The 144,179-nt window shown below is 40.2% G+C and overlaps 1 protein-coding gene and 2 long non-coding RNA genes across 5 annotated transcripts; 1 reads left to right on the top strand and 2 right to left on the bottom strand.

Moving 5' to 3' along the window:
* Positions 1-49,880: 49,880 nt before the first annotated feature.
* Positions 49,881-67,771, bottom strand: sall3a (spalt-like transcription factor 3a). 3 transcript variants are annotated; one of them, XM_004566792.4, is made up of 5 exons: positions 67,681-67,771; positions 64,163-64,356; positions 52,523-55,678; positions 51,874-52,211; positions 49,881-51,544 (listed from the first exon to the last, which is right to left on the bottom strand). In XM_004566792.4, exons 2-5 carry the CDS (start codon positions 64,242-64,244, stop codon positions 51,113-51,115), a joined length of 4,008 nt encoding a protein of 1,335 aa, XP_004566849.1. In that variant the 5' UTR covers positions 64,245-64,356; positions 67,681-67,771; the 3' UTR covers positions 49,881-51,112. The 3 variants fall into 3 exon arrangements, with proteins under 3 accessions (XP_004566849.1, XP_076745948.1, XP_004566848.1); XM_076889833.1 differs by having other exon boundaries at positions 67,663-67,725; XM_004566791.5 differs by lacking the exon at positions 67,681-67,771 and adding an exon at positions 64,688-67,056.
* A 31-nt stretch (positions 67,772-67,802) lies between these two features.
* On the top strand, positions 67,803-132,155 carry LOC105941274 (uncharacterized). Its single transcript, XR_013100784.1, has 4 exons — positions 67,803-67,892; positions 97,690-97,804; positions 113,847-113,892; positions 128,142-132,155. It is a non-coding gene; the product is annotated as an uncharacterized LOC105941274 (long non-coding RNA).
* LOC143421055 (uncharacterized) lies at positions 120,218-143,427 on the bottom strand. The gene is made up of 3 exons (XR_013100785.1): positions 143,263-143,427; positions 133,713-133,796; positions 120,218-120,884 (listed from the first exon to the last, which is right to left on the bottom strand). It is a non-coding gene; the product is annotated as an uncharacterized LOC143421055 (long non-coding RNA).
* Between the last annotated feature and the right edge of the window lie 752 nt (positions 143,428-144,179).

Genomic DNA, 144,179 nt, shown 5'->3' with positions numbered 1-144,179 from the left:
TTTTACTTTAGCGTGTTTATTTTGAAGTATCTTAAAGTTCTCATTACCATGCTTGAATATTGGGCAATCGGTAGTAAGCAGCGTACTCCGTGTCAGGCTGTAGCAATGAAATGCCAAAGAATTGAAGGAGTCAAAAGAATAGGGTTGCCAACTCCCTGAAAAATAAATAAGGGACACCTCGTGGCCAGGGCCGGGCAACCCAGTTGTCTTCACCCTTCCCAGCAAGGCTGGACTGGGACAAAAAATCGGCCCGGGCATTTTGACTAGAGACCGGCCCACCAGGATAAAGATTGAAATGTGACGTCATTCAGGGATAAAACCGCAAAGGATTCTGGGAACTTGTGGCAAGAGGTACTAGCGCACGCAGGCTTTCAATTGAACTCAGTTACACAGCGATAAAAAGAAACCCAAAAAATGGCAAGAAGCTGTTGTATTATTAACTGCAATAGCCGGTCGCATGACAGCCACGGGAAGCCGATGGGTAAAGAGATCGTTTTTTTTTTTTTATCGGATTACGTCGTTGAAGTGAAAATTTTTAAGCCATGTTTCCGAAGTAAGAGCCGACGGATGGTCTGGATATACCAAATATAACATCTCAGAACACTCCAGCTCACATGTTAGTCTGCTCCAAGCATTCCCACAAAGGTCAGAGTTTTGTAGTAGTTAATGCGTCATTTTTCTTAACATAATTGGTGATATAGGTTACAAGCAAGTCTGGCGCTGAACAGAAATTGTCGTGCTATGCTCCTTTGTTTATTGTGCATAAATAGTGAATTGTCCTGACACAATATTGCGTTTCGCTTCTGTTATAACCATGGTACACTGACAAAACCATATACTTTTATTCACAAGATAAAACAGTTGTTTTGTATCACTAATTGTCCATTGTGATTACAACATACAATATTATTGTCACTGCTACATTTCTGTAATGCTACTGTAACCGGTTTCTGCTTCATCCCGCTGCAACAGTTCGGCCCAGACTCCTCGACTCTGCGTTGTGTAGTGTTTTTAAAAAGACAAGGAGTCTCTGATCGATCGTTGCCATGGTGTATTATCAGTGCACAGGCTCGCCACACACCACTCCGCACAGCACACTACGGCAGAACATCTCATTAGCATTCCGCTTTAGCATGCAGTTTCACACATTAATAAACAAATGAAAAGTACATAAAACTGGTGTTGGACATGTGTCCACTAAGCACTTATTACACTCGGTGCTCGTCAGCTAATCAAACATGTTTTATGTGTCTGTACTACTTAGCTATATTGTGTGCGGAACAATACAACTCACCTCTCGTATGGCTACGGCAGACTGGCAGCGATTACTGCAGCCAGCCACACCGAGAGGGGGGGCGCTGTTTCCCCATTACACTGATATTTGTGGCAAGTGGAATAATACCACATAAACACTGTTACACTACCAGAAATTATTTCCACTACTAATTAATTACCGTTGAGCTCAAAGGTCCTATTAATAAACTGTTAATGAATGTGTATTTATGAAGACGATTTGTGAGACTGGTAAACTTATGATATGTACAATAGTCTTTCGTTATACACGGTGCGTTTCAAGGTCCTGTCCGTCGGTAAACTGTACCTGGGCTTGTTGCAGTGACCTGAAGTTACTAAACTTCATGAGTGTATGCACTCACTCCAAGAAGCGTATAATTATAAATCTGAGCGTGGTGAAAGTTGGGCAGCACGCTGACGTCTTTTGTCCACTCTTTCACTCCTTTGATTTTTTCCTCGTATCTTTTCTTTGTCTTTTCGTCGAGTCTGTCTTTGTACGGACCGGCATTGTTCTCCTTTTGTTTTGTACATTCCTTTTTTGTGCGGCAAAGAAAAAAAAGAAGGTATTGGAACCGGAGAATGAACGTTTTGCGGTGCTGCAAATGTTTGCATTTGATGCGGTACTTGGATTGTTTTGCCACGAGTTCCCGGCATGCAATGCGCGAAAATCACGTGATTGCTAAACAAGGGGGAGGGTGCATCCAGCCTCCTCGGCTGTAATTGGTCCAGCCCAGAGTCGATCATGACCAATTGGCCAATCCTACACCTTTCATTATATATACCCTTCCTAAAAAAAAAAAAAAAAAAAAAAAAATCCATCGGCCCATAAAAACAAAAAATCGCCAGCGGCCCACCGGGCAAATGCCCGGTATGCCCGATGGCCAGTCCAGCTATGCTTCCCAGTGTGGTAGCTCTTTTTTTGTGTGTGAAATTATTTTTTTAACCATTTGACTTGAAGTTGATTTAAGCAGATGCATATTCTTTGTGATATGAACACATGGGAAACAAATGATCATTTAGCCATTTATTTTTAGCTCAAAATGACAACATTAACACAGTAAAACAGGTCTCCTTCTTAAACAGAAGCCTGTCATGCTTAACTTTTGAGAATATAAGTAAATCTTTCTTTAAAAGAACTCTGTCCTGCTTAACTTAAAATTATATAAATTAATAGAAAACAATAGAAAGAAAAATATTCTTGTAACTGTGCACATATAGTGCATTTAGTACAATTGGCTTCAGTTGAGGTATTATTTCAGCTTTTCTAATGCTAATCAGCTGCTCCTGTTTGTAAACCCGCTTGTTCCCATGATTACGCATCATAACTCATCATCATTATTCATCTATGTATTACTTTTATGTATTAGTCATCTATTTGTTGTAATCATCTATCCTTACAGATGTTTATTACACAAAATAAGTTATATTATCACACTTCTGGCCACATAGCGCTGATATTCACTGCACATGCCCATATTAACTTTTTCCAGCCAGGTGTTTTCCTTTTCCCATTCCTCCCTGTGCTTTTGCAGCCTATTTTTCTTTCTCTGAGCGAACAAACATTGCTGCTCTAATGCTGGGCTCACACTGTGCGATTTTTGGCCCATTTTGAGACGATTTCTGAGTCGTGCGACGGATTTGGTGATCAGACCGATTTTGGCCTTCATCGTGCGTCGTGTAGTATACGTGGGGTAACGAGAAGCGATTAACACCTCACGACCAGCTCCCGATCATCAATCGCTCGTGAGGGTGTCACCGCAGCCGCTCACACTGCGCACGCGCAAACACGTAAACATCGGTGAAAAAGACGGAGCAGCACAGCTGTGCAGCGTGTGATCTGGACACAAGCCATGGAGGCACAACTTGTAGAACTTTAGAAAGCTCATCCAAGCCTTTTCGATGTGGCATCACAAAATTATCACGACCACAACAACCGTGAAAACAGTTGGATTTACACTGCTGCTTAATCACAGCTGCCTGATCAATGTTTTTCATTAGCAATTTAGCAAAGTTGATGGTGGTGGTGTGTGTGTCTGTGTGAGTGAAAGACAGAGAGAGCGAGCGACAGATTGTCTGTTATAACCTTCATTTTATGGAGGCACAGTGTGAGCTCTCAGGTCGCATCAGAGCATCGGGCGGTATAGTGTGAGACCTGCATCGTGACCTACCAACTTCTAACCCCTGCGAGTCAATCGTGCAGTTTGAAAATCGCACAGTGTTTGCCCAGCTTTAGGTGTACTGTCATCCGAGACTTGCACCGCAGTGTCGGCGTTTGTTTCCCTGTTGGCCATGCTTGTTGTTGTGGTCATCTGTTGTCTTCCGGTATTTTCTCTGTAAGCGACCTTTCCTCGACCAATGAGATAATCTGAATTGTCATACTCGAATTGTCATAAGTGTGCTGTCAGCTCATTGGTCACAAAGCAGGAGAGGGGCTGGGAATTATGTTTTCAAACAAAGCGTTAATTCCATTAACATTTATAGACTACTTTTGATTCTCACTATATTACGGGACAAAGTGCGTCCCTTATTAGCTCAATACGGGACGTGTACTTTTGTTTCGAAATACGGGACGATTCCGTATTTTAAGGGACGGTTGGCAACCCTACAAAAGAAACACATGAAGCCTAAACAAAAATGTAGCGATAGCTGCTAACAGATGCTCTCAGACATGTGAAGGTAAGTTAGCTTAAAATAGAAGCAGAGCTCAAGAAGTAAGAGAAAGTAGCTTGATTCATGTTGTGTTTATAGTGTAAACATAGTGCAGTTCATGATTGTTACATTTTTCTGTGAACATGAAACTGCAACTAGCAAATGTTAGCTTGCAGGCTTCGCTTACTTACTCCATAGCTAAATTAGCCAGAGCTGTTAGCATTGTGACATATCTGCTTTGCCTTACTTTGCTGACAGTGTTCATTGTTGTTGTTAAATTCTATAAAAGTGGCTCCACTTGAGATTTTTGTATCTTAATAATGTGATTTCATGTCTGTGGATGGCTGTGCGTTTGTCCTTTTCATCTTAGTACGGGTATGCTGAAGAAGGTAGAAATATTTTAATATTTAGTAACCAGATATTTGCAACAGACATAAACATGTCACACTGTCCTTTTAGTTATAAGTTTCACCTAGATGTGGTTCACCTAGAACACACTGATAATGTTCAGCCGTATACAGTCTTTCATCTGTTTTTGTCACATTATCACAATTTGTCTAACTTAAAAAAAAAAAAAAAAAAATCTAATGATTACTTGAAAGAGCAGTTTGACAGACATCCTTTATTACTTTTATCTGAGTGGATTTTTACCTGAGTATTATTTCACCTTGTACCTTTATCTGAGAGGTAAGGTGTAAAGGTAAGTTAAATAGTAAGTCTTATAAGCATAGAGTGCTATTTTTCCCCTGAATCTTGGCACTCTATACTTCTATTATAAACCACTGATGATGCTGTTAATAATAATCCCCACAAGTGAAATGGAAACTTTGATCAAAAACCAAAATATAAGTTTGTATAAACGTTCCACCTGGTCACCTATAACTTTTATAGATTTTGTTTTAACAACTGTTTAGTTCGTCTGCCGCAGCAGTCAGTGTCAAACCTCCTAGCATGATCTCACCGAACAGATGTTATGTGTTGACATGCGTGTCCACGTGCCTTGCATTATGCTTTACGCACAACTGAATGCACAAGCGCATTGCTATGGTAACTTCATTCATCTGCAAATCTCACTGGAAACGTATTTGCCTCCACCCTTCACCCACCACCACCGCCACCAATACCATCCCAATCAAACCTAATTATACCATATTGCTTTTCTTGTTCAACAATAAGGAAGGTTGCTGGGGGTGTGTGAGAGGGAGAGATTTAATGTAATTATTGAGACACTTCTTTCTGTGCTCGCCGTGGCAAGAGTGAGATGCGCCGTGATGGACGCTGCTTGTCAAAATGCCTATTGATGAAGCGCAAAAACCCAATTTGCAGTCATAAGGCAACTACCTTCCAATTATGTTAGTGCCAGAGCATTCCTCAAGCCCAGCAACTCCAATCCTTCTCTCTTTTCTGAGTGGCTAGACCATTGCCCTTGGCAGACAGGTACCAAATGGGCTGCTCTCTGCATGCTGCCTTTAATGTTTTATTGATTTGCTTAGCATACGCCCCGATTCAACTCACATACTCCAACACTATTGCCCTTTGTACTCACAGCCTGACCTGCCCCACATGAAAATTACGTTATTGAAATATGTTAAATGTGTCACCCCCCTCTTGGTGAGAAAATATCTCACCTATTGATGGATCTTTCAGGGGCTAGCAGATTGGTAATATTAGATCCCCACCTCCTTAATGACTTCTATTACTACGATTCCATCACCCTCTCAACCAATCAATCATATGAACTAGGTAGCATATCAAAGCCATGAATAAAATCAAAGGGGGTTTAGAAGATATATTTTCCAATTTTTATGTCAGATACAGCAAGAAGTATGAATAGCTGTGGAGATGGCGCGCTCAGGAGTTAATCTGCTGAAAGAAAGAATAAAACATTTGAAGTGGGAATTGTGAAATCACTTACCAAAGAAAAATGTCAGCTTGCACAACAGCAAAACACGCTACCACAATAAGTATTCAATCGTTCCATCCTACTTAATAAGAGAGCTTAAAATAATCGTTCATATGACCACTGGGCATCCAGTTACCTTGATCTAAAGATTGTATCAGTGAGCATCACAGATGTTTCTTTCAAGATCCCATTTTAAGTAGGAAAAATTATTAAATCTAACTTTTCTTTTGACCTGTGAGTCAAAAGGCATACAATAAGGCTACGACTTTACACCCGATAGCAGAAGATGCTTGCATGCATGGGAAAGTGTGCATGTCTGTGTGCCTGTATGCATCCAGGCTCACTCAGTAATGATGAATATGTGTCTGCCATGTCCTCAGACTCCCCAAGCAGAGGAAGGGACCCTCAGACAGAATACACAACAGGGACAGAGACAGCTTATTCCCAGACAATGTCAATAGCTCAAGGGTAAAATCATTTGTCACAGCAGCGAAATCCCTCTAAATGTATACATTTATTATTGTCGTGCTTTAATTGATCGCAGGGCGCCAAGAGAAATACCAAGGGTCTGTAATACTCGCCTATCTCATTTACAAATCACACTTTGCAAGGCTTCAAGGACATGTGCGGCTCCTCTAAGACAAAGAGGGAAGAAGTATGTGGTTCTAACCCCAGCTATAGTCAGGTTACACGTTAATTTGGCTGTACCTTACAAAGCGGAGCACACGGGCAGAAGGTTATGAAAATATTTGTAGTCCTTCATACTTGTGCAAATTTTTGTCCATTTTTGTAAACAGTTAAATTAAAATTAACCCAGTCTTCTTCCTGTTACTTTCCTGTGAAGAGATTTTACTTCATACCAAAGATGCAAAGCTGCTGAGTAGAGAAAATTCACATTTAAATGGTGAAATTGGTTCTGGGTTAAGTAGTTTTAAGAATTACTTGAATTACTCTGTAAGTTAGAATGAATTTAAAAAAATACTTAAATTACAAAAAACAGTGTTTTTCCCGAAATGTGTAGAGAAAAAACAGACAACAGAAGCGCCTGCAGCTCAGGAGGTAGGTGGTTTGAAAAGCTGGTGGTTTGATTTCTGACTGCTCCAGTCTACGTAGGCTCCAGTCTAAGTATCCTTGGACAAGATACTGAAACCCCAACTGCACCCAGTCCAATAGGCTGATGAAAAGAGAATTTCCCGATGCTATAAAATTGCACTTAATTCCTTTCAATATGTGTAAGACATCTATATTGATGTATTTTTATTGGGGTGCGGGGGGGGGGGGGGGGGGGGGGGGGGGGGGGGGGAATTGTGATTGCCCAATCACTAACCACAGTTATTAGGGCGACTTCCTGGCAAGCATAAGGGCCCATTGTAAGACACTTCCATCAATCCTTCCAGCGCTGCAGGGGTTAACAGTGCTAATTTTATATGATCAATTATCACCACTGTGCTGTTTCTATATTTGTCCATGTAGTCAGATGCATATGGATTTATATGCACACGTGCACATATCATGTACTCTGTTTCCCCCCTGGGACCACCCAGGTACAAGAAATAATTACTTCAACAACTCTGGGTTACATCAACATCCTCAACCTGTGTGTTTCATACTGTAACCCCCAGCAAATATTATGTCATCCACTTTTCTGCATGTCCTGATTTATGACTGGGGACTCTGTCCTCGCAACAGCAGCTCAGCAGCAAACGTGGCCGTGTGTTTGGAGTCATTTCAGCTCACAGCTTTTCAGCTTCTTTCACTCCTCTTGCGGTCGAAGAAATTATTGTCATATCTAAACATGGGTGCAATTATCTCTCCCATTTGGCTGCGTTGGTAATGTCAGCATAAAGCAATAATGTGTCTGACATTCAATGCGTATAACAACATCTGTTCATGAGCCATGTAGCATCCCCTCTGATATTCCTATTGTGATCATTTTCAATTGATTCTTTATGAGTCATTTCAGAGCTAATGACTTGTAAGCAGCATGTTGAAGAGAGGACCTTTGGGAGAAGGTACGCAGACTGACACGAGATAAGTCTCATCCATAGCGAGACCAAGGGGGCAAAGGCAGAACAAAGTGATCAACAATCTGCTGAAATTTGTGTATAAAAGACCGCAATCACACAGCTCTCGTCCGTGATTATATTCTAAAGTGCCAATTATGTCGCATCAGAAAACTACAGCGAGAGGTTGACACTCTACAATAAAGCAAATAATTTCCAGTTGAAGGAACAGAAAAAACGTTAATATGAGGGGTGGAAGATAGGGTGAGGAGGATCTCAGTTAAAGGAAGTAGCTAATAAGGTTTAATGGTGCGTGTCAGGAAGCCACAGTATGCAAGGGAAACACAGCTGGCTTCATTTTGTAAACTATTTGATATACACATCTATCCCGCTCACAATTATCAGCTGCTCTCAGGCCACTAGGGACAGTTTAGCAACTCCAATCAGGAACATTTTCTCACTGCTGTTCAACTGTAAAGAAAATCATCGCTGCACTAATATAAGGTGCATCGCTGCTGTACCAGTGGCCTGTTTGGGCTGCACTCAGTGGTCCTATAGATATAATGTCCAAAACCAGTAAGAAAACATAGTCAAAGATTACTAGATGAGCGAAATTATGGATGTGCAAAAAAAGGGGCCAATGTGAAAAACAGGATTATGGGAAGGACTGTTTTTAGGCAGATGAGGTTAGATGGAATTTCACAGTCCAGATGTTTGACATCACCACAAATGAAGTCGTACAACAAGCAGCTAATGCATTTTAATAACCATTAGAAAAACAAATCAGTGGCCTTTACGTGAGTACGAGTATTAACACTCTGTGGCAAATTAAAAATCCTGCAGTGAATACGTTACCTAATTAAAAGTATGAGGTTAATACAATGTTTGGCAGTCATATTCTAACATTTAAGAAGTTACAGTCGTGACGCTGTCAGTTACAAATAGTGCAGTGAAAAGTATAATATTTGACCACGAAATGTAAAGTGGCATGGAAATACAGTACAGCACTGATGTTAACATACGTAGTTACAGTCCACCACTGCCAATAAGTAACTGAATGTCAGTGCTCACTTTAGCCAGTCAGGCAGACAGACTCCTAACAAAATTTGTTTAACAACAGATAAATGCAGTCTAGGCTCCTTGACAAACAGAGAAAAGTATTGGTGTTTGTTGGCTGTACTGCTAGAATGAGCAGCAAAGCTCATCAAAGAGATTTCAAATGCAAGCCAAGCGTGACCACAAGAAATCCCCTCCCTGAGCTTCAAATCTTACACTGGGTTGGAAAAAAATGATTACAAAAAAACCAAAGTTACAAAGTAAAGTGCAACTTTAATAAACTCCTGTTTTTAACTTTCAGGGAAAAAAACATAAGCATTATTGTTGATATTCTTCAGAAGTATTTTCCATATACACACATTCTGTAAATAAACACAACGGAAATTAACCACTTAGCTTTAAATTCAACTAAATCGAACGTTAACGTCATTACAGCTAAATTACACAATTACAGCTAAATGGAAAATGTGAAGATGATAAAAAAATACATTTCATTATAGTTCAAAAGTAGAACGTGATACTCCTGTCATGCAAAATTACAAAATAGCAATGTGTGAACGCCTAAAACGTCTTTAAACACTTTTTTTGGTTGTTGCTTTTCTTTATGACTGTCTGGACATGTGCTTCAAACTCGTAACTGCTTTGTCTCCAAACTCCAGAATCTTTGAGGTTTTAGTTGTTGAGTCCTTAACTTCCTCACAAGGGTCAAAATAATTGTCAATGTCACTATCAGATTTAGTAACTGAATCACTGGAGGATAAACCACTAGAGGGGACACAGCTATATTCTCTGGCTGGGAGGATTTACACTGTACTGCAAGCAAGGATAAGCCCATCATTAAATCATTATGATTGCAACCCTTGACTGCTAGGGTTCGTTTCCCCCCCCCCCCCCCTTTTTTTATGTAACCCACCACAGCATGTGAAAAGAGTATACTGAACTTTAAAAATTGGATGTTGTCTAACAAGCCTCTTTCATTTGATGGGTTTAATTTAAACTATTATCTTGTGGTTTCCTGATCCTATTATAAATATTTGAAGGGAAGTATTTATCATTGAGATACTGTATATCAGCACAAATGGATTTCCTGTGCAAGCAAAGGTCAGTGATTTAGATGCATAAACATGGAAATGGGAAACCTTCAGTGCCTTGACCTGTGAATCAAAGCAGTAATAACAAAGTGGTGATGTGGCAATATTAGTGGTAACCCCCCCCCCATCTTGTTAGATATACTTACCCGTATGTTGTACAAATACGCTCTCAGCTGTACTCTTGACAGCAGCTGAGAGTATACAGGTATACACTCAGGTGCTGTTCTTGGAGATTTGTGAAAAGGCACATCATACTTCAGTCAAGCCCTTGCATGTTGCCTTGCCTTTTTTTCTTTCTTTCCTTTTCTGCCAGCTCTCTACCCCACCAGCTCTGGGGAGGCCTAAACAGGCGTTGTGGTCTGGAGCTGTTCAATGGTAACACCAAGTGTTTATCGCCCCGTGCAATGTGCAGGTGACAGTAATTATCAGCAGATGACAGTGGCAGTCCCCAATGTGGACCAGATGGTGATACAAGGGTCACGCAAGTATAGCCACAGGGGTGAGGGCGGGCAAGAAAAAAGGATAGAAAAGGCCAAGATAAAGGTGGAAGAATGCAAAAGCAAAGGCACATTAGGCAACATGCTCCCTGTGTGTCAGGATAATACCACGAAATGGAAGCCTGATTTTGAAGCAGCTTGAAAGCAAAAGAACCTACAGGTGACTTTTGGATCAGTGTGATGTACTGAGAGAGGTTACATTATAAAATAGCCAGCTTCCTGTTGAGGACATTTGCCCTGCATGCCACGTTAGCTTTCAAAGCCTGTGCATGCAGTGTGTAAACTTTATTCTTTGGGTAAACGCTGGCATATACAAACATATATCAAAGCCCAGTGCAGCCATAATCATAGACACTTAGGCAGATGTGTGATCAAAACTACACAAAGCAGCGGTTGCTGTTTGAAGTCGGTGAGGGGTGCATGTAAAATGGAAGGAACAACAACAACAGATGCTGATAATATACTACTGCAGGTAGCTGGATGCGGACTGACCCTGCTTTTTGTGTGGAGATTGTCTGTTTGCTCTTGGCTGCGGGTTGACACTTAATCTTCATAAATATAAATTTGAATGTTTGGTACATATTTGTTGGGTCGGTGAACAACACTGTATTTTACTAAGCTAAAAGGTGCTGAAGCATGTTAAAGAATATTTGCACCCATACAGAGAAATAAAAAAAAATCATATTTCTTTTAGTGGAGATGCATCGATTGACTGGCCAGGGATTGGATTTTCCAGCATTCTTGACCCTGAGTGGTGACCGGTGACTTATGTAGGTGAGTCTTATTGTCCTATTACATTAATTACATTACTATTACGGTTCTTTAATGTCCAGTTACAAGCCAGTTCACTTTATGCATGTACCCTAACATACAGGCAAACAGACACGCTACCTTGTTACTATCAATGGAATGCTTCACTATAAGTAAAAACAAAAAGTTTGTCAAAGTAAAACTATAGGCGGGACTACCACAAAGAAATGTGCATAACGACAAACCCAGTCAGACACTTGGGTCACACCTCCGTCCAGCTGGATGCTTTAAAGAAGCTAACAAATACAAAATGGCTAAAGCTAGCCATAGCCACAAGCTAGCCACCTAAATATGAGCAAAGGATCAAAGCAGATACGAAGAAAGTTACAGAGATTGCTGAAAAAGAGAAAATGTTTGATGTTAACTGTTTAATTTCTAACCATAATAGAAAATGATGTAAGCACTTCACATTTGCTTTGTTCTATAAATCTGCAAATGCTTGTGTTTGGTAAGCTAACATACATTAGGTAAAGGTTGGATTGCAGCAACTCATTTTCAGTTATATATTTGATTTCATTCCAGTAGTAGAGCACTTTATTTTAAGTTGTATCAATAAGGGAAAACGTACTGCACTTTGTGAGAAATTGTGACGTATCAGAATTCATTTTATTATGTAAAATTTTGCATTAAATACAATTATTACTCAACATGATTATTGTTAGAAAGAAAAATCAGAATTCAGTTTTATCATGATTCCAACACTCAAGATGAGTCATCTGATATAAGATGATGTAATATCAAATATCACAACACCAGTACTATAGTTGTGCTTGTTGGTGTCCTTCCCCACATAAGTTAGATAAACAACTAGCAACCATGTAAATTAGAGCACCTGTTGATAGAGTGGAAGTTGTCACGTGTCTTAAGTGAAAAATGGTTATTCAACCAAGGCAATCAGGGCATTTTCCAAGCCCTAACCGAATGCCTAAACCCAACCAAACAGTGAAGCAAAGTGAAAGCCTTGTATGATGACTTGATAAAATAATAAAAAAATAACAATTTTGTTAGAGGGCTTGTTCACATATCATGTTCTACTTTTCAAGAGTGTCAGTTTACCAAGGATAGGAGACAGAGCAACACTCTGACCAAGTCTCACTTTGAACTAACCACACTGCTCACACCTTAACTTTGTGTCACACAGTGAAACTGATCAGATGGTACAACCTAGGCACTAATGACCAAGATATAATCTAGTGCCCGTTCTATACCATGAGTCTAACCTAGGACACAATAGAGCTATTGTTATAACACTGAAGTGTTAATATTATTATACTGCCTAAAATTTTATCATTGCAAATGTCCAACACCTGCATGTCTGCCATCACTGTGCATGAGAACTGTACACCAAATAAAAAATGTGATACTGTCCCTGTTCTTTCCAAGAGATTAGGTGTCTCGTTAAATGCCACTCGAAAACCGCCATTAGTTCATTTCCCTCTTGGTTAATTAACATCTACTCCTGACCTTTCCAATGGATAGGTGCAACTTTATCTTGAAAGTCAAGGTTACAAAACTATATATCAAAGCAGATTGATTACTGATCACCAGTCTGAAGGGGAGAGACTTTGGCTAACTGCTCAGGCTCCAGTGACCCAGCCGGGGGTCAGATGTATATGACATAACTAATCAGGAAGATACAAGACGGAAATAACTATACTTGTTGCGTTGTATGTCCATTTGAAAATGCAGTTTTTAAAAACCAAAAGACAAAATATTCTAAATCAAACTGCTAAAAATGTCTGTGTTAGTCTCAATCTGAATTATATGCAGTTTTATTCACAGTATACAGAGGTATAATCATTAAAAACAAAATAGGCACATCATGAGGCAACACTGGTTGCACCCTAGGGTACTCTTGGTCCTGTAGAATGGACTTCTACTTTTGTGCCATTATACAACCATTACGATGTAGAAGGACACTCATCAGACTTAATGAACACCAGCACATTACATTACATATCCATTTCCATGCTGAACGCTGACCAACATTTGGTTGCTCAAAGACGCACTCTACTGATTTTAGACACAGAGATCAGATTACTTGTTATGACAAGTGCCAGTGACATAATGCCTTCTGTAGCACTCCAAGAGCCTTTTTTCTCAAGTCTGCGAGGTTACCTCGGATTAGACGTGAAGCTTCATAGTTTTCGATAAAATCAGTGACATAGATAGGTGTTCTAAGACAACATTAGTTATCCACGCCCCACATTAGTTTTGTGATCACAGATTTGGAGCAACTCCTTTAAATGTAAACAGTAAGGGAGGCCTCGCAGACATTTTATTAACATTCTGACAATATTTCAAGTAGTTCTTTTCACAAAGTGGAAAAAAGTCAGAGCATGGATGACTCTCATGCTTGTAATTATAGTGTCATTCATTTAACGGGAATATGGTCAGCTAAAACATCCAATCAAATTGGAATAATAGAAAGTGTAGCATGGGAGAGCCATGGCCCATTCTGGGGATTAAGTTACAATATCTTTGCTTTTACTGGACAAGCTTTTGTTTACTTATTTCCAGCCATCATTTCTAGGAATTTCTAGAGTAACCCATTATTGTTGTTTCAGAAACTTACTTACTTTAAAAAGGACTCACTTATGTTGATTTAAATCTATCTATCTATCTATCTATCTATCTATCTATCTAGCTATCTAGCTATCTATCTATCTATCTATCTATCTATCTATCTATCTATCTATCAATATACATATATTATATATATCTACATCTATATTTTACCTCAGTAACAGGTTTTCTACCAGATGCCATGGTTCTCAGCAGTGTCGGAAATTTGCCCGTTCTATTTATTGTTTTGCCATGTTTCCCCCTTTAAAATTATGTTAATTATATTTCATTTCACTGCTATAACAGTCAGCAAAACAGCTTCCTACATCTTTCTCTGTCCTGGACTAGCCCTCCCCACCGCACCCTCGACATGAGAATAACCAGTGATGTATGAAGCATGCCGTGTCTCCATCATCCACACAAGTCGTCCTTAAACCAAGACTCTGATCCCTATTCATTACGTCAAAGTGTGGAAGAGACATTTCTATTACCACACCAGATGTCCAAATCAACCATGTTGTTTCAGCGCTTACTGTGCTCAGCCTCCCTCGTCCCACCGTTTATTTACGTAGGGGAGCTCTGGCCGCCGGGGGGGAGTCCTGGCTAATTGTGAGCAGCTGTAATATCACAGGGCCATCATTAAGAGGGCAACGGCTTTGCACATGCATTCATAATCCACACTGAAATGCAATAGCAGCAGCGTTCGCCAACCGCTACTGAATTACCAGATTGTTCATGTGGTCCAATTTTTACGCTGTGTTTACGAAGACTAAACCACTGGACATGATTAGCACCCACAACCGTGTGATATTTCTCTGGAGAGTCAGTCGTGGGCAGGTTAGAGGCCCGATCTGCAACATACGAGGGATGTGCGAGCCATTTGTGTGCGGAGTGGAGAAGGGTTTGCAGCACTCAAACTGTGTAGAGACTGAATGTAATCGCTCGGTAGTGTTGATGGAGGTTTCAACAGGTGGATCTAAAAACAAACTTAATTATTATTTAATCTTCTTCCAAAATCCTGAAATCATACTTGCTCAATCCTAAAATGTCCATGTCGTAGAAAAGTAGAAATGTGATTCTGCTGCTGTTGGTGGTGTACTGTGCAGGATCAAGAAGAGACTAGAATAACCCGAAATCCCCCACCTAGACTCACTCCCTGGAATTCCAGCTGTTTATAGAGCAAACCTGAAAATAGAATGATGAAATATAGACAGAAAGTGTCACAATAACCTTCAATTAATTTACTAATGCTGTTTACACGAACATTGGCAGAGTGCTTTTGGGTGCCCTTTTTTGTCATATCTCCTTGTTGATGTTTGAATTTGTCAGTGCATGTCAGGACTCCAAAATGTTTTCATAATCTGGTTTTATTATAAGCAACACTGGCCAATGTTGAAAAATGAAGTCAAAAAGACAACAACGCGGCCACCGTGGCCATCCGCTCGGCAGATCGGACCGAAGTGGACCACACACAGTGCTTCAGTAAAGCTTTGCATAAAAGAGTTATTAGAATGCAAGAAAACTGCAAACAAGTCCCGTCCCACCACTCTGTGCACTCTCTGTGCACGTTTTGATTTTTCTAAACAACGGCGTCATTGCAATAGCATGATTGCAAATGCTTCTTCTGAATTTTTTTTTTTTTTTTTACTTTTTGGTATTGCATGTAGACAAAAACAAACTTTGGCTATTGGAACATCAGAAAATTCACATCCTGTATTTCAAAGTGTGTTTTGTGAGTGCTGTCTGTTTGCTGCGTCTATGTGTATGCATGAGACACAGAGGGAAAGAGACAGTGAAGCAGGGACATAAAGGGGTTCAAATTCATACGATAAATATTTACAGACAGCTATTTAAATTTGTTTGATACCTGGTAAATATTATATCAGTACAGTTAATTCACTCTGATATTTTACTTTTAAATACATGTGAAAATCTGGGATGTTTTTTTGTGTCCATATTTCGAGCAATGCCAAATCACCCCTGAGTCGGTGCGATACTGAAGAATCAACTCACCAGTGACATTTAAGATATCAGCCTGTTTTCTGTTCAAGCGACCAGACATACAGGGTTATTTCAAGTGGGCCCTTCTCTATTTTCACGAGAGAGCGTATGCAGATTATCGTCTCTATCAGCATCCTGATCTCAAATCAGCCCTTTCATTACCCGAGCTTAGCTAAGAAGAGACAGCATCAATATTAGATGTCAATGATGGGAAGAGGTGGCAGGCAACTCATAAGGTTATAGGCACGTTGTTCACGACAGGGCCAAGATCCCCGCAACATGAGAACGTATGAGTCATGGTGGATGACCTGTCATGGCAATACAGGGACCATAGATACTTCAATCACCAACAGTGTTTTATACTCCGGATGTGTGTTCATTTCCCTTAATAATAAGTTCAACCATGTCTCCTAACAACATAATGAGGCAACATTTATATTGAAGGTATTTGATAATATTCACTGGCACACAAAACATTTATAATCAAGTTCTTGGCAAAATATCTCCAAGACAGTACACAGAACACAACAGTAACAGTTTGTTTGTATCTCATGTACCTATCATTCATTTAACTAAGTGTAAATCAAGTTATGTTCAGTTTACCTGTGTCTTTTAAAACTTTCTTCAGTAAGAAATCATCGAGGTTTTCCTCATATTTGCAATCATTTACCTTCTTTTATTTCCACTGAGCATCAGAGTGTTTTTTGTTCCTCCTATAGCCATCTACAGAATACATCATACAGGCATGTTTATGACTTTGACATCAATTTGTCCCCCTTCTTACTCTCATTTCATGAGAGTTGTTACGCTTCAGTCCGTGTGCTCGGAATGCAACTGCAAAGTGTTCCAGCTGGGCTCTCCAGAGGCAAAGCAAGGTCACGACAGGAGTTGCAGGGGCAGTGGGACAGGGCTATGTGTGTGTTTGTGTGTGCGCGAGTCGGGGCTGGGGGAGGTAGACGGTGAGAGGGATGCCTCAGGACCCTGACGGCTCCGGTTGCCTGAGCCATGACCGCCGGGGTGGGGGAGGCCAGCCGCAGATCGATTGTCGCGGAGCTGGATTCCTGCAATAGGGGGGCGATTGGATGCAGCGCGCTGGGACTGAATGACATAAACCCAGACGTCTAAGTGTCCCATTAGCAAGACAGCCGCCCATGTCATGGTCCCTCCCGCCCTCATGCTGCTGGCATCATATGGAAAACAGCTCAGGTGTTCCCCTCAATTGTTTGAGGACAACTGCAACACAGAGGACAGTGGTTGACACGGGTCTCTGCATGGGGCACTTCTGATCCTCCATATGTAACCATAGCAATTATATCTTTATGGCTTAAAACGAAAAAAAAAAAATCAGCAGAGGAAGCGGCAAACCACAGTGCATGTGTGTGTGTGTGTGTGTTTACATACATGTGTATCTTTGTATTTGTGTGTTTGCATATGTTCAAATCTAAATGGAGCAGGAGGAACCTGGGTCACAAGTGTACTTTCTCCACATTCAGCTCACAAGATGACACACTGTGGTCAGATTGTTGTGGACAATTCCTAAACACATAAGAAATGATGACAAAACAAGGAGGCCACACACAGAGATGCTGCTGCGACACACCGCCTGCCGGGCCCAAACACAGAGGCACAGCCAAGCTTAATGAGGCTCTGGTGAAGGAACAGCCCGCATGTCTTTCACTCTCGACAAATGAGCATATTTAGATGTCCTCAAAATGAGCTTCAGCTCTGGGATCGCCTACCCACAGTGTCCATCAAACTCTTTGGCAGACACTGATTATAACATAGTCACCAATATTGCGTCAAGTAAGGGATTTGTAAGTAGTAATATTCTCTGTCATAAACATAAAAAGCTGTGTAGTTTCATGAAAATAGAAGGATTTTAGCTGAGGAGCCCATGAAAAAATAAGTTGCATGAAATGACCCTGGGCAGACCAAGTAGGTGCTAAAATATAATCCTTTCTTGTGTGTAAATTTTCACAGAATTGTTAGAAAATTATTTTGCTACTTTGATCACTTTTACAATTAATTTCATCTAGTTTTAAAACGCTTTACTTACAAGTACACATTATGAGTTCATACCCCACACACAAACAGACACACACACACACCCTCAAATAGGAGACCACACATTCAAAGTGTGGTCTAAAGTTCAACTTGTGCTGAATATTGAAAAATACTTCCAAACACAGTGAGATTTATAAATGGGTGCTATCTGATTTCACTGTAAACTAAGATAAGCTAAATGACTCAAATCTACATTTTGACGCAGGGCTCTTTTACAAGACGGAGGCCCAGAGTGATTTAGGTGATACTGTTGTTATGGGTATGTGTCACTGCTGCTCTTTGTGTACTGGTTTACAGGTTCATGATGATGCAAAGGTCTGCCTTAAGTTTTTTTTTTTATCATATGAGGGTGAATGTGAGGTTTTATGTAGACCATTCACATGCTTCTGTTTCCTTTGACTACAATAATATTAACTTTGTTGGGAATAATTCCACAGACAAAAATGCTGACAAGCCAAACATTATGCTAGGGATACAGTGCATCTGGAAAGTATACACAGCGCGTCACTTGTTCCCCTTTTTGTCATGTTACTTCTTTGTTCTAAAATGGATTCAATTCATTTTCCACCACAATACCCCAAAAATGGCAAAGTTAAAAAAGGTTGTTTAAAATGTTTTGTAAATGCATGAAAAATTTAAATACAAGAACACAATATTGTATACTGCAGCTCATGTGGAGTTGAGTGTGGACCCAAATGCAAATGACACGGAAACACAGGAACGAGTTAACATAAAATGATTTAGGCTGAACATGAGAGTACAAAAAGAAATACCAAAATGCAACAGTTAACCTAAACTGGGAAACATGGAACTAGCGAGCCATAAGGACAGATGAGAAGAGACTCTGACAAAGGACAAGGAGAGACTGTGACAATATACACTAAGGGGTGATTAGGGAACTGGAAACGCATGGGAACACAGCAGGAACAGACATAATGAGACAAAAACTAAACACAATGCACACGAGACAAGGCCTAACAAAGTAAAACAGGAAGTAGCATGGACACAACATATAGAGGGAAAGAGACAAACGGGGGAACGTTAAGGAACAGAAGACTACAACTGGCGGAACATGACAACGAGACTGACTTAGTAAGAAAGATAATAAAACAAAGAAAGGACTGAGGGACAAGAGGAAAACAGAAGAGTAAACTAAACAACCTGAAGTAATCAGAATTACCCAAGAGGCAAATAATAAGAGAAAATTCACAAACACAAGGAAATTATTATCCCAACAGTGATAAGTAAACAAGGATTCAAAAGTCCAAAAACAAAACACTGGGTGAAAGACAAAGAATGATGACAAACATGTACAAACACACAGTCTTTGCTCAATAGTTTGCTGAAGCACCTCTAGCAGCAATTACAGCCTCAAGTCTGTGCTCTGGCACAAGGATATTCACAGAGTGGTCCTGAAGCCACTCTCTTGGCTGTGTGCTTAGGATTGTTGGCTTGTTGGATGACGAACCTCCAGTTTGAAATCCAGAGCACTCAGGAGCAAGTTATCATCCAGAATGTCTCTGGGCATTCATCTTCATTCATTCATTCATTCATTCATCTTTCCCTCTACTCTGACTAGTCTTCCAGTTACTGCGCCCAAAAAACATCCCCAAAGCACTATCTCTACAGTAAAGCATGGTGGTGGCATCATCAGATGCCACCACCATGCTTTACTGTAGAGATAGTATTGGCCAGGTGATGAGCGCTTCCTGATTTCTGACCATGGAGTTGAAACTTTGTTCCATCAGATTTTATTTCTCATGCTCTGAAAGATCTTCACGTGACTTTTGGTAAACTCCAGGTGCCCTTTACTGAGGAGTGGCTTTCCTCTGGCCACTCTACCATACATACCTGATTAGTGGAGTGCTGGAGAAATGGTTGTCTTTCTGGAAGATTGTCATCTCTCTACAGAGCAACGCTGGAGCTCTGTCACATTGACCATCCAGTTCTCAGTGAGGTCACCTCCTTGACTGATGCCCTTCTACGCCAATCGCTTAGTGACTAGGTGGCCAGCTCTAGGAAGAGTCCTGGTGGTTCCAAAGTCTTCCATGTATGGGAGCTCACTGAGCTCATTGGGACATTCAGTGCTCTAGAATTTTTTGCTATACCCTTTCCCAGATCTGTACTTTAATACAATCCTGTCTTTGAGGTCTTTGATTTTATGCCTTGCCTTGAAATCTGACATGTATCATCAAATATGGAACCTTATATATATATACAGCTGTCTGCCTTTCTAAATCACATCCAATCAAATTAATTTACCACAAGTGGACTTTAATCAAGTCGTAGAAACAACTGCTTTATGATCAGTGGAAACAGGATATACCTGAGCTCAGTTGTGAGTCTCATTGCAAAAGCTGTGAATACCAATGTACATGTTATATATTAGTTTGTTTTTTATTTAATCAATTTGCAAGAATTTCAGACTTTTTTCACTTTATCATTGTGGAATATTGTGAGTATTTTGATGAGAAAAATTTATCTAGGTAATCCATTTTGGAATACAGCTGTAAAACGTTGAACAAGTGAACCACTCTGTGAATACTTTCCAGATGCACTGTATTTCAAATTTCTATCGATTGCTTGTTTTGAACAATTTCAAGGCACAGCTACTGAACGATAAATAGAGGAATGCGGTGAACTCTTTAAACTTCACTCGACTCCACTTTAAAACCCCTGGGAAAACCAGTGTGTTACCATGGCTACACATTGGTGTTGACTTTAAGCTCTCTAGTGATCGAATTCTCTCCCCCACAGAGGCAGTGTCAGCCTTCAGGTGGAAACAAATTGTAACAGGTTGACAATACCGTCTAATATCAGGATACTTGGGGACAGGACCAGGTTTACTTTTCAGAAAGTGTTCCGTGCTGCTTGGTACTCGTGATTAATACAGTAACTGGTGTGACTACATTAATGTGGGAACATGAGAATGCCAGTAAAAAATAATGGAAGCATGCAGCCACAGGCGTATTTGATTTCTTTTGTTAACAGAGATGTGACTTACACAAATGATGGAGTGGAGAATGAATCAGTACAGGAAATGCTCTCTTGCTAAGCCCTGCGTGTGGCCAAGAGAGACGACCATAAACAAAGTTCCTCTTTGTTTCTCCCCTCCACTCGCTCACTCTCTACTGCTCTCTCTCTCTCTTTCAAACACACGGACACTTACATGCACATCTGACATCTGTCCGGTCTTAGAAGTTCCCCCACGTATCCTAACCATTTTACATCACTAAAATTTATAATAAATTGCATTAAAATAACTTGGGCAAAAAGTCCCCAAAAAGCCACTTATATCAAGCAGTCACATTGAAGGGAACCACGTGCCTGCATAGATATGTGGGACATTTGAGAAAGCAAAGTGAAAATAAATACTGTCTGTATCTGAATTATGTAAATAATAAATACACCAAGGAGCATGAACTCCAAAATCTCTGAGCAACTGCAAACACCAAAATAGTCTGAGAGAGCTCTGATCTTGGGAGCAGATGTTCAGGAAGTTACTCTTTTAGCCTTTTGGAAATTACCTATTACTATACAGACAAATCGTTTTTGCAAAGCTGCATACAGTAGGCCCGACTGTATGAAGGCAGATGAGCATCAAATGCATTTTAAAGTAAAATAAGAGACGTGCAAAGCAGCAATTCTGAAAGTAAAGCTGCAATAATTTGCTTGAAGAAAAATAATTTTAATAAAAGTGAATGTAATCGTAAGATCACAACGAATAGTACTAAGTATATACTGAGGTTATGCTGTCATCCCATTATGAAACTGGGTTATAGGTAAAGTCATGTTTGAGCATCAGTTTAATTTCAGTCTTGTAAAGGTGGCTGTCAGATAAATGCATCAGAATATATATTAGTTAGTGAGGTGGTTATGATATACAGCTCTACAGTATTTTTAGAAAACTTTAATAGACTGATATTTTGCATATATATTTACTTATTTGAAATTAGGACGTCTTGTTTGGCCCTACCATTTGCTTTCTTTCTAGTTTAATTTTGCATCTCAAGGAACTGCAGTGATCTTATCATTTTTTCTGCCCTTAATTGACTGATAAAAGGCTATGGAGCGTTGAGTCAGTGCAGGTATTCCTAAAAATCAAGGGCACAAGGAGAGAAAAAACAGTAAGTTGAGAGCCAAATAGATAATATTGACTTGATCCTCTTCCTCTAACACTGGCATAATGCATTCTCACCCTCACTCACTGTAATTGCAATACAATGATGTCAGCATGACAGGTGAGACTGAACGCGAGACAGCGTTGAATAAGCTGCCACCACAGTATCAAGAGCACAAAACGTATCTGAGACACTCTATGGGGTGTCAATTTAATCATGCTTAAACCAGGTATCACCTTCCTCCATGAATCTGCCATTGACAAAGAATCCAGCATACTGCGTTGCACTGAGCAGAACTAGGGCCTCAAGCTTGATAAGGTATCTGTGACTGACACTCCCACGTACACACAACACTTCCCAGCAAGCAATTGACAGATTGTGACATGGTGGATGCAGCCAAGCTCTATGTCAGCAAAATCATCCCATGAAAATACCAGAATAATTCTTCCCAAAAAGTTGATTCTGTTACGTCCAGGTCAAGAGTATCAAGTTTTTGGATTTTCCTTACTTAGATGGTTGAGCATGCATAATTACAAGAATAATTCATGTTAAAACCGCTCTAAATTGTTAATCAGATGCAACTAAACAAATGAATTAATTAATAAAAACAACCAATACAGCTTTTAAATAATTCAGTGATGAGTGTAAAGTCACCAATGTGACTCATAAAAGTAATCTTAGCTATGCTTTGCGCTCCGCTGGCTCTATAATACCTGTAAAGTCACCTGAGTCATAGTCATAGCACCACCAAGTTACCTTCGACCCATCCCTAGCCCCCATAGACAGTAGTCCAGGCAAACAAGAAATAATTCATACAGCTTCCCACACAAGAGTGGGTGTCCTGTATCTGCCTGTTCGCTCCACTGCCTGTCTGTTATCACCTGCAATTGAAGTAATCCACAGGACTATTATACTCCAGCTTATTGTACAGGGGAATATAGCTGCTGCACTACCTCCAGTGTCACCACCTCCCAAGTCACAGCTGAATCATACCTGTGGAAAGCTGACACCTACATGACCAATACACTGTTGGCATGCATTGGCTCCAGGCTATTGCACATGTATTGTGTGCTTTATGCATATACAGATATATTTATAAGTATTAAAGTACCCATCGCATAGCAGTGTGATTATTATTATTATTTCAGAGTCAGTCCTCTATTATTTCACATGTGCAAATAGGCACATGAAAAAGGAATATACTATTAATAATTATAATTGTGATTAATTATGACATAAATATTATATGTATTATTATTATTTATTATATTTACAATTATTATCAAACCTGGAAGTATTTTGGTATAAGGTGTCAAAAAACAACAACATACAGAACTTTTGTCCTCGCAAAACTTTGGTGTTGTAGAGAGCCGTAAAAATGGTGAAAAATGACAAACTAAAGTCTTCCCATGAGTTATGCTTCGTGAACCACAGTTTTAACATTTGAGATTCAATACAGCACAAATTTACACCGTTTTTATTGCACTAGTACTTTTGCCCATCCTACAGTATTATTTTGTCTGTGATTTTAGTCCATCCTTAGGTGGTTGCTAGGCAACACGATGTTAGATTATATTATGCATGACAAAAGTTTGGTGGATATAATTTACATGTTATTGCTGGGACGTTAAAATATTTTTTATAACGTGTTACAGGTGAATAAACACAACAAATGGGTCATTTGCTAGGCAACATGATAACGTCACAATATCTGATATAGATAGGAAACTTCAGGTGATGTATCAGAGTAAAAACAAACAAACATTTATAAGATATTATATAGCCCATAAACTACAGACCTGACTGTAAAAAATATATTGTTTTCTTATGATCTCGATAAGTTTTGTAGCTTTATGTAAAGTGTTAAAAATCACAAGGTTTTCATTTGAAATATAACCAGTACAGACAACAAGGTCCTAGAATATGTAGCACAGCTACATGTGACTTTGATTGACTATTTAAAGTATGAAAATGTACAGATGTTTCAATTCTATGTGTAAACAGTAGTCTAGTTAGGATGCATTTCTCTGTTAGATGAACTAGAACTAGATAACTATTTTCCCAATAGTTTCCTATATCTTTAAAAATCCCTTTAGCCTGGACGCACAAAAAAATGACATGTTCTCACTCTCCAATAAAACAGCATTTAAGGGGTTTAATTATTCAACACACTAAGTTGCAAACTCACACATATCCATGCTCACACTGCCTCTCATGTTGCCACAGGGCCAGAAATGCATTGTACTGGGAATTGTCAACATTCCCATGATGAGCCTGTAGGCCCTGTGGTCCGGGGAGGTGTCGAGATGAGGTGGGGCCAGAATTGATTGTAAATGCTGAATTATTCAACCGAGCCCTTCGCCATTTGAGGGAGTTTCTTCGGTTACGTTCAGAAGAGCTTTCATAGCAAAACAGGAGAATATTATCTTCCCCAGGCCTCCGTGGAGGCCCTGAACGCCGCTCATTAATGAGACAAAGCATCTAGAGCCCAGACACTGACACAAATTTACAAACGCACACAGGGAGAAATTCTGACACACGCATGCTAACATGCATGCCGAAAGTGCTGCTGACACTGATATCTCACGGCTGTACTTCTATATTGGCCAACTTCCAAAGTATGCAAACCCACTGCATAGGATTATAAAGAAGAGGGGGAAATAAATGAGCGTGAAACTGCTAAATTATCCAATTTTTTGAGCTGTTTATGAGCATTACAAGTCTCTCTACACTAATCCCTTGAAATACATAAAAAGCTCATCAAAGTGTCGCTACTTTGATATGCTCCATTCATTCAAGTGTAACTGAGAAGCCTCTTGCTCACTTGAACAGCAGATAAATTTTCAAAGAACAAAAAAAAAAGAAGAAAAAAAAGGAAAAGCAGAGATGCCAGCTAATCCTTGGCCTTAAGCTGTTAAAATATCCTCAAAAGCATTGCTGTAATGTCTGTATTTACATATTTACAAGACTCCCGCCATCTCTTTTAATACAAAGACGTGAAACAGAGATATCACAAACCCAATCTGTCGGTTCAAGGACAGCTTTTGTGGTTTTTATTTGAATACCATTATAATCTGCACTCAGTGACAGGAGTGTTTTATTACAAGTAAAATGAAGAGGGGCTCAATAAAAGTAATTAAATGTAAATGTTTCTGCTTTACACTGTTGTAGGACCTGACTCCAGTTACAGAAAATCCCGATGACCTCATGGCCCATAATAAATCTATCTGATCACATTCAATAGTGAAACTTGCGAAGCATTCACGGGCGCTGTAATGTACTCGGCGAACAAAATGAGAGGGCTTTGGGTGCCAGAGATATGACTGCAGAACAGGAAACTCTAGCTTGGCTTTGCTTGCCTTTGGCCTGGGCTGTCATTAAACGACTCGCTGAAATTTTAATTCTCTGATCACATTAAGTGCTTGGGGAAGACAACAAACTCTGCGACACAGATCTTGGTGGTGTCATCTGTTCGCAAAGTGGAATATAAAGGTCCTTTGGTATAAGGGCAGTCATTCTGGGTTTTTTTCTTTTCTTTTTTTAGTGCTGGTGTACTATGAAGGTTTTGGTTACACCTTTGCATAAGATGACAGCTTATTTCACCACCCAGACATCCTCACTGTCCTTGCCATCTTTCAGCAGCATGAAATCAAACAGACGACAGGTTGCACACACACACACACACACACACACACACACACACACACACACACACACACACACACACACACACACACACACACACACCCTTTTAGACACACGTTATATATAATAAATGTAAGTAATCTGTAGACTAATTCAAAGACATCTTCATGTTTGCATTGTAATTATAGGCTCTATTGTGCCACGTCATAAAACTTTGATGCTAACTCAGCTCTCAAGATGCAGCAATTTGTGATTGTAATAAACATATAAGCACAAAAAATATGAAGATCTTTCCCAAATGTAAGATTTATGAAGCACTTCAGTGATTTCTTTTTTGTTTGTTTGTTTGTTTTTGCTTAGTGTTTTAGTTTTACAACCCTCAACCGTCTCACCTTTCCCATCAAATCAGCTTGCAGCTGCTTCAGGTACCAACAAGTGCTTTTAAACCCACTTCAGTGAACTAGAAAAAACTGGATCCACACTCACCAGGTGGCTAGAAACCAGAAGCTGTTAGTGAGCGGCAGTGTTGTTGTAACTGGCTTTTATTTGCTTACATATTTGGCATACAACTTTAGGAAATTATGTTAAGAGGTGTTGTTTTTTTTAATAGCTTGTCCGAGTGTCCCCAAAAAGTCAAACACATTAGTTCACATTGTTGTTATTCTTTGCGATACACTGAATTACTGGTCAGGCCACACTTTCCTTTTGCCATCTGCACTGACCTCATCAGTAATTACAGGTCAAGCATTATTGAAACTGGTTTTGTGTGTTTTAAAAAAGGTCAATTTATCTGTCCATATTTTCTACGTTTTATCATTCAAGGTCTTTCAGTAGCTCTCCATCCTCATTCCAGCAAACTAGTTTAATAAATAGGGAAGATAACTCGTCATTGTCCCCATATTCTCCTCACAACAAATGATGCTTGGCAACTGCTGCCAATTCAAACATAAACAAAGCAGAGACCTCTGCACCCTCTGGCAACCTGATGAAAGCGAGACCCACTGAGGTCTCAAGGTTTTTGGATACATCGCTTGTAGGGGGAGTTTTTTTTTCTTGACCTAATTGATACTAGTTTTATCCTGTTTCAACCCACTGGGAAGCCAAAGGTGATGTTTCCATAAGAAGATCATGTAAATAAAGCCTACACAAGGAGAGGACCCCTACCAGCAGAGCATCATGGGAAGGGGCTACAAGCAGAGCCCACACAAGATGCTGATCGTGCCACTAAAAGGTTAAATATGGACATTGTGTTTCTGCTTGACTTCCCCCTGACCATCTTACTAATTGTTAATTATGGAAAGCATGGTGCTCTAATCTCTTCTGACAAGCAATCAAATGAGTTTGATATTACAGTATAAATGTTCTATATGCAATATTTTTGAATTTTCTTTGGTTACTCTTGTATAGTGAGATAAAGATGATTACGTATCTTCAAAGCAGATGGAGAAAGGCAGTCAGATGCAGGAATGGCATCGAGAATCCAATCAGTTTCCAATAAAAGACCTATTTCTGAAATAATCCAATTGTGATCTGAAGCTGTGTAATGGACAAAACAAAACTGCATCAGAGACACATGTGCAGTATTCCTGGGGTTACACACAACAGTGATTTAGGCTATAGGTTGTGTTCACCAAATTGAGTTTGCCAGTAGGTAACGTATTACAAATTAATAGATAAATAAATAAAAACAGGCTGATGGGAGTGTGAAATCGGTGAAATACAAATGATATCCATTCATCCTTTCCAGCTGTCGTGATTCCTTAGAGAAGTCAACATCACGAGCAAACTAACTGAGAAAAACAGCCTTTCTGTCCAATCATCAATGCTTGTATTTAGAAGAAGAGATAATAATAAGAAAAAGCATCTTCCAAGATTATAACACTCTATAAATATGTGACTATGCGCAATTTAAAACAAACGTTCTATTTTCAAAGTTGGAAAAGAAAATTTCAAAGTACACTTATGACTCTTGTGGTTGTTTTTTTGTAAAAGGTGACAGAAATCTGAAGCTAAAGCTTGCAGTGCTTTTGACCTCTCAGTGGTATTATCTGATTACATTGCTGGCAGCCGAACAATACTACACCACAGAGGAGCCAGGACAGAAGCTAGACATACTGTACACACATTCACTAAGTTCAGCTGGCGAATGCCTCTCAGCTCAGTGGAAAACAGTATGGGTGGTAGAATACAAACTGGAAAACCCTGTGTGCAGAAACTGGTATAGAAGTACTGTATGAAGAAACAATATGTGCTCTTAATTTATAATTACTTTCAAGGAGTGCAGTACATGACACTCTAAATACATTTGCATGTTTACTTTGCTAGTTATTTCATCAGTTCTTGGCAAGTCTGGCAGGTCTCATTGATTTGGAATGCAATGGCCCTCAGCACCTGGCTTCTGTTGTTTGAACTGTGACAAAATAGATTTGTTCATATATGAGGACATAATTAGCTTTTTTTTTTTTTTACAATTAATTTATTTCCTTCCAGGTCAAGTTTACTTTCAAGTTTATTCATTTATGTAGCACTTTTAAAAACAACAGTTGTTGACCAAAGTACTTTACAATAACACAGTCAAAGCAGAGGACATACCAATTCAAATAGAATATAGATTAAGAGAAAATAGAATCATGGAAAGAACAATCGAAACAGACTCATCTCGATTTAAAAGCTGAGTCAGAGCTGAGTCATCTTCAAATGGGACTCGGTTAATGAGCAACATAGAAAACTGAGCTTTAATCTCTTAGGCTGTAGTCGTTTGACTTCTACCACATTATTTCCTCCTGATGTAGACCGTGTTGGTCTTTCAAAGTGAAAGCATTACAATTTGTGTCCATATAACTAAGCAAAAATATAAAGTTTTGTAACCGTTTCATGACCTGCTGTCAGATGCTTACTGCTTCTTTTGTATGGCTGTACTAACCAATAGTACAAAAATGAATGTCCATGAACTGAGACATGGACATTCAACTACATAAAAGCGGTGGCTTTGGTTAACTTGACAAATATATAAACTACTATCAGATGTTTTCTGAAATAACAAATTTCTGATGACTAAACGATGCACTCATAAATTTGATATGTGGGATTAGCTCAGCTTTTTTTCTAATTTATTTGCACACTGGACTGTACACACACGTAACTTTGTAGAAACAACTGAGTAATAGTTTTGAACTTTTTAACATGCAGTTACATTTGTGCAGTCACATGACTGATTCTCTTTTCAGTCATTAATAATTTAAATATACCTTATAGGACAAAAAAAAATGTATTTCCCTCCATGTATTTCACTTTTTTCCCCAAATCCCCCTTCATTCAAACATATAGTTTGGCTGGAATATTTGGTCACTTGAAAATAAGTAAATTTACATGCAAAACGCATATTCTTCTTCAGTCTTAACAACTCTGTATTACATTATTCTTAGAGATTTTAGCACAGTCCCTGAACTGTGCTTGTTCAGTATTACCAAAGCAACATATGATATTTAATGAACAATAAAAAACTGTTTTTGGAAATATAATTACTCATGTCTCCTAGATTATTTTTGATTTATAGTTGTTGTTGAGCGTCAACCTCAGTATGATATGTGCCTGCATCACCTGTCATAACTGTAATAATGACATGCCCCTGAAAAGAATACTGCTTTTGTCTCTCCTTTTCATCTTGCGAATAAGCTAATTATCTCTGTTGGCAGCTGAATAACATTGCTGAGTTCAATCGGACCACAGCGAGATGTTAGATTTGTCAGAACTCCGCTGGGTGGGGGATAGCCTTCTCTTGTGGCATTGGAGAACAAACATAAATCTTCTTCAACAATCTATTTTCCATCATACTTATTCACAGGGGACATCTCAAAGTGGTCTTTACCCTTTCTGTCAATTGCTGCCCTCATCCATCAATTTCATAGAGAATTATACCTCAGATCGATGTAGTTCATGACCGCTGAGCATTTGTCGAGGGGTAGTGGGGGCGGCTGGGGCGGGGGGTGGCCGTGTGCAGAGGGCCGGGCGTTTGCGCTGCAGCTTGCTCTCAGAGCTCTGATGGCTACTTCATGTCGGACGCACGCTCATGCCCAGATAATTCACACGGCGGAGTGCGAACAAAACAGTGTTTAAGCGCCTATTTTTCTCACAATTGAGAATTAGAAGTGATGCAAAGAGACTAAGCAAACGCAGAAACACTCTCAAATAAATGGAAATGACTGACTGAATGAATAGAGCCATTCTAGCAAAAATGTTTTAATTTTCGTCACAAGGAATTATGTGCAGGAGTTTATTTTTAATTAGATTAAAAACACTTTGGCTGCCATTATTCCATTATGTGCAAATTAAAACTCTATGTGAAATGGATGCATTCGCACTACAGCTCATACACCAGCAAACAGAAGCCACATCAAACAAGGCTTTTAGTTTGGCAAATGGCTTTTTTTTTCTTAATATGAAACAACAGATCAGAAAAAAATACAAATTCAAGCTTTAAAAAAAAACACCCCAGCTTTGGAGTGGAGACTAACCCCTGAAACTTTAGTCGTGTCCATGTTATCTGCTATTGTCACAAGCTATTATTCAAAAAAGCAGTTAAATTTAGGGAGAAGGACACACTAATAATAGGTGTGAGGGACAAGGCCCCGTCTAGCCATTATGGAATATTTAGCAATACCATTACACACCCTCTGACAAAGATATTGAGGCTGGATAATGGAGCTATGAAGAGCTGTAGCACAATGCATAATTGCTCCTTCTGAAACATTGATGAATGAAATTAGAGGGTGGGTGGGATCAAATTCATAAATCAAATTACAGTACCTTTGCTTCTGCATGCTTAAACAGTTGAGGACTCTTCAGAACTCACTTTCAAATTTCAGGGGGGGGGGGGCTAAAGTAAATCAAGTAGATGTAATTATGTCCATCTTCTCACTCCGGCATTGTCTTCAATTAATTTTTTACAAAGGCAACCATTAGCTACAAACTAATACCAGTTAAGCCTGAACAAAGCTGAATTATTAAATCTGTCAGCCTATATCCTGTTACGGCCTACTTATGAATAGTTGATTTAATTGACAAGGCTTATCGTACAGTGAGGCCTTCTGTGGCAGCTTGGGTTTTGAGATGCAGCGATATGTATAGTCCTGCGGTACAAAAGACCTGCTCACATCAGGTTCATTTAATGCGGGTCGCTGATTTGCTTAAATGAGGGATCTTATGACTGTCATAACTGCTTTATGGAACAGTAGAATATCAGCCATCATGGGGGCATACTCTGCTGCTGACCACGATTGAATGCCCAAAAGAAGAAATTAATCAAAATTCTTATGTGGAAAATATAAAATCAAAGAGAACACAAATGTAGCAGAGCTGGAATATCAAAAACATTTAACTTCAGTTGTTTATGCAGTTTTGGCAGATACAAACTACAAGCTTAGCTTAAAGTAAAGTAAATAAGTTCACACAAATATGTAGCTCTATTTTAATTCCTTACATTCCTTTCCATTATGCAAATTCCTCTCTCTCTTACACACACACGCACACACACACGCACACACACACTTAAGACATTAAGTCCTCAACCTGGACCAGGCTTGTGAAGGATATTGGCATGTACACGAGATTGATGAAAATTACTTCCAGAGCATTTATTTCTTCTAATACCACTGAAAGAAGAGTGTGCACTCAGGAGATATTTGATCTGAATTAGGGAAACTGATGAAGCAATTGATTAATTGGAATTTAAGCCATCAGTCACTGGAGCCATCAGCAGCATCATTTACATTCCAAACAATCAGCTGATGGCCCAATAGGACACTAAGTATTAATACACAGCAGTCAATGTGATACTGCCACGCTGCCCTTATTGACAAGCACAATGACACTTTTAATCCCCACTTGATCAAGTTGCATACATTTTGGGATTTTCGCTCCAATTCAATATATTGTATAAATTTTTAATCTGGTAGGAGGAGAAGGGGTTTTAGGCAATCTTATCCATTCTCTGTGGCCAAAACCACTGAGACAGGGGAAGAGAGGAAGCATCTGTCTTCCTTTTACTTGATGTCAGATATTTTGCATCATTAACTGTTTTGACTTGCTTATGAAATGCAGCCAGGCCACATGAAGCACAAGTACAGCTTCAGACATTCTGACTTGAACTGAGCTGAAATGCACTAAAGCGACAATATTTAGTCAGTTTGTACATGGCAGTTAAATTCTTTTTCACTACAATACATACAATATATCTGTAATGGCAGAAACTGGACATTTGAACCACATACTGTGTCTTTAGCTACGTGAAATCACTACCATTTTCCATCACCTCTCTAACGGTTCACCTAAACAATTTTACTGTTTTGTGTGTTTCTATTTCAAATATTATCTGTTACTTTTGGTCACAACTCCAACTGGTTAGTATGGCTGGCTATTTATGCTATTGCTAATCTCAAGAGTTTCACTTCCTGGTTAAATAAATGCTGTACCCCTGAGAGGTCAAACGCACTGCAAAACACCAGCAAATAGGAAAATACTCCAAAAGCAGGTGAAACAATAAGGTGACGGAGCAGCTGCAAAAGTGACAAGCTAACAGTAAACAGCTATAACAAGCATGTATCTACAGTATTATGTGGACCATGTGATTTAAAGCGCACACCTGCATCTTTCTCTGCCTTATAACACTGATGAATCCTCCGCTTCCTTTAAGCGTGCAATCCTTTGCATGTTTTTGTTTCTGTCACTTCCGCAGCTGTTCTGTCAGATTAGCATCTCATTAAAATGCTTCCGTTGTGTTTTGTGATATTTGTGTTTTATTCAGTTTCCCTTGTGTTTTGCATTCCTTTGCAGCATTTTCCTATTTGCTGGCGTTTTCTTAAGTTGCATTGCAATTGACCTCTCAGGGCGACCATAAAGAAAGGATTAAAAGAAATAAATCAATCAATAAACACCTACAATCTACCAACAGCTGAAGCAGTTTTGTTGTTTATTTCCAAAATATGAACTTTTACCACAGAAAGAGTAAGATTAACACTTCTATTGTTAGATCAGCACTGACCTATCATTATTTCCAGGCAAGCCTACAGGTAGTGGTTATTTTTAATAGCCACCAGGACAGGCTCATAATGTTCCCAATATAATATATTACATTACTGTAAATACACATGAAGTGCTTCCCAGGGTGGGCCTGCAACAACATATTTGACAGTAAAACAACAAAGTCATGTAACAGGAAATTCTTTGCATAAAAATAGAGAGTCTGAAAGGAAGCCAAAAAAAATGAAACATTAGTACCACAATACATGGAGATCTGCCGTGAGTCATGCTATGAGCCACGATGCTGCGGCTCATAAAAGGACGTGCATAACCTTTAGCTTAGTTTCCTCAGACTACAAATAGTTTTTGTTCTCATGCTTTGGCACAAATTCACAGACGCAAACATGAATTACATGCCGGGCTATATGATTCACAGAAGGCACTGATTGTTCTTTCAAAGTGCCCATTACAGAGGCCTATCATTGCAACATCAAGCCCTCCTTCCCATTGACAGTGCTGACGTTTTCCCACTTGGCCTGAGCCCCCTACTGACAGCAACACCAGCAATGCTCCCTCCCTCCCTCACTTCTTTCTCCTTCCCTCTCTCCTTCCCTCTCTCTGCTGCTTCCACATCGTTAGATTTTGCTGAAGAAGTTAGTCATTAGTTGAAACAGCAGAGTGTTGTAATGAAATCTGCCGGCCACATCAATAGTGTTTACTGTTGCCAGTTTGCTTTGCTCCATGCTTTTTTTTTAAATTAATGTATTTGTTTGCTGTGCAGCAGTACAGCATCACTGTAATGACATCTACCCCCGTGGACGTGTGGAGCTGAGCGCGCTGCAATATCTGGCTGCACGTGGATCACATGTAGGTAATATTTAATAAGGTACTTATCATCTACCCTTTTGGTTAATCATTTATCATCACTTCATCAGATCTCACTGATAGATTGTTTTCAATAAAAGCACCTCTCTGTGGTTGGTTAGCCACATGGCTGACTGACTAGCTGAAACACTCTTCTCTGACTGGATACTCTTTTTTTTTTCTCCCCCTAACCTAAAGCGCTAATTAAGTAGCCAGGGTGCTAAGTTACAGGGAAACAGCCAGCGGGAACCACAGTAGACAGACTGCACTGCTACAGCAGCGGCAGCAGCAGGCCCACTCACTGCAATCGTTTCCTCAGACGGGTGTCAAAACACCCCCAGTCTGCCTCCCGTCAAGTCCCCTGCGCAGAAATAGGAAGTGAGCTTCTGAAAAGAGAGATTAAAGTTTTCTGGAAGCACTGCTGGCAGCTGCACATGCCCTAAAGATAAACTTTATCCGACCACATGTGCAAAACTTTGCCGGAGCCATTTGTCATCTTCCAAAGTAATACATTTCCAAGTGGCTTGGATTTTAGACAAGAACATGAGACTGGCCACCGCAAAGTGGTCTGCTAGTAGTCCACTGTTTTGATGCGGAGGGGAGAAATCTAAATTCTACCACATGTTTTCAAGAAATGAAATTGCCCTCGTGCACCTTGTTATGCTTTTCTGATTTTTAAGCTTTCTATCCCATCATTTCATTTTTAAATCGTAAACACGTCTTTTAATAAGAATCTTGTCAATAAGAGTGCTCCACGATGGATTTATGAAACACGTTTTCACTCAGTAAACAGCACAGGCACATAAGTTGGTGTGTGTTATAGCAAGTAGCTATTTAATGTTTCTCAATGTAAAAAAAAAAAAGAGTAAAAAGACTTTAACTGCCATTTTGGTCAGTGTATGTAGTTGTATTAGTGCCTTAATAAATATTAAGGCAATGAAAATAATGACTGTAAGAGAGCATCAGTATTCAGCATGTCCATAACAACTTTAATGAAAATGTAAAAAAAATATACTGATGACAATTTTTTAATTTTTTTAAGTAAATAAAAAGTAAACTTTACATAACAATCTATTTAGAACTGATAGCTTGATTTGAGAACATAAATTGGGCCTGTTGTACCACTGCATAGCAGAGATCTATGGTTGTTCTCCGAAATGACAACTGCCATCTGAAAATGCTTAGGAGACAGAGAAATAAAAAACTCACAAAAGTTCACTAATTCACTAATGAAATGCAGACTTACAGTTTGAAGTTTGCAAAAGAAATAGCTTATTTTATTGAACTATAATAAAGTTTTATTTTCAAGTATTTTCTGTACACGAATGACAGATGCTGGTCCTGATTTTGGTTCCAGTAAATCTGCATTAGCAGAGAAATAAGCCTTGTTGATCCACCAGCTGTGGAAATCTGTCCAGTTTTAAAAGAGTGGCAGTGCCTACATTAGAGGCTGGATGGGTGACACTAGCATCACTCACAAGTTTTCAGCCAGGACATCGTGACAGTGTCCTCTTTAGAAGCTTTGTGTTTGTATATTCACTTGATTCTTTTTTTCATTTCAATTATTTTCCTTTTTCGCTCCCTTTTTATTTTTACTTGCCAGATGGGCTTGGGCACCAAAAACTACTTGGTTAAGAGAAAGAAAAATTGTGGCTTGGGATAAAATGTACTGCTGCAAACATTAAACCCGCATGTTAAAAAATGATGCCTACAGCACCCTACTGTGTTTACTTATACACCAAGAGGTCCTTAAGAAGTGCCCATATGTGTTGAGTTGGAGGTTTTACTAATTTCATAAACTGGTACTCTACAGCATTAATGCCAAAGGACAGTCTGTCAGATTTCTTGCGTCAAATACTGACAGCGTGGCAGCTTTTGACGCAAAAACAGGCCGGTTCAGACTGAAAACTAAATTCTAGCTCAGAAAAACTGATGTAGTCGCCAGAAACTAAGAATCTGTTTGTAGGTGTTGCTTAAAAAAAAATAAAAAATCTTCATCCGACCTACTCTTGTGAGGCCTTGTGTGTGTGGCTTTATATAAGTAAAATTTAAAGATATGTATCAAAATGAGCAAATGCAATGATTTGCTGTTTTCACCCACTAAACCTTCCCTGGCACACACACACAAATGAACGTACATATACACATCCTTCCAGTCTAAGCCCTTGTGCCAGCTAGCCATCTGGTCAGAACATGATCATCATATGCAATCTGCCCACCCAGGCTGGCACTGATTCACCAGACCAACACTCCAATTACCCTCATCATGCCAACAGTACAGCAGAAAACCAAACAGCACACACATGCCACAATGGGACCCACCTGTGCAGGGGTGGAGCGGTTGCCAGATAGACTTGTAAAGGAAGGTCAGTGTCAGAGAAATCGAAACGCTAAACTCTACAATTATATAGTGTAATATATTATATGGTACATGGCGCAATTAGCATTTGTATTGTGAAACTGAAAACTCAAATTATACTGTATGTCTTAAAGATGGATTCACCTTGCTTTAAATCATTTGTCTGTATCATCACAATGAATTAGGGCTGTAAGGTCATGACCTTTGAGCGATCAATAGCAAAACATAGCCTGTGCCCACCCATGATGCATATGTGGTTGCTGATGCAAACATAAATGAAGAGAAAGCTCATTCATGCATCCAAGCATAAGAAGCTGAGGAAGCTTTTAGTGCGAAATTGAGAGCAGAAGTTTCTAAACGATGGATTTTGCCTCATCGGTGAAGCCTGACCATTACCTCTGTGGCCGACATCAGCTGATAAGCCCAGTGGCTCAACAGTGATCCATCTCTCGGAGCGTCTCCCTTTTCTTAATTTTAATTTTCCCATTTCTAACCAATGCTAATTCACCCCCTCTGCTGTATGATCCATAGACCAGGGGCCTCAGCAGTGCAGAGTGCCAGGAAGGGTCACTGTCAATTATATCCATTTAATACCCACTTATGTCTCCAACGACGTCTTCTTCCCGAGGTCATGCAGACTTCGCCCTGCACTTTATCCAATAATCTCACAGAATATAGGCTTGGATATTCCAAAAGATCAATGTCATTAACAAGGAGCCACAGCACGCATTTGATTATGGATGTAATTAGTACAGGCTTGAGGGGGCTTGCTCCCATGCACAAAGAGGCAAAATCCATTTAGTATCAAAATTGCCTTAAAAATGGACACCACTCTGAGATCATTTTTGCAACTGATGACCACTATGATGCAATTAGTATCACTAATGACAGGGAATTAGGGCTCATATACATAATACTGAAATCTAACTTTGACAGATAGAAAAGAGTATTAAGAGTGGCTGGGCGCAAGTCGTGTTCCTAGTTGCAGTGAGAGGCTTCAGTTTACAATCACTAGTCTCTGCCGGTAATGCTGAATTGGGTGCTTGTTTATTCAGTGCCATTTTACATGTGGGGAAAAAAAGGGCAGTCCTGTTGTGCAAGTGTCTCAGACCTGTGAAAGGTGACACTGTGGATGCTGCATTAAGAGGATGAGCTTTTAATAATCTGTCACAGGGCCGGGAAATATCAGACCTGGATCACTTTACAGCCCTGCTGAAGAGAACATGTAGCCTTTTCTCCATTGAGAGGCAGGCTTCATTAAAACTCTGTGCCCTGCTGACTTTATCTCTGCACATCAGATCACTCTCCACTCCTTTTCTTTTTTTCTTTCTTTTTTTTTGGCTCCAGCACGATCTCAGTCAGCTTTTTGACATCACAGACACACCTAGAGGTGTTGCTGTCCATCGGTAATGCACTGGTGTCAAGCAACTAGGTCAGCTGCAAACAAACCATCACTTATTGGTACCATGTCATTTATAAAACATCCTTATTCTGTTTTTGAATTAACTGCAATACACGGGTTTCCCTTTAAAATACATGTCAAGTTTACTATTTGAGTTCCTTTCAGTAACAATAATGGCTGCAGCTTTCTGCTAATGTAGGTAAAGCAGCAACACATACCTCTTTACTGAGAGCAATCTTGGCCTTCGGTGGAAACCTGTTGCAAGGGATGTGAAAGGGAACAGACAAAATGACAGCACTGAGGAGAGTTACCGTGGCATGTATAGGATTGCATTGCCCTGAAACTCAAGCCTGTGTGGTAACAGGGTCAGCCACTTAAGATGGCAAGATAACCATGATGATGGACAGTTTAATTTTTTATATAATATCATCAACGGGTCATACTTCTCAGAGGCAGAGAGAGGAGCGAGAGGAGAGACAGAGTTTGCGCTCTTATGTGTCAAACAGTCTATAAAATGGAAAATAAATATACTCGCGGAACGATGTATTTTCTTTTTCTAGTTGAATTTAATGTCAGTCGCTAGGTAACTAACGATCTCTCCAGCACGCCGGGTATAAATGATGTAGTAACACACTGTAAAATGTTAATTATAGGCATTAACAACCGATAACATGTGTAAATGCCATGCACACGTGTGCTTTGTATGTTAACAAAACCTCCCATACTTCATCAAACATTTCATGATGCTCAATTATAGGTCTGTATATTTCTTTCTGGATTAGAGGACCTCTTCAAACAATGGTAAAAGCAGGAGGAAGACAGCTGTATAATGTCTAGCTGAATTTTCTTTATAGCCGACTACCGAACCACCGTAAACGCACACATGCTAAAACCCTTCTCTGTTTTCCATCAAGTTACTGTGTAGTGGTTATGTTAAATGTAGGTGGTAAGCTCATATATCTAATTATACAATAGCCAAACATTTTTTGTTAATGAAATGGAAGGAGTGTAATTGAAAACTTCAGCATAATTATTGCTTGGCAAGTGGCTGGCTTCGGAAAATTGCACGTGTAGGAAGAGGTCTCAGCAGGGGTACTTATGAATCAAGCCATTTCAAAAATCCTTACAGAAGGCCACATGCACACTCGCATGCACACAGCCTCACACTTTATTATCATTATTATAACTGTAAAAATTGCAGCCAAAAACAGCAACGTTACTTACAGAGTACAAGAAAGAAAGAGACTATACAAACATTCATGCTTTCTGTTCTTTATAATATGTTAGTTGCACCTTACTTCCTTAAAAAGACAAAGCAAATTCTCACAATTATATTTAAATGGTCCTTAAAACTGTAACTATTGCGGGTTAAAGAGTGTAAGGATGTGAGCAGCTCAGGACATCACCTCATAGGTCCAGAGGAGCCAAGACATATATAGCCAGGTCTGGATGGTTTGGCAGTCGTGCTAACAATGTTTGTCACAACTGCCCTCTTTCCAGCTCAACCTCAAATGAGAGAAGTCAGAGAAATATGGGATTACCATGAGTTATTTATGATGCTGAAACCCAAGAGCCCTCTTTATGAAATCATCTCCGTTGATTGGGCTGCTCTGTCGGAGGGCAGCATCTGATATGATTTCAAATGGTTTAACATCAAAGTGGCTTGTGTAAAGTATGAGTAGTTTTGCACACGTTCAATCAAAATACAGATCTTTATCGGCATCACGCTGATTGACACGAGCGGACTGTTGTGAAACAGATACCGCGGCTGTCATAGTCATTATGGATTTTTCTGTCTAAAGATACAGCTAGTGGGGAAAAAAAGCATGCGGCCTCCAAACTAAAACGCTCGTCAGCCAGCCAACATGCGCTGGACTCAGAAACCTCAAACTTTTGTGAAGTCGTATCCTAGATCAAGGTCTAACTGCTGCAGTTTAATTTCAAGAAGGTATTTTAAATTTACATGTTATAGTAAAGTTAAAATTTGACATTATATATATATATATATATATATATATATATATATATATATATATATATATATACATATGTGTGTGTGTGTGTGTGTGTGTGTGTGTGTGTGTGTGTGTGTTAGAAGTAACCCATATGGAAAAGAAATAGTAAAAACTTATATGTGATTACTCATGAAAGTGGCCACTTTCTCATTACTTTCATACATTGTTTTAGTAAGTATCCAAAACATACAAGTTTCATTATATAATTTTTCAAGGGATCTTATATCTGTTTTCACTCTTATATGCTTTTCATACAAGTTTCACACAAGACAGATACAAACTTTATAAGATTTATATTTATCTTTTCCATATGGGAACAGGCTATAGATGAGGAGAGTGGAAGTCTGTCCTTAAGTTGTGCCTACTCAATGAAGGGGATAGAAAACCAAGAAGAGAAACACACAATGATACAATCAATGGCAGTCCATAGTTAATGAACTTTGTGACCTTTAGGAAAATGTACACTGCTCAACCAGATTCTGAGTATTTAATAATTCAGTTAGAGAGTAAGAGAGCCAAACAGAGGAGCATCTCTCACCCCATATAGTCAAGAATATCACTTTGTCCTGAGACAAAGCTTGACGTTTTATTGCTCTGACCAAGAAAACAAAAAGAAAAAAAAATCATTATGGAGACATTTGTGGTGGTTTTAATAAAAAGGCAGAATGAATGGACTAATGGGATAATCTATGCTAAAAACTAAACCCCCAAATGAGAGTCTATGACATTTGAAGCCATTAGTGTGGAGATTGTGGTCAGCGGCATGAATTTACATGTATGGGCATTAAAGAAAGTATGTGCTAGAAGTGGAGAGTGAGGAGGAGGAGATACAAGAGTAGCTTGATCTGCCATTGAGATCTTCTGAATGGGAGATCATAGGTGCATTATTGATGAGTCTCAGTTTGAGTTTCAGCTCCAGAGGAAATGATAAGATGTAATGCAATGGTCTACTGTGATCATGGACGCCATTGTCCTGCAGACTCCATTGCAGGCTGCTAAGTTTCCAACCTGCTGCCAAAGCATATCTCGTTTTACTCAACACAGCCTAGCTTTATTTATATAGCTTTTATCATGCACATGCGCTGCTCAAAGTGCTCCACGGGGGAAAAAAAGAAGATATTCATGCATGTAATTTTGCAAAACATACCTCTTTTAAATTACTTTTAAAGTACTTGCTTAGGCCGCTATATCTTTTACTACCTGGGTCTCGGCTGTGTGGATCTTTCACAAAAAGAGAAGAGTTGTCTCTTCACTTAATTTGAGATACAGTAAACTAAAGGGGAACGTAAAGGATTAAAATTGCTATTTAGTCTACTAATCCTCTTCTCCAGGAGTTAAAAGTTTCTAAATAACTCTGGTCAATGGTTTACATTCAACACATAGGCTCACTTTTAGAATTAAATTGTCAGAACTACATGATTTTTGGAGACAATGAACTCATGTTAATTTGACATCAAATTTTCATTTAGTTTTAGTCACAGTCTTTTGACTAAAAAGTCATTTAGTTATCATTTAGGCATCTAAATTCTTTTATTTTAAGTTGACTAACTATCAAAAGGTTTTACTAGACTAAATCTATAGGTTGACTAAAATATAAAGTGTATAAGTTTGATGTGATTTTATTGATGAGAGTTGCTCCACATGGTTTACTAAGAGTCTTATTTTTGTTGACATCAAATGTGAAATGTGTCCATATGTCTGCTCCACTCTTCCTCCCAAGCGTTGACATTTTGTTGTGTTTTCATGAGTAACACGGAGCTAGTTGTACCGTTTCCTGGTGCAGATCAAAAGTGTGTGTCTAATGTTACAGCACAAGGAGATTACTTCTAATTGGATAATCTGTTGGAAAATCAAGTTTCATCATACTTTTTGTCCGTGGGTGTTAGTTTTTATTTAGTTATTGTCATGTTTTTGTCAGAAAAAAATGTTGTTGACAAAAACTATGATAAAAAAATTATTGGTCAACTAATTTAACACTGCATTGAACACCATCTGTAAACACGGTAACACATAAGTACTTATTTAAAATAATCTTGGATGCAAGCAAAAAGCTATGAAAATATTATAGCCTGAACCTGATTTATTGAAAACATGAAGGGCATCTATGTAACACAGATTTTTTTTAATGATAACACATGGTTAGCACTGTCACCTCACACCAAGTATGTCCTGAGTTCGTATCCACTGGCCACCTGGGGTCTTTCTGTGTGGTGTTTGCAAGTTTTCCCATGCATGCATGGAAAAACATGCAACCTATGCATGCAAGGGCTTTCACCAAGTGTTTCGGCTTCCTCCCACAATCCAAAGACAGGTATGCTGGCCACTTGCAGATTGCTACAGTTTGCATAGTAAACACTGACTTGCCTGCAAACACCCTCCAACTACTCTGGTTTTTCACTTACAAGTTTTGCATCTTCCATTAAAGAGTACAACCTGCTAGCAACCAAAATAATCTCACCAATGTTACCGAGCCACTGTCAGCAATCTCCTGGAATACTACCAATAATAATACCAACTGGTTGCCGCACACATTTTTTCCTTCATCACCTGTGGCTGTGTGACGGAGAACTAAAATAGTGTGAATGTGAGGGTGAATAGGTATCTCTTTCTATTCTTTAGCCCTTTGATAGACCTACAACCTGTGAGAGCTGAGACTGTGTTCAACCTCCCATTGACCTTGAAATGGATAAGTGTGAGAAAAGTGTGAGAAAATAGATGGACGGATTGCTATAAAAATAGAAAATGAACTATGTTTTTGAGCAGAGCTTAGGTTTTTCTTATACTTCTTAGTGCACCATCGATTTCTTTTGCAACTGTCCTTACAATAACGCTAGATTACATTTTTTTCAAATTCCACTACAACTTACTGCTATGGTTTCATAAGGTTGGAAAGTTCTTCAAATTTAAAAGCATTCTGGATTCTAAAGTGGTACCAATTTGGTCAAGTGACTAACTAACTATGGAGTGTAAATGCAATGGAAATTTAAAACAAATACCAAAGACAAAAACAAGGGGAAGAAATCTGACCCCTCAGCTAACTTGATTATTATTGCAGTGCTTACAGTGTTTTCTGTGCCTGCACATATAATCAATACCACTAGGCAATTTTAAGCGTGATCAGTTTGGATGGATTATTGCTTGGCAGGAAGGCTTTAACATTGATCCTCTCATCATGTCAATCACCAACAGAGACAACTCTGAAATCTTCAAGTTCCATACATCAGCAAGAACTGTTCACGATCAGGACACATCAAAAACATTCTGAGTCATGACAGTTTTAAAGGATCTGCTGAGGCCGGGGTTTTTATTACCCATATTGTAAGGTTTTTTTAGGGACTTGTGCAGTTTCTATGCTCTGCATCTATTTGTTTTCAGTATAGATCCGCTATCACTCTTTTAGGAGACAATTTCCAGCAACGGTGTGAAAAGACAGACTATGCAGCAATGTACTACCAAGAGAAAATACAGTTAAATTGTAATAATAATAATAATAATAATAAATTTTATTTATGAGCGCCTTTCAAGTCACCCAAGGACACTTTACAATAGGATAAAACACTTAGTAAAACAATGGCAGAATAAGAACAATAAAATAAAGCACAAGATAAAATGAACAAACAGTGGATTCACAGTGAATATGCAGATTTGAACAGATGAGTTTTGAGTTGGGATTTAAACTGGGGGAGAGAACCAATATTTCTTATTTCAGGGGGCAGAGAGTTCCACAGCCTGGGAGCAGAGCAGCTGAAAGCTCTGCTTCCCATGGTGGTGAGGCGGAAGGAAGGTACAGTAAGCTGGACAGAAGAAGAAGAACGAAGTGAACGGGCAGAACAAGTGGTGGTTAACAGGTCAGAAAGGTAAGAAGGAGCGAGGTTATGAATGGCCTTGAAGGTGAGCAGAAGAAGTTTGAAAATTATCCGGAATTTCACATATGTAAATGGTCGAGAAACCTGTAAAGAGAATGTTCTGTAATTCTGTGAAGTCAGAATTTGTTTATTGTATTCTTAAAGGGTTAGCAGTGTCATGAGCTGTTAAACTAACATGCATGTCCCCCTTTTGGTAGTGAGAGTAATTACACAAAGGATGTTGACTGGTACTTAGTATAGCCTTGCAATGAAAACAAGTGCTATCATTTATTTATTTTTATCTCTATTCTCAATATGTCCCAGAAACATGTTTTGGCTACATTGTTGTTGCTGTTGCTTCCTTAGTCTGAGCAGATTTAGCTTTCGGTTGCTCTCTTTAGCTCTAGCCAACCAATTGAGCCTGGTTGACCTAGAACACATCACTACAGGTGGGCCGGCCTGGAAATGTTGGAACAGACATCAGATTTATAACAGAGATTTACCCAGCGCTGATAGTTGTAAGGGCTAGAATGTGATTGTTGTTTGATTTCAGTTGGAATCAAACAAGTGCCCTCTCTGCTATATTTGTCCAACTGCTGGAGCTAGTTCCTTCATTCATTCCTGCTGCTACGGGGGCTGAAATCCCATCTAATGAACAGCAGATAGCAGAGACTGGCTCAAATCAGTGTTGGGAAACTGGGACTGGCTGGTGAAACGCAGAGTGAGTTGTAATATCCTACTTTTCTCCCAGCTGGAGCAGGCTTGAAGCATGTAACTGATAGTGTCCGCATGCATATTTTACACTACAGCTCAGGTGTAGTGTTTCAGCACTTGCAAAGAACTGAACAGATTTGATAAATATAGACTACACGACCCATAAGAAAATAAACATATATGGACCAAGCTTGCTACTGTTTTTGCTTCATCATTTAAGGAAACAGTATGATCGCATTACACTGTACTTGCTAGTTATTCTTTCAATGGATCATACTTTTACCATTCATAACCCTAATGCTACATGTCCTGCAGGTATCACAGGTCGCCCTATAAAAGCCCTTATTTCCACAAATTTACTTTTTCTTACTTTCTGTTTGATTCCCTTTTACATCTTTAGTGGGTTTTTTGCAGGTAAAACGCTGAAACACTCAGTACTACACTTTTGCAAGTGGGATTGTCAGCTGTGTATATACTGCATAACAGGCAATAAACATAAGATGTCAACTCTATATACACACTACATCAAAATCTTACCCAACATTTTCTGTCTTAAAAAGCAATAATTCATAAGTCAAACATTACATCAGAGTATGTGTATGCCTCATTTGGCTTCACAAAAGAATGAGAGATTAGGTCGGAGGAGTGGATCACGATGCACATACTAACAACACTACTGTGGCGGGGTGTGGCTTGTGGCTCAGCTGCGGGGGAGGTGAGAAGCAGTGGGTTCAGGATGTGGTGTCAGGGGAGGCTGACCCACTCAGCTGTTCTCCATCACCTGGTCATGCCTTCCCTGTTTCAGCAGGATGAGCGGGAGAGCGGTGTTCTGTAAGGGGACAAGGCAACTGGAAAGCTGCACAAGAAAAGAAAATATTGTAAATGGAAGCATCCACATGCCTACAGCGCTGTGGGTCCTTCATACCACAACTACAATTACTGGCAACTCTACAGGCCCCATACACCAATAACACAGTTAAACCAGCCGATTAAAACCGAAATAAGTCAATATTTATCATTGCATAACTCAATTGCAAAACTCCATTTTCTCATAATGGCCTCTGATAATGAGGAAGCTCTTCTTTGTCATGTGACTGAAATGGAGCCGAATCATTGGATTGTTACAGTAAGTCATGACAGTTTATTGGCATGGAATTCCATAATGGCACAAATCAATAGGAACCCTGGAGGCTTTCCCCTCAGCCGGATTTGACACATTTGAATAAGTGCCGCTGAGGGGGCGCAGGCTTGTATTGAGAGGATTCAATCGCTCAGCAAACAGTGTCATGTTAACCAGAGTGATCTTCATCTTCCAAGGAATAATCCCCAGATGAGGCAAACTGCGGCAGCAGGTACAAAAACAAAAACCATCAAAACTTTCCTGCTGGAGGACAAAGCTGGTCATCAAAAGCCATGAAAATCGTTTGAACAAATAATGCTTATGCGTTCTGAGAATAAAAGATACAATCAGGCCCGTGCCCTTCTCACCCCTCCTCCTCCTTTGAGATCTCTGTGTTGGGAATAATATAAGGCTTGAGGGAGCGGGTTGTGAGATAAAAGGCCACATCACGATGATGATCTCTATCGATCGGCAACCTTGGGCACACAGAGGAGCTCCGGCATTTGTCACGTCGAAGCTGAACCCAATAGCTGATCCACACCGCTCTCTGATGAATTGACCCTGTTCACCAAGTTTGTTTAATTGATGACGTGTTCACTTTCAGGTGCACCACCACTATGTTCCACGCACTCATTGATTTTCCAAAAAACACCCCCACCGTTCCTCGTACTTCTTTTCCTTGTTTTCTGTAGGCACCTTACTGCACACTATAATCGCACCTTGGCTAGCCCTCAGTAGCATTACAAGGGGGATATCCTTTAGCCTGCATTTCACCGCTCACGTAGTTTTTAAGAAATGGATATGTAAAAGTGAAGGCGAGTTTGCCCACTCTGGAGGCGTTTTGCAAAATTACACCCACACAAAAATCCACAAAACCGTTTTTTTTTGTTTGTTTTTTTTTGTTAACACACTTGACCGTGAATGTCGAGCCTATTAGTGCAATAATTCCCATTAAAAGTCATTTTTTAAAACTGAAATTAATTGTGATGTTTCTCACTTTTCTGAAACTTTCTGTTGCACTCTGTGGTAGGTGGTGCTAAATGGAGGGTATAATAACCACTGACTACAGTCAGTAGAGTGCATTAAAAATAATTCTGATGTTAATTTAGGACTACAAGCATCTATGTTGGTGAAATAGCCAATTCTTCATTGCAGCAAACTGTTAATGCCCACCAGGCTAAAGTGCACCATGCTTCATCAGCTCTTAACAATCCATACAGGAAAGAATTTGAGGTAACCACACAGTCCTATTCCAGGGGATCTGGGCTGCGTAACTTTGTCATCTTGAGAGCCTGCATGAAAACTAACACTTGCTGGAGCAGCCAAGCAACCAGTCAAGCGCTAGGTAGGCAGCTTTTGGCCATCACAGGGAAATTCCAGCCTAATGGGGGTTTCTGAGTTTCCAGTGTGTCCCTCTGCCATCCACAGAAAACACTGATTACCTGAGGTGTGCTATCACACACACACACACACTCACACAGGCACGCACACACACACACACACACAGCTTTCACACTCTCTTAACTTTGGAGTTTTTACTTCAGGTGGATGCACATGCTTTAGACGAGCAAAAACAGGAGAAGTGTGGGCGTGAATTTGACACTGAAATGAGCACAAAGCTAAATTTGTGGCATCATTATAGGACTTGGAATTTAAGCAAATATAAAGGATAGGAGATGAAGCACCTCAGCAGGCCACCGACCGACTCTCGAGCTGAGATATGGAAGTTTTAAAAAAAACCCACAAAAGACACAGCATCAACACAGGCAGAGAAATTGTGCAAAAAGGCACACTTTTGGATTTAAAGCACCTATCTCAGATCCCAGAGCCTTGAGAATGGGATTGGATTACTGTCGGCTAGATTTACTCCTGTGGCTCTTCGCCACTACATCATCGTAGGGCCCCCTGCCTCTGGATCAATGGGGATATTTACTGCGCCTGTTTCAGGGAGACTTTCACAGTAGGCAGGGCATTAAACAAACAGCCGACAGCCCCGTCCCAATGATGGCCTGTCTGTTCACACTGTGCCATGCCCAAATGTCACACATTTTCACTTCAAACAGGTAGCACACAAACATGAGTCAAGTGTAGATGAAACAAAAGGGGGCAGGCAATTTGCTCTGTGTGCTGAACAAAGAGGGGAAAGTGCCACATTTCACAAAAAGAAAACAAACTAAAGAAACAGAAAGGCAAGTCATGTTTACTTAGATAATTAGCCTTGTAACCCGCTCTAAGATTATACTTGTTAAAAATCTCTTAAATGGACACACCTCAAATAATGCCTTGTCTGCATTCCCCTGGTTTCTCATAAATGTTCTCTTTTTAACAGTAAAATAAAATTGCACTTCACATGTTGAGCATTCCATTGTATTGTATTGCTTAATGGAAAAAAAAAGGACAGAACTGCAACAAAATATCTAATTCTCAGAGGGGGTGGGAAAGCAACCCTACAGTGTGGTAATTTATAACCTCATATAACCCTCTAACTGCCCTCCTTTACAGCGCATCACTGTGAGCAGCAGCAGCCTGTTGAGCTATACACTTGAGAAGAAGAATCCCCGTTCAGGGCCTGAAACAAGCGTCTTTACATGCATCTATTCTGGTTCTTTGCAAAACGCGAGCGCATGATTGCAGGCACGAGCGGAATGTCATTCGTTTTCCTTCAAATATGGGCGAAATGAGCGCGTTCACAGAGGGAAACAGTCAGTATGAAATTTCTTCATTACTCCACAATTCCACTGACTAAGCCTGTGCGATCAGCTGACAGTGAAATGTCAAACAATGGGCTCGCAAACGGCAGCACGCATTACTGAAACGAAGAGAGAGAGCCCCCGAGGTCAGCCTCGGCTCACGTCCGTCAACGTGAAAAGTAATATGCGTGTAAAAGTCAAGGAGGAAAAAATAACAGAAAAATAAACATCTATGGCTCAGCGGTGAAAGCTCACCAGATGAGTTGTCACTTAGATGCATTGGATAACGTGTTGGCTCCCTTACTGATTTCGCTAAAGAACCAAAATAATACATTTCTCCGCATATCTATTATTAAATATTAACTGTTTTGAGTTTCCAGGCATAATAATTATATCTATGAGATCTATGGTTGTAACTTAAATGTATTTGCTGCTCATTTGGTAGAAACTTTTCATGTAGCCTTTTAGTCTAAATGAATGTGTCCACACAGGAAATTGTAAAGTTACATCTTTAGATTTGCTGATTTTGAGTGACTTCATTTGTTTTTTGTTTTGTTTTTTTCCCTTAGAGAATGATTTATTGTCCAGCTCTCCAAACCGATATGAGAGTGCCTTTAAAGCTATGGTTATCTTACTTTATATAGGGAGGAATTCAAGATCAAGGTTATAGTCACATCTGCCAGCCAAGTTGCCAAAGATAAGCATTAAGAAAAAAGTCTTTTGTTCCAAGTGATTAAAGTTAGCCTTAACTTTCATCTTGCACCTGATGCGGCTTAATGTTGTTCACAGCAGGAATATTTTCTTTTCTCCCCCATCGCTAAGAATATTTGGTGTAATTCAGTCTTGTCTTTTTTATGTTGGAGAAAGTGAGAACACAGGTTTTTATGTGGGAGTGTGAAGCTGTGTGAAGCGTATGTGTGTGTGTGTTCGCACACATGTGGACCATGTGTCAAATGTCCTGCAGCAAGAAGGCTGCCATCGTTTTACGGCTCTCACACAAACACACACGCACGCACACACACACATAATAAGTTCGCTGATTCCCTCTCAGATGCAGCGCTGTCTCCTGGCAGACTGCAGCAGGAAGAGAAGAGGCTTTTAGGTATAAAGTGAACATTGTTTTACACATTAACACGTGATGCTTTCATTTAAATTACACAACAGTTATGGTTTGTTTATTTCTGTTATGTTATTATGTTATGGTTCATCATGGGTTTTGCATGTGCTTAGCTAAAGTCTTGACCCGCAGTCACAAATTATTTGTAGTGTTCTGATATAACAATTCAAACTGAGATGATCTAAAATATACAAATACAAGGACATTTGCTTAACTGTGTGTGCGTGTGTGTGCGTGTGTGTGTGTGTGTGTGCGTGTGTGTGCGTGTGTGTGTGTGTGTGTACGTGTGCATGTTTACCTTCAAATGACAAAGGAAAACAAGGATTGCAGCTTTAACAACCTTCTCTTTGCATTACAGACAATGAGATCATTTTAAAATTGTGTGCATTATTACAAATTGCTGCATCTTTTTTCCTTTTTTTATTTATAAATAATTATAAATGTGCCTTTTTCTGCACGTGCAGAATAGTGGATCTCCAGCAGCCGCATGCGTGTGTGTGGACAGAAGAGCACACACATACACACACATAAGTAAAATAAGTAAAAATATGCAGACAATTCAGTAATATTTTTTCTTGTAAATTGAAAAGCTCATTGCTAAGTAAAAACATAAACAAAATATTAATGAATGAATTTTTTTCTTGAAGAGCCTCTTTGAAGAAAACGCTTCCCAGACCATTATAAAGCATCTGGAAATGATTCCTTGTTTCCACCCATTTTTTATGACCCAAAAGAGGAAACATATCTTTGCTGAAAATCATTTTAGGCTCATCCAAAAAGCACCAGTTTGTTTTGGCAGATAAGATAATAAGCAATTTCTTACTAACATATCTGCTATATGTGTGGTGGAATTTCAAAAGCAAAGTTGTTGTTTTTGCAGATGTTTAAATAGCAATGGATTTAAAAGCTGTTTTCCACACTCACATGGTGGCTCACACTGCAAGACCAAATTTCAATGGTAATAATTAGGATGACTAAAAAAAAAAAAAAAAAAAACAAAGAGAAGGAGAAAGCGTATTAAAGATAAGGAGACCACTGCAACACACACACCTGTTTTCGTTTTATTTTATTTAAGAAGGTTGATTGAGTGATGAGTTTGTACTCTGACGAGTAGCACAGATGCAATGACAGAGAACTGACTCTGCCAATTGTAGGAGTGGTATGCTGAAAACAATGAAAACAGCACGTGATAGATAGCTCAGTCAAAAGGTTAACGGTAACTCACAGACAAAACGTCTTGTTTTTAAAAAGTGCATTCACAAACATGACAAATACTCTCAACTCATGATGTCTATTTTTTTAAGTGATACAAAATATGCATACCTGTTTCAGATTTGTCTTTATTTCTATACATAGATATTTATTCAAAAGGGTCACTTTTTTTTCTTTTTTACAAAGGTTAAAAGCAGGGTTGTGGTCATAGCAGCTTCGGATATCTCTAGCTTCTTCACTGTGTAATGAGATAATCATAGTCTCAACCGATATCCAAATAAAACCTACTGTTTTTCTCTGTTGTTCAACTCAAATGACATATTGTCTTCATTGAAAGAGATTTTCATGAGTGAAGCCTGCAGTTTAGAAAAAAAGATCAATAAAATGCTTGGGCCATTAAATATATTTTTGTATACCCGCTTTTTTTTGTCAATATCATAAATACTAAAGACACACGACAATAATATAAGACAATGCTGGGAGACTAAATGTAAAGATTAAAATAGTTCAAACATTATTTTTTTCAAGTTTTCTAGATCATGAAAAAAAAAATCAGGCGAACACAGAACGTTATACTTCAGTCTTTTCTTCAGTCTATCCATGGCCCTTTATATTTAAAATAGCAACCATAAACGAGGTTGGCAGACATTGTTCAGACTGACTTTGAGCTAAAACTCTGTCCTTTTTGTGTTTTAGTCCTGTCCAGATAAGATCCTTTCTAATCATAACTGAGGCAGGATCCTGGTTTTCAAAGGAATTCATAAAAGCAGTCAAACGTACTGATAAAAACCAATAAGTACCATGCAAATCTTGCAAGACGACATATTCTCAAACAAGAGACAAAGTATTCTTCGTATAGGCGAAATATCAAGTGAGCAGGGAATGGGTGAAAGGCAAAAACCTCTAATCAATACTAAATACTATGTTTCCAAAAACAAACAAAAAATATTTAATCTGTACATAATATAGTACGCATGAGTTCAGACTGGATCAGCAGTTTCTTTCCTCATAAACAGCCTTGTAGTCTTTGCCTACCTGGAATTATACAGAAAAGTCTCTTTAATTGATCCCAATTTCTTTGTTCTCCTCCATAAATCTGGAGAAGGGACGGTTAGCTGTGACATCCAGACCAGTCTTTTCCATACCCGTCATGGGAGGGCTGCTGCCTGTGTGAACGCGGTCCATCCCTCCAGGCATTGCTCCCAATGAAGTGATTCCTGCGCCACCAAGGCTGACGGGCAGCTGGGGGATGCCTCCATTCTGGATCACAGAGATTTCATTGTTCTTCATGGCCAGGCCATTGGTGATGGCGGCTGCGTACTGGTTCCAAAAGCCCGGGTCAACGTTCATGGCCCGAGCAGCAAGATCTTTCTGAAACATCTCGCTGAACTTCATGGCGTCCCCACCCAGCAGGGCCATGGGATTCTCCACAGACAGTCGTCGACCCCTTCGGGCTGGGGCATTGTTCCACATGTGCGTTCCCATGTGAACCTAAAATTATCGACAAAATGACAAACAAATGAAAAAAATAATGACTCTGTAATTGTAAATGGAAAATACTTGAAATAGAAATTGTGTGGGATGTGCTGGAAAGGAAAACTAAATGTAAAAACATATAAGGCCACATTTTTGGAAGGCTCTCTGTTTTGTGCTTCTTTTTTCTTTTTTTTAATTGATACATAATTTTAAGCAAATAAAATGTATTAATGTAGTACTTTTCAAGAGCAAAAAACTGTTTGTTGGCAAAATCTGTAAATATTACAGAGCTTTGAACCTATGTAAAACTCAACTGATGCAATGTACTTTAAGCTGGGTCATACCTTGAGATTGCCCTTTGTGGTGAAAGCCCTTCCACAAATAGAGCAGGCGAAAGGTTTCTCCCCAGTGTGTGTACGCTCATGGATTTGCAGAGCACTGGCTGAGGAAAAATTTTTCCCACACGACTGGCAGTTGTGCTGCTTAGGAGTGCGTCGTGGAGGCGGGGGAGCCAACATGGGGTTGATGCTAGGGCTCATGGTGGTTGGGGGCGCTGCAGCTGGAACCTGAATGCCCACGGGCAGGTGAGGGTTGTCGCTCAGAGACATTGACTTCCCATGGCCGTTCATTTCCATTTTAATCATGTTTGATGCAGTGCTGGCCAAATTGGGAGTGCTCAGCCCTGAACAAACAAAAGTAAAAAAACAGAACAATTCGACTTATATTCTATTAGTAAAACACCAAAAGCTTTTGAACAGTCAGAATTTGACTTGAAAATCTAAAAAGTCCCTGCTGAAATCTTATAGTTATTTGGTCAAGGTCCTTATTATTCATAAACAACTCTTTTCTATTTTTTCATTCTCTTACTGTCAACAATTTTTCATCTTTAAATTATTATGCTATTGAGATGTTGTTATTAATTCATTATTATGAACTCCCAAATGTGCCCAGATAATGAATTCACTTTAGATTTGTGTTTTTGCACATACACACCTCGATCTCTGTTTAGAAACAGCACGTTGAAGTGGCTCTCCTCTTTGATAAAGTGCCTGCCTGGCTGAGTGGCAGTCAGGTCAAGGGCCCCAGTGCCTTCAGTTGCAGGAAGCGGAGATGGCGTCTCGGATTTTTCCGACTTTACTGTTGCCAGGCCAGCTGTATTGTTGTCTTGGACCTCCTCTGCTGTCATGGCACTGCTGATGTTATTATTGTTGAGTGCAGCAGGGGATTTGGATCGCTGGCTCTCAGAATGACTGTGGGCTGGGGACAAATGCTGGATAGAGCCAGAGGACTCAGACAAAGCGGGGCTCCCCAAGCTTTGACCCTCAGCATCCCCAACTGCAGACAGAGAATCAGTGGTAAAGCAGTCAGTCTCCCCTCCAAAGCTACTGCCATTCTGCAAAGGCTTCAGACCAAATGTACGAGTCATGTTGACGGTAGAGTCAATCATCTTCATCTGGTTCTCCATTGCAGCAATGCTGGAGATTACAGAAGTTGGTGGAGAGCTCCCAGGTGAAAAAGGTTTGGATGAGTCCATATCTCCCTCTTTTAAATCAGCTTCATCATCTATGGCCTGCTCCATTTCATCCAGAAGGTCATCATCATAATTGCTCATGGCATCTAAGCTCTTCTCATCAAAGGAGGGGTCAGTATCCATTTCTTGCAGGCTTTCGGGGATGGGTGTGTTGGGAATTTGCCCGCCCATGTGCATACGGATGTGCTGCTGTAGTACAACTGCATTGGTGAATTTCTTTTGACATATAGGACAAGAGTGCTGAACCCGAAGTGGAGGTTTGGACCTGTGGACACCAAAGTGTGTTTTCAGATTTCCCTTGGTTGTAAATGCCCGCCCACATATCTTACATTTAAAAGGCCTTTCACCAGTGTGGATGCGATAGTGCATCTTCAGAGCACTCTGGCAACTCAGAACACGGTGACAGATAACACACTGGTTGGGGTCAGTCATCTTCTTGTCAATATTCTCAACAAGCTGCTGCAACTTGGATGTCTCTGATGTTTGCATAGAGTCTAAGAGGCCTCCAAAGGGAAACTTGGCCTTAAAATGGTCTGAGAGCATGGGAAGGACAGGATGGGAGACAGAATTAGAGGCCGAGTTGGGGCTACAGATGGGTTCAGAGACCTGTCCACTGCTGGACGATGATGTGGAGGTGACAGTAGTGGAAAGAAGCACTTGAGTTATGGTCGTTGTGCTAGTCGTGTTCTCTCCCGGTCTAGTAGAGCAGCTTGCGGGCAAAAGAATGCCTTCGGGTTTCAGTAAAGGAGGTGCCTCACACCCTAGGCTTGGTTTTGGGGATGGTGAAGTAGTGGTCATGCATGAGTCAGTGATGATATTTGGGGACAAAGATGCACAGTCACTTGAGGGTGGGGATGGCCTCTGAGGAGACCTGTTGAGCGGAGTGAGGCTTGGAGACTCACCAAATCCTCCCATCATACTCGGTAATGTTGGAGGCAGCTGGAGTCCGACAGAGGTGGGAACTGTGGGAAGAACTGGCTTACTGTCTAGCCATGTGGTAACAGGTTTTTCTGGGGGCAATGACATGCCATATGGGATGCCTGAGCTTGTGGGAACATTGTCCAGGTACTCTGGCACAGGGTAGGGGTTCATCTGTATATGTGGGTATTTCTCTTTGTGCCTCTGGAAGTGGACTTTCAGATTCCCCTTGGTGGAGAAGCGGTTGCCACATATGTTGCATTTGTAGGGCCTTTCTCCAGTGTGGGAACGCAGGTGGATCTGTAGGGCACTGTCACTGCCAAACACCTTGGCACAGAACCGACACTTATGCTTGAAGAAGGGGTCCTCAGAGCTGGGCTTAGTGTCAAATACAGACACATTTGGGGGCTTCCCCTTGCGGTGCTTCATTAGAGCAGAGAGAGGATCGAGTGCATTGGCTGTGGCTGCTATACTGGCCAGTGGATTAGGGAAGATAACACTGCTCGAAGAGCTGTGAGGTATCAGCGGTAGACTGGAAGAAGAGCTCAGGAGGGTGCTGTGAGTGAGGGAAGGAGGGGTGCTAGAGTTCCTGGAAAGAGTTGAGCTGCTGCTAATGCCACTGCCTCCTGTTATACTACTACTAGTGCTAATGCTGTTGTTTGTGACAGAGGATGAGCAGGGGGGAAGTAGAGATGACAATCCAGTACCACTTGGTGGAGGAAAAGCTGAGTTAGTTGAGGATGTGATCGGAGCTGAAGAGTTAGATTGCTGACTGCTGCTTTGTGGTGTTTGAGAGAGAGGCCCTTCTATTGTTGAGGTCAGAGGTGAAGGTCCTTGACCATTGAGAGTGGCCGGCAGTCTAACAGGCAGCTGATGGACTGGGGGAGTGATAAAATTATGTAGCTGAAGCTGACTTGCAACAGGAGGGACACAGGAGGAGACGGGCCCCTGGCTTCCAGTAGCGTTGCTGTGATGGTGGTTAAGAGCAGGCTGTGGGGCAGACTGTCTGTTCATGAGAGCCACTTGACTGCGAATTTGTTCTATTAGCTGCAGCTGATGAATTTGCTGCTGTTGGAGGGCCATCAGCTGGTCCAAGATCATGGGAATAGCCATGGTGGAAACCCCACTGCCCGCTGCTGCCCTTACACTCTGTGAAAACTGGGCAACTGCAACACGGGTGCCATGAAGAGTCTCTAAGGTAACATTGGTGCTTGGCATGGCGTAACTGGTAACAGCAGAGGGAACGACATCATTGAGCTGAGGTAGGGAGCCATCTGGCTCAGGGGATGTCACATCTCTTTCTTCAGGATCCACATTTTTTTCGGGAGAAAGCTCCAGCTCCATCTGCTCGTCCTCCTTTTCCAGGACACTGACCCCATTTAAGGTTGCTGTCTCTGGGATGTCATCCCCCTCACCAGCAGGGCTGTGGCTCCCCTCCCTGGGGTCCTCACTGTCAGCCTGCTCACTAGGGCAGCTGGGTACAGGGGAGGGCTCTGTAGGGTACTCCTGTGAGGGGTTAGGTGTGTCCTCATTGTCATTCACTATAAGCACCAGGGGGTTCTTAGTGCAGCTCTTTAAATGTTCACAGAAGTCTGACCATTTGAAGAACTCAGCACAACACTTCTCACATACATGGGTCTCCTCACTGCCACTGCGGCTCTCATTCCCGCTGTCGGCATCATCCAGCACATCACCTCGGGCTACAAAAAGCAATGGGAGGGGGGTCAGAGGAGTGAAAAGGGACAAAAAGAAACCAAAGGGAGGAGGGAGGGAAGAAAGAAGAATTAATGAATAAATAATCAATAAAGAATCCACACATATTTTCCAGTGCAGTGCTGCAAAGATTTAACCTTTGATTTTTTTTCTCTCTTTTAACATAACCAAAATCAATATTCTTTTTTTTCACTCTGAACAAATTGCCCTAGTTCACCAATTCTCAAGACCCAGATTTGTGCATTCACACACTCTCCATAGGGCCAGGTAATAATTTTCTTTGTGCAATCCATCAAATTATGAGGGCCTATCAGTTGTGGATACTGCCACTTAATGAAATTCCATAGAACATATTGATTTCCAATATTTCATACAATTCACAGCTGCCTCATCTGTTGGGTACAAATCAGGACCTTTGATGGCCCTATTAGGATTCCCCTCTGCTATCAAGCTCAGTCATTTCCACTTGAATTTCAAATGCCTGGCTTTCCATTTAGCATCGCAAAGGTAATGCTAGAGCCCTGAATCTAAGCAAATAACTATACTGAACTTTTGCCACATTGTCACAAAAATGCATTATCATATGTAAGTAATGATATCTGTTGACTTTCAACTTTTTTTTGTACACTATCTACAAATAGAAAAAACCCATAAATCTTGACCTTTTAAAATGTGCGCTTTAAATCACTATAATTTAAAAGTTTTCACAATTTCATTCTTTTTCAAAATGTTCCCAATAGAAAACATTCCCTTTAAGTTAGTGTGTTACTCTCTCTCCACTGGCCATGCTCTCTGACATAAGACTCAACAAATTACATGCTAGTGCCATGGCAGCAAAGTCACTGATTAGTTACACATGTTTAATCACAGTTGTAGGAAGCCACTTCCTCTTTGACATGCAACCATCAAGAGTCAAACAGACCCGTGCGAGCTCCGAGCGTGGACCAAATTCACACCTGATATAAACCATGTAAAAATGGCCTCCTCTTATTAACCCCCCCCCCCCCCCCCCCCCCCCCCCCCCCCCCCCCCCCCCCTTAGTTATAGCGTGCGGGTCTCTCTGTCGGGGATGTCTGCATAAATAAAAATGTCTGAGTAGGAAGCACACTCAGTCACCACAAGACATCTAGCACGTACTTTATTTCGTAGTCGTCTCCTGTTCAGTTTACATTTGACGACCAGCGAATACCTGGTAAACTATTTATCCACAAATTAAACCACTGTGTATACACATTTAAAATGTTAAGACAATTTCATGGGCAATTGCTGGAAATAGAAAAAGATTTACTTCATGCAAAGGCTGCTATAAAACAAGGTTATGTTCTTCAGTGATCCTATATTGTTTAAAAGTAGTTAATAACTAAGAAAAAAGTTAAATTCGGGTTAATTATTACTGTATGTGTATGACAAAAAAATCCCAAAGCATAAAAGTTGCATGTCTGAATTTAGCTGCTTTCACTTGTGTATATTTTCCTTTTTCCTCTAAGCAGCTCACCCAGTGGGCTAAACCAGCTTGTTCACTAAATTTTAAAAAAAGAAATCAGAATCAGAAAATTCCTTGGAACATATAGTGCACATTTCCTTATCATTAAAAGACCCGTTATGCTTTTCAAGTGAGCAATCGAGATTCATACATTGCTTGTGCTAACTTCAAAGGTTAAAGTGGAGTAAACCATAGCAAAGCAGAAATGAAGCATTTTTGCCAATTACAGTGACTCATTAGGAAAGAAATTCATCACTCCTCCTGTAATTTGTGGCCAAAGGGGCCATGCGCCATCGTGGTCTGGTGTCTGTGACTTAATTAATTATCAGCAGAACAGTTTTGGACAGACTCCGTGCTCTCATCCTCATTGGGGTTAGAGCTGACAAAGTAAGATATTATTTTACTAAATCGTGGGTGCTGCCAGTTAAAAAGAAAATCAATTAAGGAATTAAAGGAAAAGAAAATGTAAAATTCTTATGGTTTTATCCCAAGACATACATTGTACGTTGAGACCTCGGTATTAAAAAAAAATCCATTGAAAAACAAATTAGTCATTTAAGCTCAAATACAAAACAGAAATTGACAAGTGAAAAGGAGCAAGTGACTGGAAACGTCAGCGACACGTGACGGCAGGCTAAAAAGCTCCTTAGCCCAGCAGCGGACAGCAGAACTCATTTCCATAATTGAGGGTTGAAAGGTCAACACAAATGAGTAGGCATTGTGTTGAGCTGATTAGTTATTAGAATGGTATTACTGTCAATCTCTTTTATTCATTCATACAATTACAAGTGGGGGTCTTTGTATGCCTCTGACCTCTCGCTCTTGCGCACACACACAAACACACACACACACACACACACACACACTGACACGTTTCCTAAGACGGACAAAGAGAATTCACAGATTATGTGCATATGTACGAGGACAAACACCTAAAAAATTACGACACGTAGACCTGCAAAAGCATGCTTTTTTGCCGTTAGTAGAATGTACCAGTCACCTCTACACATACACAGGCCTCTGCTCCTAAATTGACTTATTTTCAAAAAAACAAAAACAAGAAAGGAAAGAAAAGAAAAGACTCTTATAAATTACATTTTGTCCATTTAAAAAAATCCTTCCTGTCTGATAACTTTAGTAACTTTAGAGCGCTAATTATTATTATAAAATAAAAATATCTTATGTCCGATGCTTTTTTTAAAATTCAAATCTGAACGCTGTGTAGTTGTATAAAATACACTGCCTCTTTAAAAATGTGCACGCCGCTAAAAAACAAGGAAAACACACGAAATTGCCGTTTTCAGGTTTACTTTGACTAATGCTACAGTTAGTCAGCATTAATCATAGAAACACAAATTACAGCTGCGTGCATTGCAGATTATTGTCATACTTCCCGAGGAAAAAACAAACAAACAAACAAACAAACGAGCATTAGGAAAGCTCATAATCTTAAAACAACTGTGTTGCTTTAACCTGTACAGTGCTTTTGTGCTGTGGAGCTAAGAGGCGACATTTTGTGGTTGCTTTGGGTTTGCAATGCAACACAGTGGAAAGGGATGCATGCATACGTGTGTGTGTTTCTATATGATTTTATATGTGTTTGTGTTGGGGAAGGGGCTAATATTGATTTTCCTATAGTATGAAAAAGAAGGGGACGGAAAAAAAATCCCATCCATTTTTCATTGCTTTAAGAGTCTTCATTTACGAATATTAAGTTGAAGGTAGTCAATAGGGGGATTGTAGACATTGAATCTGTGTGTCCGCTATCTTGCTCAGCAATCTCTGGCATGCCAACTGAAACTGCTAATCTGACATATTATATCAGATGAGGTATTCATGCTTACCACAGATTCTGTGAAAGTCACAGAGCCGGGCATTGAGAGAAGCACCGAAGCCTTGGCCAATTACAAATTTTCCCATTCTTAACAATTTCCAGATTCACATAATGAAAACAAACAGCAATGACAGTGGGAGCATTTACCCTACGTCGAGGTATTTCAATCTCAGTAAGTGCAGGGTATTGTAATTTAAATGCGCAATTAAAAAGTCTTCATCATACCCCGAGAACTTACATGTCATTTACACCAACAGCAGTCTGTGAGAGCAGTATATCGTGACCAGCCTCTGTGATTGCGCTCTTCCTAAAAAAAGGCCCCTCCTTCTGCCCCCTTAAAATGCATTCTTCTCAAGAATGTGAGGATAGCTTAGGACCCTTAAAGAGAGATGCATCCCTGTTGGTCCTGCTCAAGCTGGAAGTTGAGGGGGGAAAAAAAGAAAAAAAAGAGGCCTGCTGCGTCCAACAATGTTGGAATTTGTGGCCTGATTAAATTTTTCCATTACACTTTTTGACACACTTCCGCAACTCTAATCGTGAGTACAAATAAATAAATAAATAAATAAAAAATAAAGACGTTTCAAGTTATTTTAAGTTGTTTGATGAGACATTTTAACTGAGACACAGCGTGCACTCTGCTTCGTTCTAACTGGGACATAATCTGCACCGGAAGAAGACAAATGTCACTTAAATTCTGAACATTTGTAGTTAGTTCATTTTTGTTTAAAAGAATGACTCTTTAGCATACTGGTTAAGCGTCCTAGCAAAGTTAAGATTAACTGCATGTTTGCATGATTTAAAAAATAATAATAATCAAGATTCAATAAAAAAAGGAAATCTAAATAATTATGCTGTCCTGCTGTACCCATGAAGCATATCCACGAATGACCCAGTGCATCCTCGGACTTGCAGAGGCTCAGTCGTCCTCAGCACAGCGCTGTGAGTGTGTGTCATCGGCCTGGTCAGCCCTACTGCAGAGTGGTACAGTCATATCTGTCCCAACAGAGAGGCCTTTGTCATGGCCTGCAGATGTGGAGCAGCCAAAACATTAACGATTTGTTTGTGTAAGCATTTGCAATACAGTATTCAATGACGACACTCTGTCCAGATGACACTCGCCAAGATGCCTCTCTGCCTCCGGATTTACAAAAAGAGTCCGAGACGAGGCGCTCTCGTTCTCTAACGTCAAAGGAGATTTTTTATTAATCTTTGCTTGGGGTTTGTTTAAATCAAATTGAACTCAAAGCTATATGTTTCCTGTTTTACACAGAAGGCAGAGCTGTACATCTTCGCTCACACGTTGCTCCTCCGCGTCCCCACTTTCTGGACAAACTGGTGTTTAAAATCATCTGAATAAGCCAAAACCAAACCATCGAAACCAAACCATTTAAAGGAGAAATTTACCCCTTCTGCTGACTACATGTTAGCTTTTTACCTAAATCCTCCAAATCTGCTGTCTTGTCTAACATTAAATAGTTCTTCCCTTCCCTGTCTAGTCCTTCCTCTCAATCAGGATCTCACTTGTTCGTGTGCTGAGTGGTAATTAAGACACAGCCATATTTGAGTGCCTTCTTGAAGACATCTTTGGCACAACTATGTGGGTGGTCCACAGGCCTGCACCCAATGGTGAGAGTGGATTAAAACAAAAGGCAAACAAAGCCCCGCTGCAGGGGAAGTGGTAACAACCATGTTGTCACTACCAGCAGGGATTTTCTCACTTTATTACATTTTTTTGGATTCATAACCATACACGCCCGTGCCTCTGCTGCTATGACGAAAAGAAAGGAAAAGGGCTCAGCCCAGAATGAACTCTGAGAAGATTTTGACTTCAAACAATTGCGACTGTGACCTGAGCCTTGTTGTTACCTGTTCCTCAAGTGTCTCATGTTTTTCCAGAGTAATAATTTTAGAAAAAGAAATCTGCCTTTCTTGCTTGAACGATGCTGTGCATGTCCACTGACAACTGAGGAAATTTACCTTTGAAAATTCTTCTAAATCTTCGTGTGACAGCGCAGAGTTTGGCCACCATTGCTCCCCTGCACATTCACACCTTGAACGACACTGGATGCCGAGAAAGCGGTGGCGTGGTGAAAAGCCTGCTGCTGCTAACGCTTTCTAGGACACGAGGAAACTGCGCTGCCAAGGTCAACGGCACACATGTTCTAATTGTACAAGGAGCTTGACATCTAGCGGCAGGATCTGGCTGCCCGGGGCTACACAAAGGTTAAGACAGCAAGCTTTATAAAAGCACTTCCAAGCAGACCACCCCCTCCTCTTCCCTTTCCCCATCCTAGCACACACACACACACACAAACACACACTCACGCACACACACAAAAACCCTCCCATGCCCCCAGGAGGAAAGTGTCCGGAAAGCCTGAGGGGACATGATATGCCAGACAAGGGCTTGTTGGCACTTGATTTTAGTTTTTCATGTTTTCATGGATGCGGCACATTAAAGAGTACTCAGTAAGCTGCAGAGGGACAGCAGTCATAAATGCCACATACAAAGGAGACAAAATAATATTGGGAATATTTAGGGAAAATGAAGGTGTAAGCTGAAGCTTTGCAGGCACAGGGTTCGATTTGGCTGATTCTTTCCTTGTTTTCTTATTTGTAAGAAATGGTGAAGATCCCTGAGCACAATTTGAACACCACATTCTTCTTGACGTTCTCTTCAGCACTAAACTGAGCAAAAATGGATTTTAAGTCTCAGTCGAGCAGCGGCTGACGACTGGAACTTTTGAATCCCATCGACGTTAATACGCGGTGGTTATGTCAAGGCCAACAATCGATAGTGTTCGTCGCAAGCTGCACCACACAGCAACAGAGAGCGGAGAATCCGATCATGCTGCAACGACACACTGACAGGGTGACATTCGTAGCTCATCATGTAAGGTAGTGTTGGTTGAGGCATGGTATTATTAGGTTTATTTAAGTATGTATGGGCTCACTGTGCTCTGCCAAAGGCTTGAGATTGTTTCACTGCTACGTCTTTCCTGAAAACAAGCGAGCCAGTATAGTTGCTTCAGCAAGGAAAGAACATTCCACGGACACTTCCAGTCTCGAGCACAATGGCACTGACAGCATACAGTATGTTACCGATAACGCTGTCTGAGTCTGTGTGTATTTTAATTATGCCAGGAGGTGTGTGTTAATCTGTGGAATAAAATTCAGAATAAGTGTGTAGAGATTTTTTTCTTTTTAAATTCCTCTCTTCTTTTTTCCCTCTCTCTGTGGATCTGACTGTTTTCTGTTTTATAAATTGCAATCAACATTTCAAATCAAATATTTGTAACCTAAACTCGAAATCATCCAAACGTGAGATTTGACAGGAGCAAAAACAAGTTTGATTTTCAATCCACAATCCTACAGGAGTGCAACCTGATGGATGATTATCTCTGTACAGAATCTGAGCAGGGTCATCTGAAACACCGAATCAGGAAAAGTGTCTGTGTTTGTCAATTAGTCAGAAATTATATTTAAAAAAAAGGAGCGATCCAAAGAGTAAACTGAACAAAAGAGTCGGGAATCATCAGTGTGATCCCCCACCCACCCACCCCTCACACCAGCATTTCCCCATGCAAAGAGAGCTTCTCCCCAGAGATTACATCACACATTTCTATTCTAAAGAAACCCTGGAAAATGTGTGTGTGCGTGTTCGCGTGTAAGTGTGTGTGTGTGCATGTGTGGGTGTCTGCGTCTGGGTGTGAGTGTTGACCAACATGGGCCAAGATAGAAAGGTATAAATAATAGCAGTGATTTGTTGAGAGCTCTGAGCTTCACTGATACCCAAAACACACACAAACATAAACACGCACACACACAGCTTTCTAAGTTTAAATAAGAGAAATGAAATTGACAAATTGTGATTTTTTTTTTAGTTTTCAAGTAAATTACAGTATTGTTGTTAAGATATGCTGCAGTAAATTGACATATTTTGTCTTATCCTCATATTTCCAATACATAAAATGATTTTTTTAAATGTTAGATTTGCCACAATTTCAATAATAATCTGCCAAATAATGTGGGACTTGTGCTCTGTACGTTTTTTTGTTTTATAGAAATCCAGTCATATTATTCCTGCAGCACTTCATCTGCCTTCGGACCTGACTTTAGCCCTATAATGATAGTGTTGCTGCGCAAAAGCGCAGTATAAAGGACAAATAATCCTTTTTTCCCCCCACATGGCGAAGACGAGCTTTGTCAACCGATCTTGTCGATACTGTGCGCAAAAAGGAACAAATCAAGTGTGCTAAATTTATGTGGGGTGGGGAGGTGGGGGTAAACAAAAAGCATTTCCATAACAAAACAAGTCTTCGACCTGCAACAGATTCCGCAGGCGCTCAGGGACAAGAGACACACATGCAAAAAAAAAAAAAAAACTAAACAAAAAAAAAAAAAAAAAACAAGATAAAAAATAAAAAATAGAAACGTATAAATTAAACGGCTTTTTAAATGAAGTGTTTTTTTTAAAAAACAAAACTATTACGACCCATTGCTTTCACATCTGCGGAATAAATAATTCTAAACCTCTGGGAGAAAAAAAAGCCAAATAATTTTCCAACTTCTTTCGTGTGTTTGTTACAGTTGTGCTTGCATTTCGGCGCGTGCGCGTGCACGTCCGAAACCAACTGCAAAAGTGTTGAAATACACTATTTTGCAGTGTACAGAGCTCCGAGATTTTTGTTTTTTAGACAGGCCTTTAAAATGGGCCTCCGGCACCTAATGTAGACGCTGTAACCAAAATGTAAACTCTTAACTATTATTAAAATTAACCTGCCTGACAAAAGACGATCATATGATGCAGGTTTAACAGTTTTTTGGGGGAGGGAGGGAGGGGGGACAAAACAGACACAAAACTTCTAAATCGTCAGACTTCTTCTTCGACTAAGGTGACACTTTTGACTTAATATTCGCATCGTTTTTTGATTTATTGCAAATGATTCCGCCTATGCCTATGAAATAAATCCAGTATCCCCACTACAAAAAAACAAAATAATAATAATAATGATGATAATAATCCAAATGAATGTGTTAAAACGTTTGTCAAACAAAGTAAAGAAACAAACGTAAATTGAAGAGCAGAGCTGCGAGGGGAAGCTCTGAAAGCAGATCAGGCTAAAGGAACTTCAGCTGATCAAATCCACTCACCGTGCTCGGAAATCACCCCGGCTAGTGCGGGATCCTCGTCCGACTTGAGGTGCTGCGGTTTGGCTTGCTTGCGTCGGGACATGCTGCTGGCTTTAGTGGTGGCGATGCTGCTGCGTTTGCGCTCCGAGATGTGTCTGCGTTTTGCAGATACATCAGCGAAGAGCGAATCAACACACAAAAAGTTCGCAAACAGTCTGGTGGCGGAGAGAGAGAGGAGGAGAGAAAAAATATAAATCTGAAATTAGCCGGTGTTGCTGCTGCCGGTGCTGTTGCTGTGCGTTGGATTGCGCATGTCGGTATAATAATTATGATAGTGAATAATGCCTCGCGATTAATGGCAGTGTGTGAAGGTGGGGAGGATTGGCTGGAGGCCAATGGACGCGCATTGGATATGGTAATGAGGGACGGACTAAGCAATTAGCCGCTTCACTCTCAGACTTTATCCGTCTCTTTTGTCTTTACTATCCAACCTCCACCTCCCCAACAACACAAAACAACACAACACACCAAAATCTCTTGTTATACCCAGTTCACATGGGGTCTCCAACGAGGGGAACGCCGGGCTCCTTTGCCCCCTACTCCTTTGAGTAAGCGCACTGACTCACAAGTGCTAAGGATTCACCAGCGCTTTCTTCTTTTTTCTTTCTTTTCTTTGACGAAGTGTCTCTCCCTGGCCTCAACGATCCATCGTTTACCGCAAAACTTCAGAAAACGTTTTCTCGTTAAGTCTGTCCCGAGATACTGGCTCAGTTCTCGCAGCGCCTCTCTCTCTAACTTCTTTTATTTATTTATTTTTCTTGTTCTGTGCGTGTGGCGAGGTGAACACGCAACTCCTTGAATCGGACTCAAAGGAAGCGACGTCTAAAGTCGAGATGTGTCAGATTTCTGTCGGTGGACATCTTCCCAGTGAAGCAGCCGCTGTTTGAGTTGCTACACGGGCACCGGCAGCAAGGAGAAGTGGACGGGACGAGTTAAGTTCTTTGCAATAGAGCGATAAACTGCCACCAGCTTTTGCTTTTCTAAAGGCGCAGCTCCGCTCTCCAAACTTTGACGCGCGTCTTCCGAGAGAGCGGCGCCAAGATTAGCAACAGTGCTCCTCTCAGTAACAACAAGAACGTCTGTGTGATCAAACACTCGTGTGTCCGACAAAGAGAAGTCGCTTCGGTGCGTGTCTGACCGCGACGAAGTTCCTCCCGTGTACCTCCTCTCGCCGTGTATGCGCCCTCGGCTCGGTGCGCTCTCCAAAAGCGTCTTTTCTGGATATTTGCTGATCAAAAAAGCCCTAAGCACCACTTGATTTCCGAAAAAATCCAAACCAAAACAAACAAACAAAAAGAAAAAAAACTAAAGCTTTACTCGATGTCTTTCCTTCGCTCGGCTCTCGGGCTCATATCGAAACCAACTTTGAAGTTATCTTCTGGCAGCCCTCTAGCAGCGTCGGTCGGTCTGTCGCTGTTGGGCATGGCTCTGTGTGTGGGGGACTGCGCTGTGTGTGAGAGTCAACCCCCAAGCAGGGGTTCAGCCCATTGCTTTCAGCCACCACTAGGATGTACCACCACGTTACTGTTCAATGGATCGTCCTCAGACTTCTGTGTGAACACCCAGATTTGACCTCCCATCATATAATATCTCACCCGTCACCGCCCGTATCCGCCAGAAGGCTGGGTCATCATATTAATGCGGCAGAGTATTTTTATTTCGTGACATCGGCGATTTTCTGATTACACGGTAGGCTTTCAATCACAACACCCCGGCTTTATTCTAACTTTGATTCTGGAATGTGGACATTTTACGCACGGTGGCGGTTTTTGAACATGTGGGCTGCTTTTTGATTTATGTACCGACACTAATATTGGGGAATTATTGCAAAACAACACAATAATAATAATAATAATAATATGAATAAGTAAAGTGTGTCAGAGTACACATCATACAGCATATAATTAAAACCTCTTTCCCTCAACACACAGTTAAAATAAATACAGAAATTAATTATAATTTTGCACTAAAATGTACGCATGCACGGTGGGGAGAAAGGAACCAAATAAGCTCGTGCTTGAGTGCCATGCGAACACTGCGTTTTATTTATTTAACAGAAGTAACGGTTTCATGTTTATTTCCGTATTGCTAACTTAAGGAAAATGCATTTTCATATTGCATCGTTAAAAGTGGATGTGGAAAATGGGCACATCATAATCGCGCTTGTTTCCGACTTCAGGCGCACAAATGCTGCCAATTCCTGACTAAATTAGAAACCTTTTTACTGTAATGATAGATCTTCAGCTTTTTTCAGTTCATGGGTGAGCTCAGTTAGAGCTTCCCCGCTCTCCCCCCTCCCTCGCCCTCCCTCTTGTCTGTTTGACTTGTCTATTCCCCCGCGTCCACCTCATATGAGAGACAAATCTGTTGACAACAAGGTCGTCCTGTGAGCAAACTTTCGGTGCCCCCCTTTTTCTTCTTCCTCTCCATCTCTTTCCATCATCCCCTTTGAAGTTATGTCCAAAAGGCTGTTATTATCTGGTATTAATAGATGCAGCCCCAGGAAGACAAAATCAGCTATTGATAATTGCAAGGAGTATACGGCAGCTACTGTATCGATCGGCGTGTCCTCCACTCCCCTGGTACTGAGAGATAAGGAGACACACTCTTTAGAGCAATATAATTTCTTTTGACCTATCTGCCTGCTACAGACTTATGATGAATAGCCAGAGTGGCTGAAGTCCTTTATCACCAAAGTTACCCCCTTGATATAATATTGATTCTTTATAACTAGCTCGCCACACAAAAATCAAACTGTCCACTTGGCCATCATCATCATCAATATCATCACAAAGGCGGAGGAATGAAGATCCCCCGCGCGTCTAAAGACGAGCCGTTACAATCTCCTCTGTAGGCCTAATCTTTATTTTGCTGATGATGAAAGGAGAGGGGAAACGAGGCAAGGTGCCATTTAAGACGCGGTGCCATTTAATCCGGTATAGACTACACATACACACACGGCACACACTTATAGAGAGAGAGGGAAAGAGAGGGGGTGTCCAGACCGGGCTGCCGAACAGCTTTGGAATTCACGTCGCTTGAAAAGTTTGATTTCCACTAAGCTTTACGTAACCCTAAGAGCCCCTGTGATTTTATATAGTTTGATCTGACTTCAAAAATAAATAAATTACCAAGTCAAATATTACTGTTCTCCAATTTACTGCGTTGGACGAGCAAATAAATACATAAATACGTTTTTTTTTTTAAAAAAGCACTTTTTTGTTTCATGGCACTGCGGATGCCGGATGCGCCTCAGAGGTATCCTTTAACCTTAGAGGCTGCTTCGCTGCAGAGCTGGAGCCCCACCGAGGCTATTACAACGGGGGCCACTCTCTCTATTCTCCGAGAGAGGAGTGAGAGTGCTGCTGGTGCTGCTGGTGGAAGAGGAGGAGGGGGAGGAGGAGGGGGGCATGGTGGCGGAGGAGGGTGGGAGAGGAGGGAGAGCAGAAACGTGTAATCACCCAAACAACCGTTTTTACCCGTTTCACCCCCTCTGGATCTGTGTCGCAAGGTGAGAAAAGGGCTGCTTGGGCTTCCACGCTGGCCCTCGCTGCATCACAAAGTGCACAGGCAGACTTCGGTAACAACTCCTCTCCTCTATTCTTACACCCCGCAGTCCGCTGTGAGCCTGTCTGCCTTTCACTGCGGATATCGTGGAGGGAGGCCGGAGCGTGAAGAAGACACCAGAGAGGTAAAAAAAAAAAAAAAAAAAAAAAGACTCCCAGAGTTTGAATTTACTGCTTCGCTTTGGCCGCTGTGCATCACTGTATAATAATAGCTTTACAGTTATCCGTTACATACCTTTAAATAGAAGGATCTAAGAAATTGAATTTTTATATGTGTGGCTCAGGTTGTAAAGCATGTGATTAGACCGCTAAAGTGGCGCAGTATGAAAAAAAAAAATATGCGTGCGTTGCGTCGGTGTCCAATCAGACGTCTTTGCGCCGCCGCAACTGGTGCCAAGACGCATTTACACACACCGCAGGCTACTGTAGCAGCCTATAGCAGCCTATGGCATAATCCCAGGGCTTCATCTGCACCAATCAGAGATGAGATGGAACTTTTTCTGCCACTGAATGAGCCCAATTACAGCGTCTCTGAAGGCAAACCCAAACAATATTTATGTTGTTTCATTGTCTGCGTACGCTTTTGAAGCAATCTATACTTACATTCTGTCTGTTGCTAAACTTGTACTTTATTCCTTGTAATTAGTCCACGAATAATTTACAATTTAGCAATGATTTTTTTCCCAGTCTTAGAGCTAATAAATACAATTATTACGTTTTGGCAAATGCATTATTAATAGTAGAATTTAGCGTATTTGAAGTATAATAATACTACACATATACAGAATCATTATGATGATTGTAATTATTGGAGCATGGTCACTATAGAGGTTTTAATAATCTTGTGTCCTAGAGCTAATTTCTGCATATATACTTGTAAATGTATAAAGTAAACACATTGTTATCCCCCACCAGCCTTTATCCTTATACTACTGTATGTCTTAATACTTCTAAATTTGCATTTAAAATTTAATTATTTTAAAATGAAAAAAATAGGAGCACAAGTTGTGTTCTAAAGTTTATTGCGGCATGCAGAACTGTTTGTATGTTCTTTTTTAATTAAGTTTTGTTGAGGGGGGGTTCAGAGAAAGTCACTTCATGTGCAGCTTTAGCAGACACTGCATAGTTTTTGCTATGTGCTACACATCTTTTAGTTGGATATCTAAACGCACACATACTTGCACACGATTTGATACATAATTGTGGACATCATGCATAAGTAATGGCTGTTGTAGCTGGGACTCTAACTAAGTGGTAACTGTCTGTGATCCTGCTCTGAAAATTGAGTGTTGTGCTCTCACACTGATCGCACAATCAGAGATCAGGCGGCACATGAGTCTGCTTGATAGAACCCAACCATATATTTCCAGTTATCATCAGGACCTGCTCATCGTGCTTCATTTGAGCCAAGCTGAGATAAAATGTGACAGGCAGCTTGTACCTGAGATGAGTAAAATTTGATTTGACTGGTCCCATCAGGTTTAATTGAAATGAATTGAATCAGCCCATTTCTTCTGCTACTGTAATTAAATTAGTAGCTGGGCCGCAATTGGACGTCGAGTTGGCACTTGAGAGGAGATGACAAAATGCTCATTGCTGCCGCCAAAGGACTATGTGTCAAATTTGATGTGAAAATGCTGTTTGACACACTGGCATAAGCTGTCGCTTTGCTCGAAGTGTGTACAAACAAACACGCTGGGATTATCTCCTGGACTGAGCCACTTCCTCATGTGAATGAAAAAGTGTGGAGATATGCATGCAAGTCATCAGAACAAATTAAGTGTGAAAGCACATTTGCTGCATATAGAGTGCAGCAACATTTCTGTTATTGCTTTATAGCCCCCAAAACACCTAAATGAATGCCAAAAACACTGACGCTGGCTTGCCACTGCAGCTCTTACAAGGTCTGAAATAAAAAGGAGTCACAGACTCAGAGTCTGTAACCTATGGATCTTTTGAAAATTCAAAATTAAGAATTAACATGAGAAAAAGTTGAATAAAATTCTGCAGCATGCAGAAATAATAACACTGTCGACGTGTGATAAAACTGCAGTGCTCGTAGATTGGTTTATATTGGTGTAAGCTTCCTCGATAAAGATACACGTGAGAACATTATTGCACTTTGATGTTTGAATTGGAGGCCTTGTGTCAAATATCTCCTGTATCAACCAGGCCCACCACTCAGGAAGGGAAGAGGTTTTACTGCTCCAAGGCCTTGGTCATCTGTGGCTCTAATGCCATTTCCAAGAACGATGAGCAGAAAAGGGCTAAAGCCGCACTGATGACACTTAATCTCATTGGAATTCCTTGTCAGGTTTGACCTTGGAAAGATATTAGCCACTCGACAAGTGACTGTGGGCGAGGGGAGGGGCTGTGTGTCTGTCTGCAGTTACTGTGCAATTGTAAGTTTCTATTTAAGTATACAAATATGCTTCCCTGTGCTTTATCGCATATCATAGTGGCAAAATGATTTTCACTGAACTTGAAAGCCATTTCAGGTTTACAAGTGCAGCGTGAGCTTTTCTACCGAGTGTGTCTGCGCAGCGGTGTAGCAGTCGTGATGCGACTGTGGGGTTGTTTAGAAAGAGATTATCCATATGCATGTGAGCAGCCAGAAACCAGACCATTGGGCTGCAGGGATCTGTGGTCCAGTGATGTGTGTGCCACATTGTCTGTTCAATACAGGCATCTAAATTTTTAAACAGCATCAGTTACTTCATACTGCCATTGTTTTGGCACCATTTGCCTTGCTTAATCCTGTCACATATCTGTGCTATCTTACAGTGCAGAGGTATGTGTCTGTGAGTGTGTGTGTGTCGGTGTGGGACGCTGAGAGATTTTGTGTCATTATGAGTAGTTTGCGATTAGAAGTTTGTGTGTGTGTGTGTCAATATCTTTACAAATTTGTGGAGAGAGATAAAACTTAAACGCACTCATTTTTACACTGTGCCTCTGATTTTCGACATTCTCACAAGTGTGTTTCTGTATTTTACTCCCAAAGTGACTGCCTTCATTCAGTCCACAGTGTTGCATCAGTTTGTTTCAGCTGTTCCCACTACAAAAATGCATACAAGGTGACATTGCTTGCAAACAGCCTGCAAGCATTAAAAGCAGCATTTAGAATCAAAACGATATCCATCCAAGTAAAGCTGAAGAGATCCCGTGTTGCCACTTTTTGCAAAAAAAACCAACAATTCCTGACTTTTTCCTTTTAAGTACTGGTATCTAAATAGATGCGCATTTGTGCACGAATGTGTTTCACAGACTGTTTTCAACTTAAGAAGTAGAATAAATTGGAAGTAAATATGACGCAGCGTTTGTCTCAGTGATATCAGACTTCAACACCCGCACGTCCCAGAGACATAAAAAAAAAGCAAAGTGCTGTTAGAACATTACTGCTGTAAAGGAGTTGCATCTTGTGGGGAAGATTCCTCAGTTTACCATTCTGGATGCACCGTTATGTCAACAAACCCTCAGTCTTTCTCTTTCTGTCTCCAGGGAGAAATATTTGCACAGGGAACCCTTCTCTGTATAGTTTCTATAGTATTCACTTATTTGTCCCCAACGCTGACTTATTTATGGCAACCCGCTAATGAGCTATACGGTCTTTTGTAGTGACAGACAGCATGTGTAAACATTTAGATTTTTTTTCTCCCTCTTCAAGTACAAGGCGAGATCCACCAAATTAAAAGGCACAAAGTGAAATGAAATCGCGCAGCAACCTAACACCTGATCAAATACAAGGTTACCCATGCAGTGTTTTGTGTTTTGCCGTGTTAATGCCCTATGTTGCTATCAGTCTGGCGTGTGTTTTGGAGGACTGCCAGCCAGAGGAGGAAGAGCACCTATTTTGTGGAGAGGTAATTGCTACACAGTAGCCTCTGATTGCCAGGAACTTTCACTGGGAACGGCCCCGGCTCCCTTTTCACTCGCACCGACAGCCTGATTACAAATCATCTTATTGATTTGATGAGTGCAAGATGTTTGCTAATAACTGTTCTCATACCATCTGTTAATCTTTGTTGTGATTAAAGAGGTAATCCCAATACCCATTATTCCCAATGACAAGAGCGGGGGGATCGTTCTCTTACACAAGCTTTAGTCTCTCGCAGGCCAGGCTGGGCTGAAAGGGAAGCTCGGGAGAGGGGGATGGGGGTGCAGTACCTAGGATATCAGCGATCTCCGAATGCAACTGAGAAGTCTGCGCCACCTTCCACATAACAAACGCGATACGAAAATAAAAGGGGGGGAGAATTACATCCTTGCTAAAAATCCATTACCTCGTGTAATCACGCAAAATGATTTTTCTTAAATATGATAATAAATCACAGGCTGGATCAATAGCCTGCGGACCAACTGCTATGCCCTGATAACGTATCAATCAATATTTAGTATTTAGTATTTAGATTTTAATTAATACCTTGGCGGGGCTCGGAGCCCGTTAGCACACGAAAGAAATATAATCTGTGATAAAAATAGACCAGAATAAATACATTTTTAAAAGCAAATGAGCTCCTGTTAGCATTTGCACAGTAGCCCCTCGTATCTGTCATTGATCAGTCAGTTTCTCGGTTGTGATTAAGGACCCTTCAAAATCAAGCTTTGTGTGTGTGGAGGTGTGCGTGTGTGCATGCATTGCATAGAGGAGGGATGGACGTGTGCGTGGGTTCACGTGGAAACATTTTCATCGATCATTCTCGGTAAGGCTGAGCTTCTGAAGCACCTGATCCAAACTGTTCATACACAGAAGATCAAGTGTGAAGGATGTGTTGTATTTCAAGTGAAAACATAAGCAAAAATATGAATATGAATATGCTACCAGAAGATTTCTGGTTTATCAGTAGTCTGAGATATATTATATATTGACAAATCATGTTTCTGTATGCTATGTTTACATTGTTTGGATTTGCTAACATGCATATCTCAAAGAGTTTGGTATTGCTTGATGATTCAAAAATATATATATTTGTTTGCTTTCTCCTCTTTTAAAAAAAAATCACAAAAAATGACTAGCAGACAGAGAAGTAGGTATACAGCTAATTGGTTAAGGCCAAATACTTGCGTTAAAAAAAAAGTTATCGTTGTTGGAAAAGACTCCAAAGATAATTGCAATTTCATTGGGAGCCTGAGCTGTTAAAACGTGTCTGTGTGGGAACGAAGTCTGCAAAGTTCCTCAAAAACTTCTGCTAGAAAAACAGCGGTTAGTATGTGTAACTCACAATCTATTAGTATGTGTGAAGTTCCCGTTAGAGTTCACGAGTGTTGTTGTGGGGTGCAGTGATGAACAAACTTTCGTTTGTGATGGCTATGGGTTTGCTTACCCATACCCTGGCTCTGTCCATTCCCAAACTGTGATCTTTTCCTGAACTCTACAAAGGAATTTTGTTGCATAAAGCTAACACAACAGCCAATGATTAGGAAAGAAGTTAACAATAAGAAAGAAACACTGATTTAAAACAAAGCAGCGCTAAGAGAGACAGAAAAAAACTCACATTTCCCACAGAACATGAGACACAAACTAATTTATTCTACTTCCACTCATCCGGCCTCCTTGTGTGGCCTTTGGCACTCTTTAGGGAGATCTTTGTTTCTCTTTTAGCAGAGTTTGCACTGGATGTTTAGTGTCGCCATGCTAGTGAATCACAGCACCTAAAGACACTTTGGTGTGTACAGCACTGACACACCAGCAGCTTCAGCAGAATGGCAGAATTTAAATAGGAATAAGAACAGGTGGAAATACCATGCAGACTATTTGTTTTCCCAGCACTAAAACTAGTAATCCTAATCTTAATACTCCTGCATGCTTACAGATATCCTGCATGCAGTAGCTTTAAACAATTTAAGTGATGCTTCCTTGAATTACTCTGGAGCATACAGTAAGGAAGTGCAATTAATCAAACGATGTCCTGTTCTTACAGAAACACTTAAGCAAATAGTTTCAAACTGATGCATTTAAGTCATTGCTTCTTGAATTTACACGCAGGGGCCCTTTTATAATCTTTCCTTAAGGTTTTAAGTGTTGAACACAGGACTGCCAACCGCTTTTCAATTGGATTGAGTCCTGTGGCATTTGTAATTGGAATCCTTTTGCTTTATAAAGAGATTAAAATAGTTAAATATAGAAGCAGAAGGGCAGAGTTTGACCATCAGGATGTGCATGGCTAACACAAGATTAATAAGACATAGTTAAACAGGATTCAGCGCTAATCCTCCTTCGAACTAGTGCATCTGACTTGACTGGTTTGACTTGTAATCTGATGACACGTGTCTTTCCTTACTATGTATTTTCTTAGTTAAAAATGCACGAATTATGATTCATGTATCAGGTATGTATTTACAACTAACTAACTATATGATGTCAAGTTGAGTTTATCAACACGACATTTTGTCTTATTCTGTTTGAAGATCAGCATTTAGTTGTACCTTACAGAGCATATGAAGAGGAGACTGAAGGGCTCTACAGATTTTTGGCTGGAGGCTGTGGTAGTTCTAAGGTTCCTGGAAAGTCAGTCGGTGAGCTAACAGGACATGTGCATGTTGCTCTGGGCTACGGCTGGATTTAAGTGTGTCACGGCTGTCTGATGTCTAACCCAGGTTAACAGGATATTAGGCCACAGCAAGTGGCTGGTCTCTCATTTAAGCTGATCCCTGACACACACGTCCAGTGTCACTTTGGCACATACTGTAGGACACGCGCATAAGTCAAGGTCACACCTTTGCCTGAATCTTTTTCATGTTTTAATATCTATTCAATGATCATTTCTTATCAAAGTGATGAACCCTCAGACACAGACAAGTTCCTCTGACGTGATAAGTCTGATTCAATATTTTCCCACATCCACAGCCATCAAACTGCAGTTATCACTGTTGAGCTTGAATATCAGATTAGCTCCGTGTTAAAGCTCACACACCATGAGACTGGACTGCATGGGCCAATCCCCATTAATCCCGTCTTACTGTTAGGTGGACAAGGTGCCAAGGAGGCCCTGTGTGGGCTGGCAGTGGGTGTATGTTAGCAGAGTGAGTCAGCTGCTGCCGGAATTACTGTAATTGAATTAGTGTATGTGTGGTAGTACACAGCAGTTAAAGTGATATCATGTAAAAACAATGTAAAATTCACAAGTTACACACTGTGTATCATCAAACTATATATTTAAGACTTTCTCAGCATCACCAGCATGAGGATTTACACGGACCAATCATTAGTAATACTGTGAGAGTTTGTTGACTCATTATGACGACTGTAAGGATATAGTTTCCCTTCTTTACATGCAGCCTGATTAAAGATGAGGTTATTAATGTTTACTTAAAAATAAATGAAGAAGTATTAGTATAAATATTTTTACCCTTATACATAAAAAATCGTAGGTTTACCATAAACTCTGCATAGTGATATTATTTTTTTTTTCTTTTTGAATTTTAAGCTGGCTGTGACTTTACAGTTTACTGAAGGGTCACTGCTATCATCAGCCCCATTTTCAACCATTTAAACAAATAAATATATGCTTAATCACCCAGTAAAGTAAGTTAGAGTCTAGTCCTAAAAAATAAGATTTAGCTGTTCACGAACTTCATATCCGTGTTGTTGCAGACCAAAGAAAAATATACTGAATTTATACAAAGTGGAAAATAAAATGTGTCGTAACTTTTTGTTTGTGTGGAAACCTGTATATCATTAGGATGTATTTGTGCGAATGTAAATACACAGATTCACTGCTACACAAATGAAAGTTTAGAGTCCTGGTCTGCAGGATTTGTCTTGATCAGGTGCCTCTGGCATCACATTTCGGCACTGGATATGCTTATGGGTTTGCTTTTTCAGCATGCAGGATTAATGTTGGGAAAAAAAAATATTTCAACTCAAACCCAAAAGGAAAAGCGACTCCCAGAGTAGCTTTGTTTAAGTCTTGTGTATGGGAATCTAGGATAGCATTAGCACACGTTAGCAGATGCCTTCAGCTGATGGGAAAAAAAATTGTTTAAGGAGAGTTTTGCTTGAGCTTAGTACTTTTGCAAAGACATCATGGCAATAGAAAATATATACAGAAAATTGCGAGAACAGTATTTTGCTTCTGATTGTTGAGTCGGTGTTTTGTTCGAGAATAGCTCACAAGCCTAAGCAGAAAGGTCCTAGTTTAATTCAAACTCATTTCTCTCTTCCCCATTTGCTTTTTTTTTTTTTTTTTTACATATTTATTAGAAAACAAGAATAAAAAATTATGTTTCATTGATTCACATGTGGAATTTCTGAAAAAAAAAAAAGGTCTACAGCTGAAAACTAAATTAAGAGAAAAGAAAAGCAGAGCAAACCAGAGAAACTGAAAAATTGAAATAATGCTGAAGCAGAGGATGAAGATGGTGGAGGGGGATGACGGACAGTTGTGGAGACAGGGTTGTTAGTTTATGTAGGCTGCGGGCTGACTCGACTGGAAAATTTTGATCACTTTAATTTACTATATCCAGGGTTGCCTCTCTCCCTGTCCAGCACTTTTATCAAGCCCTGTGAGCCCGTATTGATTTTTTTATTTTCTGCCCAGGATAAGAAGACAGAGAGTTAGGGAGCTCTGGTGAATGGAGAACTTTCCTCAGATTGCTGCTATTCTCCAGCTTATTGCATCCTGTCGTTTGTAGTTTCAGATGATGTCCAGTACGCCACGGCTGCTCCAGCCAATAAACAAGGTGACTAACAATGGAAGAGGGCCAGGAATGAAGAGAGGGAGACAAGCTAACCACCACACCACACACAGCTAGAATGCAAGGGCGGAAGAGGACATTTTATAGCTAGAATTTGCCTTTTTTTTCTTTGTTTTTACGGCTATGTTGAGAGGCTGTTTTTAAAACGTATCATTATGACTATACTGCAGTATAGAAAGCTCATGTCATGTGTTTTATTTTTATTTCAGTCTTTTTAAAATCATTTTTTTGGGCATAAAATTTTGTCATCATATTAAGCGAAGCTCTGTGAGGCAGGGGCATGATTTCTTAGGGATTTCTTAGCTAGGACTACAGCTGTAAAACATTCAGCTTAAATGTAGTTTCTCTAAATCGTGGTCATTTAGGATCTAAAATAGCAAACCTTTTTTTCCTTGGACAGCAGAGTATTATAATCCTCCCCGACCCCTGAAGACAAGATACAATTTAACATTTTTTAATATATTTGTATATATCTGTATTCTTGTTACTGTGTTTCTCCCAGAGCCAAATTAATTATCACCTTTGCCCCAAAGAAAAGGCAATTAAACAGGAGAGCTAATGGTTTTTCCTCTAAAAATGAAACGGGACAAAGGTTTTGTTCCCATTTTATTTTTTTAATAACGTGTGTATCAGACAAATTGTTGCATAAAATCTTCTGATTTTCTTTTACATTTTTTTGCTTCTTTCTTTCTAGTGGCTCTATTTTTGCATTTTCATATGTTAGCCTGTGTGTGTGTGTGTGTGTGTGTGTGTGTGTGTGTGTGTGTGTGTGTGTGTGTGTGTGTGTGTGTGTGTGTGTCTGAGAGAAGAGAAAGTGGGTGGGAGAGAGAGTAAGAGAGAGAGAGAGATTAGTGACAGTCTGATAAAAGATGTCTCCAAAACCCTAATTAAAATTGAATACCCCTGCGAATGCAAAGCAACATGCAATCTGCAGGTATTTCATTTAGAGCAACTATCTCAGCGTAAAGCTGCTTTTTTATGTCTTTCTTCATTGCACACAAATAGCTATACCCAGTTCATTTTATTTTTCACACTTCCACATCTGCCGCCGTCTTTGTCAGACCACACAAGCTTGCCCTTCTGTCCCTCTCTTGATGTAAGACAACACTGATAAAACAAAATCAAGCTGAGGAACCTGCAGTTTGTCCCCCCCCCCCCCCGAAAAGGCTTTCAAGGTTCAGCTCATTAAGATACTTAAAAAACAGAGAGCTCTCTAATGAAACTGTGAGCAGTGATATTTTGATAACGCAGGCAGCCCTTATAAAAAGGATCTTCCTCGCCTTTATTTCTTAACAAATAGCTACGCTGATAATACTTTGATAGCTATGGCGCATCTATTTGTCAGCAGCAGTTTTTAGAAACGGATTGGAAAGAAAGTCAAAGCAGTAACTCATTAAACTTTGATCCGACTCGTTTTGGAAATAAAAAATATGTAGACAGTTGCAGTGAGTTTGATTGGTTGGTGGAGATGTGCACTTATGGTAACCGTGTGAAATAACGAGCGAGACTGATTTAATTTACAGATCATATCTGGTCATTTCTCCTGTTCTGTCTTCAATAAAAAGTGCGTGTTCACAGTTCCTAAATCTTCACATTGCCTGCTTGTTGCATCATTTAAACTGAGCCTCTTCCTCTGTCTTTTTTGTGTAAGTTTTGTGTGTAAAACGAGAAGACCTATTGCACTGTACAACTGAAAACCGTCTTTGAGATATGACCTGTGTTGTGGCTGCAGTAGCACTTTCACTTCCTACTGTCTGGACTCAGACTGCCGGCCATGTGATCTCAGTTTAGAGGAATCCACACACACTTGCCAGTGTCATCAGCAACTGGTGGCATATGGTTTACCCAGCGGTCAGACTCTTCAACTAGTTATTAGCTAGTTATTCATATTATTATTATTATTATCCGTTAGCTATTTCATTTGTTTGTTTTGGTTTTTTGACAGGACATTTTTTATTTTGGGGTTTATTTGTATGTTTTCTCCAGGTTCTTGGGAAACCACCTTCACATATGAAATAATTCTAATGTTATAGTAGCAAAAAAGAAAGAACTAATCAAAAAGAGAGTTCAGTCTCAATAACTAGAAGCAACGCAAATATAGGTTATAAAAAAGTAAATATTTGCCTGAAAATAGGGGAAAACGTTGAATGGGAAATGAAAAATGATCTTTAAAGAGTAAAGGAGAGGCTAACTGAATATTAACCAGGCCACATTTTGTATGTTTTGTCGTGAAAAAGCATGAGCTGCACAAACAAACTAGGCTGCAACAGCCTTAGTGCAAAAATATACCAGTATCCAGGACCTCTGGTTTTGAAAAACCAGGAGTGCTTAAACATTGCTCAAAGCTCGCACCTATAATCATTTTTACTTGGCCGTCTGCCCATAATGCAGAGGAAATTGCTCTGGCTTGAGCCGCCGTTTAGTCACAAGGATATGGTCAATTTGGTACTCTGCCAAAGCCATACCCCTGAGTCATTTTACTGTATGTATTTTTTGTTATCCATTCCCAGAACAGCAGTTGAATCATACAGCACATAAATAATCCCCAGCACAGAGCTGAAAGTGGTGAACAATAAATGTGTCTTCAACAAGTGCTTGTTTTCCCCTAACCCCACAGAGCAGGCTTTTTTAACCTCCTCATTTTCCATGTAGACAGTTATTAACTTCTCAGATGATATCTTGTCATTGTTAACTATCGATTCCCGTCATCATTAGAGCGTCTAATAACGAGGCTCTTGCCTTGACAATTTTTGTATATCTGCCAGGAGTGACAGTCCCTCGTGTTAAAGACATGTTTACTTCACTCCGGGATCAATAAATGCTGTGAGCCAGCATGAGACAGTATAGGCCCTTACCAGTGTTATCGATGCACAGTGTATCACATTATGAAATATACGTAGGTGGAAGCTGCCCACAAGATTAAGGAGTCCTCATAGATCAATGAAGAGTATGAGCATTAATATGTGCTGCTACTTCCATCCCCTGGACACCATAGGTTATTTTTGCTCTCAGGCTGAACACCGATGCACGTGCTTTTGCGTGAACTGGGAGAATTAGATTTGCTTACCGGTGTTACAATCCAATATCTATCATTGAAAGGATTCTTTTCACACACGGCCAAAGGTCTCTCATTTTAGGCCCGGGCAGCGGCGCTGCAACTGAGTTCTTATGTAAGATTTTAAACTTATTAAGATGGGAGAAAATCTACTTTTGCAATGTGTTTGCATGACCGTGTGTGCGTGTCTGTGTGCGTGTGAGACAGCAGTGCTGAACTTGAGAATGAGGGTGGGAAAGCTTCACGATGTCAGGAAATGCTCTTTCTTCAAGCGATTTCACGGTTTAATTCCATGCTGAAATTTCGTCACCTTATATTAACCCTTTCATGATCTCGCTTTATTTTTTTCCCTTTAATCTGTGAAAGAAACCTCTTTGTTATTTGCATGTACCCTGAAAATGACTATATTACCCAGCACCATAAATATGACGTTTTCCCCTAGTAATCATCTTGACCACAACCAGTTGTCCTCATATAGAAAATGAACTCATAAAACTCACTTCCTATGATGCACGTCAGCCCTAAGAGCTTCTCATCTGAATATATCCCCACTGTGGAGGACAACAGAGGCGTGTTGTCATCCAGCTGACCCTTGAAGTGGCTAGATGAAGGGCATTGAGGAGGAGGGGTGAAGGGTGGAAGGGAAACTTGGGCCAAGGTCAAGAAAGCTAATTTGTTTCCTGTGTCCCCCTGCCGTCCCTGAGAGGCAGACCACACACTGCCCATTCAAAGGGGGGGGCTTTAATGTGGTCAAGGGTGCATAACATGGGGTTGAGCTCATCAGCTGCTGGGTCCTGTATCATGTAAGAAAGAAATCATTTGTATTTTTTTTCTTATTAAGAAAACTATTGTATAAAAGATATAATATTAGTGCTGTACAAGACTATATTTTGGGGCATTGGATAGAATGACAACTTGTGCACAAAAAAGTACACAGACACGGTTAACATGGTTATTCTATGTTGGGGTTGAATGAGATTTCACTAAATGTGGCCAAATATTTTACTAATTATCTTCAAATGACACTAATTAGTGATTATATCACCTTTCTCTAACTGTGTCAGCTGGTCAGGGGAGCATAAGGAATGTGAAATAACAGAAACTACAATTGACAATCACTACAGTCATCAGCTGTGTCACCACGAAAATATATTTCACACACACACACACACACACACACACACACACACACACACACACACACACATGATTATCATTAATTTATCATTATCTGCTTCTCAAGTAAAGTTTTGTGTTAGTTATTACTCTTTGTTAAAGAAAAAAAGTATCAAACAAAGAATTTACAAGTACTTTAGGAACTAGTGACTCCTCTGGCATCATTAATATGTTATTAACAGTAGAATCCTGAGTTGCCTTATAAGTAGCTGCTATTTGCACCACCTTAAAAACTGTGATATCCATCAGTAAGCACTGTAAACTGCAGTGGAACTACAGGTTAACAGCACTGCTCGTTATAGGAATTTGAAAACAAACTTTTCTTTTTAACTGATAAAGCTGCGGTGGGATTTGGTGAGTGTAGTCATGTATGAAGCTTCTCCTTTATAAACTGAAAGGTAGCTGTGGTGTGTGTAGACTCACAGAGAGCTTTGATGTAAAGCTGTAAATATTAATTATAATTTTTACGTTTGCTCTTGCTATTTTAGTTATAATAAAGCTGGCACCCTCCGAGTGGTCCGTTGAACACAAACGGGTTGTCTAAGCGGAGCAGCCCAGCGTTGTGTTATTTTAACAGACAAAGTCAAAGAGGAAGCGAATACATTTGCCACCTCGGGGGCACACATGGTACCTCTGTCGATCCTGTAAAGCAGTATTTAATCAGTGCCTGCATAAGGATGCAGCCTTCAGTAGGGGGAAAGCCGTCAGCCATACAGAGAAAAGGCTTCAATTACTCAGCTACCGCATTTGACAAAGGCCAGACCCTGTAATTCACGGCGCATAGGTGTGTATATGTTTGAGGAACAAACGCTGATTCATTTACTGTACAAATACTGGGATATAATAACAGTGAACATCTAATCGCAGATAAGTTGGCTAAGTTTTTAATGGATGAACATATAGATTGATGGACTCAAAGTTACCAAAGAGATCAGTATTTTTTTTCTTTTTAATTAGCACCTGTGAGCTGTTTCCCATTAACACTGTGCACATTAAAAATCCCTCTGCTTTTTCTAATTAAGTAAAGTGGAAACAGATTAGATGGCTTCTTTGAACAAAGGTCAGTGATTGCACTTTGTCTCGCCCCACTGTTTGTTTGTTTGGCCGGCACCAAGAGAGAGTCTGCCACTTCTTCGCAGAATGTCACTTCACAATCACTGTTTGTTTTAGGGAACAGCCTTTTCTTACCCTTTCTGTTCATCTCCTCGCAGTGTTTTTTTGTGTCTTCTTCAAAATGTGATCAATAGATAAAGACGTGCCTCTCGCTCCTTTTTTTTTTTTCCCTTGGTTCCATAGAGGCGAACGTATATTCTGCTCTACAGGTGGGAAAGAACGGCTGATGCGATATAGATTTTTTTGCTGATATGATTATGAAGCACGTGGAATGTCAGATTAAAGCCAAACTGATGAAAGATAGGCATCAATCGGGGACATCTCCGGAGAGGCTGCGAGGCATGACGTGCTTGTCAAGAAGGAGGAATATAGTGACTCATCCCTCCCTAATCTCCCCTTTCCTGGACAATTGATCTGCCTTTCATATCCATTAGCGTGGCTTTCATAGGCGCTGTAATGAATGGCCAGACAACAGACATACTTCAAGATCAAACTCGTCTCTTAGACGGAGAGGAAAAAAATAGCTGAAAAAACCCACAGATAGCAGCTGTGATTCACACAGGTATCTCAAACTTCTCCAAGTAGGACCTTCATCTTAGTGTTACTAAGAATAATGGTGTAACTTACAACCGTGGTGTTATTCAGTTGTTAGTACTTAGAGCTGTGTTTCCCATTCATAATGTACTTTTTCTGGTAAAAGATGGAAAGAAGAAACAAAGTATTAGTGTTGTACTGGTATAAAGTTATTCCATCTGTTATTTTAGGGATTTTTCTAATAAACTAGTGGTTAATGTCACATCAATAACTAGTACTTTTTAGGCTGGCAGCTGACAGCGGATGTCACTTTAATTTGCAAATGTTTAAAATGCACTGCAGTCAATGTCTGAATTCACTGCGATTATGATGACGCAATAAAAATGATTTAGGCTTTAAGCAATCTCTTGTAAACTATGAGCAGCTACTCACAACCACCCAGTGAGCACAGCCCCAATCAGACCACCGAAAAAGTGATTAGGTGGACATTTTCTCTCGCAATAAGCGGTCAGCACGCATTCCAGACGTTTTGATTCATCTCGGTGTGATTTTTTTAGGTGGTGCTATGATTACCACCATCACATTCTTTCAGTCTGAATGTCCTCAACAACACTTCTGCGAAAAGTAAAAAAAATAAATAAATAAAAGGAAAAAAAAAATCCGAGTTACGCATGAGAGGAAGCTGACAATGGGAGTCAGACAGGAAGGAGAGAATGACAGAATTTAATAAAGTTCAACAAGGCAGAAAGGATTGCAGAAGCTTTCTTTTTTTCCCCCACCTCCTTCTTTACAACTTCTGGCTACTTAAACACTTTTACACCCTGTCCTTTTATCTGTGTCTGCATTCGCTGACAGAGGAATAGCCAGACACAGAGGGAGACGCTCATTCCATTTTTATTTGAATGTTGACCGAGGATGGCCACCATCTGTGCAAACTGTCTGACTCTATGACTCTCCTGCATTTCCAGCCATAAATATCAGACGGGGCTTCGCTCCTCAGATAATCCGCACATGGCAATTTGTCCTCCCCGCTCTGATTTGCCACTATTTAGGCTTCGATCACTATTCTCTTAAGTTGACACAAACAGAAGCACTATATCATTTTCAGCAAACAGCAATTTCTGTCTAACATCATCTCACACCCTTTTGTCAAATTTACTGTGGCATCTGGTGCCTTTGTTTTTCTTATTCCTCATCATAAAGAAACCTCTTCAGTCTTCCCAGAAACCCAGCCTACACTTATGTCTTGCTGGGTGCGTTTTTTTTTTCTTTTCCCCCCAGTCACCGAGAAGCCTTCCACTAAGCTCAAACACACAAGGGGGAGTGGTGAAAATGGGGTAGATGACATTGTTTTCAGTGATATGGATGCACGACTTAAAGACAAAAGTGTTGGTTGAATGTTGTCATGTCAATAAGCCATCAGTCGCGCCGCTAACAATAAGTTAATGATTCCCCAGCAGTAATACATTTATGAATAGAGAAGTGTCTTCTTCAGCCCAGCGGGTGTGCCCATTAAAACAGAGCATGAACAAAATAATTGTGATTTGCAGATAAAATCCACTTTAGAATGGGATTCCGACTGAGGAATTGTTGAAAGAGCTGTAATTTTCCACTAAAACGTGACACACACTCACAGGAGCCCTGCTAATCAACTGTGTGTGTTTGTGTGTGTACATGTATGTGTGTGCCTGTTTTGAAGTTTGCATCTTTGCACTATATTCAAATTAAATGACAAATGCATTTAGTGGGAAAAGGTTTCCTTATTTTTTCCCAATCTAAATGTTTTTTTGCACGTCCTTCGCTGTAACTCGTTTGATTTAGCTCATAGGTAGTAAAATATGTTTCCCTGCTGTAAGTACTGGTGGAAAAAAAGAAAAAGAATCTATTCTCAAAGTGTGAAATCCATGTAAATGGAAACACATTAGACTAAGAGTACTCTTAAATAACAAAGGAATAGAAAGTTATAAAGTAATGATACTTTTTGAATAACGAATTAAAATAATCTTGATCTATACAATTTCCTTTCACTTCAAAAGCAATTTGGAGATGGACTTTTTGAATTAATTGTGGTTTGCAAAATGAATCTAAGATCACAATTTAAGCACTGGGAAAAATGCAATTTATAAACCTGCTGTATGGAAATATGTTGAGGTTTTATCCCTTTTGCTCTCTGAAAACAAACATCTCTCTTTCTCTTTTTAGGGTTTAAAATTGCCGTTCTTTAACTGAATTGATTGCGAGTCATGTAAAATGTGTGGCAATTATTTTTACATTAATGAAAATTAGAAAAGAAGAAAAACAAAAGATTCATGCACATTTATTTTGCGTTTAAGAAATCTGAAAATGTTTCAAAAAGTGTTCCAATTCTTTTGGCTCTGGTGGAAAAAGTGAAATGTAAAATTTGACATTTAATAAAATAAAACAATAGATAGTAAATATTCCCGGGCGTGCTCAAGATTACGATTCACTCACAAGATTAAAGCTTGCAGCTGATGAAAATATCAGAGGTGTGTGTGTGTTTATGGAGACTGTATGTTTCTGTTAAATATTCTGTTTCTGCCCCGTGCCCTCTTCTTCAGCAGCGCTTTAACGCCACCTGACTGGAGAATTACTTCCTCTATTTCCCATTTATTTCACGTTTTAATACTCGGATAAAAGTGGTAAAAACATGAGAAATAAACACCAGTTTGTTTGTTAATTAACAACAAATTCACAACTAAGGAACAGTTTTTGTCATAAAACTTAAAAAATGCTAATAAATACTGTGTAGTGTATCTATAATCATTATTTTGAAGGTGAATACAACGTTGCAACTGATTTTTAAAGCACACAATAAGCAGGTTGGGTTGTGTGACAGTTGTGTGACTAACAGGAGTGTGAACTTGGAGCACGCAGGTTGTCTTGTGTTTAACAGTCACTGCTTAGTTTTGTCTTCATTTTTTTCAAAATATTTGGTTATGATTGGCCAGCAAACCTGCTTATTTAGATTTAAGCAAATGAGGTTTGGATTTAGATGCAGTGAGTTCGGAGTGAGATTGCTCTTATGATCGCAGCGCTTCAATGGGAGTCACATGGCTACAGCCAAAGGGCTTGTGGGGTACCTCTGAGACCCCAGCAGCTTTTACTAAACAGCGGTGCTTAAAGCCCTCAGTTTTAGGATGAATAATAATACTTAGCAAGTATATATGTGTGTGTGTGTGTGTGTGTGTGTGTGTGTGTGTGTGTGTGTGTGTGTGTGTGTGTGTGTGTGTGTGTGTAATTGAAATGTGCTGCAGCATTTTCCAAAATTTTGGCTAAACCCTGACCTGTGTCACTCTGATGTAAGCGACTGACTGTTTTTGACTGGTTTAATATTTGCTTAGTGTAGTGTTAGATATTTTGGTGGCAGCCCCCTTTTTTCCGCCCTGCTTTTCTCTTTGATTTTTTGAGTTTGTGTAATGACACACTCAAAAAAGTGAGAAAGGTTGACTGAGAAATGTGACTGCTGTTGGTGTTGTTGGCTTTGTAGCAGACTCAAAGAATTGCCCTCAGCTTTAGCTCAGACAAGTTCACTGTGCAAAGTCACAAACTGAGCGATCGGAAGGTAAGTCCACAGGCCGGCTTGTTAGCTAATAATTAATGTACAGTAGCATTAATTATAGCATGCTGTTAACAAATACCTGTGATTATCAATAAACTAATAAACTGAACTTCACATCTTGAAGTGTCACTGAAAATGATGTGTTTACGTGAACTTTTTTGCTCATAAACATGCTTAGTTGAGTCTTGAAAATGAGAAGCTAGCTGTCCTTTGGTGCCCTGGTCAAGTAATAAAACGTCTAGACACCAACTAACATGAATTTCCCTTAAGAATTAGTGTCATCGGTGTGAGAGACCTGCCCTGCACTCTGGGGTGCAGTTTGAAATACTGTCTTTAAATCAATGCTCACCTCTCCACTCTCCCTTTAATTGAACTTTGTTGCCTCTTGTTAAGGTCTTTAGTCTAAGAAAACAGTCCTTAACTGTAATGAAAGCAAATCAAACTTTCTTCAAACAAGTGTTTGGCTACATGTTGCTATGTTACTACAAGAAAAACAAAGAAAGAAATACGGCTCGTCTATAGCTTCTCCACCAAAATTCACTAAGCAAGGAAACTTAGAAGATTAAACAGTTAAGTAGGTAAAGCGGAAACTAAACAGCGTTTACATCCACTGGTGACTAGGGGACATTAAAGAAGGGAAAAAAAGGCAGTAGCTACAAAGAGCAAAGGCGTGTGCGAGGTGGTTTAGATAATGGCACTTTTCCTTTTTATTTTATACTGTCAACAATTGGCACTTTGGAGGGAAGTCCACGCAAACCGTCTCCATGTATCATGCTGCTCATGTTTCCAGAGCAGTGTTATTGACACAGTAAATTAGAGGAGGCACACATCAGGTAGCTGACAGATCCGAGGCATCAACAGCAAACTTATAATCGCAGCTCTATCACAGTGGGTGAGTTTCTCTCCCTTTCTCCTCTTCTTTAATGTTCACACTTCGCATTTGCCCGTGCCTCTATAAGTCCATTCAGCATTTTATTTTATGGACATCTAAAAAAGAATGCTCTGCTTTATTGCGAGCATATAAAAGCTCCTCTTACCTGAAAGCATGTTTTTTCTCCTATTTATTATTTTGTGCAGTTTGTACACAAGACAACAATGTAACTCTTCTTAATCTTTTTAAAATTAAATGTGTTTATTTATGCTTTTTATAGCGTGAAAATCAATTATAAGGTATTTTACACAATTGTTGTTCCTTTATAGTTACCAGAAAAATGACTGATCATGTTCGGGAATTTCCTTCAGCTGTTTTTTTAACACAAGCTTGTATGTATTTATTATTGAGTCCTGTGGTTGGAAAACAAACAAACAAAAAAAACAAAAACTGTCCTTCTTTATGACTAGTTGACTTTCCCAGGTCTTACAATAGCATTTTCCTACAGTGAAAAGCCTCTTTAGTCTTTCCACTTCTATAAATTCCCCTGAAAACCTCAGCTTGGGAACGCCACGTGAAGACATCTGTTTCGGTCGTGTCTGTTTCCGTACGTGATTATTAAGTGAAATTACTGCTGTTTAATCCAATATCCCTGTACTTCTCTTATGATTTACGTGTCGTGACTGTAGCATGACACGAGGGCCTTTCATCTCACATATTCTATATAACATTTTCAAAAGCATCTGAGGGAAGAGAGACAAGTAAAGTGGAATCACTGTAAGCATGTTTGCTGTTTATTGTGTTAGCATGTTATGTAACAACATTTAGCAGAAGCAGAATATTCTGTGAGGTTTTTTTTTCCAGTTTCAAAAATCTAGTATGTAAAGTGTTTGGCGATGAGGAGATACCAGTGAGAGACTTGGGGGAAAAAACACAACTTTTACTCTCTAAACGGCGTGGCATACTGCCCTGGTTACCATGGCTATGAGAAGGGTTTGAGAGCACATTAATCATGAGGATGTAGGTTTGGTTCTCTTATTCATAATAGAAGCACAGAAACTCCAGCCGTTCTTTCTGAAGCTAATTTATGATGTTTAGGACATTGGTTTGTAGATCATGTGGGATAACTCTGAGAAGTAGGAGAAGAAGGAGAGATTCCAGCAATTAGTCTATAGCAACAGACTTTTTTGTAAGGAAAAAGTGTTAAGATAAAGACACTTCTAAATGTTTTCCTATCAAGTTAACTTCTGACCAATTTTTTTTCATATTTAAAAGTTGTGTTGAGTTATTAGCGGATGTCAATGTGTTCCTGTGCTGGAGGTTTTATAGCTTAATGAAGATTAAACGTCTTGAAAAAGTTTGGCATGAGAAGACGTGTTCATTTGCCACAAAGGCACATTTGGCACTCAACCAGCCAGTTCTTAATTGCTCAATCTGGAAATAGTAGATGATGCCTCATGTCATTGCACCTATACATGTCTTGATTAAATGGAGCTCTTTGTGCCCACGCATTTTACCTAGGACGGAGAGGGAGCTGATAAAAATTAGATAATGCATAAAGAAGTATCGCTCACGCTGTTGTGCCACTTTTCTGAGCTGCTATTTTTTCCCGCTTTGTCTTTGGTCAGAGACAGCAGATTGATGACGGCGTGACAGAGTGACATTGCATTCTGGGAACTCAGGACTATGGCCATAAATCCATGGCGATTCAGCTTTACAATGGCCCACTGTCTAGCCATCAGAGGGGTAGGAGGTTGTTACTGCAACACCCTAGTGAGCTGCTAGGGGACGACTATTGTGCTTCCTCGAGGAGGAAAAAAGGGGTAAAATGAAGACACCAGGGGGAAATAGGCAGGATGGTAATGAATTATGAAAAACTAATAGAATTGAAAAAAGAGGAAGGGGAGACAGAAAAACCTCTATGGTGAGTGGAAATTTCCCACACTCTTTAGACACTGTGATTCTTTTCAAGTAGATCTTTCAAATCTGAACCTCTGCTGTATTAGAAAGCAAATAAAACACATGGACAAATAAACACTCCGAGTTCTTTATTGACCTTGGACAACCAGCTGTGTTGTGAGTGCAGCTCAACTTGGCTCTCTACACCCTCCCTCAATTGTGTGTGTGCGAGCAGAACACAACTCTTGAGTATGAGTGCGTGTTTTGTTCAAACTGCATAAATGTGGTACCGTGTTCATTGAACAGCTGCCATTTTACAGTTTGTTTGGTTTTTAAAAAGTTGGAATCCTACTAATTATACCTATTAAAAAAAATTTCATGCATGCTATAGTTGCAGTAACACATTCTATTAATTGGCCTTGTAATATTGAGGACTTCACACAATTATATTTACACACAGTGGAGAGGATATGATTTAAATACTAAAGTTTACCTGTGGCAATCCTACGTAACAGTATTTTAAGGCTACAACCCATAAACAGCGTCCCAGCAAGAGTGACAAAAGACTGAAGCAGATCCAATAAAAGCTGGAAGGGAGTGTGTTGCATTATCCAAAGTAGGTGGGACACATCTGTGACTACAGCCAGAAAACATCTGAACTGCGTCTGTATCTGTCTGCTGCTGTGATCCGGGTTAACCCCCTCCCTCAAATAACACAACTGAAACTAACGCACTGTAAAGCAGTGAATTCCAAGCAAGCTGATAGCTAACCAACATCTTTTTTTCTCTTCCTGAATAAATGGGCACAATCACTGAGTGGAAAATATTTCACTCCTCTATTTGATCACCACAAAGACTCTTGGTGATTTTGGCTCAGTAATGGGAGCCATACCTCAGCTACTAGCATTCCTGGAGCGCTTTCCTTCTTCTTCAGCGGCTTTACTGTATGTCCTTCCTCCTTCTGCGTGATCGGGCCTGCACCACTTGTCATCTCCCTGGTGGCAGCTTAGATTCTCCAATTTTTAGGTTAATTAATCAAAAATGATTTCTTTTCTCATTAGCCATGCAGTTGGTTTGCAATCTGCAAAATCGATGTTTTACAGATGTTTCCCTGGGTTTTGTTTTTCGAGACGGTGCTGATTTTTATTGGGTATAGATTTAAGAGGGTGCTGAGGGATTGTGAGTTAACTGAGCTGCACACAATCACACACACACACGCAGCCACAGACTCACTAAATGCATATTATAAACAGTCACAAGCCCAAACACCTGCATGAATACAGGACAAAAAAACAATCGCATTCAAACTCAGCTCGGCTCGCGCTTACTTCCTTTCAGTTGCCCCAAATCTTAAGAAAATACAGTGTTGAATGTAATCTGCTCATCTAACTGATAGAAAAACAGCAGCTCTCTCTTTCTCCATTTTGGTTCGCCTGTATTGAGTCGATTGTTGCCAAACCCAGGGGGTTGAGCCACACACACTCTCTCGCTGGGAAGCACTCTTTAATCACGTAACAGCTTCTGGTTCTAGTTCCTGTTGGTTGTAAACAAATGTAATGTTGCATTTCCTGCAGTCTAGACATAACAACAAACCTGGCAAAACCAGAGAGAGGACTGATGGCGGTTGCTAAGGAGTGGCTGGCACAAGTCGCCAATCCAGGGTCTGTGGTCTGATGGAAGGAACACAGGGGTGAAGACAGCTGAGGTGTTGGGCATCGTCTTTGGTATTATTTTGAGCTGTGCATCTCTGAGGAATGTCACAAGTCTTGGGTGAAAGCTTGTTCAGCGTGCTATTTGGTTTAACATGATTTTTTCCAGGTTTTAAAGACGTGTACAGTACTGTACTTTGTAAACATTTACCCTTTTTTTTTTTACCATGTTTCCACTTATATATTTCTGCGTATAGTAGTTATAGAAACTTTCTGAGTCTTCTGTGTGCCCATTGTGCCATCTGCTATGCAGTTGTTCTGCCGTGCCTGTGTGTGTGTGTTTGTGCCTACATTTGTACTTGTGTACACCAGTCCCCACCCACCGTTCCACTCAACTACACAGGAAAAAGAAGATGAAGCAGAGGAGCAAAGGAGCCCAAAGAGAAATTATTATTGATTTAATCACATAATCAGCCGCAAACACTTCAGGCCAAGATAGCAAATCCATAATAGCCTCCCCACATAACCACCTTTACAAATTTACCATCAAAGCCCTCCACGCACACACCGCAAACACAGGAACCAGGGGTCACCTTCAGTCGCTGGCAAAATATTGACTTTCCTAATGCTTCTATATGTTTTTGAGTTAAGCGTTATCAATCACCGATAAGGGCTTGATGTCTCTGAAACATAACTCCTGGTTGAGGGATTACAGCATCGCTTCTCTCGTCATAATCTAAGCATATCTTTTCAGACAAAAGGCGAGGACGGTAAAATCAATTTCGTCAGAAGCAGACATTTCCCACTGTGCCTGGTCTGGCCTGTCTTTAGATAAAGTACACCAACTCTGCGGTAACCTTTGAGACATCATGAGTTGTTTTTGTAAAAGCTTTGCTGTTAGCGCCTCAAGGAAATAAGAGTTTTAATTAACACTGGGGGAAAAAAACACGTATTTTCTTTTATTTCTAATCTGATTTCCCGGTTTTACTGAAATTATCTTAAAACTCTAATGATGCATATCCTTTAAAGTACTGTAATAAATTATAAATTAGTTTTGTTGAATGAATGAATTTCACTCCTAAAGTCAAAAACAAAAGCACAAATACAAAAGCTGTTGTGTCTTTTTTGTTTCTATTAATTGTGCATAAGGCAAAAAAAAGTTCTTCTAAAAAAAGTTTTGTTTGAGTGAATAAAGACCCAACAAATGATAATTTGACGTCAATAGGCTGAGCTCTGTCTTCATGAAATAAACATAAAAACACTTCCAAATTCTCTCCCTGTTTTCAGTTTGTTGCCAAAAAGTAATTTAAAGCACCCAATGAGAGTGGGTTTTGTTACCTTGAGAGCAGCTGCAAGGCTGCTGTGAGGAGCTCGGGAAATCTCTCGCAGTCTTTCGACAGTCTGTGCTTATGGCGATATTTGTTTTCCAGAGTATGTTTTTCAGAGCATGTACAATAGATGGACAGCCTTGCATTGATATGGTCCAGGTCCAGGGCTGTTTATGAAACTACCTCTGAAGGTTTTGGTGCTTAATATTTCAATGAAATCTCACTGTCATTTGAAATCATGCTGCCTGCTTTAGGACACAATCGAGGTACAGGAGTCAAAAAGTAGATGTAAGATACAGTAGACAAGTATTTGCTCGGATTATCGACAGTTCTACATTTATAATAACTGCGGTCTGCCTTTTTATTATTAGTATTAGTATTATTATAGTAACCAAATAGCTGGATTTGAACTAAAAGCAGGAAGAAAAAGTTTAACTCCAACTGCTAATACTTTACTTCTGTATGACTTAGAAAGCTATTACAGTCTATACAATAGTTTAGACTGTTTGAAATCTATTGTTAATTTCACCCATAGCAGCTGCTCACTGTTCAGCAATCTAACTGTTTAATAATAAGACCCAAACGCTAAATTTTCCACAATTACACATATGAAGGGAGGGGAGAAAAATAATCTAAACCGCAATCTTAACGTGTATTATGTATATATGTGTTACTTCAGATGGAAATGAACATTTAAAACCCTGAAATATCTGCCCCACTCTGTTGTTCGGTACACTAAGGCACACAATTTGTCTGATTTTGTGTGGAAAGCTAACAATGAATCTGATTCAGATTTCAACACTCCATCAAGATCCATCTCTCCAGTGATCTATCCATTCAGTCGCCTATCCCTGTCCATCTAGCCCAGGGCTATGGAAGCCTAATTGTTTACCAAAGGGTTGCGGCTCATTTGCTCCTGGAGATTGGGCCTAATTAACACTAACTTATCTGAACACCGAGGAGCGCTGTCCACTCCACTTTAATCTAATCTGTACTCTTTCAAAAAATAATGAGATCATTTACACCTCATTAACGAGCAATGTAATGTCTGGGCATTAATCATAATGATTGCTTATCATTTCACTTTGCAATATTATCTCCTCTAATGAAACTGTTCACACAACTGCCAAGAGGGCCTTAATTGGTCGTGTGAAATCACAGAGCACCCAGCAGCTTGCCGCACCGTGTGTGAAGTTCTAATTTGCATGGGTGGGTGGGGTGTGGGGATTTGAGGGGTGGGCACGAGGGGATGGCATCACTTAAGAACACACAGAGAAATGCACACACAGGCACGGACGTGATGGAGTAAATGGAAACGTGGTGGGATCGTTTAATAAAGTGTTATTATTGCGTGGTGCTGTATGCAGACAACAATGCAAGGAAATTTGCAAACAGTCCGATGAGGTCAAATAAAAACCTTAAACTTGATATTGTTTAGACTTTTTCCTATTTTTTAATGTTAGGTCTCAAAACTAAATATATGCTTCTGATGTTTGCTGTTCCTCTCTCTGGCATAAGATCCATGCCAGTGGTGGGTGTGATTATCCAGGCGACATGGCATCCTGACTGATCCCAGCTTTGTGCCACCACCATGAAGCCCAAACAAGAAAAACACCCATCCAATATCCCCGTTTTTGCATTGTAGCCTCTTACTGTATATCCACCCAGCTGGCCATCCCCGGCAGCCCGGCCTCCTGGAGGATATTTTAATACCAGTTAGAATATATCATCCCCTCCAGTGTGTGTGCGGACCACCTAAAGAGGCCACGCTTGACTGGAAGGAGGAGAGCACTGAGGCTCCTCGGTGCCCCGGCTCCCTAGGCTTAGGAGGGCTTAGGTGCGGATGTCATTAACTCTTTCTCCCTGGTCAGAATGGCTAGCTGCTAATTGTGGCCCCTGGTCTGTGAGCTGAGCTTGTGTAGCTAAGGAGAAAAGGCTTGCCGTAAATTGAAATCTGAGCAGCGTGTCTGAGAATTGGGGTGACTTCCATCCCGTGCAGTTTTAAGACACAGTCATAATTCCTTCTGGGCTAATTTTATCATCCATAGAAACATTATTTTTTCTGTTCACTGCACCAAAATCTGTCACCCTTTTCATATTTTATTACACCGGATCACAATTCCAAGTAGCCAGTGACCACAGTCATTGAGTTCAAGTCTGCCAGTCTTACTAAAAAGCCTAGACTTGAGTCAGGTTGGACATTTCTTATGTTAGATTTGGTAACTAAAACTTTTTTCTTACTTTAAAAAGCAGCTTTACTTTTTTTTTAAAAACCAGTAGGCATTTTTATTTTAACTTTGTTAGAACTGGTACTTGTTGATACATGCAGCATTCATGGTTTGCACTATCATGACAGGCTGACTCTCCTCAGTAAATCCAGCCACAATTTCTGATTGTTAGGATAGAACTGTGCACGCTGTGTGTCTGCTGTTCACTGAGCTTTACAGAAACTAGCTTAAATGACAACTTTACCACGAGCAAATTAACACAACAAAACACCTTTAAGCACAATTCACTGGGCTACACACTGAACTTAGAAGATAGTATCAAAGTATCGATCCTATTGTGATAGTATTTTGATAGTATTAGCATTTGTATCGGTACTATCAATATCTGGATCAATCCACCCACCTCTACTGGGCAGGTGAGAGTACTCTTTTTCAGATGCCAAGTGATGAATCCAGATGAAGCTTCAGTAGTTTGTTTAGTCATTTGCTCGTCTTTGATAAAAACACTAATGCTAATTCTGTCTTTTTAAATATATATAAATGGTACCTTTTGTTTCATTTCACTTATATTTTTTGTAATGAAATAAGGCCTCTGGTATCTTAGTCCCAACATGTAATTGGTAATCATGCAGAACTTTAAGGTTCATTGTAAGATTAATTGTAATGCTGAGGACATAATGGACCCAGTTAACATGCAGCTGGCATGCAGATTCAAAAGTGTCCAGGATGAAGTCAGGTCCAAACACTCAGGAGGCCAGCACAAGTGTAAGGTGTCAGAAAAGTGGTCCAGAGATTAGTTTCATGTACCACAGTTCTGCCTTTCAGTGTACTTCCCTCCTACTATCAATCCTCCCTATCGTTGCCCCTCGTCTCCTCCGCTGTTCATCAGTCTGAAGCTAACTGTCAGCTCTTCTCCAGCTTATTAAAGGCTCTGGTTAACATCCGCTGTATGGCGGAGTCAAACGCCTGGGCTGGTATAACCACGTGCTGATATGATTTATTCTCTCCCCGAGGAGCCTTCTAATGAACAGAGATGTATGCTCAGCAGCCCCGTACATGTAACCTCCGTGTGCTCAGAGGACGGCTGCGCTGTAATATGATAAGTACCATGTCGATAGCCTGTATGATATGCTAATCATACTAAAACACGGTGCCTCGGGCTCTCCCCGTGTTTATTTATGAAGGCTTGACCTGAGGGAGAGCAATAATCGGCTTTTCTCTGAACTCTCTAACCCTGGGAGCCAAGGGAACCGCCAATCACACACATCTGAGTCCTATAATTCCCTCACCTCTCTCTCGCGCGCTCTCTCGCTTTCTCTCACTCTCTCCTGTCCTTCTGTTTCCCCCTCAGCTCGAGCTGAAACGGTAGATTTATGCAAACGGCACAGAGTGTGCATTTTCCTGCCCACATTTGTCGAGGGCCACATGTCAAGGGCTCAAATCATTAAACTAATTATTAATTGGGACTGACGTAAACATGCTGTCAGCAGCCTCACCGACTTGACCGTGTTCTCAGCTCAAATATAACCCATTGATTTGATGTGGCAAACATTTAGTCAAGACATCGCCACTCCTCTGATGCAGAATACATTGCAAGTATTGCACAAATATACAATTTCTTTTTGTAAACAACATTTGGTGAAAGTAGAAGAAATACAGCCAATCTGATATTTTACGATGACATGTGATATAAGTGTTTGCACGGCCTTATTACATTTGCTTTAGTAAAACCCAAACATGAATATTCACATCGAATCAGTGTCAAACTTTTCAACACTTCGGTACCCCTTCGCTTCAGCTTTCCGTGCCTTTGACTTTGACTGCCTGCGTCTCGCTATGGATTGTCTTCTCATGAGTACAGCTCTCCCGTCACTGCAAACATGAGGCTGTGCAAATATTTTGAGGGAGAAGACAGGCTGGTTTGAATGGCTAGTGGATACACAGCGTGGAGTGGATATTGCTAACAGTGTGATTTCCTCATGCATTACCATTTTATTTATTTATTTATTTATTTTTTGAGGGGTGACCACAAATGACGTTGAGTGTTCAATAAGCCTATTTTTCATAAAGTCTTAGTCACAACGTATTAAAAATAAGTAGAAATGTGTCTTGGGGTAGGGTGTAAATCAGAGCTCGGGCCTTGCATCTGTGAGCTAGGAAACAAAGGTTTGTTTGTGTGCCTCAATCACTCTTGCTCATGAAAGCAGACACTTACTTGAAAAAAAAAATCCTTCTCCTTTTCTTTTTTTCAGGGAAACACTCTAAACCAACATCCTGGGTATAAATTTGCAAAACGCAATACAGGCCTGATTGTGTGTTGAGTGGATGTGGGGTGCATACGAATAGACCCTGTACCCCTGCCTCTCTCCTCCTCCAAACAGTCCCCCCACCACCACCACCACCTTCCCCCTCACCTCTTTCTGTTCTCATGCAGCCAAGTAATGTACAACAAAAAAAGCACAGCTGAAAGTTTTTTTTTAAATTTCCCCTTTGTTTTCTCGTAACAGTTTTGAATTCAGAGTTCTTGTTTGTGTTTTAACCAATCGGCATAAACCAGAAGCAGCAGGTGTTTGCAAAAGTAAAATAATAATGATGATTTTCAAAGGTTCATAAGCAAAAATGTAGTTAATATATAGTTGTACGACAGATCGCGGCACTGAAAACACTACTTCAGAAATAAAAGAAATTCTCAGCTGCTGCGTGGCAATATTGGATAATTCCACTTTAAGAGTTTCCAACTTTTTGAGCTCACACTGTTCACGCCTCCAACTTCAAATGTAGCAGCCGTCATCGCGCCATGTCTTTGGCATTTATAAGACAGGAGAATAACTTTAAATGTGCACTCTACAGTATCATAGCGATGACCGAGTCTGGGAGAATCTGAATGCAAACTCTGGGAACAAGTGAAGCTTTGGCACTGTCACCAGGTCAGCTCAAAACCCCCTCCAAGCCCAGCCCCTCAGCACCAGGTGTTCCCTTGCATTCAAATGATACTCTTATTCATAGACTGTCCCAACTGGAGTATTAAAAACTAAAAATTTGCAACTGAATGCTGATATAATCCTGGAAATATATGTCTCCATTAAAAAGTAGCCCATTTGAAGGAACAAGGCGGTCTTTGTGTGGGGCTTTATGTATATTTATCAAGGCGCTAAAAGGGAACCAGAGGTGGGGGTTAAGGAGAAGGGGATAAGGAGTAGCAGGGCAGACTTTCCAACTGTTTACATGTTAATTTCAAACTTAACAGCCCTTGTCCTGGAACTATTTATACACTGAATGCAAATTAATTTCGTCTCCCTCTGTTATCGTCCTTTTTCCCCCTTTTTTTTTTAGCAAACACTTGACTGTTGATGGAAAAATGCTAATTAATGGGTGCTTGGAAAGTTGGACTAACTGTGCCCCTGGATTTGAACGACAGGTTGCATTTTGTTAATATGAATGCGACTCAGTTCCATTTTCGGGTTTAGCTACATCAGGTGTCAATAATGACCTTCGTCCTGAAGGATTTTTGCATAGTGTTACGCTTTTATTGGTGGCACTTTTTTTGATTCAGGATGTTGACTCACCAAAATATGCAAATGTTGAGAAAGAAAGCTGCCTGCCTGGATGTTGTGTTAAAGCAAAGTTTAATAGAAAAGTGCTACCTACAAGATATTTTTTCAAACCACTTGTTTCATTTTCAGTATTATTTTTCACTGTAATGTAACATAAAGCTGTCTTTATTATTACTTTCTTATTATTAAATTGTGAATATTATGCTCCAAAATAAAGTTTCCATTTTGCTTTACCCCACAGGTGTGTGGCATGTGGAAAAGTGTGCAGACACGATCAACATGTGACTTATCCTATAAACGCTCTTGAACAATTGCCTTGCTAATCACATTATGGATACAGTAAGCTCAACAAATTGGTAAGTACACTTGCCTACATCTTTGGGGTGCTCTCAAGCAGATGAAGCTACAGCAGATTTGAAACTGCTGAATCAGTGTAGCACCATTGTCATAGCAGTTTACTGGTTCTGCTGTTCATTTTTGGTTGATTCTTTGAAAGTAGCTGCCGAATAACCGAGAGTGTCATCTCTCTGCCGATGACGCTTAACTATAGGTAACTAAAGGTTTTCACCTACCTGTAAGCAGAATGTCATAATATATCATTTTGGCTGTTTGCTGAATACTGGAGATATAAATATTCCCACAGATCTGCGAATCTTATTTGCATTTAAGCAGAACCACAAATATTGCAGGCGTTCATCTTGAATCAAAATGGCTTAGTCCCTAGAGTAGAAACCGACAAGCAACCTCCTGGCAAGCTCAGTTCACTGACTGGTTGGCAAATGGTGTCTGGACTTTGCTAGCCTTTACTGGACTTTGCTAGCTCTTACAAGGTGAAATTGGTCACAAAGAGCGTAGCTACCCCAAAAAACCTCCAAAAATCTATGATTTATTTGGTTGCAGATTGGCATGATCATTCGCAATTTGCATGTAAGACAGTGAATTTCCTCTAAACCTTAACCATCTACTCTCCAAGCTGTACAGAAATTTGAAGAACGGTAATGCCAAGTGGAAGTGGAGAACATTCACTTTCAAAGTAAAAGTTGTGCCTTATTGATGCAATATTTTATCGCAACGGTAAGGTGCAACATTTATTTTTAAAGCAAATATTCTCCATTTCCTCTCTGCCTAGCACTTTTCACTACCCCTTGGCAAATCGTTTATTAGTGTTTGCAGACAAGTTGGCCTCCTCCATGCAAACTGGTGGCAACCACAGCAACCTGCTAGTGACCAAAACAATCCCAAGGAGGTTTTAATGCTGCACCATTTATCTCTTTGCAACCAATTTCAATTCACACTGGCAACTGCCAGCCACCTCCAGCAACCACTCATCAACTAGTTGTAAAACTCTTTTCCTTCAAGACCAGTAACCCATCTGGTAACTACAGGTCACCTGAATGGGGCTTTAGCAATTGATTTCATAGCGACTGCCAACAACCTCCAGCAGCCACCCACACCTGGTTGGGGAAGACATATTTTCCCCCCACAAACAGTGTTTGCCACATTTGCTGACTGGACTCTAGGCCTGTGTGACTGGCCCTTAACGACTTAACGAGTCAAACCTTATTGGCATTTTAATATTTATTGAATTGAAGTTTTTCTAGATGCTAGTTACAACCCGTTATGCCTCAAAAACAAAGTTTTAAAAGCTTTTTCGATTTCATGGAAGTTATATTTCTACCATTATCTTTGCTGTTGCAATGGAGTCTTGAGTGCCAAATCTATCTCTTATAATGTCTTGAATATACTGTTGTATTGAAGAGAGCAGTGTCATTAAAATCACTTGGTTTAAAACCGAAATAAAACAAAGAACAAAGGAAGAAAGACTTAGAGACCGAGAGAAAGAGAAGTTGATATGAAATGTGGTCAGCTGAACTGCCATGGCAACTGGTCAAGAGTCCACAGAGAAGGAATGTGTCTAATGAAATGTAACAATACCATCCCCCCCGCTCCCCCTCCTCGCTGCCCTCCCTCTCTCACTTTGAGTGAATGACTGAGTATGTTTTATGGTTGGAGTGCACAGGCTCGACTGCCGCTTTGTTTAGACGGGTTTCAGATGTTTGGCTCATTGTGTTTAGGTTGTGCTGATTGTTTTTTAGGCACATTTGAGTGAATAAACAAATGTCATCACTTCAGCGCCATCCTTTAAGAGCTTTTTATGTCAGTGTCAGTAAGTGATAAAACATCTTTTCACGAGCGCATATTCTCGTCCTTCGTCCTCACTTGATATATTTTTTTTGTTTGCTTGATACGAGGGAAATGGTCTCTTAGAGTGAATAGGATATCAATTAATTATACAGTCGTCAGAGTCACAAACCAAAGTGCAATACTTTAAGGGTATAGAAATTTGGATGAAGTGAAAAAGTTGTAAGAGCAGTTTGAGTGCTTCTTGTAATTACAATATAAACAGTAAAAAAAAGGCCTATTACTGAAAGCACCCAAGTTTGAAAATAAACCAATGAAAAGAGATCAGTTACTAAAGTACTATATGTTGAAATCACTCAGTTATAACATGAATGTCTAAACCTAAACATGTTGGAAAATTCATAGCAGATGCTGACTGGTTTAGCTGGTCTCTCCTCATAAACCATGCATAAATCAACCATCACTGCCGCCTCTTTCTTTCTGTCTGATTATGATGCTAATATCACCACTCTAAACAAAGAAACAAGCCCAGTGACAGAAATGAGAGACATAACGCTTTTGTTTACAAAAGAGGGAAAGTATAGAGGTATTATGCGGACTACAAGACTGTGGGGCAGAGGGTGATGTCTACAGAGAGGTTGGATCGGCCTGCTAACGTGATCACCTGAATTATGCACAAACCATTGTGTCCAAATATCATAAACCGAAGCACGAACATCCCACCCCTCCCTCAAACATGGGTCGAAATTATTATTTATGTGGCTTCAGAGCTGCAGAGAGACAATTAGTCATATTCGTATGCTGAAATTAATTGAGAGAGATGCGGGAGATAAAGACAGAGAACAAAGACAGCTTTTTGTCACTTCTTTCTATCTGACAGGGATAATTAGATATATGAAATTGAAATTCCTCACTGGGGGGTCCTATTGACAACACTGTTTTCTGTTTCGCTCTTATCCCCCGTTTCTTTTGTGCTCCTGTTTATGCTAATTTGGACCCAGTGTTTTTCCCTGACCGCTAAAAGCTGCATCCTCCCCAGCCTTCAGATTCAATTCATGTAGAGCAGAGAGTAGCCTGTCAGCTATTCACAGCCCTTTACCTGTAACACAAGGACTCGGGGAATCAGTTTCTAATCAGCAGAATTTAAATAGCTGATATATACATGTGTATGTGTCACACTGTGTGGAGCTGCAACAGTATTAATTAAATGAATTAAATATAAAAAAAAAGATTTTATTTTATTGGATATGTGTTATTATAATATTTCAATTCATCTTTTTTAAATTCAACTTTAATTTTATGTCTCATTTTATTTTAGATTATTGTTTCCTTGGTTTGGAGATGTCACCACCCGATAAATTACAAGTCGCAGGCTTTGTGACACCAGAGATATTTAACTCCAAGTTCTATAACTTCCAGTTTTCTAGGGGGCGCCCATGAGATATAAGTGAATGGAGCTTGTTTTGTTGTAATTAGGGGTGGGGGTCTCAAAACTATATTACAAAGTTTCAATAAAATTTGCAATAATATTATTTCTGGTGAAACAGGAAAAAAAAATACTGAATAAGGTTTTATTGATGCGTGTGGGCAGCAGCATTTATAAGGGTGAGTAAATGCAGGGCATTTCCATCCTTCTTTTCCAATGAGCTGCTGTCAGTGATGACACACAACCTAATTCAAAGTGTGATTCTATTGCAACAAGGTGCCAACAGCAGAAGCAGCAGCATTATAATGCAATTGTAGTGACACAGCAATATATCCAGTGACACCGCTTAAGTCAGATGTAAGCACAAACGTAGCCTAGGTAATCTTTTTGGGGGGTTTTTTAAATAAAAGTAGATGATAACACTTTAAATTTGTAGTTTCACGGTATAAAGTAGCTTAACCTTGTGAGGAGCCTGCACAGCATGTTTTGTCTGGGATGTTGCATCTTGGGTCAAGCCCCTGCTTGTCTCTACCTTGTCTGATAACCAGCTGCTTCTTTTACACTGATGTAAGCTACTGCCCTGTTATAACAAGGCTTCTCATATTTTTTGTAGTTATCTTTTGATAATGGATGCCATTGAGGGAGGCTGTCCTTTCGTGTATACGTAAATGGATATTCAGTATAAAAGTGCTAGCACAATGTTAGCATTTATGAGACTAAATAGATTAAATCAGTTTTACTGTAAGATAACAGATAACACAATGATTTAAAAATGACACTAACACACTTACATTCACTCCTTTTGTAAAAAAATAGTGTAATATAAAATATTTTTGTTTAGAGGGAGCTAAACAAGTTACCTTTGACTGCTAGCTGTGTCAGTAGCTAGCCATTGTTAGCAGGCACCAGTGTGTGCTTTTGAACTTCAGCATTATCTTTTATTCTGTTAAACCATTTGCAAAAAAAACCCAGATAAATCTAATATAACAAATTAACTGCTGCCTTTACACAGTAAGTTAATAATTCACACTCACAAACTGTATTAGTTACACTGGCCAACCACTTAAAGATTGAGAAGTAGAGCGAACAAGCTTCTTGAATAACTTGCTTAAAATTTTATAATTTCATCTATATTATACTTTACCTGCTACGTTGCCTATTTTCTAATGCCCCACATAATGACTTGAACATAAGTACCTTTGTGCATTTTCTGAAGTTCAGTCCTTTGGTTAGCATCATGTGAACCACCCTCACAGTATCAGAGAGGAACATCTGATAAAAGAACATTGTGGTTTTAGTGGAATTATGGGTTATGTCACCTTTCACCGCAAAACTAGAAGGGGCCTCTCAATAGTTTTCCTCTCACATGAGAAACAACCACTGTCATGTTTCTCACAAGTGAAGGAAACTGCTAAATGCCACAAAAAAGACCCACATAAAAATGGATTAAGCTGACAGCGTGAATTAAAAGTGTTCTTGAAATGAAAGAAATTGTATGATGTACTGTATGTATGTATCTACCCTTTTTTAAAATTTGTTGTCTGGTTTTGTGCTTATTTACTTATTTATTCTTTTATTGAGAATGTTTTTTTTTGAGAAGGTTGGTACTTCAGCTACACTTCTGCTTTTATTATTGCACATGTCTGCCCTGGTTTCATTTTTAAGCATAAAGATCTCATTCCCAGAAAGAAGCGCACAGACACTTAAGATTTTTCATGATAGATTCTCCGTGTAATTCAAATATTTTGTAGTGTTTAAGCAATTAAAACTCAAAATTCAAGTGACGTTAGACTATTGCTTTTAATTTCCCCACTGCCCCACATGTCCCTTTCTTTTCAAAATGATTGTCTTAGAGATTTATATAAAAATTATATACTTACCTGATACTGATCACTTGCTGACCTCTTGCTGATCTTTTTTTCCTGCTCTAACATACATTAAAATACTGGCCTGCCATTATGGATTGTGTAAGACCGGAAAAAGAAAAAAAAAAAAGAGGATGGTGCATGGTTGTTAGAAGGGAAAGGAAGGCAGGATGGAGATATGAATTGAACCGGAAAGAGCCTTGTGTCTAATGCTTGCCACATTCGCTCTCGAATGAAGGTCTAATTACCCATCGGTATTTGGTGCCAGCGTTCCCAGGTCCCAGCAGCCCCTGGCCCTATGCAGGCACTGAGTGTCCAAAGCCAGCTGCCTTCCAAACACTTGCAGGTAAACAGGCCGGGCTAATAGTCCTACCACAAGGGAGCCAGATGAAAGAGCAGGAAACTGCTGCCAGAAGCCTTGAAAGGATTTATGTAAAGACGTAAAGACAGGAGATGCAGGGATGTAGTAGCAGCTAACCCTATCTAAACTTACCTATCTGTTTGCTTAGATGATTCTTTATGACTCAAATCGCAGGCCTAGCGTAGAGGTAAAATTATTATAAAGATAACATAAACATTATAAAGGCGTGTTCAGACAAACATATGTAAATGCTTTGTGTATACAGTGTATCTATCATGCTGGCAGTTATTGCTTTGTGAAGGTCACAGTGTAGACTTGCTGTAGTGTGGAAAGAGAGTGCAATTTTGATGAGCTTTACTGAAAGAGGATTTTTGAAGGGGTGAAGGTAAAGAATTACTTGAGGATGTGGAATTATAGATCTGTAGAAGAAAGTAAAAGGCAAAAGCAGCAGAGACTTTTGCTGACTCTAAGTCTTGCTGGTTCACTTGCATGCAAAGCTACGACAGTCTGATGTGTCACATATGTTCACTCTGAATAACCGCATGTGCAGATGTGAATGTGTTTGTCAGGGATCATATCCATTTTCTTTTGTAGTGTAAACTCAGTAGCAATATCTCCTGCTGCCAGTTTAAAAGTGTAATATCTGTGAGCTGAGGAAAAGTGAGCAGTCTTCTGTGTTGGATACGGTTTTCATGAAAGGGCCAGCCAGGGTGGGACGGGAACATCGCCAATCATGACTACTCCAGATCCATCCTGAGGAACAGGAATTCCCACAAGCTGGATAAACATGCACTTTGGTCGAGAGAGCTGGGTGCTTGATAGTCGCTCTCTCATCTTTGAACACGGACATTCTCTAGATATTGATTTATTTTCAGAGCCAAAATAAAATACGGTGAGTTTTTCTGGGTTTTTTTGTTTGTTTGTTTTTTTCAAGTGAGAGAGGAAAAGAGATGATTAATGGAGCCCAAAATTTTACAGCCTTTAGCATTACTTGAGGTTTTGTTTCCTAGATGGCATGTGCCACTATCTGATGGCTTGGGAAGGACAGAAGTAATATGGCTGCCACATGTGAGAGGACAACATGCTACTGCGGTTGTCCAGAGAATGTAAACTGTGTTTATCCTAATGGATTCCGACAGAAGCAATAATGGACACCGGGGCTAACTCGACTGACCACACATTTGAATTTTGTTTCCCTTCTGGGAATTTGTGTGTTTTTGTTCGACTTGAGGGTGTAATTTTTTGTGTCTGGCACAAATGGCGCTGACTATATTTCTCTCAGTATTTGAATATATAGTGTGTGTACTTTTGCGGTTGTCGCTTACATACACACACGGGCATTTGTGTTTTCATAAGTGATTACTGTGAATCAACTGTTTGTGCGTGGCTCAAGTCATAAAACAAGAGAGAAAGAACATCGTTATGGTAGTGGGGCACCTCACTAAAACGCTCCAGTGACAGAAAATGAAAAGCTGTAATTCCTCCTGTGAAGTGAAGTCTGACTTGTCAGAGTAAAGCACTTCCTATCCTTTTGTTCAGATCTCAAAGGGAATTATAGAGGAGAGCGTTAGATATGGCTGTTAATAAGACCAGCGAGCCCTGACCAGATGAATGTCTGAGTGATTTAGACCATGACAGTTGTATTAAACTAATGAAACTAGATTAGTTTAACCTGGAGACTCATATGTTCACAGAAAACATGAGAGAAAATAACATATATTGGACCTTTTATGGACAAGTCAATCAATTAAGCACTTACAGAGAGTAAGTACAATCACCAAAAAAAACCCTCACACAAATCTACATATTTGTTTCCGTCATCATCATGATGAAGGAAGCACTTTTTTTTTCCAGAAGTGATGCAATCAGCTCTCATATTGATAAGTAAAGAAGAAGCAGAGGGTTGGGGCTGGGTTAGGTGGGGAGGAGGTGCTTGGAGATCAATGGGCTAATAAAACAAATCGATGGAATGAAACCACAGAAAAAAGTGAAGTCATTAATTTGCAGAGACAGGATGATCCCACCAACCACATGCATTGATTAGAAATGAGGTCTGTGGAGAACCTTCAGGGGGTATCATATTAGGGAAGGGAAACAATGGCCCAGGTGGAGTGGTGGTGGTGGAGGTGGTGGCAAGGGGGGGGGGGATGCTTTCCTCCTAGGTTTTGCTGCTGAACTACTGCAGGAGAATAGGTTAACTGGCAGATCAATGGCGTCTTCAGGGTAACTCCAAGAAAACAGTGGTTCTGTATATGCTCTCCAATGTACTGTCAACACATTATCGTGACACCTCCTTTTTTAAAAGCAAAGTGTACTCAAGCATGATTTTGAAATTCAATACATCATATAGTACAAAGAGGTCCGCAAATAAGGTCAGAGGTGAGAGCTAATGTACCATTTTTATCAATATTGTTATTGTTAATCATGATTTGTCATCAATAATATTGGACTGAGTTATATACACTGCAGCCTCTTCCACGACACTGTGAGAGCAGTGGAGCTTGCATGATCTGCAGTGTAGAAAAGGACTGCTTCAATACTGGGAGTGGTACTCTCTCCATATTGTGACTGTGTGAGTGCATAGGTTGCAACAAATGTTACAGTCAGCCCAGTCTCTTTGCGAACTATTAAGTTTGTCCAAATTTTGGCCTCACCACCAGTCCTTTTTTGGGTTGTTTTTTTTGTTGGTTTTTTTTTGAAATTCAAAGAAACCCTTGACGCAGGGTTCATGCAGACACAGCATAGCTTTTCTGAAGCCGTTTGGCTGAACGAGAGAAAAGAAAAGCAGGTGATGTGAGATTGACGACTTAAATACTTCATCAATCAATGCTGCAGCCAATGTGTTGTTTGGTGATTGGTGGAGAATTCAGGCAATCCATCTTTCCTACCAGCAACTGACATTCAAGATTCTCCTCAGGTTCTCCATGTATTGCCTTTATTTCTTTATTTCCAGGGTTAACCTAGGCTGCAGAATATGTGTGTTTGTGCGTGTTGAGGTGGAGGGGGTCCACGCTCTCCTTTCATCTGTTATTAGAGTCTGTTAGACATGTATGCTGCAGCAAAATCTGGCACCCACACACACGCAGGAGTACAACACTCAAGTCAGCTCATGAGCAGCCCTCCCATGCTAACGAGATCGTTTCACAGAAATTTGAAGGCATTAGTGTAATTACTGTAATTATATTTAAATGAGATTATACGCAAGACGACGGGCAACATCATCTTTGAAAATGTGTTTTAAATCGCGTGTCGTCTGGTCGATTTTTTCTTGCAGGAAATTAGCTGAATCGCTTCATATTTGAGTTTTGAACAGTTCACAAAATTCAGAGCGCAAATGCTAATCTGGTGCAAAAAACGGCACCGGAATGTTCACGTGTGGAAAAGAAAGAGAAGATATACTGTCTCACAAAAATTGCAGGTTTATATTTTTTTATAAACCATTTTCTAAAACGAGTGTTTTAGACTCAAAACGTGTCAAATCAAAGCTGATAATGTAAGAATTCCTCCTGCCACCCACCCCCTGGATTTCTGCACCTTTAAACCTTGCAGTTTATTTCCTGACACATTATTCTTTCTTTTTTTCATCTCACTGTCTTCCCCCAGTGTGGCCAGAGTAATACTGAAGCCCCTGGGTTTTGCTTAATTAAAATACATCCTTTTTCTTTTCCCCTCGGAGTCCAGGGATAGAATAACTATGCAACAGGGTTAGCTGTATTTAGCTCCTTGAGGAGTTACCCAGTGTTGTGTCAGGCAGCCACTCACAGCTAAATCAACAACAGAGAGCAAGGGAAAGAGAGAGAGAGGGTATAGTATAGGAGGAAAAAACAGGGGGGTACTGGAGGGCTCCCACATCGTGTAAACGCCTAGCTTTTCACACTGAGCGGAATTTTCATGCTAAGCTCCCAGCTTGAACTGAAATCCTCTCACTTATCCTCAAATCCGAGATGAAATACTGTCAGATGTACTGTGATCCAGGGAATTTAGTAGGAGACTGACAGGCCGGGTGGAGAGACATATGAGTGACTGATACCGAGAGGCACAAGTGCGCTTGTCCGTGTGGAGGAGGAGCAGGGAGAGAGGGGCGACGACTGTGAGGGGAGGAGATTTTTATCCGATGATTTGTCAGAGGCACAAAGAGTGACTCGTCTCAGTTAGGTGATGAGTAACAAAAAAAGTAGCACATTGTCACATGATCCAATCATTTTGTGCTACATACTTTGTTAATGTATAATGTATTATTTTATACTGAAATTTAAATGATTTCTTTTCTTTTTTTTCCTCCCAAAAAATGTCTGTATTTGATTTGTGAAAGTATGCTGTACACGGAAACACTTTCCTCACGCTAGTATTGCTCTCATTCGTCAGTCGGATGCTTTATGTGGGGTACTGGGGCTGATATTTGGAGGGTGTGTACATCCCTCATCTCTGAATAGCTCTAAGGCACAAGCAGGAAATGGAGTCCTGGCATTTTGTTTTGCATCAGTGCTCCTCTTTATTAGAGAGGAACAGAATCGACATAGAATTATAATTGGAAAATTGTAAGCTTGCTTTCATTACAATTAGCCAGATCACAGGATGCAATAAACCAATTATTTTACTTAAAAGCAAGTTTCCTCATCACTCTGCAGTGCGTTGCAGGATGTGTAACCTCATCCCACATGGACGTGCCAGTGAAACAGCAAACTCTCTGTCTCCTACTCTGTCGCTCCCCGCTTACATGTAAACACCAGCATGCTTGAGTGTGTTCAGACAGCTGAACATACACTGACATATGAACGCCATTTAGCGGCACCACACGGGCGCGCAAACACACACACACACCTCAACAACATACAAATAATTGAGTAAGATTTGCTGGTACATTAAGTTTAATGTGTTTGACATTTGGCGGGAGGAAATGGTGGGCCCAAAGTGGAGTAGCCGGGTCTTTCTTCAATCAGGGCACTGCAGGGCTTCATTTTACAACCCCGACGCAAACCCAGACCCGTCAAAGCTAATTAGCGCCGTTGCAAATGGATACAGGTCATGGCTCTCAGCGGATTGGTCCACAGAAGGGTCGCCAAAGGTCAAACCTCCAGTATGGAATGATATAAACAATCATCTATAGACCACAAACCAATCAATTCCTTTTAACACTATCCACTTCCTGGTCGGCTGCTCTCAGATGTCAGAGGTCAGTGTACAAAAAGACAACTGAGCCAGTGGGTTTGGGAGTGGGAAGCATATCCAACTTATTATCTATTTATTTGTATTTTACCAGCAAAATATCAAATGCATTTAAATCTGTTCTCTGATAGCTTCTGTTATGTTTGTATATGTACATGCCCATTCATTTATTATTTTCCAGAGGTGTGGACTCGAGTCACATGACTTGGACTCGAGTCAGACTCGAGTCATTAATTTTATGACTTTAGACTTGACTTGAAAAAATGTTCTAAGACTTGTGACTTGACTTGGACTTTTACACCAATGACTTGGGACTTGAATTGGACTTGAACCGGTTTACTTGAAAAGACTTGATATTTTACCCCAAATATAAAATTTAACATGCATATTATATAGAGATTGAAAATGTGACGTCATTCACGGGTAGAACCGCAAAGGATTCTGGGAACTTGTGGCAAGCGGTACTAGCGCACGCAGGCTTTCAATTAAAATCAGTTACACAGCGATAAAAAGAAACACAAAAATGGCAAGAAGCTGTTGTATCATTAACTGCAATAGCCGGTCGCATGACAGCCACGGGAAGCCGACGGGTAAAGAGATCGGTTGTTATTGGATTACGTCGTTGAAGAGAAATTGTTCAGCCATGTTTCCGAAGTAACAAAGAGGCGACGGATGGCCTGGATTGCAGCCATTCTAAGACCAAATATAACGTCCCAGAACTCTCCAGCTCACAGGTTAGTCTGCTCCAAGCATTTACACGAAGGTCAGTGTTTTTTGGTAGTTAATACGTCATTTTCATAACATAATTAGTGATATAGGTTACAAGCAAGTCTGGCGCTGAACAGAAATTGTCGCGCTATGCTCCTTTATTTATTGTGCATAAATAGTGAATTGTCCTGACACAATATTGCGTTTCGCTTCTGTTATTATGGTACATTGACAAAAACATATACTTTTATTCACAGGATAAAACAGGTTTTCTGTATCACTAATTGCCCAGTATGATTACAGCATACAGTATTATTGTCACTGCTACATTTCTGTGATTGGACTTTTACACCAATGACTTTTACACCAGAAATTATTTCCACTGCTAATTAATTACCGTTGAGCTCAAAGGTCCTATTAATAAACGGTTAACGAATGTGTATTTATGACGACAATTTGTGAGACTGGTAAACTTATGATACGTACGATGGTCTTTCGTTCTACACGGTGCATTTCAAGGTCCTGTACCCATCCGTCGGTAAACTGTACCTGGGCTTGTTGCAGTGACCTGAAGTTACTAAACTTCATGAGTGTATGCACTCACTCCAAGAACCGTATAATTATAAATATGCATATAAATATGCTACAATGAGATAGCTGACTTCATCTAACTAGCAAATGTTGTCCAGGCTACGTTGGTGATGCAGTTTTTTTTAAATGTGTATGATATTTTTGTCATGCGATTTTAAAGCCGGTCCTACAACCGCATCCAAGAATAACATGCAGCTTATCTCAGAACTGTCGGTGAAAATTATTCTTGGAGCTAGGTTTAATTGAGCTGCATTTTAAAGAGGTGCAATTTCACAATTTGTGTATATTTTCTAAGTTCACTATTTTGTCATGTGTTGAGAAAAACACAGATTTTAAAATTACATGGTCTAATATTTACATTTAGCATAACTGCAACATTATTTTTTCGTTGTTTTTTTTTTAAAGACTGGAAAGGACTTGAAATTCAAAGTTTCAGACTTGTGACTTGACTCGGACTTTTACACCAGTGACTTGAGACTCGACTCTGACTTGCCTGACATTACTTGAGACTTGACTTGAGACTTGAGGATAAAGACTTGAGACTTACTTGAGACTTCCAAAACAATGACTTGGTCCCACCTCTGTTATTTTCCACTGTTTGCATGACAAAGCTTTAGATCTTGGAGAGGCAAATCCTGTATATTTAGTTAGTCTTTCATGAACTCTATACTACATAAAAATCAATAAGAGTGGAGTGAATAAAAAAATGATCTAAAACCATCTTCTTTCTTTGCAGCTAAAGCACACTGTGTGCGTGTTTTCATGCACACTGAATAAAGCCACTTCAACATCAACATGAAGTTCCGCAATTAGCCGGGCAGAGAAAAAAAGGACAGAAAGACAGCGAGAAAGGAAGAGAGGAGGGGTGGGGGAGGAAAAAGGATGGAAACCAACGCTTGAGGAATTGAATTACCAGAGCCTTTTCTCATTATCATTTAGCCGTCTTTTATGGCCCACCAGTAAGAGATGATGTTCCCATGACCCCGCACAATACACAGACATATTATTCAATCCTGCCTCGATGAAATTCCTGCAAATAAAACCTTTGTGCCGGGCAACAGCTAATTATTTGACAGATTGGCCCCCTTCTGGCTCAGGTTACAGTGTGGAGTGGCCATGTTTTAGCCCCCCACTCCCCACCTCCCACCCAAGCAAGAACACCACCAGCACTCCCTCCCCGCTCTCTTCCAATCCTGGTGCAGAGAGGGGCCACTTTGACAAAATCCCAGAGGGCCTCATTCTTTTCAGGAGATTATATATTTCTGCCCCCCCCCCCCCCCCCCCCCCCCTCCCTTCCCAACCATCTATCCATCCAAAATCAGGGGAGCGTGATGTGTGTGTGTGTGTACAGATGGGGGTTCTGTGTGTCAGTGACAGCAGTCATTTCATAGTTTAAAGGGTTTTCTCAAGCAGAAATATTTAATCTTCCCACGAAAACAAAGTTTGGTGGTGAACGACCATGATGGAAAGACAGAAAGAGAGATGTAAAAAAAAACGAAGAAAAAAAACACCAAACCATGTCAAATATGTGTTTTGTTACACTCTATTTATACTTACTTTGAAGAAATGCTGTACCTATGAATTGAGCATAATTTTTTGTAATACCAAATTAGAGAGTGGGGAACATTAAGGGATTAAAGTTTTGGGTGGGCATGCCTTTGGCTTTGATTCAGTCCACTAATAACAAGAGCTTGTCATTAGTGTTCGGACATGGACCACCAAGATAAATGCCAACACATGTTTAAATTATCTGGAGAGTAATGGCATTTTCCTTCAGCCCTTTCCCTTCCCATAAAGGTCCCTTGTTGACTCAACTATGCCGACATTTTGAGTTATCAGCTCAGGTGTAATCTGTTGCTTACTTTGCACCCATGCAGATGGAATAATTCAAGAGGTTGTACGTGTTAAAGAGGTTAAAACGAAGCAATGCGTAGAAATGATGTAAGGGAAGGCCACTGGGGAACAATGACATTTAATTACTGTGGATTTTAAGCATACATGAAATGTATAAACATGTTATATATAGAAGGATGACAAACTGTGATAAACACTTTTTCAGTTACACATATAATAATAAATAAATATATATATTGTTCTGACATTTGTTATTAAAATCAATTGAACTAGATACAGTCATTTAAAAACTGCCATTTAATTGTAATAGTGAAAATGCCGCGACTGAAAGAAAAAGTCACAGATTATTTTTAGAATCTTGACGCAGTGCTTGTAAAACCACAACACTTTTGCCTGTCACCCAAGAGAACTAAAACAGGGAACTACTGCTACTGTGTGAGGCATTTCTGCCACAGCGTTTCTGGAAATTGCCAGAGCTGAATATTTCTAAACGGGGAATTGATATCAAATAATGAAACAACCTGAAAAATGGAAGTTGGAGTTGGACTTAGAGGAAATCAAAAGGATTGTTGAAATGCCAAATTCTGAGGCCATGCCAAGCAAATGCTGCACTATGACCAGTTTGTCTGCAGTTTCCGTGCTAAGATTGGTGTTGTGACATATCAGGACAGGATGTCCTCTGAATTTGGTAAAGTCTTAACAATCCAACCCTTTATATATGAACTAACTATATGCAAACATCTTTAAAAAGACAAAACAATTTAGCCTTTTTTTAATGTACATCACCCCGTAAACACCACTTTGAGCTTCTGCTCCTAACAGTTCCCAACAGTTACACCCTTTTGTTTTTCCACCTCTTGTACGGTGAAATTCTTGCTGGGATCCAGTTGCATGTCTGGGATGCTCGACTACTGTGTTCACCTGGCATGAACCCAAGTGAGCAGAGCCTAGAGTATTCATTGCTCAACCTGGATGAAGGTCATACAGTCCAGCTCTTCCCCACTTCGCTCCCCAGTGAGCAAACATATGGCCATGGAGCACCTTGAACATGTTTGGGTGACCAGAGCTACTTGGCCTGGGTTGCCACGGCAAAGAGAAAAAGTGGCACTAAGGGAGGTTTAGGCCTAACTTGCTAAAGCAGATCAAGGATAAGGAGGGAATCGGAGGCTGCCAACAACTGAGATCATCAATAACTAGTTGCTTGCAAACACCATGTAAAGTCACCCAGCCGTGCATGCACATGGAAATCTACAGAGTTTCTCGCCTGTCTTGTTTCTCCTCCCCTGTTTCTGTTGATATAAATGCTTGTAATCATAAGGTACAATATCATCACCCCATTGTTCAAACAGCCAAGCCTCATCTAATCGCTTCCACGTTTCCTCAGTGTTAAGCTCATTAGTGGGTGACCTAAAGGCATGTAGGGAAAAAAAAGAAAAGACAAGCAAGAGAGACAAAAAAAAAATCTTTGGATAATGGATGCTTGCTGTTTTGAGACAGTAAAAATAAACAGGTCTGCAGCCTTGATAATGAATATGCTGCAAATGCTGGCCTACAGTGTGAGTTTATCACAAAAGTCCAACTAATAAGCCTGACTAGTGCGTATGTGCATGCATTTTTTTAATATATAGTTGGAGCAGTGTGTATGAGCATGCCAAAATTGAGTCCTTCATTCTATGTGTTGCTGCATGTGCGTGTATTTACCTTCCGGCTGGCTGAGGGTTGGGGGTAGGGGTGGAGAGGGTGTCGGAGATGACGATTCGCCGCTAGACTTTGTGAATGGGGATGTGAAACTGTCTCTAGTGTCTGAACGTCCGGCCCAGGTGGCGACTGGAAGGCTGACTTCATTAGCCTTAAAGAGGAAACAAAGGAAGATGCATCGTAAAAAAGTGCCATCCCTCATCTGCAAGGCCACCGCCTGACACATTAGGAATCTGTATGCTCAATTAACCACTGGCAGGCTCATTTTTCCTCTCTCTCTCTCGCTCTCTATACCACTTTCTCTCTTCCCCCTGCTCTTGATCAAACAGCGAGCGGGAGCAATCACACTAGATAGAAGCGAAACTCAGTACGTAGCGTGTTTGTGAAGTTTGATGTATTTTACTTGCACGCTAACTGCAGTAGGTTAAAGGGAAAAAAAATACTTTTTTGTCAAAGTTTTAAAAAAAGAGTCAATTTTTTGTAAGCTTAATGATTGCAGTTGAACACATTCAAAACCCCTCCCTATGAATTCTACAGCTGTGTAATTTTATTCTTATTATCATTTATTTATGTATTTTTTGTTACAGGAGAAGAAATGTGATCCCTCGGAATAGAAGAAATCAGCTTTAAGTGGTATGTAGTTTATTTGGGACTTTTTTTTACTTGAAAAGTGCACAAAAATATGATCCCCACTTATATATTCTTATATGTTCTATCAGAACTCATAAGCATAATTATACGCACAGGTGACAAATGAAAGGGAAAGACGACATCAAGTGTCGAACATGCTGTTGAACAATGGGTTGTAATGAAGTTGTAATGAAGGGTTTTCTAAATCGATATATTAACGTCACACAAGAATGTAAAAGAGCTATGTCCATCAATATTGAAATAATGTTTTTATTAAGCCTTTTCAACTTCTTAACTTTTTTGTTCAAACCCATGTTACTTGGTGTTCTTCATGTGTTCTGCATATCATATAACCTTGAGCCACCAGCCTTAAGAGATGAGAAATGAGCCACAGAGTTTTCAGTTTGTTCTAACTATGCACCTCCTAGATTTTCTGATCCATGCACACTTGCAGCCCCAACCAGTGCTCACACAAGTGAGGAAATTTATCAGACTTTGTACAGCTCCCTCTGGAGGGAGTAGTATATGTAGTAATAAACAGAGTTTAATGTGTCCAATCATATAAGATAAACACAGGGGCGGCAAAGGTTCCTCCTCATGTTTTGTTGATGGAAACGCATACATGCTCACGCAAACACACACACACACACACACACACACACACGCACACGCACACGCACACACACACACACACATAAATCAGACTTAAATCATATCAACAGTTCTCTTGAGCTGGGTGTCAACCTGAGGATCTTTATCTCACTGAGTTTGAAAAATGACACCTGGCTAAGGTGGGGCTTTGCTGTGTGTGTGTGTGGAGGAGGTCACCCTGATACGCATCAACCTTTGATTAACGCTCTTTAAAAAGCACAGGCATCATAGCTCAGGAGGCCTCCATCAAACCCTTCGCTGCACTTCACAAGCCCAACTTCTTTTTATGATCTGACCCGCCCATTTTCTTTCTCCCGCTCTCATGCCACCTCACTCCCACCCACGTCCCCTTCGCTATCACCTTTCTTTTGAGGCCTATCCAGAGAGATGAATAATAGCAAGCAGCTGGCCGAGCACTTCCTTCCCGGTGTCAGGGTCAACAGTTCAGCATGCTGATAGAGACCCTTACACCTTTTTTTTTTTAATAAGAGCTCCCCTACACTCACACAGGTCACTTTGCTGCATCGCTGGACAGCCGTACTCCTGCCATCGTCTGCGCTCCCTTTCATTATATTTCTTTTTTCATCGCTTTGTGAGTCGCTGATTGATTGATAGCTGCTGCTTTTAGGTTAGTAAAACACCCCAAATGTACTTCGATTGATACAAAATAAATATTTACATATTAATAATTAATGCAAGCTATCTATTGACTGGGGTTTGGGTATAAAGAACAGCCTCAGCCTGTCAGAATTTGGCTTCTCTGTGTGAGTAATATTTACATTGATATATCATGAGGCTAAGCTAATAAACTTTTTGATGCTTGCTGCAGTTCCAATGTAGCTCCGTGTGGATTGACAGCAGAGGCCACCCTGGTCAGATTTTGAGTGGGCTCAGAAAGAAGTGCTAATCATAATGCTGAGCTAGCCTTGTTGAGCAGCTAATTACCTCCATTATGAAGATGCAGAGGCCTGATCAGAGGCGCCTCTGTGTGTACATGTGTGTGTTTTATATATGTGTATGTGCGTACTTTCCTGTGCCGATTAAAAAGGAGGATTAGCCGTCCGTCCAAGACAGAGGAAGCCGGGGGGGGGGGGCTGGTGGTGATGGTGGTGGGAGGAGGGTGTCCCCCCCTCCTGGAGACGAGCCCTGACCTTCTCATTTCATCCTCATTAGTATCTCATGTCAACAGAGCAGCCACTCCTTAATCATCTGCTATCATCCCAGGCCTACACACACACACACACACACACACACACACACACACACACACACACACACACACACAAATAAAGACACAGAAAAACACAAATGGGCAAACAGGGCTACTGTTACAGACAGGGACCAGCACATCCTGAATACCCATTTATACTGAATATGAATGTATAAAGATCATTTTACAAGAAGAGTATGTATTGCATGTATGTATGTATGTAATGCATAATTTGTTACTTCAGTTTTCTGTGAAAAGTATTCAAACTTCTGGGAACTCTGATTACAGTAACACTGCATTCTCAGGGTAGAGTGTTAAATATTATTTGTGATCATGTAAAATGCCCTCTCAGCCACAATTAGGGAAGTAGCACCAAATGTCAAACTGTTTTTACTTTTTTCCCCTTATTCATCTGCTTCTATTTTCTTTTTTTCAACAAATCCAAATTGTATTTGTTGGATTCGGTGTATGGGATGTGTTGTTGGACAGCAGCATAGCTGTGTGGTACAGGGTGGGCTCGTCTGTCTGTGTCGGCCTCGGTGCCACGGAGGCCCCAGCAGGGTCGAGGGGAGCTGGGGCTCAGGGTGCCAGCACAAATGAGCTCCATTCATTTCCCCACTTCGGCATATGGTGGCCCATTGTCCTCGGCCACAGAGGCAGAAGTGATGCAATTTGTTGGCATGTCCTGTCATTTTCACAAACTGTCCATCCCACTGAGGCCCCGACCAGCAGAAGACAAGCAAGGGCAGCTTGTTGTTTTACCAGATAACATGTGTAGTTGTGCGTATGTGTTTACTGTATTCAATCCAGAGCTGATGGCGACACTCCAAAACAGAATAGAGACATATGTTGTCATCTGAGCAAATATTTTGATGAAGCACAAGGCAGAAACAACAGGATCAATCAGAGGAAATTACTCAGATTAAATCTCCCTGAAGATTATGATATGCAGTATGTATGTCAATCCCTGTATTGTTGTTTTCCAATACTGTTGTCTTACAATACTTTATCCTTATTTAGAGAATAAGATCTAATCTGATCTGGGCTTTAAGACATGAAGCTTCCTTATTTGCTTAATGGTAGATTTAAAAAAAAAAACCCAGCAGCATTAAAAGGAAATCAAAACCAACGTAAAAAGAATACACACTGAAACCTCAGATTCATGAGTGAGAGTGAACTGAGCAGCTCACCCTTGCCTGTTCCTGGTTTCACTATGCCAACCATGAAGTTGCTGTCTGCGAGGAGAGGGGAAGGAGTCTTGTTTAACTTCCTGAAAAAGCAAACTTTTGACATGAGGTGCACAATATTAGCAATGCAGCAGCAGAAAGAAAGAAGTGTCTAGACATAACTACATTTAGGTCAGACAGAGGAAAACATATGATCGCACAGTCATGCACAAAACGATGGGAGTACATGGTGTTGACAGGCAATTGAATGACCAGGGTCAAATGTCACTGAACCCATTCCATGCTAACATTTGTGAGTGTGCATGTGTGTGCACCACATCCCTGCTTCATGCTGTGGTGTCACTCGCCCTTGGCTGCGATTTGGTCAGAGGTTTTCTTGGGTGCAACCGCACCCGACTCTCCCACGCATGCACACTCTCACATGTAATGGGAACGTGGGCTTTCCACTGAGCTCACGTGAAGAAATCAGCGGGAGCACCTTCAGACAGAAGTTGACTTCACTTTAGCCTCTTTGAAGATTGATGACATTGGTGCTTGTTTCACTGGATGTAAGGAACAAGTGGCCCCTCAGAGACTCATTACACCTCAGCAAGATTTGGAGAATAGAGTGACACTGCTCCCGATTACCAGATTCATCATTTGTATTGGACTGAGTTCCTGCTTCACAAATGCTGGATGGCGAACTAAACCAAAACTACTGACGTGGTTTTATGCCCTTTGCTGCAAAAGAGCTAAAGAAAGAAAAAAATAGTGGCAAATGTGATGTGAGCTGCGTTTGTTTATTTTCCCTCACATGAGACATGCATAAACAGTCAGATAATCCATCTTTGTCCCCCCACGCAAACATTTAACCAGGCTCATCTTATACCCCAATCATACATCCCTGACCTCAATCCTGGCCACACTTCTCTCCATTTGCTCCCCCCTTCAACCCCGCCCTCGTTCTTCCAGCCACCATGCTTTGGTAGCACGGATCCTTCTCCGGCCCTATCCTTAACCCCATTTTCACCCTCCACCCCCACCTATCCTCCAAACCTGTCAGGGACTGGCTTCACATGTCCATCAGCGAGTGATGGATGAGGTGGAAGGTCGTCACCCCACTCTCCAGAGTTCACTGATCCTATCAGCCATGCAGACACCTCCAAATCAAAGCGGGAGAGACGTTACTGAAATCATGCAATTAGGGTAACAAACTTGGCTTTGCAGAATTTGCTTTTAGACGGATGTGCAATTGGCCATGAGTCATAACTCGTATATTCAGTGTCATTTTTGATGCTTTGTGAAAAGAAAACTGCAACAAGGAAAATTAAAAGTATCAGTTCAACCGTGTTTTATGTGTTTACTTTTAAAGCGCGCTCAATCTGTTGCATTGCATCTTGCTTCCACGGGGGAAGATTGAGTGGAAGAAGAGAGTATATATAGTGTTATTTCAACAGGCTACACAAGAAAAAGATTGCTTGTTGTGTTAGGCAAAGTGCAAAGATTTATTGGATTTTCTTACAATAACAAGACTGCTTCTCATTAAATAGATATCCAACATTCCCTTGAAAAATAGGAATTATTTGCCCAAAGTGATTTCCCATAAAATGCAACGAAATTTGATTGCACCCTGGTATAAACTAGAGAAGAGTATCACCCCTGACTGACCTTAAATTGCCTCTTGATGCCTATGGCGCTGTAGGAAAAACAGTAGCCCTATTGGTTCATTTCACATATGTCGTGGTAAACAAAGCTACAGGATATGATTGGTGATTCAATTGCTGAGGAAATCAAAGAAGGCAACCTCAGAACCTGGATAAGTCTGCCCCCAGTTTTCCAGCAGCAGAGAACAAGGCGGCCAAAGGATGCAGGATATTCTCTCACTGATATCATTCTGTCGGAGGGAGATTGATAAACTATAAACACACGGGAAGAATAGACAATGCACAATGGTGTCAAGCGTCTTTGCTGACAGGAGCGTAGATCAATGTTATTTCCCGCTTTTGCAAAAATACCTAATTCCCCTTATTTAATCAAGCGTCTCCTTTCTCTGGCCCTCCTGGCTGATTTATTACACCCACTGCCTTTATGAGTACCTGTTTCATTTTCTTGTCTCTGCTCTGACATCTAAAGTGATAGGAATTTTATGCTTTTGATAACAATATGAGTTTCACTTTGCCCCAGAATTCATAGGCTTGTCAGCAGCCAATAAATAACAACTGCGTGGCACAAAAAAAAAATCGCTTCCATGACAAAACATCCACCTAATGGGATTTACCTTGGGATGAAGAGGATGAAGCTTTGAATAGAAGAAACAGAGAGAAACAGAGGGCTGCACAGGGGGGATGTTGATGGGAAAAACGCACGATCTCGGTAAAAAGGTCATGTCAGCAAGAGCGCGAGTGCAAGATGTTTTCCGGTGTCTTCTCGTCGGGATTCATAATTGGTGGGCTGTCATATGAGCATTTTGATAATGTCACATGAACATAAATGCCACGTTGTGACACACTGTTCTTCAGTTTGTACAGCAGGGGAGCTCGAACAGTGTCACGGCATGGATCTTCAATAAAAGACATTAGAGGTCACAGACATCTGTCTGACTTTATCCCAAAGCCCAAGAAGTGTGAAGATGTTGACAGTTATGCTTCTTATGTCACAACTTGTTTCAAGATATAATCTTCACCATTATTGTCAAAAGTGTGTATGTGTATAACATAAAATTAATGCACTCTGTTACTTAAAGACTCCCTAGAGAATTAAATTTGTCGCACTACCGCTATTCATTACAGTACTTTTGTGTTACTGTGTCACATGGCCTGAGAGCCACTCTTATATATAAACTTTAGGCTACAGTTTCACACACTGACACAAATCCTAACCCTTATGAGGACACAGGATCTTTCTTTTAGTGTTTAAGTATAAACACAAAGCTGACAGCAACATTGAAAACAAGCCAAGCACTACAGACCAATCGCCGCAGAAAGAAACGGGTACAGGTAGAACTGGAGGTTGTACTGACTTCTCTTCTCAGTTTTTGTTACCTGTTGAAGATCAGATTCTATCTTCTTGGCTGGTGTCAGGAAGCAACCGGCTTTAACATGGCTCTGGGTTCTTTGCTGCTAGTTTAGTGTTTGCACGGTGCCCTTATTGTCCTTTTGTTTGTCCTTGCATGCAATGAAAATAAAATTTAATTCCAAATATCCACATCTCAAAAGGTCTATACCACTCCATCATTTTCTCCTCCCCGCACATGAATTGAAGGCAGCTGATGGTACTCGAGGGGCACAAGACAAAAAAAAATAAAAATAAAAATAAAGACATGTTAGTTGAGCTATTGTAGAGATAACTGAGGGTGCCGTATAACACAATGTCAGTATTGAATTTAATAGTAACACTATGAGTAACAGTACTGCGTAACAGAGAAATGCAATTTGATTACAGTAACACGCAATGCTAAAAATGAGACAAGCATGACTCAAATCCTTCATCAACAGTAATATATTTGACAAGAGCAGTGTCAGCACTGTTTAGCGGGAACAAAGTCTGCAAAGGGAGGAGGTTGGGGTGCATGGATAGGTCAACAAAACACGAACTCTCTCTCTCTCTCTCTATATATATATATATATATATATATATATGAACCTGAAACATACGTAATATTGCTGAATTAGCTCTAAATAATGACTAGCAGTCAATCATAGCTGCATTAAGTTACTGCCTGTCTGATTTTCTTTGACTGTGTTAGTACATTTCACCACAGTCCACATTAAAAGTTCACTAAAGTTCAGTTGATGTTTAACAGTGAAAGTCAGAATTATTTTCTGAAAGGTCTAATCAGCACCCTACACTCTACTGTAAATATGTATGCTGTGAATGAAGAACTGCGGTCTCCATTAAAAAAGCTCTCTGCCCTCACTTCTTTATTCTTCTCCCCCTCTGTTGGACCAATCACTTCCATCTGCGGTCAGCTGTAAAAAAAAAAGAAAGAAGTGTGTAATACAAAAAATATTCTCATATGCATATGAAAAATCATGTCCTGGATGTAGCCCTGAGAGATTAAATAGATTTATATTGACACTTCCTCACATTCCACTGACAAATTGGCCGTTTCTGCGTCGTTGCCAAAAACCTGCTGGTTACGTAGGCAATGACATTAAACGGCTCTTTACGTGTGATAAAGTCAAACAAAGATGACGCACTGTATCCAGCAACTATAGCTAAGGAATAGGAAGTAAAATGTCAAGCATTTCAAAAGGAAGCTGCTGTAAACTGTGGTTATGGAGACTATAACAAATCATTGCCCAGACCTAAAAGTCTCTTTGTTCCAGCCAGTCCTGCTCCTCGCTAAGTGAATATTATGGCTCTGAGTGAAGGAGGGAGGAGAGTTCGATGTTTTTTGTATATCCCTACTTGAGCCTTGTGTGTGCTTGGCACAGGGGCCTCGAAAGAGCGCAAAGAATAGAAGAGGCAGGGTCACAACAAGTATTCGGCGCTATAAGGGCTTGAACTGGCACAGGCTCTTGGCATGTGCACAATGCATGTTGGGATGGCAGTGTCCAAGAGCCTCCTGACAGAGACACAAGCAGCTTGGGGTGGAACCAGCATCTCAGTGGGGACACAGAAAACGAAGGGAGGGAGACAAGATCAGAAGCAGAGGGGAAAATTGAGACAGATTTTCTTGCAGGTGTTGAGATAATAGACGAACAAATGATCTAATTGTTGGAGCACGAATCAAGGATTGGAGTCCCTCAGATGGTTCGGGGGGGGGTTCAGAGATCACAGAGAAAGCAGGATTTGAATTACAAAGACAGTCTAGATGACATATGCTAACCTAAAAACCATGACTCAGATGTTCTTTCATATTCACAACTGTGAAATAGTTTAAAGCGCACATATTTCACATCAACAGGCCAAAGTTTTCATTTATCCAGCTTTTTTCTGCATTTATGGTTTATGGACAACCGGTCCCACTCACTTCATCAGGTTGACATTTATTCTCTGAATAAATTACTGTAATGTCAGCAAAGAAATGTATGCACTTATCAATTAATTTCCTTAGTAGGATACAGTTAGTAGTACTGTAACTTGCCATCATTTGTCCAAAATTTGTTATTTTCCCAGCTTTTTGATTTTTTGTGAGCATGTTAGCCCAGTGACGTCAAAGCATCATTGCGCTCTTTTTATGTGGTCAGGCTGGGAATATTAGGGGAACTATCTGAGGGACTTTTATGGTTAGATGACTGAGCGCCACAGCTGGCCTTCTTGAGTGTTCAGTGCTTATTACCTACCCAAACTGGTCCAGGGAAGGAGAACCAATAAAGCAGGATCCAAGAGGCTCAATGATGCACATGCAAAACCAAGTCTGCGCAATGTGGTGTTACACCACAGAAGAGCTACTGTAGCACAATGCTTGATATAGGAAAGGTATCAGGATACATTTCATTGTTGCTTGGTGTGCACAGGGCAGTGCTGACCTGTGTCCACAATGCAACAATCAAAAAGGGTCCACTACCTCGTTTAGTCATGATCTTTTTTAAATTCACATGCACACTTGAACTTTTGATGATGCCAAGGTTTGCAGTCCTGTTTTTCTACTGTAATTCTTTCTTTATTGTGTTTTATTAATTTCTCATCCTGTCAGATGGTTTCTCTGTCCCCTCCTGGAGGTTGAGCCGTACCACTACATCACTGACTATTTACAAAATGCTTGTTCGGTGCAGCATATTAGCACGTACGGTTTTACATTAAAGTTACAGTCCCAAAACATAGAAACACATTTATGCACAATCTAATCAACAAGCTCCTGCTTTAAATTATTCAGAAACACCCCTCACCTCTATCCATATTCTCCGGTGAGAGAAGCAACGATATATTTGGAACATCACACTTTTAAGAGCGTGAGCTTCAACTCCCCTGGGTCATTTTCTGCTCTGGTCTTAATTGAGAGTGTTCTGGAAAAATCATTACTATATTAATGATTTAACACAAAGTAACTACCTGCTTTTTTCCAGGAGGAAAGGGAGATTTGCTTCGAATCAATACCCATGCACGCTCATTATAAGGGGGGTAAAGTTATAGTAATTAGGCAGACACCAATAACTTTTTAATGATCTTTGTTTTTAATTGCATATTATCGGGTTGCACAGTCTGTGTGTTTATACCCAAATATAAGATAATGGTGAAAGGAGAAGTAGATTAAAGAGAGGAGGCACCTGCAATTTTTTTTCTTTTTTTTTCTTTTTACTTCAGCAGCAAGAACAGATAGTCTGCAGAAAAAAAAAGGAGGATAAATGTGACCATCCCTTTGTGTCTTTTCTTTTGTGCATCAGTTAACAAGTAATGTGCCCATACTGGCAGTCTGGGGTTTTGAAATATTTGTGAAATAACACTTCCCTTTCTGCTGTCTATTAGGCTGAGGAAGTGAAAGGACTGTAGATAAAAAAAAAAAAAGGGGCACAAGGACCTTTAAGAGAAATCATTAATATTGCACTTATATCATAGAGTGTTTCAATTAAACACTTACTGGTTAAGTAAAAAAATATTAATACAGTAACTGTTTATTCAGTCTGTTTTCAGCTGACTGCAGGCAGTCGTGTGTCCCGCCGTTGATTAAAGGTATCATTTCGCCACTACAAAATAAAAATATAAATTAAAATGAGGATAAAATGCAACTGCAATGGGCAGCCATCTGTTAGCTCTTAAAGGGGAAGTGGTATACTCGAAGCAGCGGAGGGCTGTGTGTCTCAGGAAGAATAAGAGAGGGAGTGGGATAAATGTGGTGATAGAAAGAGCCCAGGAATGCCAGGCCGGCAATCCAGGACTGCTCTGAATAAGCGAGCAAGCCAAGAGACGTTTTTCTTCTTCTTCTTTTTCCGCCTTTTGCCCCACTCTGCCTCCCTTCTCCCTCCCTTCCTTGGCCTGTTCGCTCTGGCCGGTTCCCCCGAAACACCGCAGCAGATTGTCGATCCAACGACTCCCTTGTCAAGTGATTATCTAGGAGCTTTAATGTAATCTTCCGCTCTCACGTACCATATTTCAATTACGAGTGCCATTGCGAAACAAGCTGCATATTCACTTCACCAATCGCCCCGCTGCTGCCTCAACAATGTCAACTGTAAAAGAACGCCAGCTGAAGGCAATTACGCATGTTTTCAGAGCCAATTATGATCGCTCTCACGGCGGCGGTTATGCCACAAGCAAGGGAGTGTTAGGAAATTTTTAATTTAATGACAATATGCTCATGGTAGGATTCAGCATGCGGCCCCCACTCCCAGGCCTGCCATTTCAGAATCCACAGAGGGAACCATTAGGCAGATAGGAAAAGATTATGGCCTCTCTCAAGGGCCACACTGGGAGCACAGGGATGGCCTCAGTAGTGCCGGGTAGATGGCATCCACTCATCCTCTCTGCAAGATCACAGCTGGCAGGGCCGAGTCCAAAGCGGAGAGGCAGGCTGGTTAGCTCGTCATCCAGTTTGGACTATGCCTGCAGAGGGAGCATAAACTCACACATTCTCACAGCAGATCGGAGGCTGAGAGATGCTGCGGAGAGAGATCAAAGTCTGCTCTGCGGGGCTTCCTTCTTCGACATTGCTGAGACACGGGCTTGACACCATTGAGTCTGAAAGCTTCTGGTAAATGGTCTTGAATTTGACATGCGAGGTTTTGGGGTTGTTTTTTTTTCCAAAATTGTGGAAACAAGTTTTCAGCTTTGTTCCAGAAAAAGAGCTTGGAGGAGGAAAAAGTTGTAAAATGACACATGTCACAGTAAAATATATATTTTTTAAAATGAATCTGTCAGTTACTGGTTATGAAGTAAATGACAATGTCATAATACATGTTTTAAAAGATCTATATTTTACGAAAGCTGTTTTACGTGCATGATCGCATGACCACTACAAGCAAGAGGTTACAGAACAGTCAGGTTTGTATTCACCGTCACAGCAGCAAAATAGGTTTTACAGAAAGAAAGCATATTGTTCGTAAATTTGGGTTTTAACGGTTTTAAAGGCTCAATTGTTCAAAAAACAAAATGCAGGTTAGAGCTGAGCCTCCCCTCCCTCTCCCAGTGGGATGTTTGTATAAAACCCAGTCAGTTCTCGGGGGTAGGGGTTGACAGGAGAAGACATCGCCCCAGTCCCTGGGAGATTGGTGAACACAACACATATATTAATGCATTAAATGTGTTGACTGTGTTCAGCCCAGAGATGCAGGAGTGAGAGAGAGCGAGAGAAAGGTTTGGGGGAAGAGGAGAAAAAAAAGCTGTTGTTATGTATGGTGTTGTCTTGTATACCGCACCTGGCAGTGTGTGTAAGTGTGTGTGTGTGAGGTGGGGGTGTTGGAGAAGTGTTGGCCAGATTATAAGGCCTGTGTTGAGAGATGAGGGATGGCCAACTTGTAAACAAGTGACAAGCGTCCTGGATGACAATTCCTAATCCATCATAGTGCTGTCAGCGGTGACCGGCGAGGTGACGGACAGCACCCAGGAGAGGGGGCAGCTGGTGCACGTCAGTCCACATCATAATTCGATTTTGCACATGAGCCGAAACAGAAGAAGAGTCAGAAAGAAGAAAGAACTTTCTGTCAGTTGCCTTCTTCTCAGTCAGTCGTCTCCATTTTCTCACCTCTGTCTCATTCTTCATCGTTTTAAGGCTCTGAAATGATGTAATGTTCAATTATGGGGAGGAAAAAAGGGATGCCATCAATTTTGTAAAAGTTCCTTGTGAGTTCAGTTGAAAATGTAATCTTCTTACATATTTGTCAGCATTTACTAAGTGGCAAAAAACATTACTAAACTGACAATAAAGAATACATAAGTTTATATAAGAATATAATATGCGTGAGGTTTTTTTTTAAGTCAATAGAGACTGAAATGTTATCCTACTTAGTGACATTATCTTGCAATGCAACTCCAGTGAACTGTTTTGTTTGTTTGTTTTTCAGTGATAACAGGAATCTGTATAAAGAGGTTGGCTTTACTCCCAACTCATGACATGATAACACAGAGCCAGCCTAGCAAGTGGACTAGGCATCTGCCCCTACCCTCCACACACACACACACACACACACACACACACACACACACACACACACACACACACACGCACGCACGCACGCACGCACGCACGCACGCACGCACACACACACAAACCAGCAGGGGGACCCAAGAGTGTTCAAACATCTCAAAATAAAGACTGATTAAAAAAAAATCTGCAGTAATCACACATAACAAAATCAAAACATCTTGATGAATCTGTTCAGCTTGCATCAGAGCTGGTGTCATGTAACTACTTACAAGTAGATTACAACAAATATGTCCCCATAAAGTGTTTATTCATCTGAGGTTGCAAAGTGAAAGATATGATGAAGCTATGTTTCCACAACTAATTACAGCATTACATTAAGTGTCAAATGAGCCCTGAGTTCAGTCAAGGTTTGGTGAACTAATGTCAGCTGGCAGGTAGTTAGCGTTAATTTAATGTTAGCTAGCATTCATATGAAAATAGCTACATTTCGCCCCTTTAAGATAGACAACTCTATTAGTTTTACAGAGCTACACAGATTTAAGTTTTTAACAATATACAAACTTTCCTGCATGTTAGCTAGATTATGTTGTATGTAAACCATAGCAACCAAGTATAATGGCAAAGTATAGCAGCAAAATTTTATTTATGTCATTTTCTCTTGTCAACTACTTTATTGGTAAATATGGTAAATGGCCTGTATTTATATAGCGCTTTACTAGTCCCTAAGGACCCCAAAGCGCTTTACATATCCAGTCATCCACCCATTCACACACTGGTGATGGCAAGCTACATTGTAGCCACAGCCACCCTGGGGCGCACTGACAGAGGCGAGGCTGCCGGACACTGGCGCCACCGGGCCCCTTATTCAGAACAAAAACAATATTAGGAATCTATGTGTAATAAAATTACCAACCAACTTATAAAAAGAGGCACATGGTAAGATCTTAAATAGACTGTAAGTGTTAAAAAATAAATCTGCACATCATACTCATTTTAAAATAATCCATAAATGAATTTATAGCTGAACACAGGACAGTATGTTCCCCAATTTTTTTTTTGGAATTCTCATGTCTTTTAAGAGAAAATTAGAGTTTTATTTTTTACATTTTGAAAACTTGTAAAGATCAGGTGTAAACCAAACCTAGACTAAATATGAGAGATATTTGGGCACAGGTGTAAAGAGGCCTATGAGTATTAATCTTTCTTTTTGGCTGCTGGTGCGTTGATTTAGTTGCCCATGTTATGTCAAGGCCGTCATTCTTTTCTTAAAGACCTTGCTTCCCTGCCAAACCAGGATTTCCGATTGAGGGGTCTCAATAACAACTTTGATGTGGACGGCGTTCTGGAGGGTGAAGTGAAAGGCGCTAGGGAGGGGGGCCACACAATGGCCTGACCTTCCTACTGCATCTGCACAGATCGCACTCTAAATGGTCACATTGATGCTGCTTCTTAGGCCTTTTCTGGGAGCCCTGATGGAGCCAACACTGGTGGACTGGGACACAGCAAAGCCTGGGCACCTGCCAAAAGACAGGGACAAATTGATTGAGACCAAGCTAGCTCCTCCTGCATTTAACCCCTGCTCCAGCACCAGTTGGTCCTTCTAAATCACCACATAAGAAAACAGAAAAAAATAAAGCCTAAATGGAGCTGTTGCTGCTAAAACATATCTCTCTATTTACTTTTCATTATTTTCCATTTCATTTTTTCTTTGTTATTATTGTTGCCTGCTGATTGTATTCACTTCTGTTTTTACTCTATTTGTTAATTTCTATTTGGTTACATTTTCACTCAATTACTGAAAAAGTTGGCCTTCAGTCTTTTTGGCTCAGTTTGCAGGGGCACTTGTGAATAAATACAAAGTTGGAAGAGACTGCTTGCATTGTGCCAGAGGCATTGTCACTCGTAATGATGAAGGTGAAATTAAAAATCCCTATAAACCATGCTGTCTTTTACTTGAAAAACCAATTAAAACAACTGAGTTGATTTGCCATCCACTAAAACTACAAAAGCCTCCATCCTGTTAGTGTAGTGGGGTAATGCAACAAAGTCTGCTGCATGCTTTACCGCTATTTTCAGTAATGCTACACTGGAGAACAAAAGGGGGCGGTTATGTGTTTAAATTCTTAAATGCAAGCAAAGTTCTAGTTATATCCTTTTGTTTTATATCAGTATCAATAAATGCACTGCTTTCTTTCCACAGAGGGACACAGTTTTCCACCCTCAGATGTCTTGCGAGTACACATAAGGTCACCACAGAACAAGAGTGGGAAGAATCTGGGAGCAAAAGGCAAAATGGTTTGTGTCGATTTAAGCAAGAGGGTAATAGGAGGAGTGGGAAAAAAATCAATAACAACATAAAATTGATTTAGTGCGTGTCATAAAACATAAGTAAGTGCTCTGAGATGGAGAAAACTGGAGTCTCAATTTAATCTGTGCAAAAGCTGCACTGTACAGATGAAGCGATGTCAAGAGGGAGAAAGATAGGAAGCGGCTAAAGGAGAGTGGGTGGGAAGAAAGAAGAAAAGCAGGAGGGAGGACAGAGTAGCTCACAAGATAGAGAGAGGAAGATACAATAAAATCTAAAAGACAGACACTTAATTGTCATATTAAAGACTCTTTCCAGTGCTCGGCAGAGTGGAAGGTTAGCTCCCATTCATCATCTCGCTAACAGCCGCCTGAATGAAATCACAATTAAAATCTGCTCAGTATTGTCCCTGGGACGTTTCGCGAGCATTAATTTTTTCCCATTGATTCTCTACCCCCCATAAATCAGAAATGTTGCAGCGCATGCAATGGTTTATGGAGAAGGGATTATGGTGTTATGAAGCTAATGTAGCAGAACCGTCTCATTTACACACAGCCTCCCTGGCCAGCTTACAGGGGACGGAGTTATTACACTATTACACAGCCTATCACAAACACAACACACTGACACTGTTTAAACGATACGTTTAATTGGACAGTACTGTAGATTTATGATCATAACAGCATTGTGTTTTGACGATTCTGTTCATTTGCAGCACAAAAGTGCAGTAGGAGAAGATTACAGCATTTGTCGCAGAAACCAGTGATTCTCTAAACATCTCAGAAGGATTATCCAAAGCCCTGATCAGTTCCTATATATAATTTTCCAGTATATGGTTCTAAGGTGTAGACTTTTACATCCTTAAAAGACAAATCCAAGCACTGAAGTTTAGTTTAGTCTGAAAAAGTTTTGCTCTGCCATTCCTAAGTTGCTATTAAAAAAATAATAAAGTAAAGGAGAATATTAAATGCCGTAATATAAAATAAAAGGTAGAAGAGGACACAATAAAATAAACAGATAGTTTTAAAGTAAGTAAATAATAATAATTAAGAGCCAGTGAGGCTGCTAGCTAGCTAGCTGCCCGCTAGGCGTTATCTCAGCTTCTTTTAAACATTCAGCATGACCTCGCTACCTTGTTTGCAGTGGGTTTTTGTTTTAAACTTCAATAATGTGATTTGTAATTAAACTGTCTCCATTCTTGGTTAGTGGTACTCTGGTATTGTTTTTATGAACATGTTAGACAGTGCTTTTGCACTCCCTGCTAACCATGCTTGCTGGTTAGCTAATAACATAGCACACCGCCTTCTGTGTAAATGCAATCAATTCAGCCTAAATGCTAAAATAAAGGCTTCAACACAAGGTGACAAGATGACTGGTGAAAGCACAGTGGCTACATCCATCTTTTAGATATAGTTTAAGACAGAGCGCAGTCGTTAGTGGGAATAATGCACAGCATTATTATTATTTGCAAGCATCTGGTCTTTGTCTGAAATCATTTTCTTGTCCAGTCATTTGCTGCCTTACCTATTTTGCATAATAATTTAATCTGCTGTGAGCAGCAAACTGTCATTATGAAGGTGTATGTGATTTTTTTGTCATTACTGACAGGTGTCATGTCATGCAAAGCTAATTTGGTTCTACAAATTACACAGCATTGTATCGTAGAACTTTTAGTTTGTGTTAATTGCATGCATAAATTTCCCACTCATTTTGGACACTCAATAAATACTATACCATCTTTATTGTTTACAGCTGTGTCTTCCTAAGTAATATGAGCCTTGTAAAAGAACATGGGTAAATGCAACAGATTTGTCACTGTGTTCTCATAGCACATTGTTATATTGTTGTTTTTTTAATGGCTTGAGCCCATCAGCAATCCAAAATCCATAACTATCATAGTTCATTCTGAGGGAGTTAGATCAGAATGAACTACCCAAACATCACATCATCGTCACATAAACTGGTCCTGACACCAGCTAAAAAGGGAGATGGATCATGTGCTGTAGCTTTTTGATGCTGGAAAAGTTTTTATTTTGATGAAGCCCTTAACTCATAGCTAGAACACCATCACCACCAGACATCTCTATACAATGAACACACATATACACACACACGCACACATAGAAACACACGCACTGCTTTTCCAACAGTGATAATTGTATCTTCAGCGTCAACGGCTTAACAGGACCAAATCATAGAAAGTACCTCTTGGCTAAAGCAAACCACTTCTACTAGATGAAGTGCATATGTCTGCCTTTGTGCAAAGATGGCCTAACTGCAGTTTAACTTTATCCTATAACAATAGAAATGATATATACAAGCAGAAGTACAATGACCTTTGGAATTTCAATATGAAGATGAAAAGCAGCAAGTCTCTTTGACAGGTTGCCTCACAGCCAGTGTCTACATGTAAAAATGATGTATGTAAAGAGAAATATCCATAAGTGCCATGGCCTGCAGTCTTTCCCATACATGGCTTTTACTGAGCCTGGCGACATGTTGAAGGCACTGTATGCAACAACATGAATGACAGCTTTACAGTGTGCATAAAACTTCTCTGTAGACAGAGGCACACGGTTATACTGCCTGGTGTCTCCAGCTCTTAAGAAAACAGCATCAGGAAGCTTCTGGTATTAATGTGCAGACTGGAGTTGGACACTTAAACAGGGAATCAGTGCCATCTCTGCACAGCTCACGCATTCGTTCATTTACAAATTAGTGCTTTTACCGAGGTTTTTAATGACTGAAATGATGTTTATTTTACTTGTTTTTTCACTTATTAATGTAAACAGCCCTTAGTATAACACGATTTCCTCAGTATTTATGTAATCACAAGAACAATAGATCTTCATCCGGAATTTAGCACTCTTAAACTTGTGCAGAGTTAGTTGAACCGGCCAGAAAGTCCAGCAGGTGGGGAACTAGTTCCTGCACCAACATGGTAAGTTCTGCAAGGCTGTAGAGAAGAATGGGGACTACTGTTGCATTTAGGCTACAGTTCTTGGACTCACTGGAGAAGCAACTGTAAGACGAGGTCTGCCACAGGATATGATAACACAAATTCAACAAAAGAATAGAGCACAAAATTCCAAACCATACAAAAATTATTTATAAGATGGCACAAAACACAATATGTGTAGTCGTAGTGCTTCTTTCATCACTGCAATTAAGTTAAAGGACTTTTTCTACACAGAATGAATGTTGTTTAGATTGAAACATCAGCTCTAACAATATCTAATGTAATGATGTAAATGATTAAAAAAATCTTGCTTGGTAAATGTAAAAGGGCAATGGTAAGTGGAATATAATTAAAGCCCTCAAATTAACTCAATCACATATGGTGACTTTTAAGTCTGTCGGATTTATAAAAAGATGATTGAATTGCCTTCTAAAGAGGGGAAATAAAGATGTCACACTTTGAAAGACACTACGTGCGTAATTACTAATCAAAGCTGTCGATCAAAGGAACAGAGAATTCGATTGCCTCGAACTTTAACGGAATCAAACTGGTTCAAAATCATAAGCCTATAATTCTTCACATCTAACAAGGTATTCATTTCATAAATGGCACTGAAAAGTAACATGTTGTGCCCGAATAGACCCGTCAAACATCCACATTTTCACTTTGTACTGACTGATCCCAGGACTACAGAATAATGAGGAGCCTAGAGAAATCTCAGGAGTAATGTAGAACTTGTACAGCAGATAAACAAATCATTTGCTCTAATGCGTACGTTATCTAAGTAATGATACAGCCGTGAATAATGTTATTTGACAACAATAAATGGCTACTTGATAAGAGGAAGGGGGATTTACAGTGTCTGTGGGGACAAACATGATAGCAGTGAAATAAATGCATTCTAAAGCGCAACGCTGTAATTCAATCTTTAGTGAAGATCTTTACGGTGCAGCCGGGGCTTCCACCATCAGCTGCAGTCTGCCATAGAGCATCACATCTCCTAGATAAATTCTCAAGACAGTCTGTGAAATGCTCCCATAACCAGTGACACGAGATGATTTCCCGCCTCTGACAAGCCCCAGTATTGAGTATGATAACACTTACTTTGTCTTCATCCTTGGCTGGAGTATAATATCAATCCGTTTGATGATCCAGCAAACCGAGTCGAGCACTTGTGTATCAATCTTCATACATCGCTGCCTAGTGTCTAACAAAAAGGCCAGAATGGGATCATTCAATCACTCCTGGGTTGCGCTCTGTTTGGTACACTTGGCCTTCTTTACAGCTCAAGTTTTTCACTCTCTGTGAGCATCTGTCCTATTTTTCTATTTCAGTTTCCCTCAATTTCCCTTTCCTTGTCGGGGATAAAGACACTTATATGTCTGCACACTTGTCATAACTAAGCACACTGTTCTTCCTATCGTCCAGTTGTTGCCATGCCTTCCAATAAACTGTTTGTCTTACCTTTGATTTCAACAACCGTAAAGCATCACTCCATAATCTTAACCACTTACCCCTACAGCAGGTTGAATCCATCCTCATTACCCTTCTCTTTCGATATCAAAAGGAATCCGTGTACGATGTTTTTTTTAGATTTTGACTTTACTTTTGTATTTGACTTTTTATTTTTAGTTGCTCTTTATGCACCAACACGACTTGGTTAGGTTTAACATACACCCGTCCAGGTTTTCCACATTAAGAGAAACATTGATGAGTCCTGCAATAGTCTAAAACCCATTTTTCCTGTCTTACTGAGTCTCTTTTAGACATTGTTGGAGTTTGACAGAAGTCTGTCAAACCATTCATCCACTGATCCATCCATACATCTATATATTTGCTTGACCAAAACAAAACTGGGTTCAATTCAGGATTGCAGAGACGCTGAAGCCTATCGAAGCTGTCAAAGGGCGAAAGACGGGGTACATCGTGTCTCAACACGTGCAGGGGCCTTTGAGGGACAGCAATTTTGGGTCCAAAGACAAATTTTCATGGAATCTTAAAGGTTTACTTCTGACAATTGTGGATGCCATACGATGCCAACAATTCTCTGTATCCCCCCAAAAAAGAAATAAAAAATGTTATAGCTGCAAATAATATTTAACAGCTACAGCATACTGACTATTTCCTATTCTCTGGTCAATAAAGGGGGTTTTGCAGCCAATGTTTGGTAGCAGGATTTGGTTCATTGTGAAGACAACCACGAGGCTTCCACTGAAATATAGCTCAATCAATAGACACGCAGCAATCAACTTTTACTTGTCAGTTTTGATATATCCAGTCATAGCTTAGGGTTGTTTTGCGATGTCTAATGTTCTGTGAAGATGGGCTTTTCATATTCTTTATCGTTTCTCACTCCTTTTTTCACCCCATCAACAAAAAAATGTGTTCACACTTTTGTGAAATAAAACCTCTAAGGGAGAGAAGGAGGGGAGAAATGAGGAGAAGAGAGGGGAGGGGGGGACAATGAAATTTAACCCGTTTAAAACTGTATCATTTTCCGACCGTACCTCAGGGCTCTGGGTGTTTATCGGTGGGACTGGAGAAGCAGAGATCACCGGACTGGTAATTGTTTCCTCTAAATCTGCTGAGCTCTGAGGAACACCAAGTGCAGTTTTTCATCAGACAGAGAATGAGAGGGTAAAAGGACAATACTAGGAAAAGCAAAAATGCTTTAGTCCATCATGTTGGTTTTTATCACTTCATCTAGCAAGTTAGGAAGGCCACTAGCCTTCCACACAAAATAATTATGAACACAGCTTTTGCCACTGACGGGGAGTTGGCGTTGCTTTCTGCAGTCAGTAGATCACATACAGTGTTTTCTTAGAATAAAGTTATTAAAAAGAAATAAATTACTTCTGTTTTAATTGATAAAAAAAAGAGAATATTTTCAAATATTACTTAATGCTAACTCAATTTGACATTTTGCTACAGAGTCAAAGCTCAGCAATAGGCCTGATATCTCATTTAGCTGTAAAGTGATGTGCTCTGCACGCAGCCACAAAAAGACATCAGAAAAGCAAAGTACTGCCACACTCCACTCGGACCAATTTGTCTCCATCACTCCATTTATATAAACACTGAATGATTTAGCTAAAATTGTGCCGAGAATCTTATGGGGATTTTTTTTTTCCCTTCTGCTTTATTTTCATTATACTTTGAGTATGTTAGAGGTTTCGATTCTGCGTGTGCATTTGGCTTTGAAAGTCTCAGATTTAGAGCGGTGGTATTGGCTCATTTTTCATATCCATTGTTGGCTTGTCAGGGTGTCATAGCTGTTCCACAGAGCTGTTAGATCAGTCCAAATGTATAAATCATCCAGGATCTGACACACTCATTTAATTTGGGGGGCCCTGGTGCAACAGCGGGACTATTAATGAAAAATCCCTGCCCTGTTTGCTGAGTGGGAACATTCAGTCTATTTTATTTTATTTTTTACATGGATATTCCGCATTATTTCGCCGAGTAGGCTGTTGGCGACCAACCTGGCACTTTGTCATTTATCATCATATGCTGTGTTTGTCAATCTGCTGAATTCTTTTGGTCGGCAGTCCCATGCAAAGATCACTCTGCATATTAAGAAAACGGGGACACCTCCGAGGGCGCTAGGTGAGCCAAACCTCTCACATTCCACAGTGGTTCCAACCCTAGAGCCTGTGTTATTGTTTTCCATCTGTGAAATAAAGTAACAGGTACTTAATGTACCAAAAACAATTTGTACAGCAGTTCTTTTTCCCCATTGAAGGCGTGCATGGCTCGCTGAGGGCTCCCCTTATCTCAGCGAGGCTAATCCATTTTCACACTGCGCTCCGGCGCTCTCATTTTACAGCTGAGGAGCTCTCCGGCTCCACGCTGGGCCTGAAATGGGACCCCAGTCACTGTGGCCCCTTGGAGTTTGCGTAGGTAAGTGTGCAGAACAAATGCTGAAAAGTCTTTAGAAAGTTAAAGGGACTAGTTTGGCTTTTCTCTCTCCCTCGCTCTCTCCCTCCCTGGGCTCCAGCACCTGCATTTTTTTGTGCATTTCACAGTGTGAGCTGCCATGCTTGAGCGCTGTCGAAGGAGAGTTTTTAATTGGAGAAGCATTAAAAAAAGTGAGAAATGGTGTATTCTGCGCTGGCGTGTACCTGTTCAAACTGTTTTATTTTGTTTTATTTTGTTTATGCTATTCTATCTGATGAAAATGCTTTTGACAGGTGAGTATGAGCCATCAAACATTTATGTCACAGCATAAAACTAATGGAGCAGGTCATTGTCAAGGTGCCTCACTGGTGTAGACTCACACAAAGGTCCTGTTTACAAAGCATGTATTGATACCACATGTGCAAGCTGCAGTACGAGCTGAATAGTAGCAAGTGGGACTGATTGTGGTTTAAAATGATTACCGCAAAACTTGATGGATCACTGTTACACATCAAAAAAGCCATGATTAGGATGTTAGGGATCAGGAAAATAAATTACTCCTAAAATTGCTTAAGCTGGTTGGTTTAGTGTGTGTGTTTTTTCTTTTTCATCTTTTATACACTGCAACCATATTTAATGTTAGTGGGATATTTCACTGTTTTTGAACTTATAGAAATGAAAAACACATTTATCTTTTCCTCAAAGTGGAAGTATGTGCATTAAAGCAGGCTGTGGCACAGGAAAAAGCTGGCAGCTCTGTTACTTGATAATGATATTTGGGTCCCACAGCTTCCACATGAATTACTATCTAATGGCGGCCCTTCTGTCGGTCTCGTGTCACGAGTGTTTTAAGTGCAGGTTGGAAGGAAAGGGTTGTCTTTGTTTGGGACAGTCAGCCAAGATTAACTGGGATCATCCTGGTTCACAGATACAAGGTAAGAAAGTCCCCCAGAATAAAATAACAACAATCCAAATGCTTAAATTAAAGGAGGAAACAAAGCAAAGTTACAAATGTAACAAAAGTCAATACGTGTGACTTTGACAAATTGTCTGTGTTTATATGATTGTTTCTTTTTTTCTATTGTTTTTCTAGATCCTGACAACGTTCAGACTTTCGCTCACATATCACTGAAAAACTGTTTTGTTTCACTTGCGAGTCGTGCTCCTAACCCTTCGCCATCCCATCATGCCAAGTCATTTAAGGCATCTGTGGCCTCTCTGGCCCAGCCTCTGCAGCCCCATCAACCCCCTGCCGCGGCTCATAACAGCGCATGCCCACTTGGCTGGGCCAGCCGGGAGGGCAGCCGGGCCAGGACTCCCAGGACTCCGAAGCATCCAGAGCAGCTGGAAGCCCCATCTTCCCATCCTGCTTCTCAGCAAAACAATCAAAACAGAAAATCTATAATAAATCAGTCTCAGGCTCTATATGGGAAAGGGAAAAAAAAGAGGAGGAATTCAGTCAAGGAAATCGCTGTTTGAAAACTGAAAGCAATGAATTTTCTTCAGCTATCTAAAAAAAAAAAAGTTGCCAGGTCCAACCTGGAGTGTGTGAATGTAATAGAGTGCCGCGACTCCATTAGCAGGAGCTGTCATGTTTCCCTTTTCGACCAATAAGATATAATGATGACAATTATTTAAAAGAAGAAGAAAAAAAACACACAAAAACAAAAGGTGTAAGGAATCTTCTAATGTGACTAACTCTGGGTTGTGCGTTAGCAGTTACACTATATACATATAAGTGTATGTACAAGCCTGATGATTTCAAACTAACTTAGACTCATTGAGTTAATACCTCTAACCTAAACAACTGTAATGGAGAGCATGAAAAATCTTCCCTCCCCCTTACTTCTCACACCCTCCAAGAGGACACAAATACACACACACAGAGTCTGACCACCCCAAAGCTAATGCAGTTGACTCAGAGGGTCATCTGTAGTTCACCACAGGGCGATTAAAAAAAACAAATCAAACATATCCCCTTTTAGGTTGTATCTTCATGGGATGATATGAGGGAAAATAAAAGTAGGAGAGGAAAAATAAGGTGTTGTCATTTTACATATATATATATATATATATATATACACATACATACATACATACATACATACATACATACATACATACATAGATACATACATACATACATACATACATACATATATATATATGTGTGTGTGTGTGTGTGTGTGTGTGTGTGTGTGTGTGCGTGTATGTATACAATTAATATTTAAAAAAAATTGATGCTTTAATTTATGTTGTATGGGCATCTACAGGTAAAATCAGATAACAAGATTTTTCCAATGAAAAAAGAAACAGTGGCTTCTATCTTGGTGGGCTCGCCACTCGGCCCGATTGTTTACATTAAGATGAGCTGGATTCTTTTCTCTCTCCCTCGAGTGGAGTGATTTGAAGTTTGCTCTCTCATCCATGTAACTAATGCTGAGCGAGGCTAAGCTAGAATGCATCTGAATGGGCCTCCGAGCTGCAGGAGGAAGAGATTCATAATCACAGGCGAGATGACAGGTGGATCAAATTTCTAAACTTTTTTTGTGCGCGCGGTGACAGGCTATCAGTCAGCAGGCAAAGACGATGTTTTCTTAACCTTAGAGTTGCATTAAGTTGACATCCTGCTGTAGCGGAACTAGGTGACATATTGATGTGGAGGAAATATAACAGGCGGGAAGCTTTAAGGCTTTAGGACAGAGAGGAGGGAAAAATTACAAGCAAGAGAGGTTTGGGGAGGGGGTTTATGGGTAACAGTCAAACAAAGTGACCATCTTTATGACCTGTCTGTGAATATGCCTGCTTCAGCTCTGCAGAAGCAATGATTTAAAAAAAAAAAAAAAGAGGTTTAATACACTAGAGTAAAAGAGCAACACAATAACAGAAGGATTAGTTAAAAAAAAAAAGATCAGCAACAGCCGTTTAGTTATACGGGTTTTAAAATAAATACATAACTAAATAAACATCACTTTTATTGATTAATACACAGCAAACAGCAAAATGGACACCCTACAGCAATTTTTCAATTTAGGACTCGAATGGCGATGCCCCCTTCGCCATTACCCGAGAGAGCGTATTGGTGAGGCGGACTAAAGCCCGTGCATCAAATCAAAAGTGCAGAGTGTTACCATAAGCATGAAGACAAACTGCTCTCACGTTTCTAAGTACAGAAGTCTATGTTCAGTTACTTTGTCACAAATCACTGCAAGGCTTCCCTCCCAATCCGTCATTTCGGGATTACCGGGAGTTCGCGTAGGCGCTGCCATCGTCACACAAGCCTGTCACCTGCTCAGTGGGGGTAATAATTGGTATGAAATAGCGTTATGGACAGCTGAAAAGTAAGTGCTCTGATTGACTGGGAAGCCACTCTGAGGATTCCTGTTTTACACTTTGTTAAGGTTCTCAGTTCTCCTTAACTCTTTGCTCTTTTTATTCCTTCTCTTTCCCTCTCCTTTCATTTTAGCCTCATGGATTTGTTATCACAGAGGTTTAACAATTTTGCTGGCACCTCTGTCAGAAAATAATTTTTTTTAATTTAATGACATTTTTTTCAACCAGATCTTGACTGACTCCATTTGTGGGGGTGTAACTCTATCAGAAAGCGCCTACCTGCTCTTTCGGTCATCCTTTTTCTGACTAGTCGAGCGGAGAAACAGAGGGACTAGACAGAGATGGGAAAGGCGAGATGGGAAAAACGACAAGGCTCACAGGTGGATGTGGTTTTAGCCTCCATATTCATTTTTATAACTTTCTGACAAGTACCCTTTTTGTAATTTATGCCAAGAATTATCTGCGGTGACAAGTGGACAGTCATGTCAGAGGCAGAGATTGAGCAGCGGTGCAGCGCAGAGACTTGCTGCACGCCTGTACAGAACAAACAGCCGTGGAAATCTGTACAAGGTAGTTGGGGGGGTGTATAGCAAATCACACATTACACGACATACACTTGACAGTGAACAAGAAGAATTTGTTTCACTCTAACACTTGAGACAAGGTGGGAAAGAAATGGGAGGAGATCAAAAGACTGTCACTTACAACAAATAAAACACATCTAAAAGAAAAATGACTCTGCCTTTACTGTGAGATGTCTATGCAGGTTGACTTGGAAATGAGTAAAGTAATAAAAGAATTAATGCTCTTTTAGAAACCTTCTAGTGAGAATGTATGGGCAGAGCTCCAAAAGCCACCATTTGAATTTGTCAAACTGTGAGAGGCAAAAACGAAGGAAAAAAAAACCATCACAACCCTTCTTCAGATCACCCAGTTGTTATTTGTGCCTTAATTCAGCTGCTGGTATTAGTCTCTGAAAAGGCAGAAGCGGCTGCTGTGATGCTCCAAGCCTCACATATTCTTTTCTATGGCTTATCAGTCGGAAAGCCAGAGGAGCTGTCCGGTCTCATTCTCTCATTGGAGAGCACATGTCAGGACCTATTTGCCACTGGTTACTTTGAGAGTGACATCAGTGATGACCCCTTGACCCGCGCTGACGGAGAAATGCTTCTGCAATAGTTTTCCATTACAGAGGCGAGAGAGCGCGGACACCAGACAGATATGTTGAAATGGGAAAATAGGAAAACTGGAAAAGGCATTTAGACCTGTATTTGACCTATCATGTTTCAGTTTTCTGCAGGAGCCTTTTATGAAATGACTATTTGACCCGTGAACAAAGCCCTTGTCATCACCCGCTTGTTTTCTATGCACTAACTGGCCACCAAAGAATATTACAGCTGAGGAAACGGGGTCTTTACACCAACACACGAGCTTCTTTTCTTTTCCTTTCAGTTTTTCCTCATTCTTTTCGTGTTGCTCTGTGTCTCCTTGTCAGTCTCATTATGTGTGAATCAACCTGGAATGTATCTGTAGATTTCTGAAATAGAGTACAAATTGCTATCACGGAGCTTTTGACATGCTTCTCAACAGGTTGGAAGCCAGTGTTTCATAAAGATTTGAGCCGTGCTTTGTTCACCCGAAAGCACTCTGGTTGAGACTGCGCTTGGATTTCTTCCAACACGATAAAAAAGAAGAACAATTAAAAACAATTGCTTTAATGTTGGTTATTATAATGCACAAGTTAAATTTCATTGAAAGGAAATTTCAATTGACATTTTAACTAAGAAAGCGTAAAAAATACCTAATATTAATATGTAATACATATGTTTTTTTTATATTTAGTTACATCAGATGTCAAATGAACAGTGTTGTTTTTCTTCAAATGTGACGAGACATGTTGAGTTTCACCTGCTAAATTTAGTGTGAAATTTTGGAATATGCATATATTTGTTCTCTTTACAAAACTTTGATGTGAAGATTTAAATGCTCTAGCTACACTGAGCACCTACTGGCAGACTTTTCCTTCAACTGTGAAAGGATCAACAGCTGGCTTGGCTCAGTCCACGGAAGAAGAAAAAAGTACAAAGAGTAGAACCTCTAAAGCACACTACTTTAATTACTTCATTGTAGTACATGTTGCCATATACTGCAATTGCCAGGCAGCCAGCTGAGACTTCAGAAAGTTACTGAGCTTAATTGAGATAACCATAGAAGCAAAGCAAAACAACGGAAAGTATTCATTAGTGTATTTGAGTACAGTAATGGACTTATGTATGTTTCCTAGGCATCTAATATTAAGTGGTTATTTCTATTTTATTCCATTTGACTTTTTCCACATCAATAAATTTCAAAGGCAAATGTCAAGATTTGTCTGAAAAATTTGGTTAAATTAAATTTAAGGAAATATACTTCTGACAAGTTTGTTAAATACTTGGAAAAGTTTGAGTGAGCCTTTCACATTTATTTTGTTGATTTAAAAAAAAACAAAAAATCAATGAGGAGTTTAAACTAGGGATGCGTGCGACTAAATGATACTTGGTGCTTATATAATGTTTTTCTACTCATAAACAAGTATACCATAAGCCTCATTTACTCACATAGCACTTTTTTGTTATTTACAGACCAATAGATGCTTGAAACTTAAGAGCAACTACCTTGTCCAAAGGCATTTTGATATGTTGACTGGAGGAGCCAAGGACTGATTCACTGACTTTCTGATTGGTAGACAACCTGCTCTTCCACCTGTGCCACAGCCACCCCAGTCAACTAGCTTTGTAAAAGTTGCTGGTCTTGCTAGTCGACCCCAGAAATACTAGCTGGTTAAACTTATATAAATTTTTTTAAAGTACCAGTTTAAAGATGACAAAGAGCTGCATTTCCCAGGGGGGTGAACAGACGACAGTCATGCTAATAGGTGTGTTTCTGTATCATCCCGATGTAAAATATATATAAATAAATAATGTTTGCTGTTTGCTGGCTCTTTTACAACAAACTTGAATATGATCACGTAAATGAAACCAGGGTGAGCACCTTCTGCAGCAGAAGTTAACACTAGCATGACAGAAAACAATGGTCGTGTCCAAATTCATGGGCTGCATCCTCCTGAGGTCGCATTTGTCACAGCGACGCGCCGAAGGCTGTCCAAATTCGTAGACTCCTCCGAATGCAGCCGACAAATGCGTCCGCCTTTTCCCCGAATTTGAAGGATGGGTCGGGTGTGTCCTTCGTGGCCCACCATATCCCAGAATTCATATGGCCCAGCCAAACTCCAGTTTCTAATAATGGCGGCCGCTACTAAGTTTTAAAATTACTCTTACTAATCTTTCTGGGTCACAAAATAAACTTTTAACATATTTTCAGGCGAGAAAGTAGCTGTGTAAACATCAAATATCTGCTCGGTTTATCAAGATATTGCATATTTGCAAAAGTGCTTCGACGTTTTCGGAGCATCTGCTACCCACCAGCTCGATAGCAAGCCGGGAGCTCGAGGGTCACTGAAACCGCCGAGAACGGCACAACTCCCGGCACATCATTTTCAGATCACCGCGGAGTTTCGCTACTCAGGTTAAACGTAATATATAAGTCACTTAGACAACCTAAAAATGTTATATGTTCGTGAGTAAATCAGTTTGGCTGAGATTAAAGTTATTAGATTAGATTAGATAAAATAAAACTTTATTAATCCCCCAAGTGGGTTCCTCCGGGATTTTCACACAGCTGAATAAACGTCAAACAGAAAACTGATTAAACAGAAGTGTGAGACGGTCGAGAATTTACGCCAGTGTCCTGTTATATTTTAGATAGCAAGGAGCAGACGGCCGAGTTTATTAAACTCCACCGAGACAGCGGTGACGCTAATCAGAAGGCTAGACCGTCCAATTTCCCCAACCGTTTACTTCCGGCCTACCCGACCTTCTGAGGACCCGGCCCACATAGACCGCAAAGGCCGGGTCCTCAGGAGGATGCAGCCCATGAATTTGGACACGACCAATGTTACTGAAGCTAGCGCTGTTAAGGCTAGCTAAACCAGCAAGCTAATCTGACACATTTGTTTGCAAGGTCAACGATTTTAAAACATGACTTGATTAAAAAGAAATGCAACTTATGGTTTCATATATCTTCTAAAATATGCAGAAACTCTGGCTAACTTTTAACTACATCCATTCGATTATGCTATATATATATTCGATTAGATTACAATTACGTTTTAAATGGTTTTAGTGTTTAGTGTTCTGTTATCTATACTCTACTGGTCTAATTTTTTTTCAGTAGTTCAGTATTTAAGAGTTCAGTATTTAAAATACTGCTTAAATAACAACAATGACAATATCAAAATATCACAAATCCATATTAGCAGAACAAATACTTTTGGTGGTGTTTCATATGACCAGATCCTTTAACAAAATCTGTTGCTCATTCAAACACTTTAACCTCAGTTACATTTTATATAACAAACCAACTCATCCATCAGAGTCCCATTTGTGACACTACAATATGGTCTTTGACTCTTGTAAATCTGTTATGTGAATATCATTAACAGAGATGGGCAGTAACGCTTTACTTGTAATGCGTTACTGTAATCTGATTACTTTTTCAAGTAAGGGATTACTATTGCAAAAACGGTAATTAGATTACCGTTACTTTCCCGTAGGAACGCTGCGTTACTGCGTTACTAAAACCGTGATTTTTTTGCGAGAATGTCTCACGACAGTGACGTAAGCGAGTGCACCGTTAGTGACAACAGCTGTGTGTAGATCAACAATGGATCACATATCTATTGTGGGAGAGAGTATGAGCGTGCAGCATTTAAAGCGTGGAAGTACTGACCTTACTTTGAGTTTGATTCCATAAAAAGTGACAAAAACATTAGCGTCCATCGTGCGTGGGAAGAAAACTTCTTTTTACAGCGAAAAAAACCCCTAAACTTCCGAGCAAGCACCGAGTGTGCAACGACGTAATGGGAAACTCACAGAGAAACTCGCGGATTCTTCAACTGACCGCGCCACACCTGCACCAGGGTAAACCTCCGCCTACCCCACTCCTGCTTTACAGGTGAAAATAGAGCAACAGGACTGCTGAGTCTTTGACTTTATTTATTTTCTGCTGTGTTTTACTTGCATCTATTTGAAAGAGTGAGTGTAAACACAAAAAGTATTTTATTTTATGTGCTGGAATGTGTAGAAAATAGGTTTAAATGTTAAACTAATTTATTCAAGTCAGAGAATGTTGCATATAATTAAAATTTTGCTTGATGCATAAAGTTAAAAGATTAAAACTGATAAAACAAGTTAAAAAAAAGAGACTTTTCCATTTGATTACATTTTGTATGATGGATTATGTAGAAAAAGTAGAATTGGGCTGAAAGATCTATCGCTTTATCACCTCTTCAGGTTGTAAATCGTGTTTTTAAAAAGTAACTAAGTAATTAATTACTTTTGAAAATAAGTAATCAGTAAAGTAACGGGATTACTTTTTTGGGGAAGTAATCAGTAATTAGTTACTGATTACTTTTTTCAAGTAACTTGACCAACACTGATCATTAATAGCAACTGTGATCTTCCATCAAAGTATGATTGACAAATTACCCACAGTAAACCATGAGGAGGAAGGCAAACTGTATAGGAAGATGTCCACTTAGAGCACTGATTTATGTAATATGACAGGGATGCTTTTCTACTTTATCACCCATTACCCTTCCCTACAGCTCATAAAGACATATGTCACCACATGAAAGCTTGGCAGGT

Source organism: Maylandia zebra, linkage group LG11 (genome assembly GCF_041146795.1).
Source record: "Maylandia zebra isolate NMK-2024a linkage group LG11, Mzebra_GT3a, whole genome shotgun sequence".
Lineage (NCBI taxonomy): Eukaryota > Metazoa > Chordata > Actinopteri > Cichliformes > Cichlidae > Maylandia > Maylandia zebra.
Note: the sequence above shows the minus strand (reverse complement) of the source record. Positions and strands in the feature narration are given on the sequence as shown.

What these genes read in the sequence shown, in the direction of transcription:
- sall3a (XM_004566792.4), bottom strand. Translation starts at nt 64,244, where the DNA reads ATGTCCCGACGCAAGCAAGCCAAACCGCAGCACCTCAAGTCGGACGAG. An exon ending in GTTTCTAAACAGAGATCGAG is followed by an intron (nt 52,212 to 52,522) that starts GTGTGTATGTGC and finishes TTGTTTGTTCAG; the next exon opens with GGCTGAGCACTCCCAATTTG. An exon ending in CCACAAAGGGCAATCTCAAG is followed by an intron (nt 51,545 to 51,873) that starts GTATGACCCAGC and finishes CGATAATTTTAG; the next exon opens with GTTCACATGGGAACGCACAT.